Source organism: Marmota monax, unplaced genomic scaffold (assembly GCF_021218885.2).
Source record: "Marmota monax isolate L192 unplaced genomic scaffold, Marmota_monax_Labrador192_F-V1.1 WCK01_AAM20220418_F8-fsc00039, whole genome shotgun sequence".
Lineage (NCBI taxonomy): Eukaryota > Metazoa > Chordata > Mammalia > Rodentia > Sciuridae > Marmota > Marmota monax.
Genome location: NW_026693602.1, coordinates 1,292,227 through 1,436,405, shown reverse-complemented (window position 1 = coordinate 1,436,405; position 144,179 = coordinate 1,292,227).

The following is a 144,179-nucleotide window of genomic DNA, read 5'->3' as shown; positions in this document are numbered from 1 at the left end:
AATGTTGCAAAGCATGCAACTCTGAAAATACATGGCAAAGTGGGGCGTTATCTTTAATATGCTACTTTTCTTACTGTGTATGTTTTGTTGCTGCCTGTGCTTGTGTGAAATCTGCCTGGGAGGTGAGGAGTTCCCTGGGGATCCAAAACCTCTGGGAGAGGTAGAAGAAAGAATGGAATGAGTCTTCTCCCTCAGGGAAGATTCTGTCTTGACATCACTGAGATTGACATTCCCAATCACCAAATCATCTTGGATGGTTCATGGACATGGTTATCAAAGTCCATGACTTCACAGTCAACAGGTATAATTTATCCAGACATTTTTTTTTAATAAAAATGTCTTTGGTACACAAAATATTAACAGTATAATGCTCAGTAAAGAAGTCATAAAAATTGATGATAATAGTAAGTGATTATAGCATACTATAGATGTGGCCACATCGATGTTTATAGCAGCTCAATTCACAATAGCTAAGATATGAAACCAACCTAGGTGCCCTTCAACAGAAAAATAAAGAAAATGTGGTACATACACACAATGGAATATTACTCATCCATTGAGAAGAATGAAACTATGGCATTTGCTGGCAGATAGATGGACCTGAAGACTATCATGCTAAGTGAAATAAGCCAATACCCCAAATCGAAAAGCTGAATGTTCTTCCTGATATGTGGATGCTAATGCACAATAAAGGAGGGAGTAGAAGTTGATCGGATTAGATAAAGGGGAATGAAGGGAAAGGAGGGGGGACAGGAATATGAAAGACAGTGGAATGACTCAGACATAACTCTTCTATGTTCATATATGAATACACAGTGTAATTTCACATCATGTACAATCACAAGAATGGGAAGTTAGAGTCCATGTTGTATAATGTTTTAAAATCACTCCACTGTCATGTATACTAAAAGGAACAAATTTTAAAAAGAAAAAAATAGTAAGTGATTATAAAAAAATAGAATCAAATTATCATAAGGTCTTTCAAGAACAAATCCATTAGGGCAAAATAAAGCCATGGGTGAAAGAAGATTTAAAAAATAATCCGGAGAGGGCAGTGTGTGGAGAGTTGACCAAGATTTGCAGTAAGGCAGTAACCATGAGGCTGGAAAGGGGAGGGAGGTTGAGGAAAAGGGGCAGAGTATTTGTAGGTGTGAGATACAGCGGGGGGCTAAGGTGCCTCCCAGGCTTCTGTCTAGGTGAACTGGGAGGATGTTGGTGCTATTCCCTGAGATGAGAAAAATCAGGAAGAGAACAGATGTAGAGGGGCAGGCTGAATTATAACCAATAAGCAAGTGGATAGGAAGACTTACTTATTTTATTGCATTTGAAATAAAAGGCAATCAAATACAGAGCACTATGCACCAAGAACGATTGGCACTATAAACAGACTCAATTCAATTTTGACATAGATCAGTCTTTTATGATCAATAAAATTTAACTTTCTGAGCTTACTCATTATTTGCACAATAAATTTGGGGGAAATGTCAATAAATGTCAAGAACACTGACAATATTGATACTTTATTTAATAATTTTACGATGGAAAGTTTAAAAACAAATCATAGATGTAAAAATGCACACAGTGATGTATCCCCCAACAATTAAAGGAGCAAAATATTGACATCACCTGAAAAAAATCCATTGAGGTAGTAAAATAAATCATAATATATCTATAAACAGCCTATTATTCAACCATGAAACCTGGTTTTCTTGAAGAATCTTTCAAAATGTGAGTCCTTTAGTTTTTCCTTGGCTGCCATAATTAATCACACCAAAACATTAGCTTGAAACAGCAAACGCACATTATCTTGCCCAATTTTTCAGATTGGGAATCTGGGAGTGGTTTATCTAGTTGTTCTGGCTCCAGGAGCCTAATGAGATTTTCTTTAAGCTGTTGGCCTGGGGTTGTTGTCTTCCAAAAGTTTGTCTGGGGCTGGGAAAGCCATTTCCAGGCTTTCCAATGTGGTTATTGGAAGACCTTCTGGCTGCTGGTTGGAGGCCTTGGTTTCTCCCCATGTGGTCCCTGTCGTATGGATTCTCACAGCATGACACCTTGCTTCCTCAGAGTGAACAAAGAGGGAGAGAATCAATACGGAAGCCACAGACATTGCTAATCTAATCTTAGAAGTGACATCTGCCATTTCTGTCAAATGCCATTGATCACATAGACCAATCCTGATACTATGAGGGAAGAGACTAAGATGGATGTCAGGAGGCAGGGATCATCCAAGGACATCTATGGCAGGTAGGGCATTGCTGAAGATGAAACAAGTGAGTGAAATAAAGGGCATAAAAAGTTACTTTCTTCAAAAATTCAGAGAAAGAAGACAATGTAAAACAATGATAAAATAAGAAAAAAACAGACTATTAACTGAATATGTACTCAGAATATTAACTGTGTTCATCTCTGTTGTATGGCTATGATTTTTTTTTTATTTTCCTCTTTTTAGTCTGTGATATTTTGCAACAATTTTGGCTTAACATTTATTTGACTCTTTATAGTCTTCACAAATGTTAAAGAAGCTCAGAAAACACATGGAGCTTTTAATATTAATTATTTCTGCATTTGGTGTGAAGATGTTCAATAAAACTCAAGTCCTTGCCTAAAAAACACTGAAGTAGTGTACTAATTTAATACAATCAGTTAAGCTAAGGATCAAGAGATTATAGTTTGATTTCCTTTTGAGCTGTTCCATATGTTCCCCCAGCATAAGTATTTTGTAGGAATTTAAGTATCATAACTAAGCTTCTGGTGGATGGCCCTTAAGTTATTTTGGTTTTTCAATTTTCTCGCTTTATAAAAGGGCACTTTGTGCCTAGGCTCAATATGCTCGAAGGTAACTTTCTAACTCTAAAATTCATCAATTTTCATCAGATATTTACTAAATGCTTAATAAGCATTTAAAGCATAGTGCTTTCTTAGTCAACTGTACAACAGCCCAAGATTCATGAAGGATTCGACGGTGTTTTTGGAAAGAAAAGTTGGTGCAAATGTTTATTTTTTACTTGCACCATGAAATCTAGGCCCTGCCCCAACACACCAGAAGTTGGCATCTTGAGATGTAAAAAGTTGTAGAGAAGTTTTCTGCAGCATTTACAGAGTTTCGGTAGCCTGCTACCTGGAGGGGACCATATCTGCATTTCATTTAGTCCTGAGCAGTGTCTGTAGATACCCCAACCAAAGACCTTCCTGGTGTTTTAATGTTTACTGGTATTTCCTTCTGCAGGATGTCCGCCCTGCTTGTCTTCCCGCATGAGAGAGTGCAGATGTTCCTGAAAACATCTTTGCATGGATTTACTTGAAGCAAGATGTCGAGAGAAGGGGCAGAGCTCAAGGGGAGTTGTCAGGGCAGAGAGAGGAAGGCAGCTGGGCAGGGCTTTGCAGGCTACTGAAACGTGATCTGTTCTCTAGGAAACAACTTCACTTTTGTCTTTTGAGAAGGGACTCTTGCTGTTCCAGAGGCCAGGAAAGTTCTGGTATTCTTTCAATTTTTCATAATCCAAAAGTCCCCATGATGATGACATTCTTAGATAATGTTTGTTCTCAAGAAGTGTCACCAGAGCATTACTTAGTGTCTGAGATAAAGAGACCTGGATGTACGAAAAGTTGGTCCGTGGAAAAAGGAAGAAATGATTTAACTCTAAGCAAGTAAGAGGAATGAGTAATTACCAAATCTTGTCAAAAGAACTTAATAAGCATGTCTCAAAATGCTACCTGTATGAGAAAACTACTGCCACTGGGAAGAGATTTGCACCTCCAGGCTGTAGGGGACTATGGGTACACATAAAATAGTTAAATGTTTAATAATTTGTGGTGTACCCTTGAGTTTCTGGGTACTTCCTGGAAGATAGATAGTACTGAGTTGGGCCTTAGAAATCTGAGGACTTACAAGAGAGGAAGAAATGCCTTGAAGATCGTGCTGTTAAAAGACTAAGTTAGGGACTGGGGATATTGCTTAGTTGATAGAGTGCTTGCCTCTGGTGCACAAGGCTCTGGGGTTCAATCCCCAGCACCACCACCACCACCACAAAAAACCAAACTAAGTCAGAAGTCAAATTTAGTACAGTATAAGCTATGATAGTGGATGCATCCTGAAAGAGAGGACATGTGTACTCAAAATTTCATTTAAAGTAATGCACAAAAAGTAATTCAGACTCTAGTTTGTGGACTAATATAAGCCTATTTGAGTGGAAGCCTAGAGGGCTTTCATGTCTGTATTTGTACTGAATCAGACCAACTCAAGGTGCCAAGGAATGCAGAAACTTCTTGGCCATGCTCAAGTCATGAGGCCAATGTAAAGATTAGTCTGAGACGAAAAAGAACTTCACAGAGCTCACTTTTCCCCATACCTCCCCAAATGCTGACAACCTGCCCCAGAGTTTAAATTAGATGAGAGCTTAAATTAGATGAATGAATAATGAGCACACGTAGAAGAAGATGGAGAGGTGGCTAACTCAGAAGTTTAACTTTCAAGCTCTAGATCTTCAAGTTTAACCACAAACCTCTGGCTTTGTCCAACCAAATCGTTAAATGTATAAACACAGATGAGTTACAAAGAAAGAGCCTGCATATAGTTGGGCAACTATCAATGTCTTTGATATTATGTTATCTTTTCTCTCTTCTTTTTATTTGGGGGCAGGGGACCAGGCATTGAACTCAAGGGTGCTTAACCACTGAGCCACTTCCCAGTCCTTTTTTAAAAATTTTATTTAGAGACAGGGTCTCGCTAAGTTACTTAGGGCCCTGCTAAGTTGCGGAGGCTGGCTTAGAACTCGCAATCCTCCTGCCTCAGCCTCCCAAGCCATTGGGATTATAGGCATGTACTATCATGCCCAGCAAGTGCTATCTTTTTTTTGAAATGGTTAAGTACTCTCTTATTATTGTCATCTTCATCATTGTGAAGAAGGCAGATTCTCTGAGATGGGAAAATAATTTTGTAAGCTCATAGAAGACAAGGCATGTGTTCAGCATGATGAGGAAGAATGGAAAGAGAGAAAGGAGTTTTCTCCCACTCACTACCCTTGCACTATGTGTAAAAGAAGAAATAATTCATATTTATTGAATGTTTGCAACATATTATATTATAGCAGTAACTTGTGTGCATTATCTCACATAAACTTTATAGCAATTCAGTGAAGTAGGTATCATTTTGCTAATAAAAAAGTTAGAGGTCAGATATGTTAATGATTTGCCAAATATAACTGTGAATTGTGGACTCCATCTTTGAAACATGTCTTTGTACACCAAAGCCCATTCTCTTTACTCTTCCCAGGCTTCTTTCCTGAGCAGTACTGGAAGAAATGGCCTATGCTCCGCGGTTGAAATGGAATCAGCTACTCTGCTGTTCTTGGAAAGATCAAATTTGCTTTTACCAGAGGATCTTGCTTTTTCCCTTTGTACTCTATAATCAGTTTCTAACTCTCCTCCCTAGAAACGACTTTCCTGACCTCCCCTCTGAAACTATGACTTTTGTTGCTCACAATTCCTTCACTGGCCTTAATTTTCTTCGTAGCATTAACTTCAACACAACACTCCATATCTATTAGCATATTTTTTGACTTCTACCTTACTATGCATGCTTTGTGGTGGCAGGAACTTTGTCTGTTTTGTTTACTCTTCCATGCACTTCAGGGATGACTGGTGTCCAGCATTTAAAAGATAATCTATAAATACATATTGGATTCAGATTAATACATGTGTTACTAAGAATATTTTACTTAATCTGAAGTAGAAGGAAAAAAAATCACAATCAGCCTCAACTCTCTCTTTTAACATTTCCCTTTGCCTAATGCCCTTGGCTGTCCATGTGTACCTGAAATATCAAGCCTGAGCTGACCATCACAGTGTCTAATGCTAACTTTCATCACTGATGTTGGGTGGAGATGGTTGTAGCACAGATGGCCACATTTACTCTTCTATAATGGGGCATTAGTGCTTTGAGGTGAATTCTTAGCTGAGAAGGGTTATATCCCAAACTCCTCTCTTTTCATCGTGGGGCAGCCCTATGACTTGTTCTCAGAATGGACAACAGTTGTATGGTTCATTTCAGGGATGACTTTTGAAGTAGTAAGTACGTTTTCCACAATATTTCCTTTTTCTTTTTCTCAGAGAGTAGAAATGAGCTCCTATCATGGTGGATACTGTTGGCGGGAGGAAACTGGATCTCTGAATCACTATGTGGAAGAAAATCATGTGCTATCTTTAGGAGAAACACCAATATGTTAAATAAATAGAAAATCAATTACTAAGGCTGGGGTTGTATTGGGGCTCAGTGGTAGAGCACTTGCCTAGCTTGTGTGAGGCACTGGGTTCGATTCTTTGCACTACATATAAACAAATGAATAAAATAAAAGTCTATCAGCGCCTAAAAAATTTTTAAAAATATCGGGTCAAGCCTCTATAATTTGGCGATTTGTTTATTTTCATATATGTGTCATCTATTTTATTACAACAGCCTAGGAAAATTGTAGAAGAGGATTTGGTGGAAATCTCGAAATAGTTGTGCAGTCTGTGAATGAGAAGAAACTTCAGAGATACTTCTTATTTTTCCAGTTTTCAACTTCTAGATTTAAAGTACTCTTTTGAAAATAACTCTTTAAATGAGAATCACTACTATTTTGCCTTTTAGATGTAGAAACAGGTCCCTGGTTAGTGACTGAAAAGAGCCAAGTAAGAGGAATTTGTGAATAAAGACTTAAAGGTAGTGGGAAATTTCTAATCAGGTCAAACCAACTCTTATCTGCCTCTCATTGTGTCTTGTGCTTCTGGGGATTAAGAACATACAACTGCCTTTCCCTGAAAGGCAACTGAGATTTCCTGGACTCAGCTGTTTGGGTTCCTGTGGAATTGCTGTCAGATTCAGTGACAATTGGTTTTGCTGCAATGGCTGTATTAACACTTGAAAAGAAGTAGATTACTTCTTCTTTATCTTCATGCTTGTCTCTCAGTGATTTCTTGCTTATCTTTTTGCAGATTGAGTAGGTCCATTATAAAATAATTAATTTGGTAGATTCCTGTGTTAATACGTGAGGGACTTTTTACAGGATATGAGTTTTATTCTTGTCTCCTGATCAAGGAGTGGACACAGAAATATTTATCCTCCAGTTCTGCTGCTTCTCTGTACTATCCTCCACCACAAGGATTAAATGTCATTTCTTCCCTGGCTTTAGAAGCAGCCAGTGTAGCTTAAGAGAGCTTAATCACACTAACCTAGATCAAGGGGCAAGTACAATGTCATTTCTCCAAATTACACAAAGTATGCTTAAAGTCACTGATTAAATAATTAAAGGAAGGAAGGAGGCAAGCTAGATAGAGAAGGAATGAAACAGAAGTCCATGTGTTTCATTTTGTCAGTGATTAAACTCATCTTTCATGATTATTACTTTGATATGTAGAAGATATATCATAATTGTTTTCCTAAGCACTGTGAACTGAAGAGATAAGGTATTTAAAAATTAGTTGATATAAAAATTATATATATATATATGTATTATGTATATACATATATGTGTATATATGCACATATTCACACATGATGTACATATAAACATATATATTATATGTGTTGTGTGTATTGTATATACCTTGATGTATTTTTCAAGCTGAAGAGACCTATAGCACTTATACAGCAAAACCCACACACACTGGAAACCCTCCCATGCTCCTTTTTAGTCGCAAAATTAATTGCTATTATGATTTCTAACAGCACCACTTAGTTCTGTCTCTTTTTAGAATTTTTATGAATGGAATTATACAGTAGATACTTTTTTGTGTCCGACATCTTTCCCTAAATGCTTTGTTGGTAAGACTTACACTATCATTGCATCTACTTGTAGGCCATTCATTCTTGCTGCAGTATAAAAATTCCATTGAATAAATATGCCACAATTTATTTCTATGCTCTACCTCTGACAGACATCTGCACAGTAACCAGTTGGTTTGGAGCTATGCACACAATACAATGATGCATATTCTTGTTAAGTCTTGGGGCAAACAAGTGTTTTTGTTGAATATATACATATGCATACTAGAAAGAATTAATCAATACTGTCAAAAAGTTTTCCAAGGTGGTTGTACCCATTCACACTTTACCAGGTGTGTAGGAGTTGAGTTGCTTTATATCTTTGCCAACAGTTAGAAAATTTTTGTCTTCATTGTTTTGATTGGACTGGAGTGATATTATATTATGATTTAATTTGCATTTCCTTGATGACTAATGAATTTGAGAATACAGAAATATGTTTCTTGACCAGGTGGATACCATCCTTTATAAAGCCACTATTCAGCCCTTTTACCCTTTTTCTCTATGAGTTGTCTGCATTTGTCTTATTGATGCTTTGGAGTTCTTTATATGCTGTAGATAACAGTCCTTTGATATACACACACACACACACACACACACACACACACATATATATATAATCCTATTTGAATACACACACATTATCTTTTACTACTTTGTGGGTTGGCCTTTTATTCTTTAATATTGCAGTTTGATGCACATATACTTTAATTATACTTAGACACAGCTTTAAGGCAAGAATGATACTAGACTAGTTAAAGGGAGTGACGTGGCCATGAATGGAAGAAGGGCTGGGATTCCCAGCACTGTAGAGCTGCCTGTCAAGCTTCTTGAAGCCACTTTTCTTTTTCCTCTTCCTATTCATTATGTTGGGAAATCAAGTTACCCCCAGAGTGTCATAGGAATAACAGGAGTAACCTTTTAAAAATTGTATTACCACCAAAGAATTCCCATGTGAATATTTGAACCATGAAAAAAGCTTAGTAAAGATGGTTAGAAAAGTCAAGACACTGTAGTTTTTCCTGAAAAGTTGACACTAGCCACAGACTTCTTCAAACTATTTTCTTCTGAAAATAATAAATTGAAAAATCAGTTTCCAGTTTCCAATAACACAGGGAAGATGTCAATTAAGTTTAATATTTTAAATTGTAAATTTGCCTGTAAGAATCTCCTAGGACCCTGGAGTTGTATGATCCTATAATTGTGATATTTTTATTTTTTAAAAGTCAGGATATGAGACGGTATTATTTTAACATATAGAATTCAATGCTAGAATTAAATCCAGCATAAGATCTGTGTTGGAAAAAACACAGCTCTCTGATTAATAACATGAATGAAGAACACATTCCTCTGAAAAAATGCAATTTACTATGTGAAATCTGGTATATAAGGCATATTTTAAAATCTTGGCTCTAGAGTGATTTGGTGAAATGATTATATTCCTCATAACACAAAATAAATTCTTGTCATATTATTAAACATTTTACAACCTCAAAATGCTCTTTTATAGTAGACCAGTTAGAAGAGCTAGAAGTTAGGATTAAAGCTAACTGTATTGTGGTCTGGTGAGGGTTGAAGCAGAGGGCAACGTTTCTAGAAGGTTTTCCTTCAGCCTGGATATAAAAGATCATTCAGCTGCTTGATACATCCAGTGACCTTCAAGTTCATCATCCAGGTGTGCACGGCCTACTGTCTTTCCTGGGGAAGGGTCCAGTTATCTAACACTATTTGTACCTTTTTTATATTTCCATTGTAGTAAATTAGAGAAAAATGGTTATAGGCAATGTCCCATTACAACAACAAAAATATCATGGGAAATATTAGAAAAATTATATCTGAGAATCATATAAAATAATAGAATAAAATATTTTTCTGTCCTACTTTCAAGAATTTATTTAGGAACTAATAAGTGTGTATTTTGGGAATTCACAATCCCCTCAAAGGTAGAATGGTTCCATTCTTCTTAAGGCCTTTATTCCTACCATTTTATATATGTGTAATTTATAATGGTTTAAGTGAATGTCAACTTTAACTTTTGAAATGTAAGATATGAGTTTAACAGATATTGTCTCTTATGATGCTACATGTCCAATTACTCAGAACTTGGAAAATGACTCAATTAATACTAAATTCTCCTCTCTAGAAATGTTCTGTTTTCTGATATAAAAAGTGATCAAATCATTAAAAAGTTTTAAAGGTCAAATCTCCCTCTAGGAATGTGTAAGGAGATAATTTCCTGGCAGCCTAAACAATATTCTTATGGGTTAAATTTTCTCCAAATATGATCTGTTTTATTTTGAAATATAAATATTTTTAAAGCATAAATTGCTAGCAACTGGAAAATTGGTTTTAAGCACATGTGATATACGATTTCACAAATGTTTAGGATCACGGTGTTATTTCCATGACTATGAGATTTCATAAACACATTCTATAGCAACTACTCTTTGTGGTTCACTGTGTTTCTGCACAACTGAGGTGCTTAATTAAACACAAAAGTACTTTCTACCCATTATTGTAGATGCTTTGCTTTCTTGTATTCTTACTCAACATTTTATACACAAATCTGTGCAAAATGTAAAATTTCCCCTTGAATTATATATATATATATATATACACACAATAAATGCATACGTAGCTAGCAGTGTTTGATGGCAAATACCCTTCACACAGCTCTATCAATGGAAGCTGATATTACATGTAAAACCAGTTCTCTTTTATCTCTTGCACTCAGAACTCTTGCTGCTCAAACTACTGAATCAATAGAATTTTCACTGCCTATTCTGCCTGGTGCAATATTAATTCTGTTTACTTATCTTTAACATACAGTAGAATTAAAACTATAGAGGAAAACCTCTTTTTCTTATTAGGCTGCTGGAAAAAAAACCCCTCATATTCTGTGATATCTGTTTCTAATTTGTCTTTGGGGAAAGGAATGCCAAATAGTTGCCTTGTTTCTCCCTTTAGACATTCAGAACCTCACCAAACTGCAGTCAACCCAGGATGCACACCCCGGCATGGGATTTTCCCCCCTCCTCAGGATCATAGTCAATAAATTTGATTAGTTTGTAAAGCATTCCAAGCCACCAGCCCACAAAGTAGGTTGAGCCAATGCCTTCACTCACTCTTGTTCCTTTAGACCACCAGGGCTCTAGTTTGTATTTTTAAACCTGGGTTAAATTGTGGCATAACCACAAACCATTGTATGCTATTAACAGTGGGGTTCCAATGAATGACTGACAAACAAAATCTTAGCACACGAAGCCTGCTCCTTTCGATGGTAAACACATGTTATTAATGAAACGTTTCTAACAGGACCAGGCAGTTTGAAGTCTGTCTTGACTGACAAGACTGTATTTTGCTATATGTGCTAAACAAACAAAACATTTAAAAATAGTTTATTAGAAGAATATGTTTTGGTGAATTGCGAAGGTATAATTTGCAGATCTGGATTCTGAACTGAAAATCCCCTCGTCCTGGATTATAGTGTAATATCTCTCCAGGGTTCAAAGGCAGCATGTAATTCCTTTATCTTCCTTAAGAAGATCTGCATGGTGTTAAATTCAACCCCTGGTCCAGACTCAAAGAGAGTGATCTTGATGCAAAAACGACTCATCACTAGTATCATACGGGACACACAGCAGGTGAATGTCTGTTTTATGTGCAGTTCTGAGGCTCAGAGTTCCTGAGAGAATGGCTGTTGTTCGGTAGGATGCTAAATAAAGATCAGATGTGATTCATCCTCAGCTTCCTCTAAGTTCATGAGGTAGGTGAGTGAAGACTTTGTTCACGGCCTGTTTGATGTTTTCATTTATCAGTAATACTGGCTACTTAGTATGTAGGTATCCATGAAAATAGACAGGGAGTCTTTTGTGCAAATTTCCCCAAACTCCTGTTTAACATAAAGGGATAGAAAACCCCAAACCAAATAAAACAACACTGGCATTGCATTTTAGATGTCTTTGAAACATTCCAATGTTTTGGACCACCAAACTCGAACCCATGGTGGTTGCATTTAGTTTTGATCAAATTGGGCAATGCTGCCTCAAGCTGGTTTGCATTTTTTCTCTTTAAATTTACCCCGATCCTGTTAGAGTAACCGGAGAATTACGGAAGTACAACGTCCCATTAATCTGTTCTGTAGAGTTCTTTTGAAAAGCGCACTGAACAGTGAGGAGATGAGGGAGTAATGCCACTACCATCCAAACAGTTCCAAACATCAAATGTTTTCAGAAGTGGATCATCACTGTTTCCACCAACTTCAAAGTGAACAATCAAAGGTAAAACCTTTATGCAAACCACATAACCATGATGCAAACAATTCTTTTCCTTGAATTAACTGGGTGACTTTTGCTCCGTTGAATTGACAAGTTAATGTGATAGGTATGGTCTAGCAGTAAGTTGAACAAGGACTCTCTCAAGCAGTTCAGCTTTCTGTTGCTGTGACCAAACTACGTGACCAGAACAACTTCCAGAGGAAAAGTTTATTTGGGCTCATGGGTTTGAGAGGTTCAGTCCATGGTGGGCTTACTCCACTGCTATGGGCCCAAGATGAGGTGGAATATCATGGCACAAGGGGCTGATAGAAGAAATCTACTCAGCTCATGGAAACCAGGAAGCACAGGGAGAGTAGGAAGAGCCAGGGACAAAATATGTCATCCCCAAGACACACCCAGTGACCCACTTCCTCCAGTCACACGCCACCTGCCTACAGTTACTAGCCAGTAATCCACTTGAATCATTAATCAATCAAATATATTAATCCATGGATTAGGTTGTGATTCTCATAATCTAATCATCTCATCTCCTGCATTAACACAGGAACTTTTGGGGGACAATTCAGATCCAAACCACAACAAAGGGCAATATTGGCGGGAAAGGTGTACCATCTGCATGCAGGACAAGTGCATGGGTGAATAAGTCCAGCCACCTCCACTCCCTTCGTCTCACTCTCTGTGTCCTTTCTCATCTCTGCGCCACATACATCTTACTCCCAGCCAGCAGCATTATCTTTTTTTCCGGCTTCCCACTTGCCCAAGAGCGTCTCATATATGGGCTCCTCCTACTCGCTCCCTGGTCCTTAGTGTTCTGCTTTCTGTGCAGGGAGCAGTCAGGAGCACAGGGTTCCTGGTACTTTTGCTTTGTTGCCTAGGGTTTTCTTCCTGCTCCCTGGAGGCCCATCACACCTGTGACCTGCAATGCACACTACCATAACATACCTTGTCTTCTCCCTCTTCCTAACACATTCCTTTCTCTGAAGCTCCTACTAATGGACTTGATAATCTAACAGTGCTCCATCACCCAAAGCGATGATAATTGATTAACTCAAGCCCTCTTGTGTGCATTCACAATGGGATGCTTGGAGAGACCACACCTTGAAAAATATGAATGTATCATAAGTGGCTCACTGTGAAGATGCTATTAGGGAGCAAAGGAAGGCTTCCAGTGTCCCCTGGAATCCTATCTCATGGTGGAGTAGCTGCCCCAGTTGTCCACCATGTGCTGCCTGGAGTCCCTAGAACCTTCCCCACCTGGATTCTTGGTGTTTAGAGACTCTACCTTAAGTCTATTTACTCACACTCTCCTTTCTCAGGTAAAATTAATCAAAAAAGAAATAATTTTTGAAGTTAGCTTAAGCAGGCTTGATTTATATTTATTTGATTTAATGAGTTTGTAGAGAAAAATGGATACCTATAATATATGCACTATGATAGAGAATTAAAGGATTTCATAGCTGATAGGGAACTAAGAGAAATATACCACCTCCAGATTTAAATGATTAATAATAAGAAAAAGACTACAACCCAAGACTTTGACTTTTCAATTCACGGTGCTTACATACCATACCACTTGCTGTGGAATTTATATCACTACATTAATGAAACTATGTTACTTATAAGATATTTCATATAAAAGTGCATATGTTACTGGTTACCGGTAACTTCTTTAAATAGTGTGTTATTGTCAAATATGTACACACACGTATGTATACACACACATATGCAAGAAGACTGAGGGTTCAGAGATTTAGCTTTAAAAATACTTCCAATTTGTCCTTTTGAATTTGGTATCCTTACAGATTTCAGGATAAAACAAAGCTATTATGTCATCCCTTCAGTATTAGGAAGCCAGCCACAATAAACATTGACCTCTATTTCTTGCCTTGGCTTTTGAATTGGCAAGGGCTTTGTCATAAAATTAGTGCTTCAAAAATTTACAAGATGAGACAAATGTCTTCCATGCATGGTTCTCAGGCCTTATCTTAAATGATGCTTTAGTTTCATCAACTATTTCATTCACTTAGTGTTTGCTACAGGCAGGGCATTGTGCTGGACACAGGGAACACATACAGTGAAATAAGACATTTCTGCCTTAGCCATTGAGCATCCAGTCCTACTAACATGCATTCTCTTTTTTTCAGGGCACACAGATGAACAGCATTTTCCAATCTCCTTTACCATATCCCAACTGGCAGGATGAAAGTGGAAATTTCATGCCTATTTCAGACCTGCCCTAGACATATATTCTATGATTCGTTCTGTTTCCCATCTGCCACAGAAATGGGTAGGACTTCATAGACCTAAATTACACCAAGAAAGGAGCCTGCATCCCTGAATGGCTACGTGGAATAGAGATTCCTTCCACCACCATCAACTTAACAATGGACTGAGATTTCACAAGCAACGAATTCATTGTGTTAAGGCATTAAAGGTGCTCTAACTGCTTGTAGAACTCTGAGTCAGCTGTAAGCAATCTTAAGTTATATAACAAAAGACTTTGAAACTGGCCCCTTAAGGTAAAAAGTACTCCATGTTTGAGCAGTTTGGACAGGGCTCAGCTGAAATGGCTTGTCTTTTCTTGTCAAGAAACCGACTAGGGTTTAAGGTCATTTGGTGAGTTGGATGGGAGCTGACTGGTCCCATTTGCCTCTCTTACAAGTCAGGAAGTTGGTGCTGGTTTGTTGAGTCCTGTGTCTCCAGCATGCTAGCCTAGACTTCTTCATGAGAAAAGGCAAATGCCAATTCAGAGGCATTTTTAAAGCCTCTGCATGGCTCCCATTTGCCAGAGTTCTGTTGCCAAAAGCAAACCAAATAGGCCAGCTCTGAGTCAGCATGGGATGGGACCATGGGAGAGCATGCATATGAAGAGGTGTGGTTTACTGGGAGCCAGTATCGAACAATGGCTGCACAAACTCTGATGGATGCTTTCCTATATTTGGAGTATTGTTTTATACTTCAGAACTGAATGAATATCTGTAATTCCTGGACCCACGGGCCAGTGTGAAGTGTAAGTGTTAAGAGGCTAACTCAGGAACCATTTTCCTTTTGAGCTGCAATAGGAGTGTGAGTAAAATCCAGTCTGAGTCAGCTTCTAAACAAGGATGAAGTTCAAGTTTACAAAGCTTTCTTGCAACCCTGAAGCAGATTATTTATACTTTTTTTTTAAAAAACAGTTGCCTTTAAAAGAAACATTGATCTGTAATTTCATAAAATGTTGAGTTGAATATTCAGCCAAAGCAAGCTAAAACTATTTCAAATTTTTTCCTCTAACTAGGTCTGGCGGTAGCATCATGGTGACAGTGTTGTCAATAGAGCACTGTGCTGCAAGACAGGAGTCCTGAGACCCCTTCCCTGCCTGGGTGTTAAGGAACTCTTCACCTTGGACAAATCACTTCAATTTTCTAGGTCAGGAAAAGACTTACAAACTGAAATATGTCAATTGTTATTGTCATCTGACTTTGAGGTTGAGGAATCTGAGCACAGGTAAGCCACTGATTCCCAGGAAAATACTGAGCCAGTAGGCTGGGAATGACCTGCAGGTTCCTTGTCTTCTAAACTGGGTCTTCTCTCTTCTCTGACCATGTCTACTGAAAGCACTCCATTGTCAGTGCCACCCATTGATAAGGATCTGTGATGACGGACAGGTGCTGGAACTCGCACAGGTATTTCTAGCATTCAGGTAGGATTAGCTACTGAACCCCACCTGCCACAGCATCTCTGAAGCACAATCTACAAGCAAACACAGGATGTAAAGAATAATCCCTTGCAAAGAAGAAAAGATCTCCTTAAACCCTGAACATGCTCAGAGGACCATCACTGGGATTAGTGGATAAAAAGCATTATCCTAAATGATCTTACTAATTTGCAATATAAAATAAGTGAATGTCTCAGAGTGATGGGAATTAAATTGTACAAAAATATCTGAGACTTGCTAAAGGAAGGTTGAGAGATAAGAGATTGTGACTTAAAAGGCATTTAGTCCTTTGGCTATTTAGGGGTTTCTAATGTGACGTAAAACACAGCATCCATAGGCTCAGGTCAGTGATGATATAGAGAGAGGGACCTGGCACACAGACCTGGGGTTCCCTCGGGCACCTTCCTCCAGAGCAGTTTGTGAAGATGGTCTGCCTTACTGGGGCTTTGGAAAGCCCCAAGTCCCAAGAGGACTTTGGTCATCGTAAGGAGCTCAGCCACATATGGAAAGGACTCGCTCGTTTCGCCTGTTATCCACTCCAGGTACACTTTACACCTACTGCACTGTTGGGAGAGAAACAGTCATGACCTCAGTGGTCATCCACTAGGGTTAGTACTGCTTTGAGTTTCATTGAGTGATTGTCCAGTATGAGTTCCTAGTGGCCTGTGTGTACCTCAGCCCTGGGATCCTGAGAAAATACACTCCGTGAAAATACCCTGCCTTTCCTGGCTTCTGTCTCCCTCCTTTCCACATGTTTTGGGGATCAATTATCTCCTCTACCAGGCTCAGTATTGCCTCCTCAGGAGTTATTATTACTTTTGACCAAAACAGCTTAGAATTGTGCCTTAGTACACTCTGGCCTGGCATTGGCTTCTCCAGAACATGAACTTGAATCCAGAACATGAACTCTGTGGGTTTTGTTTAGCTCCAGAACCTGCTTTTCTCCTGCCAGTTGCTGAGGGTATGAGCAGATAGGGCTGAAGACACCCGTGTTCTAGTCTTGGCTTTATGTGTAGTAGCTGACATTAGGCAGATGTATTTAAGTTGTTTTTCTTGGTGTATTGTAATTGAGTGTAATTGAGGATTCATTGTGACATATTTGTACTACACAAAACATAATTGGGTTAATTTCATTCCTTAGCCATTCCCCTTTCTCTTCCCTCCTTCCTCACCCATGGTCCCCTTCCTCTATTCTACTGGTCTCCCTTCTATTTTCATGAGATCCGCACTTCTCCCCCTTTTTTTCTCTTTAACTTCCCCACATGAGAGAGAACATATAACCACTGGCTTACTCGATCTGGTTTATTTCACTGAACACAACATGATCTCAAGTCCCTCCATTTTCCTGTAAATGACATAAGTTTGTTCTTCTTTATAGCTAAATAAAACTCCATTATGCACATGTACCACACTTTCTTCACCTATCTGTCAAGGGACACCTAGGCTATCAGGAACTGCACTGCCATAAACATGGGTATGCATGTGTTGCTATAGAATGCTGACTTCAATTCTTTTGGATAAATATCGAAGAGGAGTATACCGGGCTCATTTAGTGCTTCCACACCTAATCTTTGAGGAAACTCCATACTGATTTCCGCAGTGTTCGTACTAATTTATAATCCCACCAAGAGTGTATAGGTATTTCTTTCATCTCAGAACCTTGCTGGCATTTATTATTATTTGTATGCTTGATGATTACCATTCTAACTGAAGTGAGATAAAATCTCGGTGTATTTTGATTTACATTTCTCTGATTGCTACAGATGTTGAACTTTGTTTCATATATTTGTTAGACATTTCTTCTTCTGAGAAGTGACTATTTAGTTCATTCATCCATTTATTGATTGGGATGTTTGTTTTTCTTCCATTCCATAAGCTCTATCTTCATGCTCTTTATTTTTTCCTTTGCTGTGCACAAGCTTTTGAATTGAAAACTGAATTAATAAGAATTAATTCTTGGTTTTATTTCCTGAGCTTTAAGAGTCCTAATGAGGATGTTGTTGCCTGCACCTATATGTTGGAGTGTTGGAGTGTTCTCCCTAGGGTTTCTTCCAATAGTTGCAAAGTTTCTGTTCTAATTCCTAGGTCTTTGATCCATTTTGAGGGTTTTTTTTTTTTTTGTGTGTGTGTGTATGTGCATGATGAGAGATAGGAATCTAGTTTCATTTTTTTACATACGGATATCTAGTTTTCCCAGCACTGTCTTTTCTCCCATATTTTTATTTTGCACCTTTGTCAAGGATCAGATGACTGTGTGGGTTTGCCTCTGTGTCTTTTATTCTACTTTACTCATTGATGTGTCTGTTTTTATGCTGATACCATGTTGTTTTTGAAACTATGGCTCTGTAGTATAATTTAGAATGGGGTATTGTGATTCTTCCAACATTTTTTTTCTCTCAGAGTTTCTTTGGCTATTCTGGGTCTTTTATTCTTCCATGTGAATTTTAAGACTGCTTTTTTCAGTATTACTAAGAATGTCATTCTTATTTTGATGGATATTACATTGAATCTAGAGATCACATTTAGTAACATGGCCATTATATAAAGCCAATAATAAAATCTCTCTCAGAGAGTCGGTATGAGGAGTCAATGAGATATTGCATGTGTGTTAGCTTTCTGTTAAATATGAAAAATACCTGAGATAATGAACTTATAATGAAAAAAGGCTTATTTTGGCTCATGGTTTTGGAGATTTAGTCTGCATTCGGGTAGACCCATTATTTTTAGGCTTGTGGTGTATATGTGTGTAGAGGGGAAAATACATCATGGCGGGAACATGTGGTATAGAAAACATCCAGCTCATGCATGGGATGTGAAACAGAGAGAAAGGAAGAGACTAAATTCCACTATTCATTGCAAGGGCATCCCCAAAAGGACGTAAGGCCTTCCACGATCCCCTACCTATTAAAGGTATCACAACCTCATCATAGCGCCTCAGCCCTGAAAAGTTCTACTTCTTTCTAATAGCACCAAAGTTTAGTGACTAATCCTTTAACACATGGGCCACTAGGGGAAAGTTATCCAAACCATTGCATTATGTGACTTGCTTAGTACAGATACATAAAAGCTGTTTGATAAATTTAAGAAATTAATGAGATCAACAAAATCTACAAAATTTAGCAATTCTATTGCTCATTACTTCATTTACATATGCATCTTTCTTCCAGACTGGGTTGATTATTTTTTAAGGTCAAGGACTATGATTAAAAGGGTTCTCAGATTTCCTTCAGAACGGAGGCAAATTCAGAGTATGTGTAGGGTTTGGTAGAGTTTTTGATTGATTTGAAATCCTCACAGGTTATAAAATGTCTTACTGCTGGAGCTCAGATTGAATCTTTTTACATGATGAAAATGCACAATAAACTACTATTCAGAAAGCAGGAGTTGTGAGTCCACTCAATGTGGAATACCATCACACATGTAATCACATGTCCAGGGCCACATCAGCTGCAAGAGCAGGAGTAGGCCACCCGTTGACCCTCAGTGACCAAACACTCTGTGTAGAAGCTTGCCCTGAAACTGGGTACAAGCAGTCAGCTTCGGCACTCAAAGACAAGTGCCCAGTTTACACAAGTAGTCTCCAACATGGTTCCTGTAAAACATTCTGTCCCATCATATTGACTCCTAATTATTTGTTAGACCAGAGAGCAATTGTAAAAACCCAAAAGGCATACCTTTGTCTCTATCAGGTAGTCACTAGAAAACAGCATTCAGGGGAGGGCATTTCTTACCAGTAAGACAGGCGTAGGGAAAGTAGCACCCATCCATCAGCAACAGCAAAAAGCAACCCTGTAGGTGTTCATGGGCAAGGGAAGTTTTTTTGTTTAAATACAATGTGGTTAATTAACAGATTTTGAAATCTTTTCTTTTGACAATGAACAATGCAGACTTGAAATACATTCTATCATTGAGTGTTAAAATTGAAAAGTAAGTATATAAAGTATATTCACACCATTCGATTCTTCATACATGTACTTAGGGTAATAATGTCCATCTTATTTCACCATCTTTTTTATATCCCTTGCCCCCTCCCTTTCACTCCCTCCCCTTTGCCCTGTCTAGAGTTCATCTAGAATTCCCAAGCTCCCCCTCCCAACCCTACTATGAATTAGCAACCTTATAGCAGAGAAAACATTCAGCATTTGTTTTTTGGGGATTGGCTAACTTCACTTAGCATGATATTCTCCAACTTCATCCATTTACCTGCAAATGCCATGATTTTATTCTCTTTTATTGCTGAGTAATATTCCATTGTGTATATATACCACATTTTCTTTATCCATTCATCTAATAAAGGGCATCTAGGTTGGTTCCACAGTTTAGCTATTGTGAATTGTGCAGCAATAAACATTGATGTGGCTGTGTCTCTTTAGTATGTTGTTTTTAAGTCCCACAATCAGAGATATGAAAAATTGTGCTCTCTATGTGTAACATGAATTGTAATGCATTGGGCTATCATATATAACAAATTAGAATAAAAATTTTTTAAAAAATTAATAAGCAGACAAATAAAAAAAATGTAATAGCAAAAAAAAAAAAATTGAAAAGGAAGGCCTGACATGGTAGCACATGCCTGTAATCTCAGCTGTTTGGGAGGCTAAGGGAGGAGGATCACAAGTTCAAATCCAGCTTTAGCAACTTAATGAGGCCCTCAGCAACTTAGGGAGACCCTATCTCAAACACAAAATATAAAAAGAGCTGGGGGTATTGCTTAGTGGCTAGGCAGATTCTAAAGGCAGGAAAAAGTCCCAGGGACAGATTCTCAATTTTTACTGACTTAGAAATTTATACTGGTACTTTTCCCTCATTTGCATTTAGGCATCCAATTGTGTGTGTTTCTTCTAATCTTTAAACTAAATCAACTTTCATAATCTGTACAGGGTACTTTGCTATACAGTCATTGAAAGTAAAATTAAAACTATTAAGCACAGTCTCAATTTTGTTACTAAAAATTTAGAGGACTTGAATATGTCATTAGCCTCAGAAAATGATACTAATTAGTCTGTATTCTTTGGACTTGAATTTTGCTCATGAAGTTTGAGTAACAACAATGTAAGTTCTACAGGAAGAAATAGTTTGTTTCTTTTGTGTTTTGTTGCATAGATAAAATGATAGACTGTTTTCAGTCCATATAGGCTTTACTATTACTTAGGAAAAATGAAAAGTGGATTTTTCCTTTGATTTTCTTTATTTTGACTATGTGTTCTGTTATTTCCTTTACATTTGCTTCAGTCATTTTTTAATGGTAATTTTATGTTGTGTTGTTTCGAGGAACACTGTATTTTCTAGAATCAGGTAAAAGACTGAACTTCTTACTGTCAAGGAGAAAAAAAAAATCAAGTTCTTGTTCCGAGAAACCCATGTTTAGTAGGATGAAATCGTTGTTTGTTTTGGAGTATCAGGATTCATTACATGAAAGAAGAGTTTTGCAAACATGGTTCTTTCTGATGTGCTTCATGGGATTGAAAATTTTGGTATCATCTCCTGATGATGTTTAATGTCATGAAAAAAGAAACACCTGGTATGCTGGGTTTGATGGGAAGCCACGCCACCAGGTAGCAAATGAACTATATATTCCTAGGAGGCTCCCGGTTCACCAATTCTGTGTTTCTGTGTGTGTCATTGTGTGCATCCAAAATTATGCATCCTTTAGAGGCTCTGTAGGATTCTGCATGTAACTTATTTCTGTCCAGTCACGTATTTGTTTCTACCCCAACATTCTCGTTGTAGGATAAAGCTCTAGGTGATGTGGACGAGCCTGGGACCCTCAGTTGTCATTAGTTTAAAGAGCAATGCCATTTAACAGAGTTATACTTCTGGCTTTTTGTTTCACCCCTGCTAACTTCTTTTCCTTATCCCCTCCTCCCTTTGATTGGTATGGAACATCTATTAGTTAACATTTCTTAATAGGGAAGGAAAGTACATTAAAATGCTGTGCATACAGGGATTTCCTCACTTTTCTTTCCTGACTAAACAGTCTGGTGCACAATCCTGGGTGTGGCTGATATATACTTTCACAAGGCCTAGGTCTGGACTGTGGGGTACTGAATGGCAAAAACCCACTGACTGCATTTTATCAGGCATGTTCTTTAATCTAGTTCTTGCTTAAAGTTGGCTGTTTCTTTTCCATCTGGCTCCTCTTTCACACATCTGGAACCTAGGCAGGGAAAAGGGGGTATCATTGATTTGAGCATCCTCAAATCTCAACGATTACTCTAACTCATATTTTCAAGTTCTCTCTCTGATTTATTTAGCTTAGAATTATTTTAGGAAAATCGAGTGCTCAAATGAATCTCAAATTGACGTGGCCTCAGTCTTCAATGTTCAGTAAGAATGAAGTGTATCCTTTTGCTTTCCTGTCATTTCATTAGGAGTCTTTTTTTGGAGCCAAAAAATAGTTCCAGTTTATAATACTCTATGATTGTTAGTCATTAATTTTTTAAAAAAACATCCCATTTCATTATATAAAATTTCTCAAAATACTTCTAGGATTAAAACTATATCTTGCCAACATGTGCCTGTGATTAGATTATAAATGATGGCCTGTGTCTGTACTTAGTGAAGCTGATTTTGGACCACCATGGTGTAAGTAATGGCTTGGGAAGTAAATGATCTAGTGTCAGGACACATGGAGCCCTACCTAACACATGAACTTGGACACATCACTTAGCTATTCTGAACATAATGACCTTACCTGATCCTTCATATTAATAACATCTGTCTTCCCCACCTGATAAGACTGCTGTGAAGGTCACATGATATGGATTAATGATGTAGTCACATGCAGGAGTGCTGAGTTGTTCCTGAGAGTGTCCCAGGCAGCACACCAGAGAAGTAAAGCAGGGGGCAAGTTCCCTTGTGTCTAATCTTATCATGCAAATACATGACCTATCCCCCCCCCCCCTTAATCATTCAGAGCAATTATTTTCTGCTTCTCTCCCACCATGTTGACTTCTTTTACATCTCTTAATGGGCTCAGTTGGTCCCTTTCTACCAGACCATCTTAGTCTAGGTTTTCCAGAAAGCAGATAAAAGTTTGCAGGTAATTAATTTATTTAGGCAGTGATCCCAGGAAGCAGGGTTGAGAAATAGGAGGAATGAAATAAAAGAGGGAAACCAATGTGATAATGAGTTGGCCTCTATTTTGGGCAATTAGTTCTAGGTCCTGGAGGAGCTTTTGAGGACTCCTCAAAATGCCTCTCAGAACTGTCTGCCTGGAGTTGGAAACAGGAAGCATTTGCCTTCACACCTTGATCTCCCATGGTGATTGCATGGGCAGTCAGTGCTCCTCACTTCCTGATGACACATGCCGGAGTGCTGAATTGTTCCTGAGAGTGTCCCAGGCAGCACACCAGAGAAGCCCCAGTTTGGGTCACAAGTAGCCTTGTCTGGTTTCAACTATGCCAAGTTTGTTGAAGAGCACAGAGGACTGGCCTCCATGACCGTGGCTGGAATAAGAGAGAGGTCAAATGGACTAAAGTGGTGCAAAAGAAATGCAAATATACAAATATCTGAAGTTGGGGTTCCCTGGGCCCTCTTCACTCTTAGGTCACACCCTTCCTTGGTGAATGCATTTATCCTTATAAATTATCATCTACAGGCTTATAATTCCCCAATTTATATTGTCAGCTCACATCACGTTTCTGAACTCCATATTTCTTTCTTCTATTCTCTGTGAGGCATTGACTTTAGAATATTTCAAGGAATGTTTTCAAGGGCAGTTTTCCATGTGCAAATCTAACTTTTATAAGGGTAAGGTGTTAGTTATGGTGTGCTCTTGCACAGGAAGGTGACTCGAGACAGCAATCATGTCCTGTATGTTTCAAAAGGCTGGAACAAAGGGATTTGAATGTTTTCGCCATAAAGAAATGGTAAACGTTTTGGGAGATAGATGTGCTTAGCCTGATTTAAACATTACATGATGTCATCACATGGTACCCCATTAATATGCAAAATTTTTGTTTTTATTTATCAGTTTAAAATAAATTTAATTCAAATAAATTGAAAAACCTAATTGTAGATATTTTCCTATTTCATCCCTAGTTTTGAGAAGTTTAGAAAACAGTACCTCCAATTGTTTAAGCAAGTGCATTACTTATCTATCATTATGTGACAAATTACTACAAAATTGATTGACTTAAAATAGCAATGCACTATCTCACAGTTTGTCTGATGTTTGCCCTTCATCAGAAGCAGATGAAGGGCACAGGGCCTTTCCTGCAGGTACAGGCTGGGGCTCCAACCGTCTGAAAGCCTGAGGAGAGCTGGCAGATTGCTTCTAGAAGCTGGCCACTCACATGGATTTTGGTAGGAAGCAATTTCTTAATGGAACTGTTAGCAAGAGTCCTCAGGGACCAATCTGTGGGCCTCTTCCTTGTCTGCTTTCCCCATAGCAAGTGACCTGATCTGGGGAACCACCTGCATCACTTCTGCCACATCCTACTGACCACAAACCCTTTCTGTGACAGTGAGGGTGAATTACAGGAGGTGGAGATAATTAAGGGCCATCACAGAGGCTGCATACCATTATAAGGCACCTAAGAGTGGCCTTCTTCCCAGATTTATCGCCTCATCAAGTCCTATTGATTTATCTACAAAAACCATCTCACTTTTCCCCATTTCTGACTTCACTGTCATGTCTCTAATCAAATCCACCATAATAGCTTTCTTGGACTATTATTTCTAACTGGTTTCCTAAGTCTATTCTTGCTTTCCTCTGACCCATTCTTCAGAGAGCACACAGAATGATTTTTTGATAACATCACACATTACTCTGGAGATTCTCCAGTTCTGTCCCATCAACCTTAGAATAAAACCCATACTTCTTTATGGGACTTGGGGGACCCTGCTGTTTCTGACCCCCACCCATCTCTGACCTCATCTGACTTACCTCCTTATGATGCACACTCCTGCCCCCCACGCCCAATTCACCAACTAGTATCATGCCCACTCTTTTTTTTTTTGTTTTTGTTAAGTTTTGACTAATCTTCAGGCATTAGATTAAATTTTAAGGTGATCTTTCCTACTTCTCCCAACTAAATTATACCCCATCCTCTTATTCTCTAGCCCCAGGCCCTATTTATGATATTATGATTACAATATTTTAATATTAATCACTGGAAATGTCGCTATGTACTTGTTTGACATCTGCCTCAGTGGGCAGAGACAATGTCTACCCATTGACATGCATAAGACCTATCATTGCATAGTTATTAAACAGTTGCTGAATAAATGGACATTATATCAAAGAAAGTCTTTCTCTTATCAGAGTTTAAACAAAAAACAGTACTGTTTGTTTGTTTCAAAGTTTCCCACAAGTTATGAATGATTGTTTATCAAGTAACGAAGAAGGATTGTACTAAAGGAAATAAAATATGGGTCACTGTCCGCATTGCTATAAACTTAATAGAACGAGATACAAGCAACCAGAAAGATAACAACATAGAGGAAAACAAACAAAAATTATTTCAAATGAGGCCAACAGAGCACAAGAAGTATGTTGTTATAAGTAAAAATCCCACCACAGAATTGCAATATGGTTCAGCAGTTCAAGTCAAACTGAAAAATAAATGACTTTACATGGAATGTTTGATTTCAAGGTCATTAATCTACTGACAGTGACAAAAACATAAAGATAAAGCTAACATCTTTGGCAAGTTCATCATTTATCAGCTCTACCCAGAGCTTTATTTATCAAATGTAATCTTTTTATACAAAACAATCTTTTTCATCCCTAACAGCATCAAGCTGAAGCTTATTAGACACAAAAGCTAAAGTGTTCACACATGATCTTCACACAACAGGCTGCTTCTTCAGATGAGAGCATCTCAGTCCTTCACCCAACTTCAATTTTTTGAAGTCACTTCCAATCTTCTATTGTCATTATTTTTTTAACTCTAGAAACTGTGTTTAGTATCACATAATTTTGACTCATTTTTCAAGATAACCAATAAGAGATTTTTTTTCCTTCAAAATCCGATTGTCATGTGTCTAAGAACCAGTGGTGTTGAAATATCATTTCCTCTCTTACTGTTCTCTCTCTTCTCCTCATCAACCTGAGGCATTTTAATAAATTTAATTATCATTTTTCAAATCCATCCCTGTGCACGTGGTTACCTCCACAAATATTTCGGAACTCCAGCTGATGAAGAGAGGAAATGAACGGCTTTAAACTTAGCAAGGGCCAGTTATAACTGCTTCATACACATAATCAAAAGACATTTCTCCTTCATTTGCTGAAGTGAGAACTAAGACCTCTTTGAGAATGAGAACGTTCAGTGTTTCCTCTATGATTTCTCTTAGCTGAAAGAAGCAAATTTTTTTAAAATTACCTTTCCATGGTCAGTTGAGACCTAACTCCTTGGAGTGAACATATAATTTCTTAGAAGGTGATGAAAGAAACAGTAAAAAGAAAATGAATTTCAGCACTTGGTCATATAAAACATCTCTGGAAGCTCTCACTACATCTGTGAAGTTGATCTGGCCTAAGGAACAAGTAAATGTTTCCTTAAGTAAAAGGAAATATATTTTTTTAAACCCTATATGCTATTTAAATTCAGTTGCAAATACCTTGTAGCAACAGGTTGGTGATACAAAACAAGTGTTTCATCCATTTTGGAATTATTAATAGAATGAGACCTTAAAAAATAGCAAGAGGGGATTGTTGATAGATTACACTGTTACCATGGTGACATTTTGGGAGCATACTGTTTGCCAGGAACATGGTGTAATTCTGGCTAATTTCAGCTCAAATTAAATGCTGTTGTGACAAAACAGAAAAGTCTCTAGGTCACATCAGCATGATTTTCACTGGGAAATTAGATTATCCTTCATTGGAAACATCAGTTACAAGGCATGACCACACAGATTCATAAATCTTTCTGATGTGAGAAATGGAAAATTTGCTCTTGCAATGTGATCATTATTAATAAGTGTTCTACATTCTCGGGATACCACTTCATAATTAGAAAACAACTCAAAGCTTTGCCCTTCTGACTGCTATTCTAACAAGTCCCTATCAGGGCTCCAATTATTAAATGATCAGGTGTGTAGACCCCAGGAACAAGCAGGGATGCATTCTGGATCATGGCTCTCCTGAAGTAAAATGGGAGGGCTGGATTTCAGTGTGAGTCCCACCATCTCTCCTGACTTCCTCCAACTGCTATTTCATAATGTACCTTGGGGTAGATTCAGTCAAGTCTTGCTTAACTTGATGTCTGTGTGAATTTGCAAAATGCATTCGGGAGATGGGTTTATTGTGTCTGTGCTGTTGAGTGATGATGCAACTGACCCCCACTATGTGACATTTGGTGTCTGTGGGCACCTGGGGTCTAACCCCAAAGCACGTGGACCTGATATCAATAGAAACTCAGAACATCCTGGTGTTTGAAAGGAGGTGGAACAAATGTTTCTTTGATTGATATTTTATAGTTATCTTCCACATATGGACTTTTAAAGTTGTTCCTTTGATTTCTCAAATATAGGCTAACCCAGTACTTCCCAATCTTTTTCAAAAGGAACAGAAAGAAAATGCTAACATTTTGTACAGTACATTGGCATAGGTGAAGGAAGTTTCTTGAGGCAGAAGTCTCCAGGCCCTCTCCAATGCTGGGAGGACTGGGATAGTCCATATCTTGTAGCACATATAACCTGTGGCCCCTGAGAGTGCCCTGGCTGAAGGAGTGGGACACTCTGATCCACGCTCTGTGTCTCCCATTGATGCCTACAGCTCTTCCCTCTGAGTCTAATCTAAACCCCCCAATCAGCTTAAATAGTACAGCTTAGAACTGCATCCAATGTTAGGATAGTAAAGTTATAAATCTGATTAGATATTTACCTTCTAATTCCTACAAGCTATAGCTCTAAGTCAAACATTTTAGCATACTGTTTCTTTCCTTAAATAACCACAAGAACCAACCAAATAACAACAGAATTACATCTTTTAATTCAGTCTGTTATCCACAATAAACTCAGAATCTTAGGTTAGGTCATAGCCCTAAAACAATTTTCTAAGAACCAATAAATATTAGATATATTCTTAAGAGTCTAAATTTGGGAAATATATTAAATTCTCTATAAAAGTAAGGCAAACCATCAATTAGATATTTGACCTCAAAATATAATAACTTCAATATGCGAACTTCTGATTTTTTTTTTTTTAGTAGAATGAAATCTATTTGTGACTACAATTCTCTCTTTACTTGCCAGTTCAGGAGGCTTCATATTTCCAAGTATGAAAGGTTCTCTATCCAATTGTATTTTCTATAAAATATGCAGAGCATACTCTCATTCTTCCTCCTTACCCCCCCCAAAGGAATATGAATTATTTTGCACATTTATGTGCACCTATGTGTGCATATACCATTCATCCATATTTACACTATATCTTTAATGGAAATATATTCTCCAAGCAGAACTTGTTGGAACACAGACTCTAATTCTAGGTTTCATAGAGATTGGAACTTATAAAATGAACCTTATTTTAAATATTCTTTCCTCCTTTAGCATTTTTCCCCGTAGATTCAAATGTGATTTAGTATTTAATTTTATTTAGAATAGTTAATTCCATGGCTTTCATCTCCTGAATAAAGTTGAAACTCACCCATAAAACACAGTTTTAAACAAAAGTGTAAAAACAAATCCTGTTTCCCAGAGTCTTACAGACAGATTCAATTTTCCCTCAAAGTACTTTTATCTATGACAGTCTTAGACCACATGGAAAAAAATTCACTGCAATGTCATGAAACTAGGGAATCTCAAAGCCGGAAAAACTCCTGGAAGTTAACTTGTTTAACCCCATAATGTAAAAGTGAAAACTTCGAAATTAACTTGTTGAATGAACCACATCATTTTTTAAGGAGATGGAAACTGACACAAGGAGATGAAATGATTTTCCATCTCAGCTACTCAGTGGCAGAACTAGGACAGGGACTATGGTGTCCTGCTTCCTAGCCCAGTGCTTTGGCTGGTGTACCCACTGTTTCTCATCGGTCAAAACAAAAAGGATTAAATGAGATGAAAAGAAAATTTTTAAAATGATTATTTAGTTTTTTGCTTAGTCATTGTTCTCCAAATGATCTTCCAGTAAGAAAGATACTAGTAATGCACGCTGGTGTAGAAGATATGATCCAACTTTATTGCAAAAACACATCGAAGGCCGTATGTCAAGAGTTTGTTAGCTTAGTTTATACATGATGATAAGGCATAGAAATCTTATCTTGAAAAAGCTGTGCAAGTTCTCACGGCCTTTTAAAAAATTCTCATACAATTTAAAGTATGTTCTAATCTCTTTTTGAAATTCTCTAGTTCTCTTGACAAGTTAATTCATTCCTGTATACTTTTGCTCAAAACATTTCTCATCCTAAAAAAGTGAGACTTCCCAGAATCTCCACGGTTTCTTGATGTATGCTTTTGGGATACATCCTATATGATAAAGCAGATATACCTCTTGCTACATGCCACTCCTTTCCCCTCAACTTAAGAATAGTCTATGGATCCTTTTTGTTTTTCAAAGCAAGTAAAAATGCCCAGTTTGACCTCCATTGCCCATCACAAATTGGCTTCACCTAATGTGTTGACATTGAGTACTTCTCCTAATATTTCTCCCCTTAGCAGGGTGGGTCCTTCACCATCCTGCATTGAAAGTTTGCTTACTTCTGTTTCTTTTTTTTTAAACACGTGTTAATTCTACTCAATGGAAAAGCCCACCCCCCACCCTTGTCTCTGTAAATAAATCCCAAACATTCCCAGATTAGCTAGCCCCCATGAAGCTTTTCTGGATTGAAGTTAAATTAATAGTGCCCCCTATTAAAAACTTCAACAACACTTATCCTACTAATGGAGTTAAATATATTCCATACTTCTCCACTCGAACATGCTTCCTCTTGATTATAGTACACAGCCAATTATTTTCCATAATAACAATGAAAATTGACAACAATATATTAAGTTAAATATTTATATTTATTTGCATTACTTATATATTCATGATCTTAATTGAACCATACAGCACCCCTGGGTTTGGCAGGGAAATTATTATTACATTTACGATTAGGAAATTAAGAGGAGTTAAATCACTATTAAATAGAAAAATTGGTATTTTATTTTGCCAAGTGTAATATGAACAATGGTTTTGCTATGTTTTAATCTTCCTGATTTCCTAAATGAAATGACATTTTTTTTACTGCCTAATAGTAAGATGTTAAAAATCAGGGGAAATGGAATGTTTGCAAAAACTCATATTTCCCTAGTTTGCCTCCTTCTAATGAAAACCTCAGGACCAGAGGAAAGTTTTAGGGTTTGTCTACTCCTATTATTCCATGACATATTGAATTAAAAAGACAGATAACTTAAGCCTTTTTTTTTTAACTTCTCTCATGTTTTTTTTTTCTTTGATATAAATCTTCCTAAGAATAGGTTGTCCTGACCACCCATGTAGGACAGAAGGATTTATAGTAGAGCACATAGGAAAATGATGTTATATGCTGTCATTGCCTTCTAACAAGGAGGTAAAGAAGTAGGCAAGAACTTGCATGTATATGTCTCGTGATGTTTAGCCTTTGGTTCATTTGCATTCAGTAATTCATAGAAATGGTCCAGTCATGAAAAGATCACTCATGGAAGAACAAATATGAGCACAGTTTGGTTGCAAGGATAGTCTTTCCAGAATGATAAATATATTGTTGTTTATAAAATTCTAGACATTAGGGCTGGAGATGTGGCCGCATGCGTGCGGCCCGGGTTCGATCCTCAGCACCACATACAAACAAAGATGTTGTGTCCGCCAAAAAACCAAAAAATAAATATTAAAATTCTCTCTCTCTCTCTCTCTCTCCTAAAAAAAAAAAAAATTCTAGACATTCAACATATACCACTCCTCTGCTAACCTAGAGAAGAAGTGACCTCTTTAAGTGTTCTTTGTTTCAAGGCTGAAGGTAGCCTGTGTGGGTGTGGGATGGAGGTAGTGGGAAGAAGAGGGCTATGGGCTAGAATATCAGACTCTGACTTCCATGGTTGCCTGGGTATTTGACCTTGTTCTGAAGTCACATCTGTGTTTAGGCTTTATGAACACCTGGGTATGTGTTAACATGGGAGTTTAAATGATCTGTCTCTTTAATTAATCTGTACCTGTGTAGCCTGTATCTCCTCTTTGGAGGTCATTTTTGTCTGTTTTGTGTTGCTATAACAGAATACCACAGACTAAGTAATTTATAATAGTGAACAGAAATCTACTGGCTCATAGTTTTGGAGACTGATAAGTCCAAGGTCAAGGGATCAGCATCTAGTGAGGGTCTTTCTTGCTGCATCATCCCATGGAAGAAGATGGACAGGAAAGAGGGAGAGAGAAAGAGAACAACTGTGCAAGAGAGCACAGAATGCGTTCCGAGGTCATCCTTTGGTAAGAACCCACTCCTCTGGTAGTAGCATTCCTCCATTCATGAGGACAGAAACCCCCTCTCCTAATCACCTCTCATTAGGGTTCATTTCCCAAGCCTGATGCATTGGGGATTAAGTTTCCAAAGTCTGCTTTTGAAGGGACCTTTTCAAACTATAGCAGAGGTAGTTCTTAAGATAGATACTGGAATTTGCAATGTACTCATGGATGAACTGAACTATTTTTCTTTGCCTTTGCTGAAAGCTGTTTGCACTGATTCAGGCCCAACTCAACGTATTTAAAGATTATTCAACAAACTCATAATCAGCCAATTAATTTGGGGGCAAATTTTTTTTGAGATTGCTTTGTCTTTAATCAGTATTCACTCTATACTTTTCCCCCTGAAACTGCATTTTTTGGGCTTCCAAAAGTGAAGTAAATTGGGCATATTACACTGTGACATAAAAGAAATGAAAGCAAGCAGATATAGTTAGGGTTGTGGACACTCTATTTCCTTGAAACTTCAAGGTGTAGAGCCATGTAGCGCAAACCCTGCACTAGCCAGGGCTCAGCCAGAGGGACCATCAGCTTGATCTACCCAATGTCCACCAACTCACATAGGCACGGTGATGTGGTAGATATTGCCCTGAACTGGGAAACAGAGGACCTAGATTCTGAAACTGGCTCTGTCCATTCTCCATTTTGTATTCTTGAGTAAAATATGAGGAGATAAGACTGGGTAATTTCCATTCTCATTAGCTCTAAAATTCCTTGGTGTTTTAGTCAACTTCTTTGTCACTGTAACCAAAAGACCTGACAAAAACAATCAGAGTTTATTTGGGGCTCACAGTTGGTCTCAGTCCATAGATGGTCATTTCCTTCTTTGGGACCAAGGTAAGGCAGAGTATCATGACTGAAGCGGGTGGCAGAAGAAAGCAGCTGGGGACATGACACCAGGAAACAGAGAGAGAGAAGACACCCCTCACCACAGACAAGCTATATATCCCAAAGGCATGTCTCCAGTGACCCGTCTCTACTAGCCAACCCCAACTGCCTGCAGTTACCATCCAGTTAATCTCTATCAGGGGATCAACATACTAATTAGATTAAGGCTTCCATAACCCAATCATTTTACCGCTAAGCCTTCTTTTATTGTCCCCCACACAAGCTTTCAGGGGACATCTCACCTGCTAACACTTGGGTTTTACAATTACAGAGTTTTGCCAAGACTTCAGGAACCCTGATGATGCTCTTTGACTTGAGTCTGGAATCACTGATCAATGAGTTCTATTCCTTCCTAAGTCTCAGCAGCAGTCAGTTTGGGGCATCCGTGTGCTTGCTGTGAAGCAGCGGGATCTTGGTGGGAAACCTTCCGTGGCACTGAATCTTTGCAGTTAATCTGCATATCTGGTGCCACGTACTCCTGCTATGATGTACCATCAGAGACCCAAAGCGATGTATCCAATCAATCATGGACTGAACTCTCTAAGGCTGAGAAGCAAAATAAACCTTTTCTCTCTAATAAGTTGATTATCTCAAGTATTTGTTACAGTAATGGAAAACTGACTAGCATAAAAAAGATACTATAAGATGATGAACTCCAAACCTAAGACAAATTCCAAAATCCAAAAAAACAAAAAATCCTCTCAACAAATGAGTTTAGGTTTACTATTTTATTGAAATGTCCTCTATTACTCAAAGATTAAAATCCCTTTCCTTCTCTCTCTGTCTTTAAGGACTGGGTATGTGGGTGAGGAAGGAATGACTTGCTAAAAACAAGGCAAGAAATTTGTTGAAAGTAAGTCTCTATAGCTTTAAACTGTGACCATTCTAGCCTCTAGGGTTTTTAAGCACAGCCCTTTTCCACATTCCAGAACATCTGTGGTTGAGTTTAAGTTCATAGGGATCTAGGACATTGTGCACCAATTTGAAACTTACAACCTATGTGCTTTTGGAGGAGATGTCTCCGTGAAATTATCTTCAGAGAGAGCCCACCCAAGTAGGCAAATAGTTGTAAATGTAAGTGAACTGCATGGTTTAAAAATAAAAAATCCAGATTTCTATAAAGAATACTAGAACCTATTGGCCAGCTCCCTAAATCTATGTGAGTCTCAAATAGTTTCCTGACTTTTCACTGGAAGAACAGTGATAAGTTTGGGGTTTCTAATAGTGAGGTATTGAGAGTATTTGGCTATCCTCTCTCCTCAGAATGGAGAGCCTCGTCCAGCAGATGTTTCCAGTTGTGCTAATGGTGCTGAGTTTTGAGTGGGGTATGGTGATGCAGAAACCCAGAGAATAGTTTGAGAGCAGGCCAAACGTTGTTGCTTGTCGTTTACTATGGGCCAAAGTGGAACTTATGCTAAGTTTCTCCTAGAAAACACTGTCCACAGGAGAAGAAATCATTGTCAAAAGAAAATTCAGTTGTTTTGACACATGGGGTCATTAATACATGAGCTCTTTTCCTTTTAAAAATGGAAGGATGCCCTGATGTGTCAACTTTTCTAAACTCAGAGAGCAAGTTCCTTTTATAGACTGATGAAAATATGTGCTAATGAGACAATATCCTAAAAACATGGTGAGTATAAAACACACAGTTAAGAGACCTGGTAACACATCCAGTATCTACAGAGAAGATGAAAAAAAATTTTTTTGAGCCAAATGGTATCGTATTTCTTCTGGGGTTTTCCTCTCTCCTGGAGTAGATGGGAACTTGAGGTTTTATCATAAAGGGATAAAATGGCAAGAAAGCATTTACTGGCTTGCAGTCATGGAGAAAAGGCATCCACATCTGTTTCTGGTATTCTGTTGAAGAATCTCTCCAGTTGATAATTTGGATTGGAAGCAAATTGGTTTGTTTTCATAGGTCCTTTTCTTCCAAGTTCAGATAAAACAAACCTATCCTGTGGGTCCAATGGTTTGCATTCTGAATTCTTGGTTTACGTGGCACAAAATCTCTCTATTATATTGCTAACACATTATCCATCTTGAAGAGAACAAAACAGGCTAAGTTTTAGCAGGATTTACATTACATAAACTCCCACGGATGGCTACACATTATGTGTGTGTTTATGTGGGTGGGCGTGTGAAGTTAGAATTCTTATGGATTTCTAACATAATTCTTTAAATTTTATATTAGCTTCTTGTGACTTGTGCCTGTTCTAGTTACTATGACTTCTTGCTTAAAATACTCTTCCTTGTTATTTATCTTAGAAGATAAAAATCAGGAAGCAATCCAATGAGTAAAGGTGATGACACAGTTCTCTTGGGATAAGGTGGCTAGTATTCCTTTGATTGATTTCTACTTCTTGAAGAATATGGATTATTTTTCTCTTTTTTAATCAATCAATAATTGATGAAGACAAAACCATATGTAGGCAAGTTTTTTAAGGTCTCAAGTTTTCAAGGTTTAAAAAAAAACAAAATTCCTCTCTTTACAGGGTATTAAATACATTTTAAATAAACAAATGCAAAAGTTAATTAAAAAGTGCTACAAAAATGCATTTAATGAATAAACACACAAAAATGTGCTAAATACAGCTGTTTATTAGTGTTGGTGATAGGCTAAATGATTGGAGCCAAGTAAAAGAAAGCTAGGGAGATAACAGGAAGTAGTATTTTTCCAAGGACTGTTTGAAAAAGAGAAAAGGCTGTATTCTAGGGAAAAGAGGACAATGTCTTAGATGAAAGATGCTTTAAGAAGTACCTAAGTGAACAGAAAAATTGTCCTTTTACATTATTCCTAATGGAATTCTGCTGCAGTTTTCTACTGAATAAAGTATAAAATGAAAATGTCTTACAAAACTATTTCAAAATTAAATGAAATTGTCCAATATGGCTTTGGTTTCTTCAATTAGATTTTTTTTTTTAAAGATTCAAATTGGCTAAATGACTACTCTTTTGAAGTTACAGAACTTTTCAAAATCTTTGCAAAGATAATTTTTGGGAAGTTCTCATACAAGACTGAAAAATGTGAAATCATTTTAGAAAAAAAAAAATGTTGTCTCTTTGTCTTTTCCCAAGGCACAGTAATATAAACAAGTAGCGGATTTCCTGTATGGCCTAATGAGACATAAACACAGATAGTGGAAGAGAAATGAACAGCAGAAAACATTGTTAAAAAAAAATCACATTATAAAACTGGTGACATTCATAGATCCATAGAGGTCTACTGTTTGGGATTGCTGGGCTTTTCCAATTAAAAAGAATGTGAAGTGGCTCAAGCCAGGAGCTGCCTGGTTGGCTCACCACCATTTTGAAGTTGTTACCACCTTGCCACTGGTATGTCAACTCAGCCTGATCCTTCCTCATATTCTCCATCTTTCCTCTATCACATATATGTTCTGTTTTCTATGGAAAGAATTGATCCTTTGGATAGTAACAAATAATTTCTTTTAAATTTCCTAAACTTTAGAATCTAAAGAACCCAGCATAAATAAAACCAGTTAAAAAAACAATAAAAGAAAACGAATTTTCTTTGACATAGTTTTATAATAAAATTCTACTTCTAATTGAAACTGATCAACTCCATTTTTTGTTGAAAAACAATAAAACAAAAATGCTTTAAAACTAACAAAGGAAAGATTAAGTGGACAAAAGAGCCATGTCGTGATTTAAATCTGAAATTGCTGGGAAGAAACAAAAGCAGTTGGTGTTTCAAACAAGTTGTATAATATTTCTGCCTTTTCCTCCGTCCCATCTTTGATCCATGTGAATTGCTTTATATGGGCAAAAAAGTTGAGTCAGGAGCTTTTAACTGATTATTTTTCAACACTTGGCATTTCAGAGAAAGGAGTAAATCAGAAACCAAAACTGCTATCAGAAATTTACTAGATAAAAAGAATGAATTTGAAATATGCCCTGGGTTTAATAAACTCAGAGAACACAAAGGTCTGAAAATACTCATAAGGACTAAGAGGCCCACCTAAAAATGCACAGAATTTGCTGTTAAACTTAGGTTGAAAATCACTCACTTGTTAATGTGGATATCATTTAGTTTTAAACCTTACTACCTTGGAGTAACATAGAAATATAAAAATGATTAGAAATGTATAAATTAAATTTATAAATGAAATCAGTCCATCAAAGAGTTTGTATAAATAAGGAGGGCTTTGGGGAATGAAGAGGTACTCTTAAGCCTCAAGTTGTGTGTTCATCCTAGTGTTACCTAAATCCTCATGTACCCGGGATCTGAAGAATAAAGGACTCAAATAGGGATGAGATCCCCCCATCTTGGAGTCAAAGCCAAGTGGGTCTCTCCTCAAGGAAGGTCAATCACTAAGAGTCCTTACAGAGGAAGAGACCCACTGCAAAAGCCACATTGGGTGTGCTTTACCTTCTGAAAATAATCTTGAAGTTTCAAAACATATAATAAACTTATGTTAAGGTAAAACTGCCTGTAGATTCTATCATTTTTGTTACAAGAAAAGCATGGCACTAATTCCTATTGGAACAATTTCAGAAGATTAAAGAGGCAGAGAGTTAAGGTAACTGTCAGTGTTCAGACTGGTCATACTCTTTGTAAATGAGTTCTTCTGTTCTCATATCTTTAAATCGTGAATTTCTTAATTAATAAAATACTTATTAAAACAATATTCTTACATTTTGTGAAAAATACAATACTATAGAAATGGATGGGCATCTTTTAAGAGAAACTTAAAGAGGCATAAGGTAGAGATATCATTTTTATTCTTAATTTTTTGTCAGGAGTGGTGTTCATAAAATACATCCAGTGGTCTTGCCACCATTTATTTAATAATTTTAAGTTGTAATAAAACTTTTAATAAAACTTAAAATTATTTAAAATTTTTGAATTTTATTTCAAAATTATACACTGAAGTGAATTTACGTTGTAATGGATTTATTCATTTTGCCTGCTTTAAGAAATTCCTGGCTGATTGAGAAACCTAAAGGCTTTAGAATTTTACAGAGATGTACTTGAGATTCAATTGCCTCACTTCCTGGTTATATGGGCTTTGACAGGATGTTAACTTCTTTAAACCTCAATATTTCTATCTATAAAGTGGAGATAACTAAGATGTTTGGATATTATGATAAAGAGCTACTTTACTGAGTATTTTATAAAGTATACGAAAGGGAATCTATAAATATGTCCATACTATAAATTATAAGGATGCAATTTTAAAGTAAAATGGATATTTTCAAGCTAATATTCTCTAACACAATAGATTTTAAATATATAAAAATATTATTTTAAAGTGAAAAAAATTTGCTAAAGGGATATTGAAAGCATTCTTTAATACACTAGATTCCTAAGGCAACAAAACACAACAGAAGAATGCAATTTTTATAAATAGAGCATAGAATAATGAGGAATTTTGAAATTGATATAGGAAAACTGAATATTGAGAAGAGAATGACATTTCTCTCCTCTCTCAATAAAATGTTACATCTTTTTATTGCTTTTTTTTTATCAGGACCTAGGGTACATTTAACCATGAAATAATATGAAACATCAAATTAAAAATGTAGTAAAACTGCCCTGAATATTGTCAAAGTTATAACCTGAGTCACTCAGAGGATAAGAAATTTTACAATGCTTAAAAAAAATAAAAGTGGCTTTGCCAATCCAGTCCAATCCAAAATACTTGGGAAATGTTCCAGATGATGAGTTTTCATGTATTAAAACAATACACTCAGAGTATGAAATTTAATTTATGAAAATGATGGCAACATAAAATGTATGTACACTGAATTAGGACTGCTTTTTTGCTGAAGTTCATTTAGTAGGTTGGCATAACTAATGTGGACCTTTTTCACTGGGGAGAACCTTTGCTTCATGACTTTGTATATAAAATAATTCTTCCATGGTGTCAGCTCACTGGAGGCAGTATCCCTAATTATAGAGATGGCATTCTCTTTTGGGAGCATACAATCCTGTGATTTTTCATTGCTAATTAAGGTAGAGGGAGGGCCTTAGGCAATACCACATTTCATAGTTCTTTTTAAATTTTTGACTCAACTAAATTAGCCTGTTGGATAAAAATCCCTACCCCTTTCATTTCTCTGATAATGATGGTAATAATTATCATAAATAATGAGGAGAGAGAGGAAAAAAAGGAGAATAAAAGAAAGGAGGAAGGAGAAGAAGAAGGAGGAGGAGGAAGAGAAGAAGGAGGAAGATATAGCCCAAGGTCAGGCTGCCCACTCACTACAAAGGATCTCCCTGAGGATAAAGATCCTCAAAATTTAAGCTGTGTGAGGACTGCTTTTAAAATGCATATTTCTGGGTTTCACATCCTTATTCAATATGTCTGAGGTACAGCCCAGGAATTTATCTTTAAAATACAATCCCCCATAGGAACTTGGGGTGTGGCTCAGTGGTAGACTGCTCAGAGATAGAATGCACACCCAGACCTGGATTTGATTCCCAGCACTGTGATAAATACTTAAATACATAAATAAATAAAATGTGAATCCTAGGTCTGCAGACAGTACCTTAAAACAATGCTGCACTATTTTAGGAAATGAAAATTATTTTTAAGTTAGCTCCTGAAGGCAGCCACTGAGCATCTGTCTCTGGTTGCAACCCTGCTGAGGGCCATTGCACACCTCATAACTGTGGACCCTCTGGTCCTCCTGGACCCTTCTCCATCCACAGCTGTGGCTTCACTACCTATCATCAGCACAAGAAGAACTACCTTTCCTCTCGTGCCCTCTGGCCCTTTCTCTTGGTTTTTTTTTTTTTTTTCTCTTGCCATGCAAAGCTATTATAGGAAGAGGAATCCCAGACATCAGCGAGGACTGGGGTTCAGGACTCACAAAGGGAAACTAACACATAGGCTGTAAGACAATTATAAGATTGTTCTAAGCTCCTTTGCAAAGGAAATGGGCCGAAATTAACCCTCCTCAGGTGATCCCGTGTAGACAGATCCTGGTTCCTTCCTGTCCACAGATCCTGGTTTGGGGGAAGTCTTCCTTCTTCAGACTTCTCCAAAAATGTGTGGACTTTTCTGTGGATTAGATATACATCTCTCCCAGAGGGATTTTGGTACCTGATGACTGATTCTTGTTCCTTAGTCTAACACTCTCAAAGATGTAGGATCCCCAGAAATACATTCTTAGTTTCTGAGATGGGAGTAGAGCAGTGTAGGCTGGTTGGAGTGGGGCGAGTGAGGAGGAATAGGGGAGGTCCCCAGCAGGATAGCCTGGTGTCTGCTTTGACACTTTAGGTCTAGATCCTTCAAAGTGCCTCAAAGCAGTTGTAGGTGCAGAGAGACCAATTTGCCTAGTTGTCAGAGCATGTATGCACACGACAGACACCACGCAGGGGCATGTGTGCACATAGAATTCCCAAAGATACGCATGTGGAATCACGCAGACATTACAGTCTAACTTCTAGACCCCTATGGAAAAAGAAATAAAATCTCTGTAAGCACTACGACTGAACAAGATTGTATTCCAGTAGGGTGATGCCAGGTGGTCCCTTTTCTGATTGGGATTTACTCAGGGGCCTCCCTGCATTTACTCAGGGGCCTCCTCATCACTAAGCCACCTACTCAGGGTTACCAAAATAAAGATCCAGCTGAAACTTGAAAATTACATGTCAAGGCACATTCCTAGGCTTGTTGTGAGTGGACGAGACACAGTATTGAAGGACTGTGATCTTCTTGTAGAAAGAAGTCCTTCAGGGACTCACATTTCTTGTCCTTGCTACAAACTCTTTATATTTCTTTAGTGTTTTTCATTTTATTATGTATTGTTTTAATATATTTTCGTAATTACTATACAGTGAACTTGACTTATTTTACTGTACAGTTCTATGAATTTTAACCATCACCACAATCAGGAAACCAAGCAGTTCCAACACTCCCAATACTAACCTCATCTCTGCCTTTGTAGCCAAAATTCATGAACAGGCTTATATTTGAATATAAAATGTCATTTCTTTTAGGTAACTATGTAGAATATGATGGCTGAGTCATTGGAGAAGAATATATTTAAACTCACAAGCAACTGAGAAAATATTTTTCTGAATGGCTGTACCATTTTGCCACGCTCCCAGCAATATATGAGCATTCAGTACTCCCCTCACCACCACGTGGGATGGTCAGTGTTCTTCATTTTGCTGCTCTAATAGGTATATAGTGTAGTTCCTCATCATGTTAATCAGCAATCCTCTAAGGCTGCGGACATGGTTCTTTTCTTCTATGATATCTTTGAATATATCTTCCACTGCAGATTGTGCACTGTCCATTTCAGGGAAATCTCATACTATTATCCTCTTATATCTTTGTTATCTGTATGTATTATTTATTCTCTATTTGATTTTTCATTGGCTTTCACTGTGCTTATTGCAGACTTTTCTGTATGTAAATCAATTTTCCAGGGTGTTTATTCAGCATTTGTCTATTCATAGTTAATTTATTTTTAACTGACAAATAAAAATGATACATATATTGTACATTTATACTGTACACATGATATTTTAAAATATGTATACACCATGGAATGCTAAATTGAGCTAATTAACATGTGTATTACCTCACATACTTATTGGTTTTTGTGGTAAGAACACTTAAAATCTATTCTCTTGACTTAAAATCTCTCTGTTGACAATACAGTCAACCCCATGCATCTGTAGTTTCCACATTTCTGGCTTCAACCAACTGTGGATCAAAAATACTGGAAAAGCTGGGTGCAATGACACATACCTGTAATCCCAGCGGCTTGGGAAGCTGAGACAGGAGCATCGCAAGTTCAAAGTCAGCCTCAGCAATGGTGAGGCACTAAGCAACTCAGTGAGACCCTGTCTCTAAATGAAATACAAAATAGGGCCAAGGATGTGGCTCAGTGGTTGAGTGCCCCTGAATTCAATCCTCTGTATAGACTTTTTTCTTATCACTATTCCCTAAACAATATAGTATAACAACTATTTACAAAGAATTTACATTATAGTAGGTATTATAAGTAATACAGACATGTTTTAAAATATAGAGGAGGACGTGTGTAGGCTATATGCAAATACTATGCCATTTAATATAAGGGACTTAAGTGGTTGTGTATTTGGGTATCTGCAGGTGGTCCTGGGCCAAATCCCCCATGGTTATTAGGGACATCTGTACAGCCAGCATGAAAAAAATATGGGTCTCTTGAACTATGTAAAATAGATCTCTTGCACGGATTCCTCCTCCTAACTGAAACTGTGTCCGCTGGCCAGCATCTACCCCTTCCCCACTCTCCTGCCCCAGTCCCTGGTGACCACCATTCTACCCTGTACTTCCATCAGCTCAGCTTTTTAGATCCCACATATAAATGACTTCATACAATATTTGTCTTTCTGTGCCTGGCTTATTTCACTTAACAAAATATCCTCCAGGTCCATTTTTTTTCTATTTTGTATCAGATATTCAGTATTCAGTATTTGTTCAAATATTCAGTATTCCATTGTGTACATATTCCACAGTTTCCTTATTAATTGATTCATTGATGAGCACTGAGGTTCATTCCATGTCTTGTTATGATGTATTTTTTTGTTTGTTTGTTGTTTGTTTGTTTTTTGCAGAGCTGGAACTAAACCCAGGGCCTCAGGCATGCTAGACAAGCTCTCTACCACTGAGCTACTTCCCCATCCTGTATCATGTTTACAACGAATGAGGCTGCAGAAAGTGTGGAAGTTCAAATAATTCTTCAATAAACTGATTTCCTATCCATTAGATATAATCAGTTAATGCGATGGTTAGTCTAGTAGTTCTATTTGATTGATTGTTTGATTGATTTCGGTGCTGAGAATCAATTCTGCATTCTAGGTGAGTGCTCTACCACTAAGCTACACACCCCAGTCCTGATATTGCTATTTTTAATGTTTTGAGGAAACTTCATGCTATGTTCCTTACTTATTTATTTTAAACACTAGGTTTGTTGAGGTATAATTTACATACATTAAAATTCATCCTTTACAACGGAACAGTTGTACTAATTTCAACAAATATATACAGACATTTAACTACACCAAAGTCATGATAGATTTTATTTTGCATATAGAAGAGTTAATCTCCTCTCCCAACCCTCACTCTCTGGTAACCACTGATCTGATTCTGTCCCCTACAGTTTTATTTACCCCAGAATTTCACATGAACTAAATCATATGTTAGATAGTGCTTTGGTCTATGTTCTCTGACTTAGCAGAGTGATTTGGAGATTTAGCCACATAGTTGCATGTATTAGTGTTTGGTTTCCCTGTTGGATCGTATGAATTTATCTATTCATCATACATATTTAAACTGTTTCCAGTTTTTGACTATTATAAACAAGCTGCTATAAACATTCAGGTAAAAGTCTGTGAAAATGTGTTGCTATTTATCTTGGGTAAATATCTTGGAGTGGAATTGCTTAGTCATATGGTAACTATATGCTTAACTTTAAAGAAAAAGCCTAATGCTTTCTAAAGTGTCTGAGTGGCTTTGGATTCGCATCAGCAGATATGCCGAATCCTCTTTAGCATTTGATATTTTCAGTTAAAATGTTACACATTTAACTAGATGGGCAACAGAATATTACTACCATTTTAATTTGATTTTGTCCCAATGATTAATAATGTTAAAAATATCTTTTAATTTGTTTATTATCAGTATATCTTCTTTGATGAATAGTATCTGTATATCTTTATTTTTTGATGAATACATTCTTTGGTAAACATTTGTTCAAAATATTCATCTTTAATTAGGTTGTTTGTCTTATATTTTGGATGCAACTTAATTGGAAATATGTTTTTCAAAATTTTATTTTTTTAATCTATTGCTTTTTATTTTTTTAGGAGAGTGGCTTTATAGAGCAAAGGTGTTTAATTTTGAAGTCCAAATTATTTATTTTTTTTCTTTTATGGCTTGTCTCTTTTGTACTGAATTTAACAAATGTTTGCCTAATCCAAGGTCAAAAAGATTTTATCCTATGATGTCTTCTATAAGTTTTATTTTTAGCTCTTACATTTGGGACTACAGTCATTTTCAATTAGTTTTTCTATAAAACATGATGTAAACATATTTTCCTTTTGCATGTGAGTATCCAATTATTCCAACATCATTTTCTGAAAAAATATTATCTGTAAACAGAGAACAAAGGTTCTTGACATCTCTACCAAAATTAAGTTGGTCACATATATTTTTATTTTGAGGCTTTATTTTGCGTGTGCATACACACATACACATTATATATACATATATGCATACATATACAAAAAAAATTGTGTAATTTTTTTCAGTTTTAAAGATTATTGCTAGTGTGTAGAAAAGCAATTAATTGTTACATATTGACCTCTATGTCTGTGGTTATGCTAAACCCACTATTAAAGCATTATTGTAGTATTCTAGTGAGAATTCACATCATCTGTGAATAAAGACAGCTTTAGTTCTTCAATTACAATCTGTATGCATTTCAGTTCTTCCTTTATTCTGCAGACAGGGCCTTCTGGGACATGCTGGATAAACATGGCAAAAGCCTGCATTTTTGCATTGTTTAGGATCTTGAGGAGAAAGCCCTCAGTCTCCTCCCTGTTGTCTAATGTTGGAAGCAGTTTTCTTATACATGTCCTCTAGCAATTGAGAGAGTCCACTTCCATTTCTAGCTTACTGAGAGCTTTTTAAAAAAAAAATCAAAAAATTCATATTGAATTTTGTCAAATGCTTTTTCAGGATATTTTGGGACAAAACTTGGGTGAGTACAGGTGCATGTATTTTCTTTTTCATCTCTACATAATATCTTCAACTAATAAACAGTAAACATAAGCAAAATGTATCTTTGGGTTCTGTGGCTCCTCTAACAAGTTAAAGCCAAGGAGAGTCATTGGAACCCCAATTTACACCCAGATAGTCAGAAGCACAGGTCACAACCTGGGGTTTGTGATGGGCATCTGAAGTGGGGGCAGCCTTGCAGAACTGAGCCTCAAACCAGTGGGATCTGATGCTAACTCCAGGTAGACAGCGTCACATTGAATTGAGCTAGAGGACCTCCAGCTGGTGTTTGCTGCAGGACTGCTGGGTGTGTCTGTGTGTGAGGGGGGTACTCCTCAAACATCTGGCCCAAGAAGAGTTCTGAGTTAAGTGTAAGAGCAGAAAAAAGACGTTGGCTCTATTTTTTTTGGGGGGGGGGGGACAAGAGATTTGAACCCAGGAGTGCTTCACCACTGAACTATATCCCCAGTTCTTTTTATTTTTTTAGACAGGGACTTGTTAAATCTCTGAGGCTGGCCTCCAACTTGAGATCCTCCTTCCTCAGCCTCCTGAGTTGTTGGGATTACAGGAGTGTGCCACCACACCAGGTTTGGTTTTCTCTATTCTTAATAGTCTTCTTCTTTTTTGCTTATCAATCCTATCACCAAGCCTACTGATCACCTTCATCCCTGCCCAAGAAATAGGCCCATAGCCAATATTGATTCCATTAATTTCAAGCATCTGCCTTGGGCTTATACTAATACTCGGGGTGTGTGTGTGTGTGTGTGTGTGTGTGTATGTGTGTTTTGTTTGTTTAATAATCTCTTTATATGTTACTCTAGAAAACTGGGGGCATATAATAGGATCATATGGGAAATAAGAACTGAAAAGATGAGAGGACAAAAGGAGAAATCTCACACTATTTCCTGTCATTATTGTACTTTCCTCTCTTTACTTTCTCTCAACTCCAATCCTGACCTTGTCATAATGTGACCCTGTCTCAGTGGAATGAGCAATGGTACTGCATCGACTTGGGATGGTCGTAGGACACGGGAGCAGGTGGAGACAAGGAAGAAAAACAATGGGGTGGCAGAGCACCTGCCTAGCCCGGTGAGCCCTGGCCAATGTCCCCAGGACCAGGACAAACCAAACCAAGCCAAAACAATAGGAAAAGGAAAAGCTGGTTCTCTCACAGTCTCCAGGGAATTAAGTCAGTTATCTATTTCAGTCTCATTTCCTGAGCACCTTACATCCATTTTTCTCTAGGTCTCTATAGAGGATCAGTCCTATATTCAAAGCTGGTAGACCACCTACTCCAGGCTCTTCATTCTAAGTTAAAGGCTCCTAGACCCTCATTTATCACTATAAGCTGAACACTATCAGATGCCTGACCCGTGAATGCTTGTGGAGTCAGTGAATGAAACAAGGCTGGAAGTGCCAAGTCTTCTCTATCTGCCTACCCGAGTGACAGGCCACGATAGGGGACTGTTGTCAGTGCTCATTGTCCCCCACATCCTCTATTGTGGTTACAATCCTTTTGTCCAGAGAAATCAGTTGTTTTTGGAAGCTACCCTTTGGAAAGAGCAGAGTTATTCGATACATGTCATAGCAACATTTTTGAGACTGATCTTCCGAGTAAGAACTAATATGAAGGTCACGGTGACAATGACTGTCACGAAGCTGCTATTGCTGGCAAATAGTCCTCCAAGATGAAACTGCTCATCAGGAAACATCAACTTGAGAGGGAGTGACGTCTCCTTCCATTTTAGTTCCATGCTGCTCTTTAACAGGCTCGGGAGGATCTCCTGCCAAAGAATCTTCTTATGTTCTCTTCTTCCAGGGAGATCTTAACAACGTCCTTCCTATGGTCTCAGAGCTCTTTGTATGTTAGCATCCACTGAAGCCAGGCTAGTAAACCATGCTTTGTTAATGTCGTCCAGAAACTGTTCTAAGGTCACCAGGCATCTTTATGAAAATAGCTTAATGTGGATTTCCAGACCTTTTTTTTAGAAAATCTAAGATATAATTTACCTACAGTGAAGTTTATTCACACTTCAAGTAAATAGTTGGATCAAATTTGACACACACACATATCACACATTCTACCAAGTTATAGAATGTTTCTGTATCTCCAGAAAATTTCATTGTTCCTCTCCCAGCCACTCCCAAATGCAGAAGCAGCCATTATTCTTTTTCCTATCATCATTGGTTGTTTTCTACTACTTGTCTTAGAACTTCATATAAATGAAGTCACACACTGAATCTATTTTTTGTTCCTGGATTACTTAGAATCTGTGTTTGAGATTTAACTACATCCTTAAGCATCCAGTAGTCTGTTCTTTTATGTTGCCAAGTAATATTCCATTACATGAGTATTCCATAGTTTCCTTATTCATTCTTATATGGACAAACCATTGAGTGATTTTTACATTTTGGCAGTTATAAGTAAAATTGCTGCGAAATTTTATTTACAAGGTTTTCTATGGATATAAGTTCCATTTTTCTCAATAAATAATTGGGAGTAGAATGTTGGGTCATAGGATAGATGTATGTTTCACTGCTTAAGAAACTGACAATTTTATAGAACAGTTTTAACCTTTTGTTCTCATATCACTAATATAAAAGAATTCCAGATGGTTCACACACCAAAATTTAGTGTTGTCAGTGTTTTTAAGTTTAGCCATTAGTAGTTGACATAAAATTCTCTGGCAAATAAATAATCATATTAAGCATATTTATTTACTAGATACACACACACACACATATATATATGAAGACCCTTCACAATTGTGTGTATATATATATATATATATGTATATATAATGTGGATATATTACATATATATAATATATTATACATATTATATGTTTATATATGATTATGAAAGGTCTTTCCAAGTCTTTTGCCATTTTTCTAATGTACTTTTCTTCAATTTTAAAAGGTTTTTTTTGGTCATTTTATTATTGACTTTGGGATTTCTCTTTAGATTTAGGATACAAGGCTTCAGCCATTGATATTTAATGTGAATATTTTCTTCTCCTCAGTAGTTTTCTTGGCTTAATAATGACAAGTTTTAAGTCTGATGAAGTCTAATTTATCAATATTCTCTTTTATATTTAGTGCTCCGTATATATTTTCTAAGAAATCATGACTTACCCCAAAGGTGATGAAGATTCTCTCTTTTAGAGGCCCAGCTTCTTTATTTCAGTTAATATCATTTATGATCTGAGGATGAGTTCTTATTTTTCCCATATAAATATTTAGTTGCTTTAGCACCATTTGTTATAAAACTTGCCTTTCCCATTGATTCCCTTGGTACCCTTGTCAAAAATTGTTTCACCTAATATGTGATAGATACGGGATGGTGTGGATGTGAGGTGTGCCCCAAAAGCTCATGTGTGAGACAGTGCAAGAAGGTTCAGAGGAGAAATGAGTGGGTCAGGAGAGCCTAAACCCAATCAGTGAATTAATTACCTGATGGGATTAATTGAGTGGTAACTGAAGGCAGATGAGTTGTGGCTGGAGGAGGTGGTATTTTGGGGATGTGGCTTTTATGGTATATATCTGTATCTGGAAAGTGGAACTAACTCACTCACTCTCTCTCTCTCTCTCTCCTTCCTGATCATCATGTGAGGCTCATCCCTCTGCCATACTCTTCTGCCAAGATGTTCAGCCTCACCCTGAGCACCATGGTATGGAGCCGGCCTTCTATGGAATGAGAACTCTGAGACTGTGAGCCCCTAAATAAACCTTTCCTCCTTTACAGCGGCTCTGGTCAGGCCTTTAGTCACATCAGAGAAGAAGCTGGAAAAAAAAAAAAAACCATACTTTTCTGGGTTCTCTATTGTGTTCTCCTGTCTACTTGTCTACCCTTTTGCAACATTTGATTATTGCGGCTATATACTCAATCTAGAATTAGGCAATATGGACCATCTGATTTTATTCTTCTTTCACTATTGTTTTGTAAATTCTAGCTCCTTTTAATTTCTATATTAGATTTATCTTGTCATGTTCTTAAAAATAAGCCTGCTTGGATTTTGATCCAGACTGCATTAGAGCTGCACTTTGATTTGGACATAAATGCATCTTAACAATAATGACTCATATTCCATGAATATGGTATATAGGTTATGGATTGAATTGTTGTCCCCTCAAAAGATATGTTGAATTCCTAAACCAGAATGTGACTGTTGGAAATAGGAGCAAGTAATTAGCTAAATTCATAAGCGATCATACTGGACTAAGGAGATAGCTTAATCCAATAGATAGATAGATAGATAGATAGATATCCTGGTATTTTTATAAGTGGAAACAGACATATGGGATGATGTCCGATGACAGAGAAAGAGGCTGAAGTGCTGATGTTCCAAGTCAATGAATGCCAAAGATAAACACATATATGTGTTAATTTTTTTTTCTTAAAATAAATGAACAGCACATGTTTGTCCTCTACTTACTTTTGGGACTGAAACTTCCTGCTAGATCATAAAATCCCCCTACTTGCCCCCTGCCTGGGAGGAGTGACAAAAGAGATCTCTGGAGACTTGGTTCTTTGCTGCTTTTGATACCAGAGATTGACTGATGCGGGCTGCTGTCTAATGGAGTGTCTTCATAGATGTTTTTCTGAGCTGAACTGTTACTATTCCTTGTTAGTGTTACTAGCCACCAGACCACTGCTCTGTGATTTGCCTTAAACACTTCTAAAATCTGGGGACAGAGAGCTCTGTTGCCACTTTCTGTCCACAGGTGCATTAGTGCAGTTAGTTCTCCAATTAATCCTTTGTTAGTTTTTCCTCAATCTTTTTCTACTTTCTTCTTGTGTCAAGTTCAGGCACAAGTCCTCTTGATATTCCTTTACCACTCTGTAGTAGAGTCTGGGGCTATGATTTCCTCAATGTTTCTGGTCCTCTAAGATTTGTCTTTTTTTTTTCTTTTTTAATGTGATCATATACTATGTAGTCACTTAAAAATAGAAGAGTCTTTTTTTTTATCTCTAGGGTTTTGTATATGGAGAAAGATGACATTTTGTTTTTTCCATTGAAACCAAAACGTGTTTTGAAAAACATTGCCTATTTCCAACCTGATCCCAGGATATTTTCAGGGCACCATCCAGGCTGTGCCCGGTGGGCTGACTCCCAAGGATCAGAGTGGGCACACTGATTTGTCTTCTAAGAATTGCATCAAAACTCAGAGATCAAAACCCGTCCTGAAACCTGAAACCACTCTACCCATATTATTACCATCTCTGTTCTCTTTTTTTCCTGAGAAACATGAACAGTCTAAGTTTTGGCTGTTAGTAGTTCAAACAGTGCAACAAAATATGAAGTTGACAATTAAACTCACCTATAGTCCTCCTCACTCTTATCTTCTCCTGTCTGGCTGTGTGGTGATATCAGTGTTCTCAGTTTCTCACACAGGCTCATGGGTCTTACCTGTCTGTCTATACTCCCCTCCACTGAACTCTGACTTTCTTGAGAGCAAATCAGAGGGAAGGGGCACTTTTGCATGCTATCTGGAAACAATAGGTAAAATTGCCCAGTGAAACATACTTTATCAAAGAGCGTTGGATGGAGGTGAAAGCACAATTCGCTTACAGTTAAATTTCTGGTTCAGTGCTCTTTACAAACTATTTCATAATGGAAAACAAATGTGTTTTGAATGTGAAACAAAGGGAGAAGTTACAAACTATTCCCCTAATTAAGGAATGGTTATCAAACATGTGGTGTTTTTCACTGTAAATAAATCCAGGAGATACCTCACTGAGTTGTATTTATTTGTCCTTGCATATCTTGGGTGAATTTGTCTGTGGCAAATAATGAAAATGTATATATATATATATGACTGGAGGTTGACATTGACTTTCTATTTTTACATAGTGATAATCATGATCTCGTCTCATTAACATTCCTACAAACTTCAAACATACAGCGAGATTGTGTTCCACTTCATCGGAGTTTTTCTACACATGGAATGGCCTTTGAAGTTAATTAGAGCCCTCCGTGTTGAAGCAAGATGGAGGTTAAATGTGAAAGCAAGTCCTGCCGTCCACAACCTGTGATAATCTCCACTGCAGGATCAGACACATCAGTCGTTGAACTGAGAGCTCTGTGCACAGGTCAGTTCTGAAGGGCCGTGTACTTATTACAATACCACAAAGAGCTGGTTACTGTGGATAAGCACAATGACCCAAATGGGAAAGGCAAATTTTTTTGTTTCTCTATGACCCTTGTGAGTATTTGACTTGGAAATAGAAAGGCATCAGAAAACGCTCATTCACCTTTAACCTACCTCAGAATGATACCCACTAACAATGATTTAAAGCCATGAAGTATTTATTAGCCCATTCCTCCATTCCTAAGTATTTACCAAACATTATCACATATTCCTTCAAGGAAATGATAGCATCTCCAACTACTAAATTATCTTTCTAATTATTATTGGGTTTTGTTCTTTGATCAATAGTTTGTCACGTGGACAGATGCTGACTAGTTATAAAACAAGAATACTTTCATCTTGGGCTGTTATTAATGAATTCTTCAATAATAATTTTTGAGCATATACTATGTTGTGAACACAGTATTAGTCCCTGGGAACACAATGTTAAACAAGCAAAAGTAGTCTTTTGCCTTGAATGAAAAATCAGTAGCCATTTGTGTGTGTGTGTGTGTGTGTGTGTGAGAGAGAGAGAGAGAGAGAGAGAGAGAGAGAGAGAGAGAGAGAAATCATACTCTGGCATTTTTTGTGATAAAAATATATTTTGTAGCACTTAACTAAAGACTGCTTTTAATTTTATTACTGTTAATATGTAAGTGCTTGTAATTTCGAAGACTCCTTCTTACATCATCTCCTTTAATTTCTTTCAGGAAGCTCAGGAGACAGGTGTCTTTCTTCATTTTGAGCTGCTCCAGAGTGGGAAGGTCAAAGTATCTTGCCCAGGGTCAAATACTTAGTGAGGTGGCAGTTTGGTCTGGGTTCATTGGAAGAGAAGAGCAGATTTATGTCTTTGATGTTTAGGTAGATGTTCAAATGGATCTCATAGTTCACACTCATGGTTAAGCAAATTCTGTGTTAGAATACCATTACTTCATAATCAATGCTCAAATCCAATCCTGCCTCAGTATGAAGTTAATCAACCCTACTCTATTATAGTGCTCTTTAAGGTGAGAAGCATAATTTGCAAAACTTTCAAGTCTCATGATGATTGGAATCTTATTGCATTAAGTAACTGGGTTCTAACTAAGAAGTACAGAAAATATGACTCTTTTCTCAAAATCTTGCTTTCTTGTTGACATTTGGGGACCCTCATTAGGCAGAGTGTGAAGAGAAATAGCACCAAGTCACACATTTTCTTGAGCATTTAAAGAAATATTGATTGCTTTGAGTTTCTTGGTTATTTATTATTGTTGTTGTTGTTATCGTTAGTTTGCTGTTGGAAAGTACCTAAAGTAGATGCTTATCAGGATAGATGCCAGCATATGTCACGCTGATGGACTGACATGAAGTTCTGTGTGGGGTATTGCTGTGTCCTCTGCTCCCCTTATCTTGTTTTCCATACCCCACAGTCTCCACACTGACCTCAAAATGTTTTCATTTGTGTGTTTAAATGTCAAGAGAGCTGAAATTTGCATGACATTGAAGAAAATAACCTCCTATACTGTGTTCCTAGATGTACATTTATATTAAGCATCATGAATTTATAGAAATAAGGAAAGCTTACTAAAAAGAATTGCAAAAGAAAATTTATATTATCTCATGATTATAAGAACTTGTTTTATATCATAAGAACTTGTCCGGATGCTAAGTCTAAGATATGAAGATTCTTTAAGTATGTTGTCCATGCAATATTCATAAACCTTTCATAGAGCAAGGAAATGCAGTTAATAAATAAAAATATTGCTTTAAACTCCAACATTTGAATTGAATAAATACCATTAGCTATAAAGTAATGGTTTTCTAACCAGGAAATTTGCTTTAACCATGAACCTGAAAGATGAGTTTAATCTGAGCATCTACCTAATAGATAAATAAACATTGAAGACATAAACTTCTTTGTCCAGTGAACCCCAAACAAACTTCTACTCATAAGTAGGCTCTAGGGTTGGTGGTATAATCATCACCTTATTTTGGCAGGGGATGGTCATAGGGGAGGGAACCAACCTCTTTCTTAGGCTAATACACTGTTAAGTGGACCACGACTCTGATACTCTTCCATTCTGTTCTGCAGCTTCAATTAAAATGACCATTTTAACAAATGTTTTCTCTGGAACTGAGAAATCTATCTATCTCATTTCCCAAGATTCAGACAAATCTTCCTTTTCTTAATACAAGGCAACTAACTTTTGCAGCAGGAATTCCATATAGCAGTAGTCCATTTAACATTTGAAAATTTAGGTATGATTATTTGCTTATTGGATGTTCCTCTTCCTCATTATTCTAGAATCTCTGTCACTTCAAGGCAAGATGCTTTTATTTTCTCACAATTGATGCCTGCCTAGAAGAATACCTAGGGGGTATTGGGGAAACAATAAATATCCATGGAATAAGTGAGCAAACCAGGACAAAGATCTGGAAATGATTTTTGTGTCTTCCGTAAGTTTAAATGATCCTCTAGATAGAGTTATTGAGTGCATATCAAGCCCTGTATCAAACACTTTTTTGCATCATCTAATTCAATCCTAACAATATCTCGAAACTCTAGTTGCCCTAGTCTTAAGGATGAGGATGTGGGTTGAGATGGATCACCTCTCTGGGAAGAGGTGGAGCCTCGCATCCTACTGAACTCTGTGTGGGTATCACGGTCATGCTCACCCTGTGCACACTGGTTTCCTACACATTGTTTGATCTAGAGGTATTCTGTGAGCCAAGAAGTTTTAATAACATGGAAAAATAATAATACTGATTTTTAAAAAGGAAAACAAAGGACTCAAAACTGGTCCAGACAATTTTTAAGGTTTAATCACCAGATCTAAAATCAATATGATGAACCAAGGTTTGCCTTAATTTTTTTTTTATTTTTATTTTTATTTTTTTTAGTTTTTAACTCTCATCATCACCTGAAGTACATCCGGGGCTCTCCTTTACTTAATAGACAAAGGGACATACCCCAGGCTTTTCTAAGACCTTCCAATTGGTAGCTATCACCTTTGGGAGGTTATCAACAGCATTCACTTTACTCCACAGAGTCCCACTTTGGATAATGAATCTGATCATCCTCCTCTTTGGGACTCTCTTGACTTCTACCTTCCAGAAAGTTATGTTGCTTAGGACCCAAACTCTGTTGTTTGCTTGCTAGAAACTTTGTCTTATTCCCATAGTCTATTACAATTCCTTGCCCCTAAAGCATGCTTTCTATTTTCCTTCTCCTTGGCCAACTATTCTATTCCACGCTCTGCTTGATTTCAAGTTCTGTTCCTCACAGGTGACACATACATGTTTTAAATGAAGCCTCTTAAGACACACAGATTTTTTTTTAAAAATCCAAGGTTCAATGATACCAGGTTATAGCACCTTAACATGGCGGCTGCCTTGGACACATCCCCAGTTTTCAGAAATTGCAGGTTTTTTGCTCTTATTGCCAAAACTGTGTAAGCCACTTTTCATATTTAGGGGAAGGGGTTATGTCTCCTCTTCTGCAATATGGTCATTTCTTTAGAGTTCCTTCCATTTTAGGCTCACCATGGTCTTGCAAATGCCTTTGGCAAACATTGAGTTGATGCTTGGTAAATCCACTGGTTTAAAGTGTTACCCACTGTTACCCATGTTTATTTCTTCTGGAAAGAAAAGTCAGATTAGCATATCACATTTATGTTTCTTTCCAACTGGTGCTCTATTGCATTCTGTTCTGTGTACTCTAAAGTTTGGTTCCAGTGTAAATGAGTCAAACAGGCTTCTATCATGATTTCTTATGACATAGCAACTCGTTTGACCCATAGATATTTTATTATTTTATTCAGTGTTTTCTAGACAATATAAGCAAAACAGTTAACTTAGAAATTCAAAAGTGGTTGATCAGAAGAAAATTTTTTTTATTAAACAAAAAATTATGTGCCTAATGATATTGTTTTCAAAAGAAAATAAATTTTTGTATGCAATAAAGCCTCAATCAACTATGTTTGAAAAATGCTGATATAAAAACACACTCAAAATTCTCTGTCACTTCAAAGGACACGTTGTTTCCCAAACTGGAAATTTTATAGTTATTATGACAAATTAGCTCCTTTTATCACAAATTTATTATTATTTTCTCTTCTTTTTCCCAGGTCATATTTGAGGATTTTTAAATCAAATTGGTAGCACCTTTTAGCCAAAATGTATTTTACAATCTCTTCTATTTTTTAAGCTATTTTTAAAAAGAAAAGGCAAAAAAAGTTGTGCATTTGGGTTTCTCTGTTCCAATTAGATGGGTCAAAAATCAATGCAAATTAGAAGGATTTGAAGGAGAGAAAGAGAAGTAGTTGGTGACTTAAAAAATAGCCGAAGTCTAACTTTGTGTTTTCCTCTCACTGAAGATTTGGAAGTGTGTCTCTACTGTTTGTTAGTTTCAAAACCAGGTAAGGACTGGTATAGAGAGTGTCCATCAAAGATTTCCCAGCATCTTTGGCATCACTGGGGACGTGTTAGAAATGCAGTCTTGGGCTAGATCCCAGAATACCTGAATGAGAAACTGCAGAGGTGGGGCTTAGCAGCCTGTGTGTGACCACTCCTCCAGGTGACTCTGAGGCACCTAAGTTTGAGAACCATTGCTCCAGGATGACAGTACCGAGCCAGGTACTGTGACTAGGCAAGGAACCAGGAACCATTATTTCAGATAATTATTTTATGTTCTAAACTTCATATCTAGAGTCTTTTTAATCTAACTCTGTTCTCAGGCCCTAATGCGCCTCAGGGCTTCTTTGTATACATTGTGGAATTAAACACATTTTCTTAATCATGGTTCTTGCAAGGGGTGATATTGCCCCATATGCTACACTTGGCATGGGCCTATTGACATTTTAGTTGTCTCAACTGAGCTGGCACTACAGGGATCTTGCTAAGCATCTCAGAATGCACACAGAAAACACCACAACAAAGGATTATCTGGCTCCAAATGTCAATAGTCTTGAGATTGAGAGACCCTGCTCTATGATGTGGAGTAAGGATTTTTTGTCTATACCTTATACTGGGTGCTATAGTTATTCTGAAACCTTCTAAGACTTTGGAGATTCCTAACCATCAGTTGGTTAATAATTGCAATCAGGAACATTCTCTACATAGCTTAATCTTTCACCCATATTTTCTCAGAAAGTAAATCTTGCTTGTTTGGGGAAGGTCTAGCATTTGTGTACACCCTCACGAAGCTCTGCCAAGCTTTGAAGAACCAAGACAAGGGTCCTGCGCAGGCTTCCCTGACTAGCTGGCAATCTTGTTGGTGATGTTGTACACAGGCAATGCCAACCAGATGATTTTACCATAATCAAGATTTGTATGAACATGACATTTTGTTTATTCTGCTGCCTTTTTGTTCTTTTGATCCATAAACAGCAATAGAGAGTGGAACAATTACTCTTTCTTGTTGCAGACACAGATGTGTAAATGCAAGCAGCTTTCTATGGGGCCAGTGATGCCGAGAAACAATTCATATTATACCTCATGTATTGCCCTCCAAGATTTGAAACTACAAAGGTGTAAAAAACACTGCAACCCTCTATATTGATATTCTCATGGGCTGAGGAGTGCCCCCATGGCATTCAGTACAGGCACACATTTCCAGACCTCCTGTTAAAATCAGGGAAAATATTACCCAGAGGCCCCAATGAGAACAGTTTGATTCAACCCTGGTGGATAATGGCCAACAGATAGTAAAACGTAAGTTGAAATATTGATCTAAGAAATTTTGTTTCTATGTTTTCGGTTCTCTGTTCTTTAAAGTGGGAAAGAAGGCCAACACTCTGAATCCTTAACTTGAATAGAGAAAAATAATATTAAGAATAAGAGCTGCACAATGCAATACAGTGGAAATGTGTTTCAACCTATTACCTAAGGCTAGGGCCAGCAAATCTGCAAAGGACCAGTTAATAAGAATTTTAGGCTTTGAGGATTGTATTGTCTCTATTTTAACAACTTAAATCTGCTGTAACAGAACCAAAGCAGTCAGAAACAGTATGTAAATAAATCAGAACGATTGTGCTCCAAATAAAACTGTATTCATGAACTCATATTTAAATTTTATATAATTTTCCCTGTGTCACAAAATATTATTCTTTCACTTTTTTTTCCCAACTGTTTTGGTAGCTCATGGCTACCTTGAGTTGCATTTTTCCATTGGTCATCATTTACTGTCCCCTGAACTAAGGGACATTATTATGGAACTGTGGCCTTCCAAGAAACTGAGGCACTACAAAGACCCCCTCTTCAAATCCTGATTCTTGCAATCAAGTCAGAAAGATGTCAGACATGTGGCTCAGAGTAACAGGAATATCTTAAAATAATTCACCCATATTTTCTGGGATCTCTAGGGATCCCAAAGAAGTTTCCAGAGAGTCTTGCCCAGGTCTACCTCTTGACATTTTTTTTTTCAGGTTTGGAAATATTTAATAGCAGGCAAAATAGAATTCAATAAGAAAAGCATTATGAGACAAAGGCAATCGATTTCCAAAAGTTGTAAAACAATAACAATCCACTAAAAATAATGAATCTTTATGTAATAATAGCTTCAAAATGTATAAAACAAGCACCTCTTGACTTTTGACTAACAGCAGGGTGACATCAGACTTTAAGTCCCCATTGTCAAGGCAACTCTAGGTCACCTTGGCCCATGCTGACCAGTTCTAATTGGATTCTTAACCATACATTCTTATAGATTTTATGGTTTGGGGGAACTATCCTTATCTCCCAGAGTTTCAGGATCTGATCACAAAAGTCTCCTCCTTTAGGGTAACTAGGGTTCCTCTTACCAACATTGTCTTGGGCCTGTATTTCTCCTGCAGTGAACAGGAAGTTTGCTGAGGAATGTGACCTATCTTGTCCACTGAGGCCAGGAAAGTTGCAGGTAAATTGCTTCTTGGAAAAGAAAGCATGTGTGGGGTCAGCACAGGGGCCCGTTTACAAAATTATTCTCTTAACCTCATGTTCTCACCATTCACATCTGCTTGTCCTTAACTTTATGGGACGTGATTATTTATGAAAAACAAAACAAAACATAAAATATAACGTCAATCAGAAGGAAGATGATTACAAGAAAGACAGGACCTTATTTCAAATTTTCATCTTTATAACCTAAAGACATTTTAAAGAAATTATTCTAATTCAATAATAAAAATAATTTGATAAAAAGAAAAAGATTATGGTAAATCTTCTATAATGCTCTTTTATTGAATTACATATTTTTAAGAAGGCAGAAATTATTTAATGTTATTCATTTTTTTTTCTTTTATGGGAATGATGGTGGCTTTGAATATTTTTCTTAGGGAAATTCAATCAGGAACATGCCCTACATGTCTTAAAGTCATTCACCCATGTTTTCTTCATGTTCTGTGTTTTCATGGATTTGGGCTCACAGTATATCTGTTGTTACTAACCATAAGTAGAATGTATATTTCCTAGTCCATATACTTAAGTGCCATCCTAGTCATTAATGAGGAATAAGAATTTCAGTCAAGGTATTTAGTTTATTTAAATCAGGTGCACACATCCTAAAATATAAAAACTATCTATGAATTCAGGACATGGATCCACATAATGGATTAAGACCTTTCTTTTTTAAAAAGTAATCCCGAATAAGCACCTCAAAGACAAACACTTGGATGCACATTCCTTTCATTTTGATGGACTGATCTCAAAAGGCCATTGGGATACATGAAATTAATCTTTATCAAAAAGCATCTAATGAATATCCCTCCTTCCTTCCAGCTGAATTCTAATGTAGCCAATACTGAAACCTGAAACCCAATACTATCTGATTCCAAAGTTGGTGATACCTCCCATACCATCTGAAGTTAATTCCAATTGTATTTAATGTTCATTCCTTTCATGTTAATTCCTTTTCTCTTCCATCCTGATGGGTCTCCTGCCTGGATGCCCTTTTCTTTTATTGTTCAAGGAAAACTCTAATATAATCTCCTCTGAGAGATTTTGGGGGATCCCTGCCTCCACATCCTTTCACTGCAGAGGCATCTGTCACAGGTCTACACCATGCAGTGCACTTCCTGTTTACACCTTCTGGCTTCCTGTTCTGTGCCAGAAGTTTTTTGAGGACAGAAGTTTTTGTCCCTTCAGCACCCTGCCTCAGACTGGGTGTAAATGAAGAGTAGAGGTTAAATATTTAGGGTATTCTTGGTAGCTCACAGTGCCATCCAAGGCTTGCTCTTGTCTTTCTTTGGTACCATCTCCAATGTCTATAGGAAGTAGGTGTCTCCTCTGAAGCTAGTCACTGACTGTGACTCAGTCTCAGAGTCCTCCAGGGAGCCAAAGACCCTCTGCCCTGCTGAAGCCAGGGAAGAGCGTAGAGCACACCCCCTTCCCCCTTCCCCCAACCCTCAGGCAGCTCTGGAATGCTGCACTGAAGGGGCTTAGAAGTCTGATAAGAAAATGGGAGAGGGAGGGACACTTAAGGAATGTGTCTTGAAGTTACTTTTTCAGAGCAGGAATAATATTTTTATTGTGTGTTTATTTGGAGTGACAAATAGGGGCTTTCAGAGATAATAGGGAGATGCTCCCCTGGCCAGCTCTACCACCCACTGTTCCTGCCTCTCTGTCTCTTCTTCTACTAGCGTAACACTTCAGTCTCCAAAATATAAATATCTTGTTCTCTCTAGCAAGTGAGATATCTCTGCACACAAAATGGGAGAAACAAAATTTCCAGTTAGTTTGGATTTTCCCTTGTGTTGCACTGGGTCTAACACATTAGTGACTAAAAAGGAATTTTTTTTTTTTTTGTCCCAATGAAATCTACACATCTACATCTATGGTTTTGGTGACTTTCAAACTTCTTCAAGTTTTTTTCAAATTCCCCATTTTAAGAGGAAAATCTTAGTTCCTCACTCCTTGACCATGACTTGCTTCTAATAAACAATATGGTGAGAGTTACAGTACGCCATGTTGGACTTGGTTATTAACAAAAACACTGTCCTCCTTCCTGCTCTGTCTCTGGGGCAAGTCAGTTGACATGTGAAAAGAATTCATGCTGTGAAAAAGCTCTCCATGTGGCAAAGACTAAGAATTTCTACCATGTGAATGTCTTTTTTTTTTTTTTCCATTTTGCAGTACTATGGATTGAATGCAGAGGCATTCTATCACTGAGCTACATCCCCAGCCTTTTTGTTTTTTATTTTGAGACAGGATGTCGCTAAATTGCCCAGGCTGGACTTGAACTTGCCTTCCTGCTTCCGTCTCCTGAGTTGCTGGAATTACAGGCATGTGTCATCATGCTCAGCTGGAATAAATCATCTTAAAAATGTATCCTTAGCCCTAGTCAAGTCTCCAGATGACTGTAGCCCTGGTCAAATATTTGATTACAGCCTCATGAAAGACTGTAACAGAGAGCCATCCAAATTACTGACCCATCAAAACTCTGAGAAAATAAATGTTTATTGATTTAGGCTGTTAAGTTTTAGAAAAAAAATCTTCTAGAGTAATAGGCAATAGATACAAATGATCCGACAAAAGTCGGATGGTACTTCTATCATCTGACTTTCCTATATAATTTTGAAAAATCGGCAGACTTAGAAGGAGGAAAGGTAGTCTGCAAGCACTAACATCTAATATAAGGGATCAGTAATTGAATGTGTATTCTGTCCTTAAATAATTAATTACTTAGCAATAAGTCACATAAGTAGATTGAAATGCCTCATTTTAGATTTAGAATCATATCTAATTGTCCCCATGATATCTTTACCAGGATGTCTCTAGCAGATTTCTTCTAAAGATAGAAGCAAGAATTTTTCTCATCATCTTTGGATTTGTAACTCTTCTCAATGAGAATTAGATTCTATTTCTCTTTCCCTTGAATCTGATCTGGTATGACTTTTATTGACCAACAGAATATGGTAAAAGTGCAAGACCCAAGTGATGGTCCCTGGAGGACTTGCAGCCTCAGATTTATTTTCTCAGACTGCTAGCCTGACAAACTTTCACATAAGAAACCAGTCTATGTACCACACTCCATTCCTAAATTCTTCTTTGAATGAGATAGTGTCCCTGAACTCATGAGCCTTCACTCCACTAGATGAGAAGACATTCCAGCCTACTGGAGGATGATAGGCCGAGAGGACAATTGACGTAGCCCAGCCAACAGCAAGTCCAACTGCAAAGACATAAATGAACTCATCTTAGGTCTTCCAGGTCTTAGATCCTTCAGCCAAAAACAGTAATATGAGTGAGGTCCAGGGAGACTGGTCGAAGAATAATCCAGCCAGCCTGCAGAATTGGAAGAAATAACAAAAATAGTGGTTTCAAGACACTATTTTGGAGTAGCTGGTAACAAAATGAAAGATAACTGATATAGTTTCTGTATCAAACTTAACACATGCCAAATTGAACTCTTTATTCTCCCACCCAAATCTGATCCTTATTCTGTATTCTTCCCCCTGATTCCACCCAGTTGCTCAATCTACCAGCAATCGTCACTTTGAAGTACATCCTAAGTAGGTCCTCTTTACCATCCTGAACTTTTTGGTCTACTCTAATTCTCTATAAATAGCATCTCCTCTTGTGTAAATTCCCAAAGTAGCTTTTAGGGGGATCTTTCTATTTCTCCCTGTCCAACCCATTCTCCATATATTAGCCAGTGGGATCTTTTTAAAACATCTGTCTGATCATAGCACTTCATGGCACAATATCATCTGAAATCTTCCTGCCACATGTTGTGATATTAAAATTCTTTGTCATGATTTGTTCCCTATCAATCTTTTTCTTTTTATTATTTTATTATTAGTTCATTACAGGTGACCCTAATCCATTTTGACATAATTATACCAGCACTGAATATAATTTGCTCCAGTTCACTCTCCAGTACTTCCCCTTTCCCTCTCTCAGTTCTCATTCCTCCACCCTACTGATCTTTCTTCTACTTATATACTTTTTAAAAATCATAAAGATGAAATTCACTGTGGTTTATTCATAAGAAAGCTTGAGCAGATTCATTCCACTGTTCTTCCATTTTCCTGTTTCTGTTCCCTCCCTCTCAATTCCCTTCTCCACTGATCTCTCTTCTATTTTCTCAGGATTTCCACTCGCACTTTTCTTCTATTCCTCCCCCTCCTCTTCATTCCTTTTCTCCTCCCACTCCTCCTTCTTTTTCCCCTTATTTCAGTCTAGCTTCCATAAATGAGAGAGAACATTCAACCCTGACTTTCTGAGTCTGGCTTATTTCACTTAGTGTGATGTTCTTCCATTCCATCCATTGGCAGCAAATGCCATAATCTCGTTCTTTTTTATGACTGAGTAAAACTCTATTGTCTATCTACGCCACATTTTCTTTATGCATTCTTTCATCTTAAGCAACTTGATTACAATTCTCCTTTTTTGGTTCCCAACATTCAAGGTCTTTTAGCCATAAAATGTTCTCATTCGCTAATCCTCCTACCTGAACACACTCCTCTAGGGTAGGCTCTTCTAGGGTAGGTTCTTCCTAACTCTTGAGCTCTTAGTTCAAATTATCCTCCAGGAGATGATTCTTGACCACACAGCTCAAGAAATTTCTTGGTATAGTCAGAATTTAATTATAAGAATAAAAAATTGTTCTTGCTATATTAAAACGAAAGCCATTAGGTACTGACCAAATTATTAAAATGGCCAGGTGTATTAGTAAACTTTGCATCACTGAGACCAAAACACCTGATAAGAACAAGTGAGAGGAGAAAAAGTTTATCTTGGGCTCACAGTTTCTGAGGTTCAGTGCATGCTCAGCCAACTCCATTGTGCTGGGCTTGAGATGGACAGATCGTTGTGACAAAAGGGCATGACAGAGAAAAGCTGTTCAGCTTCTGGCAGCCAGGAAGGAGAGAGGGGGGGAGGGGGGAGGAAGGGAGAGAGATAGAGAGAGAAAGGAAGGGAGAGAGAGAGATAGTCCAAGTTTACATTCCCAGTGACTTACTCCCTCTAGCCATGCCCCACCTGCCTACTGTTACTGCTCAGTAGTTCATTCAAATTACTAATCCATCAATGAATTAATCCACTAAGGAGGTTCCAGCTCTCACAATCTAATTACTCCACCTCTGAACACTGCTGCATTTCCTAATACAATTTGTTTTTGAGGGACACCTCATATCCAAACAATAACACCAGGATAGGAGGTTCTATGTTAGACCTCTGTATTAGCCAGTGTTCTGTAGACGAACAGAACCAACAGATATGTCAATGTATGATTATAAAAGGGGATTTATTAGATTGGCTTACATAATCAGAATCTGGATCGTCCCATAAGGCCATCTCTAGGCTGGAGAGCCAGAGGAATGAGTAACTGCTCAGTCCAAGAAGCTGGAGCCTAAGAACAAGAGACACCAATGATGCAGCCCAAGTCCAACACTGAAGGCTTAGAAACTCTGGAGAAGTGCTGGTCAGAGTCCCCTTTGGAAAAGCAAAAGAGCTGGAGTCTGAGGTCCTCAGCTGATAGCAGCATTAATTGAAGCACCTGTCCAAGAAGAACTGGGCTTGCGTGTGCCTCAGCATCCTTCTTCTTCACCATTTGTTCTATCCAGGCCCCTAACTATTGGGCTGTGCTGCCCACATTCATGACAGGTCTCTCTGTTTGAGTTTACTGACTGCCAATCATCAGTGGAAACACCCTCATTGACATTGACCTCTTAATCCTAGGCATCTCTTATTCCAATGGAGTTGACAGTCCAGATTAACCATCACAGCCTCCAAAATGATTATAAAAACATGTACCACAAGAATTGCTAACTTTTTTTGCCACATTTGGGATACTAGGAGGCACTCTGAGGACTGTGGCTTCAGAATCACATCTTATCCACATATCCAGGGGCCAGAAAGTGAAGGCTGTACTGGCACCTCCAGGAGTGTACCTGGCAAAGCTATTAGCTCAAGAGCCCCTCTGTACTTGCTAGATTCTTGGTAGCAAAATGTGTGTCTCATGGCCACTGCCTCCTACTTAAGCTGTGTTTGAATCCAAGTCTTTCATAAGGACACATGATTGGTGGAAACTGCATCACCTTCAAGGGGATCTTAAAAAATATTTTTAAAAATTATCTCTGCATCTAGAAGGTAATAGATGCTGTGTGAGCTAACTTGCTATATCTGCCTTCATCTTCCAACACTCTCCTGTAACCTTTTAATGGTCCCAATTAAGTAATAATCATTTATAAAATGTATTTTAATTTGAAATCTTACATCTGTGTGCATAAAATTTTCATTTGCTTTCACTGTATTTTGAAGAAAAAAAATTGCCCATATGTGCAAGGACATAATTTTGTTCATAGCACTTAGAAGGGAGGCTGACACATGGCAATTCGTCAATTAATATTTGTAGAATGAAGAAATAATAACAAAATAAACAAATATTAGTCTTTTAACAAAATAATAGTCATTTTATGATGCAGACTTCCTGAAGAAGGGTGGACCTTGGCTTTCTGGACTTAAGGTTTAAGCCCAGTCCTCAAGAATTCCTTCTTCCAGGCTCTTTAATTTACAATCCAACCACACCTCCATCCCCTCCTCTTTCTCTCATTCCTTGGTGAAAGTCTTCTAGAGCATGGTAGCTTATCACATATAAGCAGGATAAAGGCTGATATTGACTTTTATCCTCTTTTAAAGTTGTGTAAAAAGGAAGAAGAATAGGGGTGGGTGTTGGCTCCAGCTCATAAGCTAATGTGCACATGGGAGCCCATTTCTGCTTCGATCTTCCCACCAGTGAAAATTGTGGACCTCCTGGGTCCTTACTGAAATTTATTTAATAATCATATCTTTTAAACACAAGCATTACTTATTTTAGTCAGCAATATATTAAAGAAATAATCTTTTTCTTCTCTGTTGAATTCTGGCCCTTCCCTACAGACTTTATGATTTCTTATAATTGGATTGAGGAGTGTCAGGCTCTTCCTCCTCTCTCTGTAGACTGGTGGCATCAACCAGGAACTACACTGACTTTTAATCCATTAAGACCTATGTTAGCCAGCCTTTCACTGCTGTCACTAAAATACCTGACAAGAACAACTTAGACCACCAATGCCATTGCTCTGGGCCCAAGGTGAAGAAGCCCATCATGGCGGAAGGTGTGGTGGAGGAGCACTGCTCCATTTATCACAGCCAGGAAGCAGAGAGAGACAGAGAGAGAGAGCGTGCAAGGGGTCACAGGGCAGTTGAACCTGTCCATGGCCCATCCCCAGTCACACCCTACCTACCCACAGTTACCCCCATGTCAGTCCCTTCAAAGTAGGATGGATTGATTTGGTTACAACTCTCATAGTCCAGTCATTTCACCACTGAACATTCCTGCATTAACACGGGAATCTTGGGGGGACACCTCCAATCCAAACCTAACAAGTCTCAAATTTCCAAATCCATTTTCAAACTATTTTAATACACCTATGTCAATGCAAAATTGACACAGATGCATTAAAATAAATTGAATATCATAATCTAAAACATATATATCATACATAACCATTCTTATAAGGTAATTATGTTACATATTATATGCCTATATGTAATCATATAATATACTCTATTTAAATCTTTTTTAAAATTCCATATCTGACACAATGAGACAGAACAGGTTAATGTCTTCTTTTTTTGTTAGAATGGGCATGAGGTTGGTTCCAACTGAATTCTTTTGATACATTCTGTTAAATTTGTGGGGATAAGAGGAATGGAACAGTGCCATTTCTTACCAGAATACCAATAAGTGTGGTCAGAAGGTAGTTTATCTAGAGTTTATTCTCCAATAAAAGAATTACTTTTGGCCTTCAGCCCATACCATAGTTTTCATTTTCTTTCCTTCATTTTCTGAAGGAGAATCATTTAGAGAAGTAAAAGTTGGTGGCCAGTTTTCACTAACTTTAATTAGAGAAATGGGTTGCCTTGTATCCTCTTTTCTACCCTAATCAAAAGTCTGACCTCATCTTAAAATAAGAAACAAAATATATTTGTTTTCTTTTTGTTTAATGTCTAATATAATATTAATCTAACCTTCAATAACCTAATTTAGAAATCTGGTCCCCCGCCAGGCCATGAAAAAGGGAACAAAAATGTTGTAACCAGGAAGTCTGCCTAGAAGAAATCGAAGGGACTAAGGGTTTAAAAAGGGAAGATGACACTTTGGGACAACGAGTATACTATTGTTACCTTAAATTTAGGCAAAACAAAAACAATTCTTTGTTCCTAATTATGGTAGACCCCACTTTGCAAATAGGTTCAGGTGAAAATGAATGTATAATTAGAGACAGGAAAAAGAAATCCAGCAACTCACCTTCCTAGTTGGATATGATGCAGAAATGATGGACCTCTGTCTTTCGAGATTGAGCAAAAGAAAGTTATGATATATCCAATAGGTACACTTTTTAAAAAGTTAATTTAAATTCCTCCCAAAGCAGAGAACGATCATTAATCTTGGAAGAAGGGGGTCTCTAGTCCAGAGATACTCATTTCAACTTCATATAAAAATGAGTTGAACACATGGAAAAGGTTCATGTGTCTTGATGCCATTTTGGCAGACTAGTCCTAGGTCTAATTACTTAAAATATGACAAAGAAACTATCACTACTCCGCAGGAGGCCCAAGTCTGCAATGCTATGCAACACTATTCTAAAGTAGTCAGAGAGAGCTACAATAATGAGGACTCCCAAGTCTTAGGCTTTGGTCAAAGTGGGTAGATGTTAAAATAAATGTTGATCTTTGGGGTTAAAGGGAAACTCGGGAGCTTACTATACAAAACCAAGAAGAGTCCTTGAAGCTTTTAACCTTCTTTTCAGAGTCTAGAAGTCACACATATGAGGCTTTAAGTTTACTCTAAACCCTTCAGTCTGTGATGGACAATAATGTGGTTTCTGTTTGTGCTTGCTGGATTGCCTGTCTGTGTTTATTTGTGGGTTGTGGCTAACTGATCACACACCATATCTGTTCCATTGTGGTAGACCAGCACTATTTTGCTTTGTTATTTTCCTGGAGCTTGTTTGTAAAGTGTTTCCAGACGTCAAACAACCGGGTTATTCCAAGCACTCTTGTTTTCTAAGCATTTAATGCATCTCCTCCGGTGACTTGGTTGAAATTCTGATCTGTTGATTTAGATGGCTAAAGTATTTATGTGAAAGATGGAAGGAGAGATCATAGATGATAGATAGAAAGATAGTGGATACATGAACTTTTGGAGATCATTTCTGTTTATGGAAATCTTGAGAATTAATTTGGGGGTTGTGCATTACAGGGGGGTAGAGAGAGAGAGAGAGGGAGAAGGGGGGCATAATGAGTGCAAAAGAACATAAAAGGGAGAGAAAAAGAGACAGAGACCAAGAAACAGAGTGAAAGTCAGTTCAAGTGGGTGACTATAACCTCTGGCAAGAGATCAGACAAACAAGTTCAACCCAAAGTCAATTTAACTTTATTGGACCACACTGTCTCAGGCAATTAGAAAAATATTTGTAAAACATCAGATGAGAAAAAGGAACGTGGAGCCCAATAATGCAAAACAATGTTTATAAGAGAGAAATCATGAAGTGGGAAGAATAAACACAATTATTCTATCAGCACCTCCTGTTCTTCTAAGGATTACTTAACTCACATGAAGAGAACTCTGAACAAACAGCCAAAATAGTTTCTTGCTAGCATACTCCTACCCCCAAAGTAGTTAGTTTTAAGATTAAAAAGAAATAAAAAGCTTGAGAAATTTTCAATTTTGACGAACTAGAGAAAGTCTTCATGAAATCACGAATTATTTTTAGGCAACTGGTAACAGTTGCAAGCTGAGAGGAGAATAAAATTGTCTTTAAAGTTCCTATTTGGTAATGCACACAAGTGATAGATACAAAGGTCAGACCATAAATGTAGGCTTATTTGGAAAGGAGAATGCACATTGACTCCATCCAACCAAATGGACTTCTTTATGGTTGGTATAAAGGTAACTGGACTCAAAGTAGCTGAGTAGTTCAGTTTGCTATGCAATTCTTACGCGTAGCCACAGCTGAGTATCTCCGGGATCTGGCAAGCTTGGAGCCCCATAATCAGTGATGTTTTCTAGCACATACACACGCACAAAACAAAAACAAAAAACCAACAAACCAACCAACACACAACACACACAATCTTTCTCTCAAAAATATTCACAAACTGCTTGTAATTCATTTCAATAAACGGTGACTTTGCACCCAATCCTCTTCCTCCTTTTTTACCAGGCCTCACCCTCTTTACAGAACTATCTCTATTATTCCCTATCCTTTTATCTTTATCAAATCCTCCCTAATTACCAAATTCTGTACCTACTTTTGGGGAAAAAAATGTATGCAGTTTCCTTCTCAGGTCACAATAAAATCTACTATTTATATCAAAACAAAATGAGATTGAAGGGGGCCTTTCATGTCTGCCATGGATATTCCAATTAACTGTACCAAATATGTCAACCCTCAAATTAGTTCTGCTTCTTTAGAACAAAGTAAGATACATTAAAATCTATGCCAGGTTCTCATTAAAAAAGAAAGAAAGAAAAAACAGCTTTTATGAAATATGCACAAAGATAGTTATCATAACTCTTCAGGAAATTACAGATTAATGAAAATTTAGACATCTAAGATTCTCAATACTGAGATTCCTAATACGAATTTAGATATTGAAGATTCCTAATACTAGTCTGGGACTTCTTTGGTAATAATCATCTTCATTTGAATTCTGTTGAGTTTCATGAATTATTTTAAGGCTTTTAAGAGAGAAAAAGTTCTCTTATGAATTTACTATCATTTTGTACCATAATCAGTGGGAAACTCTGAAGATATACAGGAGGAGTAGATATATGCCTGCAACGAAAAAAAATCCTGGGGAAATGAAATTGCCAGTTGGATTATAAACTGTCATCCATATATATGTGTGTGTCCATGGGTGTATTTGTGGGTGGGTGTGTTTCCTTCTGCTTTATGAAGTTTTAGAATGTGAGACATTTATTATGCCCTTCAGCCAAAACAGCAGAAGAGAGATGTTTCCCTGGGCATCTGGTCACTTTTTAAGTAGTATTATTGAATCAGTATTCTTGGAAGAGACTGATGTGGTAAACCGCTTCTGTTAATTTCCCCTGAAGAATGTCACATTGGGTAATGTTCTGTGGGTGGTCATGTAATGAGACACTGGTGTCTGTCTATGACACATACTGTACATGAAAGGAGGTGTAGATAAAGGTAACTTGAATTCCAACCCTTCTGTGTTTATGTGATGCTTATCACCATTCTATCTAGACACCCAGACTAGAAGCTTTATGACAAGTCACTTTTCCACCTTCATTCAATTGAAATCAATGGACAATGAGTCTGAGCAGGCCCTGGAAGGGTTAATGTGTGCATATGCATCTGGGGAGTCAGATGGGAATGCACTGACCCAAGTGGCAACAGTTTCCCCATTTCCAATGATGTAAGCAACTGTTTCAGTGAAATATCACTGGAAATGAATCCTCTATATTATAAACATATCCTAAGTACATTCGTAAGCATCTAGCTATTTAAACTGTTTTTACCTAGTTACTTTTGTAAAAATATAGCTATTCATGGTCCTAGTTTATTTTGAAGCTTAATAGCATGGAAAATTTCAAAAGAAAATATTCCTTTTTCTGTAGAAAAGAGCAAAAGTTACAGCAACTGTGTTTGGATATATATATAATGCTTAATATATTCATATGTATACATGTCTATACAATATATGCATACATGTACAAAAGTATCAAAAGTACCTATTCCTTTTTGCATGTAAATATGGTTTTTTGAAAAGACTGATCCCTAGATGGTATCTTTTCTTTTACATCACGGAGTTGACACAAGAGTGCATGTTGTTGATTAAGACCAAACATCACCAAGTCCAACTGGACTTTTTACAAACCAAAATTACGACAATGCGACACTTAGAACATCTGTATTTTCTTTTGGAAAGCCTTTCACTTCCTTCCTCTTTCTCCCCTTTAGCTTCCTTTGTTTTCTTTCCGTTTTGAACTGTAACCGGGACATTCTGGAACATAGATTTATTCATCTTGACCTCAGCTGTGATTAACCCACCCGAGACAAAGATCAACTTCTGGCAAACACTGACACCCTCTATCTCCATCAATAATGCCAGTTCACCTAGTTGGGTGTAGTATTTGGCTTAGGTGTGGTTAAGAAAGAAACTCCAGAGAGCTAAGAAACAAAAATTCTCTGAGATGCATTTATCAAACACCTATTAGGTTCCACTTATGTTACAGGCACTGGGGAGAAGGTATATTTAATTAAAAGATTATTTTTACTGCACTTGGAATTCTGAAATGCAAATGGGATTGGAGAGGATGATAAATAGCTTACAGTTCACATTTGGAAGCCCCGTTTTTGTTAAAAACACATTACTATTCTCATTGGGTGGGAGGAGATACTAGTGTGGATTAATCAAATACACTGGCAGTTAAGATGAAGGAAAACTTAGTTAATATTAAAACCTCATTGGAACCATTAGTCCTGACTTCGTTATCAAAACTGTTGCCCAGGCTGCTATCCATTAACAAAATTGATGAATCCAACTTTCAATGTTTTGCCTCTCTTCTACCGGTCATTTGTCAGTCAGTAGCTTTTATTAAGTATTTGCTAACTACAGAACATTGTACAGAACATTATGTAGATTTACAGCCTGCAACCCCTGTTTGGAGGGCAGGGAAAATTACTTGAGGGAATGTCACCAGGGTTCTTGAGACTGAGTTGTCATCTTTGCAAATAATTTAGTTCAATGATTAAGAAATAAGTGTCTTTTTTTTTTACAACAGGGCTTCTCAGCCTCTAATGTAATAACACATTGCTAATATCCAAGAGGAAGATTTAATATTCATCATTCCCCTTTGTTTTTACAGGCAATGATTAATATTGCCTGTAAAGAGAGTTTCACAAATCTCAGTAAATAGGAGTTGTGGTCTTTGCTTTCCAAAAGGGAGGTTGATATCACAATTGTAGAGGTTATTATAGAACCATAAAATTTTAAAGAATGTAAAGATCGCTTAACCCAGTGGTTCCCAGAACAACGTGACTAGTAAATTTTCCTTGGTAGCCATTAAGAAACACAAGCTCTCAAAATCTGGCCCTCTCCCTGGAATTACTGAATTAGAATTTGGGTGGATAGAACTGAAATTCTCAAGGTCTCATGTTGAATCTGTCAGCCTTGGGTCATACTCTCCAGACCAAACTATCAGTGCCCAGGTGAGATCAAGACTCCTTCAGAATCTCCAGGTCTCACTGCAGAAACAACAATGCTGGAGAGCAGATGACCCAGCTTCCCTGCTCTGTGCAGCGTGTCAGGAGCACATTGGACCCACATGCTGGCAATGCTAACACCAGTAGCATTCTGCTAACACCAGTAGACCATTCTGCAAGATGACGTGTGCCAATCCACTCCCTACCCTTCAACATTTTACACCAGAAAATCCAGAAATAATGGGATTCCAGAGCTCAGGGAATCGACATCAAAGATGCATAGCAAACATTCATGAGACAAGTTGGAACTATGGTTGTTTTACAAGTTGAAGAAGCAGAAACTAGGAAGAAACATGTGATGAGATAGAAAAACAATGAGCAGAATAGTTGGAGCAAGTAAAGCATCCAGAGTTTCTAAAACTGAGAGACACACCATTTGACTCCAAGTTAGATGACTCGGTGGATTGTTCCATGGCAGGGCATATGTGGTCTTCCTTGATCTTATTTATGGCCTGCAGTCTTGACTTATCTCTGCAGTTTATTAAAAGTAGAAGTAACGGGGGGGGGGATATCTCTCAGGCACTTTTTCTCAGCCTCAGCTGCCCAGTGGAATCACCTGAGTGGAGGGGATGGCTTTGAAAATACAGATGTGCAAACCCCACTACAAAACAGCTAATCCCTAGGGTGGCTTTCAGGCATAAGTGGTCTTGATTTTTTTTTTTTTAACTACCTAGGTGATTCTAATACAAAGCCAAGGTTGGAATCCAGAGCTAGGGGAAAGGAGACAAAGAACTTTGTCAATTTCCTCTGCTCCATCAGGATGAGAATGGAAGTGAGCCCTGGGCCGAGGACATCATTGTGCTCATGTGTCCTGTCTTGCAGTAATAAGCCACAGCATTTCCCCACTTATGATTAACATACAGTTTCCTTTTAAAATCATTTTGTTAAGGGGAAAACAACAACCACAAAAATTGTGTTGATTTTAGAAAGGCGCTAAGTGGCCAATAGTCTAAGAGTGGTCTGACATGGCAAAAATTTTGATGGTGCAATGTAGATGAGGGAGGTGTGGCAAATTTTGAGCCAGTCCTCATGACCAAAAAAAGGAGTAGACATACCGAGGACAGCTGAGTCACATGAGTGGGGACTCAGGAGACCAAAGATCCTGTTGCTCCTGGTTCCTAGAGCTCCCATTCTTCCTTTGTTTGGCTTTCATTGGCTTCTGAACAAAAGGATCCAAAGAAACGCTTTCCCTCAATGCCTGTAATAACTTGAATGGTTCTTCTTATTTCTCACAAGCAAAAGAAACTTCCTAAAATTTCCTTCATAGTAAAACTATATAGGGGGCTCTGGGGCCCTAGAGTTAATAAATATATTTATTGTTCTCCTTTAAGTATGGGTCCTGATTTTACAACTGTAATATGTAAGGATGGAAACATGTGCAAATATGTATTCTTAAAGTTCAAAAAGGGTTATCTGGCTGCTCCTTTCGTCTCCAAGGCTACTCCAGTAGATTGGCTGACCACCCAAGATTTGGTTTAGATTCTACAATGGCATTTTTGCAAATGGTCTACAGGTCATGCTCTTCTAGATTAAAAAAAGAAGCTAGACAAAAACAAAAAACCCTGCACAGACACATATCATACACACATGCACACTCTGAAACAAATATAAGCACAACTAAATTACAGCCGTCTGACTAATTAGAACAATGAACATGTAAGAGTTACTTTTGGGGGGGGCTTGTTTGTTTTTTTTAACCTGTTGGAAAGACTTTATTGGAGCGGGTAGGAAATAACTCGTATCCACAAAAATGGTCAAATAGGCAATAGGGGATAGGATCTCAGCAGCAGGTAAAGTAATAAAGGAGGAGAGACTCTGCTGATTGAAAGAAGAATAAGAAGGCATTAGTTCATAGGTACCGGCCAGAAAATTCATGTCTCGGCTCTTAAAAATAGTTTAAGAGTTAATTGGGGAAAAAATTGCCATGTTAAAATGTCATTATTTTGAAGTTAACATGTATTAAAAACTAACTATGCTTAAGGCATAAGGCTGAGTCCTTTCTACCCTTTGAGTCATTTCTTCCCCCCAGCACATCCTTGAAGGTGGGAGGCACTTAAGACCTAATATGCAGGGAAAGAAATGGGAGCCCAGAGGTGCTAAGCGTTTGGCCCAACGTTTGTTCAAAGACACATCTCAGACTTAAACGCGGGCTTTATTTTGTGAGCATTACAAATATTTCTGAGTCGTCAAAGATGTGAACAAGAAAGAGAAATCAGATGCCTCATGAATCAACTTTTCATATGCTGAAATTTCTGTTTTGCAATAGTTAAATTTTTTTCCTATTGAAGTTGATATAATAAACATCTGCTAAATCAAAAAATTGGAAAAGAGCCTAAAAGTTGTGAAAACCACACAATAGAAATGTAGAGAACTTGAGGTGTTGCAATGATTCAAATTTTGTATTATATAAAACATAACATATAAACTAGGAATGTTTACAGTCTAGCTATAATTCACTAAAACACTGGTACAGGGCACTGTTTTAAGCACATTCCTAAAACACTTTCAGAGACCATGTTTTCATGAAAATGTATAATTAAACCATATATTGTACAGGAAAAAATGACTAAGGAGTGGATGTCAATCATTTATCAAGTCACATTATCATTTCAAATGCCTAACAATCTTGTCCTGAGAGAATGCACATGCTTAGTAAAATTCTCATTTTCTGGTCGGACCTGTGGGTAGGAGAATTGGGTCTTCCAGCAAAAGAAAAATAGATTTAACAGAAAAACACACATGATGACAGAAGTTCTGTTAGGGTGCAAACTCTTTGATTTGGGAATGGTACCCACTTCTTGGCTGAAGACAAGGAAAGATTAAATACAAGGCAAGATCTTTCCATTTTATTTTCAGTTTTCAATTTCTCAGTTCTATCTTCATGAGTCTACTCTGACCTTGCCAATCTTGTCTGAAGTTTTGAGTTTTATAGAATAGATAACTGTTTAGAAGCATTTTTCAAATCATATATATTTCTGCTAATTTGGATGTTTATGTCAGTGGAAACACACATATTCAGAATCTCCCTTCTCTGTTATTTTTTTTAAGTGGGAAACACTGCTATATATTTTTATTCTGGATCATAGCAACTTAAAAAATGAAGGAAACGAGTGAGACAGAGAGAGAAGGAGAACAGAAGTTCCCTGAGAGTTGATATCCCACATGAATTTGGATGATTCCAATTGCTTGGTCATGCTTGAATTTATCTATCTATACTCAACAGCCAGGCACTTTTAAAAACCTCTGTAATAATATGCTACATAGAATCACAATTACATAATTATACAATATAAAAATGATTACTTAAGTAACATTACCGGTTAACCCTGGTAATTACCTGGACATGTATGTGGGCAAACAGGCATTTTTGCTATGGAAATTGGCTCTATTTGAAATTGTTTCTTTATGATGAAATTGTGGCAATTCCAAAAAAAAAAAAAAAACCCAAAAACTGAAAAGTCACAGCTTTGATCACTTAGCCTGTGAATTAACTTTCCAGAATGCTTTTTAAATTTGGCAAGGAACAATGTTGCAAGCCAAAGAATCAAAGACAATTTGCTGAAGAAGATTTTTGGTATATGTTGATAAATAATTCAGCAGGACTTTTTAATTTTGTTTGAGGCTTTACACAGGAAATACTTAGGTGAGAATAAAGTTGGAGAACTAGATACAAGTAGAATCATGCTTGCCTCCTCTAATAATAGAGTGATGTTAGAATCACTGCTTCCCAGAAGCTGGAACCAAAGAACTGAGCCAGGGAGGGACAGGTCTGTCTCTCAAGCAGCACACTCATGCCTAACCCTGACCAGCAGAGCCCTCTAGATGATTCAGATCCTGTCAGCCACTCTGTAGGTTTGTGATCCATTTGGTCCATTTAGTTGAATGAGGTTCCCCTTTTTCAACAGAAAAAAAGAAGCATAGTTCATCAATTTAGTGAAAGACCAAATGATTTGATTGAATCGATTTTTACTTAGTCAAAGAGAATTCAAATTGTACGCTGAGGAACTAAAACTCAGAAAATAACTGGGGAAATTCTATACTTGATTTCCTTAATACTCTCTGGGGCTTCACATTATGAACACTTCCCAGTGTGATTTAAACAAAAGTCAAACCCAAGGATGATTTTATGTGTGCACACACACACATACACGCACATCCAACCATACATACATATATAGGGCCAGAAAATAAAGTATTGATGGTTGGGTATATATTAAGAAAGGACACATTCAATGGAATGCTTTTTTTAAAAAAAAAAATATTTTCCATGCTTTCCATAAAAACATTCCTCAAAATCTGGCTCAAAACTTAATTCAAAGTACTTCAAAGTTCTTTGCTCTGAAATTAGTTGAAGAACTATACTATTCTACCTGCAACTATCAATAGAAATCAGTATACAATATAAAAAGAAAAAAAATTTACTAGTATACTACTGACCTGTGTTTCTTAAATGTATGTTTTTCCTCTAATCAGTCAATATTTTATAAGTTTCTTAGAATTTCTCAGCTAAAAGAATGCATAGTAATCTATATTTTAAAGGGACTATTTACTTATAAGTAATGAAGAAAAAGTAGATGAAGCAACAGACAGGTCACATTAAATTTGAAGAGAAGTTTATAAAATAGACATTCACCCCCAAACTAGCCTTTAAATTACTAAAGAGACACAAATGCAAACATCACATAGAGTGAATTACCGATGCTGAGTGTCAGTTCTTTGCAGCTGTTTAGGTATGTGGCAATGAAATGACCCATGGACAAGAAAAATACACACAATGGTTCTACAATATGCATTAAATACTCGGAAGCCTGAGCAGGCACACAAGTTCCAACACTGTGTGCTCACTCAGGAGTCCACTGAAAGGGGTTAAGAAGGCACAAGGGGATAGGTTGATCTTTGGGGAAAAAGAAAAAAAATGAAAGAATGAGGTTTGAAATTCTCCAGACACCAGCAAAGGATCTCCATCCTCCTCTCCTAGGAACAAAAGCCAAATAAAATCATCTTTGTCTTAAATAAAAGCCTTGGAGAACACAGCCACTAAACACAGTAATTTGCCCCAGAAGACAAAGATAACCCATCAGTACTTACTGAGATGTTAGGATTTAAGGATATTCAGTTTTCCCTTTGATGTTGGAACATTCATTTCTTTAAATCAATTTTGAAGAAAAATAAATGGTTCTAAATTCTCAGTTATAGGTAATTGTGTCATGTTGCTAGTGAACAATAAAACATTTTATTTTATTTTTGAGAGAGAGAGAGAGAGAAAGAGAGAATTTTTTATATTTATTTTTAAGTTTTCGGTGGACACAACATCTTTATTTTTTATTTTTTTTAATGTGGTGCTGAGGATCGAACCCAGCACCCTGCGCATGCCAGGTGAGCGCATTACTGCTTGAGCCACCTCCCCAGCCCCAAAACTTATTTTTTAATGTTAACTTTTCCCAATGCCATGTGTCATTCAGTTTTCCAAAATTACGCATTTCGATGTCAGCATTTGGGGCCAGGCTTCATGTTATAAAATTGATGTTCAATAATAATGATGGCAGGATTTAAGTTTCACTCAAAAGAGAATTCTGGAGCAAAAGCCGATTTGATACCCAAAATGTATCCTGCAGAAATAACCATGACTTGGTTTTCTATGGTGCTTTATAGCTTTCAAAGGACATCATATTGGTCATCTATTCTGATGTTCACAAACTCTGTTATGTTGGGAAGGGGGACAATTCTTTCCATCTTATAAAGGAAGGTGCAGAGTCCAGAATCTAAGCAGCTTTCCTCTCTCCCTAAAACTCCTTCCTGGGGTCCAGTGGCTCTGGTGTAGTGTGTGGGGCCCAGTCAGGACTCATGGACCCTCTGTGGCACCTGGTCAGGCCTCAGACTTGTCTTCCACGTTTGGAGGGGATTATAGTCATTGTTCTGGTAACTGTTCTGTATTGTTTGCAGTCCTTGGGCCAGAGTTCATCCTGAAGTTTAGTAAGGAGTGTGAGAGCAGTCCGAACTTAGATTCAGTGAGGCTTGTCTAAGAAATGTAGACACCCAAGACCCATGGAATCAGCCTGAAACTCACCAAGTCAAATAGAAAAAGACTGTGAGCAGGTCAGAAAGGAAAGCTTGATTCTGAAACGTAACAGGGGAGAAACTTTGTTTTGGATGTGAGGAACTTTTTTTTTGAATGGTTTTACCTTTGGAATGGAGCTTTTATGTATTAACTCTATTCATAAAACACATGCCACATAGTCAGGCCTGGTTTTCTAAGTATAGGGTGGGTAGTATGCTTGTTTACATTAAGACAAAGAAAGCTTTGGGTGGAAAAAGCTTGGTTATTTGAAAAACTCTTATTATGAAATTATTCAAACACATAACAAAAATAGTCCTACTAATATTTGAAAGCTATGTCCCTATAACCCAGTTTCAAGCATCACCAAGGCACGGTCAGTCTTATTTCAGATAAACCTCCATCTTCTTCTCTATCTTCTATATTGTTTTAAAGTGAATCTCTCATCTTGTATCATTTTATCCACAAATATTTTAGTTTGCATACAGACAACACCTACCTTTTTACTGAGTGTTGGACATTGTGTGTATAAAATAAATAAATAAATAAATAACCAACCAATCAGAGAGAATTTGAAGTCTTTTAGGTGAATTCTTCCAGAAAGGGTATATGTTTGCTTTTGGAGAAACAGATTTCACCAGGAAATCTAGATTTTCTATGATTATGGAGTCATGTCCTTTGACTCAAACCTCCTCTTATTTTCTATCATATGATTGAAAAAAGGAAGAAAGCCAATGTTTGTTATGGACCTATTGTCTCCTTTAGCCACTGTGTTACCTGCTTTATATACTTTAACCTCCATGTGTTTTTTGTTTTTTTGAGATAAAACAAGGATATAATGATCAAAGAACATTTTCATCTTTGTTCTAACTGTGAAGCGGATCATATTTCCTTTCTTCTTTATTTTTTTTCTCTCTCTCTCCCTCTCTTATTTTATTTATTTTTTGAATTAGAAAATATCAGAGAAGTTAGGTAAACTACCCCTAGTTAAGATTTCATAATTAGTAAGGTTTGACCTGAGATTGTATCATTTCCATTATCCCATACAAATAAGCCTATAAAAATACATTTCTTTTGGATCTACAATGCACTGAAGAGTGTGATTTGTATCCGTGTATTGGCATGTATTTTACCATTCCTATGAGGAAGTTCATAAATATTCTAATTTTGAAACATCTGTCCTGTGTAAAGAATTTTGGGGCAGAAATCACTGTAACCTGAAATACCAACCGGGAGGTGACTGAAGCTCATGGGGTCACTGTGTCCACTGTGGGGGCCTGGGCATCCCCATTCACTGAATGCAATAGACTCTGCCAGGCCTCATTGAACCTAACATGGTTTCTGCCAAATACATGATCTCATTGTACACAATATTTTTAAATGATTTAGAAAATATTTTGTGAATATTTGTTAATAATGTAGAGAGATGTCCAATTTCCCTGAAATGAGGTCTCCTCAAGGAAATTCTTGATGATTCCATCATGTTAAAATCACTGGAACCATGGATCATGTTTTGTCTGCTAAGTCCTGAAGCATGATTTATTGAATAACTATGCATCTGTGTCATATGTCAGAAAGGTTCAGTGTGCGGCTCTGGAATCAAATGGCCTTATATTTGAATCTCCTGTGCTATTTGCTTGTTGTGTGGTTTTGGTAAATTACTCAACTTCCCTTTCTTCAGTTTCCTCTTCTAAAAAAATGGACATAATAAAATGAATGCCTACTTCATGGTGTTTACTCAGGATTAAATAAAATAATCCATATATGGCATTTAGTGGGTGAAGCAATTACTTAGGATGCTTCTTGGAGACACAAGAAAAATTCTGTTTGTGACAGAATTTAATCATAGCCTGACTTATTTCCTTCCAGACCTAGTGAAGTTGAGCTTCTTGGCCCAGGAGGGATGAGCCACTGGCCCTATGCCCACAAAAAGTTTTTAGTGAACTCTAGATTCTTTTGGGTTTGCTTGCATGTCTTATATATAGATTCCTAATATTTAAATTGCTTTTTATTTTGCTACAATTACATTGAGGTATAATTTTCACACAATTAAATTTTAAGTTTTCAATTCAACAATTTTTAGTAATATGAAGCCATTATCATAATGCAGTTTAGAATATTTTTGTCATTTCAATATGACTCTTTGTACCTATTTACTGTAAGTAAATCATTGTTCCCACAGGACACCCAGGCAAACACCAATTTTCTTTCTGTCTCTCTGGGTGGATTTGCCTGGATATTCCATATAAATGCAAATATTCAATAATGTGGATTTTTATATCTGGCCTCTTTCTTGTAGAATATTTGCATGATTCATCCATGAAGTGGATAGTAGTACTTCCTTTATTTTTATGACCAAATAAAACTCCTTTGTATGAATATAGCATTTTTTGTTTATTCATCAGCTGGAGGGCATTTGGCCTGTTTCCATTTTCCATTCTATTATGAATAATGTAGTAATTAATATTTATGCCCGAGTTTTTGTGTAAACATATTTTTAATTCTCTTGTGATATACCTATCTATTAGAACTGCTGAGTCTTATGATGACACCAATTTAATCTTTTAGGAACCACCAAACTATTTTCCAAATTGGGTATTGCACCATTTTTTATTCCCACCATCAGGACGTAAGGATTCCAATTTCTCCAAATTCTTGGGATTATTCTTTTTAAAAAACTTGTAAATAGGGCTGAGGTTGTAGCTCAGTTGGCAGAGTGCTTGCCTAGCATGTTTGAAGCATTGGGTTCGATCCTCAGCACCACATAAAAATAAAAGGGAGGCATTGTGTCCATCTACTATTAAAAATATATATAAATATTATAGTAGATGTAAAGTAGTATCTTACTGTGGTTTTGGTTTGCATTGCCTTAATAACTAGTGATGCTGAACATCTTGTCATGTGTTCATTGGACTATTTATATACCTTCTTTGGAAAAATGTTTATTCAAACCCTTTGCAAGTTTAAAAAATCAGGTTGCATTTTATTGTCAAGTTGTAAAAGTTATTTAGGTATCCTGGACACTAGGTCTTTATCAGATATATAATTTGCAAATATATTTCCCATTCTGTGTGTTTTCTTTCTGCAAAAGACTTAATAGTGTCCTTTGAAGTATAAATATTTTTATTTTGACAAAGTATAATTCATTCATCATTGTATGTTTGGTTTTGGTATTATATCTAATAAACCACTGCCTAATTGAAAATCACAGAAATTTACATGTATACTTTCTTCTGGAAGTTTTATAGATTTAACTATCACATCTAGGTAGTTGAACAAATTCTTGTTTTAATATTTATTTATATTTTATTTATTTTATTGGTACCAGGGATTGAACTCAAGGGTATTTGATGCATTTTTTAATTAATTTGTATATATTATATAAGGGAGGGGTCTAATGTCATCTCTTGCTTGTGGATATTCAATATCTCATCACCATTTGTTAAAAGGTCTTTTTTCCATTTTGAATTTTCTTGGCACCCTTGTCTAATATTAATTAGCCATGTTTAGGTTTATCTTGGACTGTAAACTATTTCCAACTGATTTTTATCTCTAGTCTGAGAGAGAGTATATATCCATCTTTTTTGCGAGTATCTAAATATCCTAGTACCGTTTGTTGGAAAGAGGTCTGGTCCTTCCCTACTAAAATTGCTTTGCCACTTTCATTAACAACCAACTTTTCATAGATATTAGGGTTTCTGGACCCTCAGCTCTGTTTCACTGATCTCTTGATCTGTTCTTTCGAATTGATTATTTTAAAATTTTATTGTTCATTAAATGGGAGAGAACTCATTTCACATTGGGAACTCATGTCATCCTATTTTCTTCTAAAGCAAATAAAACAAACAGAAGCTAAACTAAAAAAAGAAAAAAAAAGTGGTAAGACACAGGTTAAACCAAATGCAGACTACTGGAAGAAGAACCCTAGACATTATAAGAACCAAATATGAATTTTAGTTAGCAGAGTATAAGATACGGGGAATTCCCAGCTGATCGATGTCTTCACAACTTTGCTAAATGAAAGAAGACGACTCATGGGAAACACTGCAAAAAATAAAAGGTGCAAGGCTATGGGTTGGGAGAGGGACTACATAAGTACTGATATCAGTACAAGCTCCAACCCCCAATTGATTTTCCTATCACAAAATACAAACAGCCTTGGTAGTAGCTAAATTAAAGAGCAGGTAAAAGGAAAGAACTGTAGAAAGAATTCTACAGGCACTAAGTGGTAGCCAGGGAGGACTCTCAGAACATGGCCATTCTTGATGCAATGCATGCGTCATGCCCTGGAAGGAATGCAGAGAAAACTCTGCACAGTCAAAATAGGATTTGCAAGTTAACTGATAGACAAGTCCTTTGCAACTACCTCCCACATTTAGTCATGCTTGGGGTCAGTCTTTTCTTATTTTATTTTTTTATTTGTTCTGATTAGTTATATATGACAGCAGAATGCATTTCAATTCATTGTACACAAATGGAGTACAACTTTTCATTTCTCTGGTTGTACACAATGTAAAGTCGCACCATATGTGCATTCATACATGTACCTAGGGTAATGATGTCCATCTCATTCCACCATCTTTCCTGCCTCCATGCCCCATTCCCACCATTCCCTCCCCTTTGCCCAATCAAAGTTCCTCCATTCTGGATGAGCACTGACCCCCGCCCCCATTATGGATCAGCATCTACTTATTAGAGAAAACATTCAGCCTTTGGTTTTGGGGGGGATTGGCTTTAAGGATGCTGCCTGGGGGATGTGGAAGGCTTGGGACAATCAAACTGAAGGAAATATGGGGCAACAAGGTCCTTAGGCTCTTCCTGAAGGGATGTAGGGAAATGCAGATATAGAGAACATTGGGAAAAAAAGCTAGAAAGATAAACTAGACCTCACTTGTTTCAGTCCTGGCTACATGTCTGGCCATTTTATTTAATAATGTGATATAAACATACTAGGAAATGTCATAGAATTGAAACTAGAAGCATGTTAATTCAGTTAACAAAAGTCAGTGAATATGTAAGAGGCTCATTTTATAATCTAAACCACAAGTTATTGATATTTGCTTCTATACAGAGTAGACTCCCAAGAGCTATGTGATTGCTTAACATATTACCTACAAAAAAAAAAAACACATTAAAAAAATAAGTTCCTAGAGGCAGAAGAGTGGAGTAAGTATGTAGATAGGTCAAGGCAACACTCCCTGGGGTATGAATTCCAGATCTGCTGCTGTGGAGCTCTGTGACTTTGGACAAGGATTTAACCTCTCTGGGCCTTCAAGATCTCTTCTTATAATATTATAACTATCTCGGAGAGTTGCAGTAAAGTTTAAGTGTGTCATTATGTGTAAAGAAGTTATGAGTAACTGGAACTAAATGCTAAATATGCTATTATATGTATATGTATAATATTATAATAGACTATTATAATATCTTTCATCATAAATTTTAATTCCAACTGAAAAGCTTGGGGTTTTTTAGAGCATTCCCTACCATTTTATAGTAAAATTAGTACATAAGGTACAATCAACATTATTTGATCATGGGTAAGAAATCTAACTGGATGTTTAAGGATTGGGTTTAGTAAGCATGCTAAATACATAGTATTCTTGATTTACGGTAAAATCAGCACTTCTGAAAAGAGGAAGGAAAAGTAAAAAACTGTTCAAAATGGAAAATAATCTGTAGTATACTAGTAATGTGAGTAGAGGTAGTGAATACATATTACTGTTGAGATTTTCATATAAATGATGATGTTTTTATAAAGGTTTACTCAGAAAAACAGAACAGATAAAATCAAATTTACATTATTTTTATAATAGGTGTGTTCCTGAAAAGTTCAGTAGTCCAGGCAGTATATTTGAAGATTTGAGAGTATGACTGATTCCTGTTGTGTGGTGATAGTCCTTTTTGTAATGTGAATTACCTTGCACATTTAGCTTGTATATGTATGTGTTTAGAATTTAAAATGACATTAAATTTCTGTACTGATGGAGATTAATGTGCTGTAGCCCTTCTATTTCTAGATGCATTGGTATCTCTGGATAATTAGGAGACCCCATACCCCTTAACTCTGTGGCCATTAAAGCCCTCTGAAACTGCTGCATGAGAAATGGGTGTCCTCCCAAGCCATGGTCAAGGTCAAGGGTCAAGGTTAACACATCCCATGGGAGTACATAATGTGGCATATAGAGTTTGAAACAAAGAAATTCCATCTTCTTTAAGGAAATAGAGATAGGCTGTCTCTATCTGACTCATGAGATGATCTTGTTCCTTTCAAGTAAAAGTCATAACTGTAACTGAGCTCCCTGTGACTCTGCCTCATTCTTAGTTTTGCCTATAGTTAAATTTTCTAAGTTTTGTCTCTTCTTCTCCTATTTAAATCTGCAGAATTGCCTGTTTAGCAATTCTTCCAGAGGTAATTTCAGCCTTTCAGCTTTCTCCCTCCATTCCTTACCATCTTCCTGCTTATTCCATAAAATCAATTTGTGTTCACCTGCTTCTGCAACCTGGCTGCCATAGTTTCTCGGGGCATCCTGTCAGAGTTTTATGGTTTGATTGCACCTAAGGTATGTGATACTGTGCAGTTCATTGTGGTTCCTGGGCAGTGGCATGTCATTCAGCCCTCAGGGAAGTCCTAACTCCCCAACACTCTCAGTCAAGGTCATCCTCCCTTCTGACCTGCCGCCCATAAGCTATAGCTGCTGGGTCACGCTTGGCCCAGGAGTTCCCTTTCCCAGTGGTTCCTGTTCCCAGGCGTGAAGTCACCTGGAGAAACTCAGTGCCACCGCCAAGGAAGCATTTCACTCCATGCCATCTGTGGCCACTCCAGCTTACAGTGTGCAGCAGACTTCACAGCTCTCCCTCTCCATTGTCAGGGCCTGAGGGAATAAAGTTTTATTTGGAATGAAGTGCCCACCCCAAGCTCCATTCTTAACAGTCAGTGTCCGATTCATTAATCACCTATGCACTTTGCCATGTGTCTACTTTTGCTCACAGTAGGCTTGCCTACGGAGCATCCTCTCTTTCCCCCAGTTGCTCCCACTTGCCGTCATCTAGTCAGCCTTGAAAATCAAGCTCAAGTCTCACACCTCCCATGGACACTGCCTCCCATGGACCTAGCCCTATGAGATTTATCTCCCTCTCAATTTCTTTGGGGACTTTCTTTTTTCCACCATTGATTTAACTATTATCACATTTCTATAGAAATCCAATATTTTAGAGGTGGAAATTAACTTAGACAATAATTGATCTGTTTGTTCTTTCATACTGTGAGTCTCAGCTCATTAACTAAGGCCCTGGGAATCTGAGCACTCTTGCAAGGGTCCAACCACCCTTTCTCATGGCCCTGGCCTCAGGCCTAGCTGAAGGAAAATGCAAGAAGATTAAAGATTTCAATTCCAAGAGAATACCCCAGACCAAAATCACCCACCAAAGAAAGGGTTACCCATGGTATGCAAGCGTATTTGAAGTCTAGTTTAGGAGACACCCACTGTGGCCATGATTTCCAAAGCATTAGAAACCTTTTGAAAATAATTTAAAATAATTAAAAAATGAGAACCTAGGAGAGAAGTCACAGGAATTATGTGCCGATTCATATGCAAGATTGATATAGTTGCTGTATGAATACCCGTGTGTGTGTGTGCTGGGAGCCATTAGCCAAGTAGGTATGACAATTTCCTTGCCAGCGTACCCCATGTTGCTTAGTGGAAGGACTCGTGGAAATAGGACATTTTGCAGTGACATTGCATGTAGGTGACCTTGCTCAAGGACCAAGGTGGATCCGGGTTTAGGGTGTTCCTGGTTTAGGATGATCCGAGTTTAGGGTGTTCCCGGTTTAGGACTATCCGGGTTTAGGGTGGTTCCAGGTTTAAGCTTATTCCTGCTGGGAATAGGGCGTATCCTGCTGCCTGAGTTCCCCTTGAGTTCTCACGGGATTCAGACAGTATTTTTTGGGAGACAGAAGCCCAGTGGGGGTGGATTTGGGCAGAGAACGTGGATTTCCCCAGAACGTGATTGTAGACGGCTGGTGTGAGTTCGGGAATAAAGAGTTGCTGTTTGAATCTACAAGCTGTGTGGTGGCTCGTGATTGTGTGCCCAGCCAGACTGCGGCATGTGTGTGTGTGTGTGTGTGTGTGTAGAGAGAAATTCACAATCATAATATATATGCATAACATCACATTGGCTCATTAATTACCTATGTAATCACAATATATATGCATAACACATATGCATATTATGTATGCACACACATACATCTGTTTATGTATATATATGCCATATACATATGTGTGTGTATGCATGTGTATATATGCCTCATCCTGTACTTGATTGTGAGTTTCTTAAGAGCCATGACTATTTTCAGCATATCAGTACCTGAAATACCTAGCTGTGTCTCTGTTCATGTTAGGTACACAATAAAAGTTGATTGTCCATGATGGTGAGTTTTATCTGGTTCTTAGAGAATTTTCTTAAGTAACTATGCTAATCAAGATGGGGGAGCTAGTTGGGGGATGGGTAGCTCAGTGACAGAATGCTTACCTAGCATGCATGAGGCCCTGAGTCTAATGAGGGTCTTAATAAGTTGCTAACTTTGCTAACTGCCCTGGGCTTCTTCTTTTTTATTTTTTTCCTGTCTCTTAGTTTTCTAACTGCTGATATTCTCCCATCCTTTGGTTGCTAACTGAATGTCACACCCAAGCAACAAATAGACGGACTCCTGTGACATTATAACAGTGATATCCTGCCACTCCCTGATGTTTTAGAGGGTGGTTATTCCAAGACACCTGATCGCCGAGATCTCTCTGAGGCCTTTGGGAGCCACCTAGTATGCTGGTCCATCAGCTCAGAACTGAGCTGAACCTCTTAGCCAGTCCTCTGGGACAGGCCCATATTGGATTTTACCTAACTAGTAGAGACAAGTTAGTCGTAGTTTAAATTTTTTAAGGGCCATTTGCAATTACCATAGCAGAGTTATTAAGAGAGAATGATGCAACTTTTGGTACAGGCCTGCCTGAAACCATCGTCACCACCCGTGTCTCCCAGCCCCCCTCATCCTCTTCTCCAGCTCCACGGTCTGCGGCATTGGTCCTACACTCCTGCGCTAAGGTAGAGCTGCCTCAGCAGAGCTCTGAGCTCAGTCTCATTTATTCTCCTGTCAAAACTAGCCTCCTTCCAGGCCAAAATCCAATGACAAAAATACTGAGAATTAAGTGTGAAGCAAGTTGTCTACTGCTCAGGAAGGAACAGCAAGACCAGACCTGTCCTGAGACCAGCTGAACTTTTAGTAGGAAGGGAAAAGTGAAATTTTAGCACTCACACCTCTTTTAGAAAATATGCATGAGAAGACATTCCTGTTCTGAAATACCAGGGGCGTGCAAATGGATCATTAGGGAAATTCGATAGGCATGAGAAAGCACTTACGGGGCCTCTCTGACCTCTGACGTTCTAGCCCGTCAGACCCCAGGAAGTGCTGTGACTCCAGTCAACTGTGGCTTACCCATGGGGCCGGGGGCGAGGGAGCATGGCTAATGGAGGCTCTCTGTGGATTCCTAAGCCTCGTTTTCAGTCATTACTTTCATCCTTTTCCCATCAAACCTTTATAGCTACTAAATGGCCAGGTTGAAATTTCCCTTCCCAGCCCACCTTCTGTTGAGGGGCTGAGCTGGAAACAGAGGTCTCGGCTCAGATCCAAGGACCATAGTAAGTTAGTGAACAGAAACTCTGAAAGATTCTGGAGAATAAAAGGATTCCCAGCTTCCTAGGTAAAGCTATGATAACTGAGAGAAGAGGGAGCTCTGCCTGCCACAGGTGGACTAAGTCATGCCACGACCTAGCTGCGTTTCCTAATCTAGCCTCTGTGCATCCAGGCAGCCCCCATCAGTTTGCTTAGGAGCAGAAGTACCCTCTCCTTGCTCCTAAATTATGATTAAATTAATTAGTTCTTTGGGTATATTCAGCGTTACTGGCAGAAGAGGAATAGAAGCATTCATTTCTATAAATTTAAGGTCAGGAGAAAAGCTGAGCAGAAGAGACAGTGTCTAAGCTGAGACCCTGGGGAAATGGTATGCTGTGGTGTAGCATTGGCTTCTGTTTTCACCAGGCTAGAGGCCCTGCCAGCTGTTGGCACGAGTGCATGAAAATGCTCAAACACTAGATCACTGAATCTTCTGCATATGCATTGGATTTGCACAGTCCTCGGCTATTACCACAGTTGGAGGACCTCAGAGATTATCAATGCTCATACCTTCTCCCAACCTCTTAATTGTAGATACCTTTTCACAAGCAGAAATGAACTTGGTGTTTTGCTTCCCTCACAGCTGCCACTTCCTAAGCTTGCATAAGAGCTGACTTTGTGGGGGACCAAATGATGTCCTATTAGTCATGGAATCATTTTTCATCTGCTGAAAAAAAAAATCTCCCTACACCTGTAAAAATAAAAGCGGTATCATTTTCCATACATTTTAATATCATGTCTTAAGGAAAGGAGTCCACCACCCAAACTCTTCACTGGATGTTACTTTATGCAGTGTCTGCAAAATAATGCTATGACCAAGCTATCATCACCCCTGCCCAAAAGACTGAGATTTAGGGAGAAAGCAGCTCTACAGGAAAACATCTTCCATCTACCTTCCCCAAAGAGAAAGGATACCTTTAAATGAAATGCTGCAAATAATGATATTTAAAATTCCTTTCAACCTTGAACACAGTGTTGAAAGTTTCCAAGAAGAATTTAATAGAAATTTTCCCTAATAGAAAACATCTCCAATTTTTTCTTTCTTTTTTTCTTTTTCTTTTTTCTTGTTTGAGTACAAGGGATTGAACTCAGCTCAACCGGTGAGTCACATTCCCCAGCCATATTTTGTATTTTATTTAGAAACAGAGTCTCACTGATTTGCTTAGTACCTTGCTTTTTGCTGAGGTAGGCTTTGAACTCATGATTCTCCTGTCTCAGCCTCCTGAGCTGCTGGGATTACAGGCGTGCACCACCACGACTGGCCTCCAAAATGTTTTTACTGCTCTTTTTCATATTAGATAACTACATGAGGATGGAATGACATCTTCCCTTTTGTTATATGTTGCTTACTTTGTTAGCTATGAACTGATAATCATTTTAACAACATTGACAACAATCCTGCATTCTTTTGTTGATGTTAAAAATTCCTTATAGTTATAATGAATGCACCTAAAGTAGTTAAATACTTCTTTTGTGTCCTTGGGTTTCATATATCGTGATATACTAAGAGAAGATGAAAAGGCAGACTTTTTTAGGATCAACATCTTTCTCCAGCTGCAAGTTAAGAAATGGGGGGGCGCTAAGTCCAGGGGCAAGTAACTACTTCACTCTGAAAAATTAACCACATGTGGCAAAGTTAGTTTTGACAAACTTAAGAAAAGATATTGAAACAGAATCTCCAAGTATTGATAGGTGGAAACTTTTCATTGTTTTTACAAAAATGATGGTGGGGAAAAAGAACTTTCAAATTTCAAACTACCAGTATTCTCAGTATAAAAACCAGGTTAGAAGGAATAATCTATGCATATTTTAGGCAGCCTGTGGCCAATCTGGCTAAAAGCTCACAACCAAACCACCAGGATTTTACCAAGTTCAAAACAAATTTTCAAGGTCAATTTCTTTTGAAAATACACAAAAGCCTTTTACTTAAACATTGTAGTTCATTGATTCAGTCAAGGACAAGGTAAAAGTTGTCCTTCCATGGCAAACCAAATCCAGATTTTAGACCAGTTTGTAGTTCTTTTCACAGAATAATTTTGGAAAAATAAATCAGTGTTCCTTTGGTTCTTTTCTATGTTTATTGTTTATTTCTTTGCTAGATTTTGCTCCTATGTGACCCTATCTGTTCTTAATATATATAACTCCCTTTTCAGTGTACATGCCACTATCTTCTTGGCAGGACAGAGGTTTTATAAGATACTCATTTTTTCCAGACCCAATTTGCTGACCTGTGTGGGAACTCGGGCCAAGGGTAGGCCTGGGTCCATCCAGCCACTAGCAGAGCTGCCGCAGCTCAGCCTGGCCCAGACCCACCTCGAAGACCTGTGTGGGAGCCAGGGCCCAGGGTAAGCTTGGATCCAACCCCCCACCACCTGGGAGCCCAGGTCTAACCCATTTCCATTTGAGACACTGCAGCCATCCCCCCATGCCGTAGTCTCTACAACAGACAAGGCCTAGGAGCAGCTGCATCTTGGAGCAGGCAGCCCAAAGCCAGTGTAAGGCCTACCCTTTTGGCCCCATCTCTGAAAGTTGTTGCACCCATCTTGGGGCACCTCCACTGCTGTCTCAAGTTATCTCCTGCTATTGCCGCCACCACCTGCAGTTGCAATAGCATCCATCCGGGGACACCGGCAGGGTCTGAAAGCCCAAAACCAAGGTGAGGTACAGATAATCTGCACAGAGACTATAAGATTATAGGGTAGAAACTGTAATACCTCAGATCCACACTGCAAAAAAGGAAATCACATAGACAATGAATAAACAAGGGAGAAGAGTACCCTAAACAAACCAGGACACTACAATTACAGAACCCATGGACAGCCCAGTTGATGCAATGTCAGAGAAGGAGTTCAGAATGTTCATAATTAAAATGATCTGTGAATTAAAGAATGACCTAAATGAGCAAATAGTGGCAAAAATTGATCACTCCAACAAAGAGATATGAGACCTAATAGAGGCAATCATTAATGACACCAAAAAACAGATGAAGGAGCAAATACATTGATCACACCAACAAAGAGAAAAGGGAGAAAATACAGGTAGCAAAAGATTACTTCAAAAAAAAAAAGATAGGCATTCTGGAAAAAAAAATCAGAAATCCTTGAAATGAAGGGAACAATCAACCAAATAAAAAAAACTCAATAGAAAGCATCACCAACAGACTAGATCACTTGGAAGACAGAATGTCAGACAATGAAGACAAAGTATATAATCTAGAAAATAGAATTGATCACACAGTGAATATGGTAAGGAACCAAGAGCAGAATATCCAAGAATTATGGGATCAAAAAACCAAATCTAAAAGTTATTGGGATAGAGGAAGGCACAGAGTTTCAAACCAAAGGAATGTACAATATCTTCAATGAAATAATATCAGAAAATATCTCAAATGTGAAGAATGAATTGGAAAATCAAACACAAGAGGCTTACAGGACAACAAATGTACAAAATTACAACAGATCTACACCAAGGCACATTATAATGAAAATGCCTAGCATACAGAATAAGGATAGAATCTTAAAGGCCACAAGAGAGAGAGTTTTGAAGATGGCGGCGAGGGGAGTGCATTACCCCCGTGTGCTGCTTCACTGTGTGGGAGTGTGACAAGTCAGGACGGCTGAAGGATATCTTGTTGGGAATTTCCAGCAATAGTGGGGTGCGCCGGAACCTGGAGGAAGGATTTCCATCGCATGAGGATCGGCTACGGGGACTCAAACGCGAGAGGTTTGTCGCACGGAGGGTAAAACTGCTTATTCAGCGAATCGCCCCGCGGCTGGAGTCTGCAAGGCGCGCTGGGATAGAGACGCAGGGTTACAGTGCTGCAGTTTCTGCCAGACGCGCAAGCACCGCACTCAGGGCTGAATTCTGGGTTCGAGACGGGGAAGGAAGCGGTCCATCTCGGTTCTCCACACCGGTCAGACCACAGAGGAGGCCAGCAGCCACCATGTTGGTAAACTGACGTCACCACACCTGTTTTTGACTGACCGCAGCTCATTCAGCCATAGAACAGGTAATTTCAGGCTGCAATTCGCCTGCGGCTTGCAGACAGATTGCTAGGGTTCAGCGCCTGGGGGCTTCTTAAAATCTGATCTTATCGGAGTGAACACGGAGCGCGGGGCAGCCGAGTCCCGGCTCCCGGAGCCGTCCCGGAACCGCCCTGGCTCCGGGCTGCGGAGCCTGCGGAGGCTGCTTCTTGGACCCTGCTAATATCAGAGCAAACACGAAACACCAAGAGGCCGAGTTCCGGCTCCCGGAACTGAGCCCGCGGGGACTGCTTCTTGGAGCTTACACTTGTAGGAGCTTACACCGAGCACAGAGCAGCCGAGTTCCGGCTCCCGGAACCGTCCCGGAACCGCCCTGGCTCCGGGCTGCGGAGCCTGCGGAGGCTGCTTCTTGGACCCTGCTAATATCAGAGCAAACACGAAACACCAAGAGGCCGAGTTCCGGCTCCCGGAACTGAGCCCGCGGGGACTGCTTCTTGGAGCTTACACTTGTAGGAGCTTACACCGAGCACAGAGCGGCCGAGTTCCGGCTCCCGGAACCGTCCCGGAACCGCCCTGGCTCAGGGCTGCGGAGCCCGCGGAGGCTGCTTCTTGGACCCTGCTACTATCAGAGCATACACCAAACACCAGGCGGCCGAGTTCCGGCTCCCGGAACTGAGCCCGCGGGGGCTGCTTCTTGGAGCCTACACTTATAGGAGCTTACACCGAGCACGGAGCGGCCGAGTTCCGGCTCCCGGAACTTCCCTGGACCGGGGCTGGGAGCCCGCGGAAACTGTGTCTCGGTCCGGGTCCTGCTGAGGGCAGGTCAGGACTCACCCATTGCTTGGGTTGCCTGGCAAGGGGAACGAAATGCTGCCATTCGCATAGGATACCAACATGGCAGAGATCTGATGTCAGCAGAAAGCGGTGGAGGAGAGATCTTCATCAATACCAGCGGTGACATAAGCAGTTGGTCTCCTGGTAAGGGGGGTGAGGCTCAGTCACCCGAGTCTCCTCAATTTGTCCTCGAGCCAGAGGGAAGGAGCCGGGCCGCCGCCAGCCCCCGGAGCAGGCCCAGCGGCTCGCCAGCGTGGTGACCGCGTGACCCCAATTGGAGAGGGGGCGGAGCGGAGCCGCCACCCACACCCGCCAGGTGGGCAGACCCACGACCCAGTAGTACATGGGCGTGGTAGGAGGGGCAGGGCAGAGCCGCCCTTCGCGCTTGCAAGGTAAACAGACCTGTGACAGCCTGGCGGGTCAGGCCCAGTGGCCTGCCAGTGTGGTACACACGTCACCCCAACTCGAGTAGGGGCAGAGCAGATCCTTATCCCACGCCCGGATCAGGCCCTGCCGGTGTGGTGGTCACGTGACCCCAATTGGAGTGGGGGTGGAGCGGAACCGCCACCCGTGCCCGCAGGGTGAGCAGACCAGTGATCAACCTGCAGATCAGGCCCAGGGGTCCGCAGGCGTGGTAGGAGGGGCAGGGCAGATCCGCCGCCCGCGCCTTCAAGGTAGGCAGACCTACAACAGACCTGCGGATCAGGCCCAGGAGCCTGCCGGCGGGGTACAAATACCACCCTAATTGGAGTAGTGACAGAGCAGAGTCGCCTCCCTTGCCAGGAACAGACCCAGCATCCTGCAGGCGGGGTAGTCACGACACCCCAGTTGGAGTAGGGGCAAAGCAGAGCCTCCACTCGTGCCCGAAAGGTGGGCAGATCTGCGACCGACCAGCAGGACAGGCCCAGTGGCCTGCTGGTACGACAGACACGTCACCCCAATTGGAGTAGGGGCAGAACAGAGCCGCCACCAGCTCCCAGAACAGGCCCAGTGACCTACCGGCGTGGTAGCCACGACACCCCAATTGGAATAAGGAGAGAGCAGAGCCGCCGCCCGCACCTGCAGGAAAGATACGCAAGCAGTATGAAAAGACAAGGAAAGAAAGGACCACAAGCAATGCAGGTCAACGCAACTTTAGAAGAGGTAACAGCTGCAGCAGATGGAATGTCAGATAAAGAATTCAGGATATACATGCTTCAGATGATCTGGAGTATCAAGGAAGACATTAAACAGCAAAATCAGACAATGAAAGATCACTTCGACAACGAATTACGCAAACAAATCCAGGAAGCAAAGGATCAACTATACAGGGAGATAGAGGTTATAAAAAACAAGCAATCAGAAATCCTAGAAATGCAGGAAGCAATAAACCAACTTAAAAACTCAATGGAGAATACTACCAACAGAGTAGAACACTTAGAAGATAGAACATCAGACAATGAAGACAAAGTATTTCAACTGGAAAAGAACATAGACAGCTCAGCAAGACTGTTAAGAAACCATGAGCAGAACATCCAAGAAATATGGGATAACATTAAGAGACCAAACTTAAGAGTCATTGGGATACAGGAAGGTACAGAGCTCCAAACCAAAGGAATGAGCAGTCTATTCCATGAAATAATACAAGAAAACTTCCCAGACTTGAAGAATGAGACAGAATCCCAAATCCTAGAAGCCTACAGGACGCCGAATGTGCAAAATCATAAGAGATCCACACCTAGACACATTATAATGAAGATGCCCAACATACAGAATAAGGAGAGAATTTTAAAAGCTACAAGAGAAAGGAAGCAGATTACATTTAGGGGCAAGCCAATCAGGATAACAGCTGATCTTTCAACACAGACTCTGAAAGCTAGAAGATCCTGGAATAACATATTTCAAACACTGAAAGATAATGGGTTCCAACCAAGAATTGTGTATCCAGCGAAATTAAGCTTCAGGATGGAGAATGAAATTAAAACCTTCCACGATAAACAAAAGTTTAAAGAATTCGCAGCTAGAAAACCATCTCTTCAAAACATCCTAGCCAAAGTATTACAGGAAGAGGAAATGGAAAATAACAATGAAAACCAACAGTGGGAGGTAGGACAGTAAAGGGGGGGGGGAAACAATCAAAGAGGAAAACAAACAATGTTTAGTAACAGAAATAAACAAATATGGCTGGAAGAACAACCCATATCTCAATAATAACCCTAAATGTTAATGGCTTAAACTCACCAATTAAGAGACACAGGCTAGTAGAATGGATCACAAAACAAGACCCAACAATATGCTGCCTACAGGAGACGCATTTGATAGGAAAAGACATACATAGGCTGAAGGTGAAAGGTTGGGAAAAATCATATCACTCATATGGACTTCGGAAACAAGCAGGCGTGTCCATACTCATATCAAATAAAATAGATTTCAAGCCAAAGTTAATCAAAAGAGATAAAGAGGGACACTACATACTGCTTAAGGGAACCATACACCAACAAGACATAACAATCATAAATATTTATGCCCCAAACAATGGTGCAGCTATGTTCGTCAAACAAACTCTTCTCAAGTTCAAGAGTCTAATAGACCACCACACCATAATCATGGGAGACTTCAACACACCTCTCTCGCCACTGGACAGATCTTCCAAACAAAAGTTGAATAAGGAAACTATAGAACTCAATAACACTATTAATAACCTAGACCTAATTGACATATATAGAGTATACCACCCAACATCAAGCAGTTACACTTTTTTCTCAGCAGCACATGGATCCTTCTCAAAAATAGATCATATATTATGTCACAGGGCAACTCTTAGACAATATAAAGGAGTAGAGATATTACCATGCATCTTATCTGATCATAATGGAATGAAACTGAAAATCAACGATAAAAGAAGGAAGGAAAAAGCATACATCAATTGGAGAATGAACAATAGGTTACTGAATGATCAATGGGTTATAGAAGACATCAAGGAGGAAATTAAAAAATTCTTAGAGATAAATGAAAACACAGACACAACATATCGGAATCTATGGGACACATTAAAAGCAGTTCTAAGAGGAAAATTCATTGCTTGGAGTTCATTCCTTAAAAAAAGAAAAAACCAACAAATAAATGATCTCATACTTCATCTCAAAATCCTTGAAAAAGAAGAGCAAAACAACAGCAAAAGAAGTAGAAGGCAAGAAATAATTAAAATCAGAGCTGAAATTAATGAAATCGAAACAAAAGAAACAATTGAAAAAATTGACAAAACTAAAAGTTGGTTCTTTGAAAAAATAAACAAAATCGACAGACCCTTAGCGATGCTAGTGAAGAGAAGAAGAGAGAGAACTCAAATTACTAGCATACGGGATGAAAAAGGCAATATCACAACAGACACTTCAGAAATACAGAAGATAATCAAAAACTATTTTGAATCCTTATACTCCAATAAATTAGAAGATGGTGAAGGCATAGATAAATTTCTTAAGTCATATGATCTGCCCAGATTGAGTCAGGAGGATATAGAAAACCTAAACAGACCAATATCAATTGAGGAGATAGAAGAAACCATCAAAAGACTACCAACTAAGAAAAGCCCAGGTCCCGATGGGTATACAGCAGAATTTTACAAAACCTTTAAAGAAGAACTAATACCAATACTTTTCAAGCTACTTCAGGAAATAGAAAAGGAGGGAGAACTTCCAAATTCATTCTATGAGGCCAACATCACCCTGATACCTAAACCAGACAAAGACACTTCAAAGAAAGAAAACTACAGACCAATATCTCTAATGAACCTAGATGCAAAAATCCTCAATAAAATTCTGGCGAATCGGATACAAAAACATATAAAAAAAATTGTACACCATGATCAAGTAGGATTCATCCCTGGGATGCAAGGCTGGTTCAATATACGGAAATCAATAAATGTTATTCACCACATCAATAGACTTAAAAATAAGAACCATATGATCATCTCGATAGATGCGGAAAAAGCATTTGACAAAGTACAGCATCCCTTTATGTTCAAAACTCTAGAAAAACTAGGGATAACAGGAACATACCTCAATATTGTAAAAGCAATCTATGCTAAGCCTCAGGCTAGCATTATTCTGAATGGAGAAAAACTGAAGGCATTCCCTCTAAAATCTGGAACAAGACAGGGATGCCCTCTCTCTCCACTTCTCTTCAACATAGTTCTCGAAACACTGGCCAGAGCAATTAGACAGACGAAAGAAATTAAAGGCATAAAAATAGGAAAAGAAGAAATTAAATTATCACTATTTGCAGATGATATGATTCTATATCTAGCAGACCCAAAAGGCTCTACAAAGAAACTATTAGAGCTAATAAATGAATTCAGCAAAGTGGCAGGATTTAAAATCAACACGCATAAATCAAAGGCATTCCTGTATATCAGCGACAAATCCTCTGAAATGGAAATGAGGACAACCACTCCATTCAAAATATCTTCAAAAAAAATAAAATACTTGGGAATCAACCTAACAAAAGAGGTGAAAGACTTATACAATGAAAACTACAGAACCCTAAAGAGAGAAATAGAAGAAGATCTTAGAAGATGGAAAAATATACCCTGTTCATGGATAGGCAGAACTAACATCATCAAAATGGCGATATTACCAAAAGTTCTCTATAGGTTTAATGCAATGCCAATCAAAATCCCAATGGCATTTCTTGTAGAAATAGAGAAAGCAATCATGAAATTCATATGGAAAAATAAAAGACCCAGAATAGCAAAAACAATGCTAAGCAAGAAGTGTGAATCAGGCGGTATAGCGATACCAGACTTCAAACTATACTACAGAGCAATAGTAACAAAAACAGCATGGTACTGGTACCAAAACAGGCGTGTGGACCAATGGTACAGAATAGAGGACACAGAAACCAATCCACAAAACTACAACTATCTTATATTTGATAAAGGGGCTAAAAGCATGCAATGGAGGAAGGATAGCATCTTCAACAAATGGTGCTGGGAAAACTGGAAATCCATATGCAACAAAATGAAACTGAATCCCTTTCTCTCGCCATGCACAAAAGTGAATTCAAAATGGATCAAGGAACTTGATATCAAATCAGAGACGCGCCGTCTGATAGAAGAAAAAGTTGGCTACGATCTACAGTCAGTGGGGTCGGGCTCCAAATTCCTCAATAGGACACCCATAGCACAAAAGTTAATAACTAGAATCAACAAATGGGACTTACTCAAACTAAGAAGTTTTTTCTCAGCAAAAGAAACAATAAGAGAGGTAAATAGGGAGCCTACATCCTGGGAACAAATCTTTACTCCTCACACTTCAGATAGAGCCCTAATATCCAGAGTATACAAAGAACTCAAAAAATTAGACAATAAGAGAACAAACAACCCAATCAACAAATGGGCCAAGGACCTGAACAGACACTTCACAGAGGAGGACATACAGTCAATCAACAAGTACATGAAAAAATGCTCAACATCTCTAGCTGTCAGAGAAATGCAAATCAAAACCACCCTAAGATACCATCTCACTCCAGTAAGATTGGCAGCCATTAGGAAGTCAAACAACAACAAGTGCTGGCGAGGATGTGGGGAAAAGGGTACACTTGTACATTGCTGGTGGGACTGCAGATTGGTGCAGCCAATTTGGAAAGCAGTATGGAGAGTTCTTGGAAAGCTGGGAATGGAGCCACCATTTGACCCAGCTATTCCCCTTCTTGGTCTATTCCCTAAAGACCTAAAAAGAGCATGCTACAGGGACACTGCTACATCGATGTTCATAGCAGCACAGTTCACAATAGCAAGACTGTGGAACCAACCTAGATGCCCTTCAATAGACGAATGGATAAAAAAAATGTGGCATTTATACACAATGGAGTATTACTCTGCATTAAAAAATGACAAAATCATAGAATTTACAGGGAAATGGATGGCATTAGAGCAGATTATGCTAAGTGAAGCTAGCCAATCCCTAAAAAACAAATGCCAAATGTCTTCTTTGATATAAGGAAAGTAACTAAGAACAGAGTAGGGACGAAGAACAGGAGAAGAAGATTAACATTTAACAGGGATGAGAGGTGGGAGGGAAAGGGAGAGAGAAGGTAAATTGCACGGTAATGGAAGGAGACCCTCAGGGTTATACAGTGGAGGGGGTAGAGAGAGAGGAGGGGAGGGGAGGGGAGAGGTGGGGAGGGGGGAGGGTGGATGATGGGAAAGGCAGCGGAGCACAACAGACACTAGTATGGCAATTTGTAAATCAATGGATGTGTAACTGATGTGAATCTGCAATCTGTGTATGGGGTGAAGGTGGGAGTTCATAACCCACTAGAATCAAAGTGTGGAATATGATATGTCAAGAAATTTGTAATGTTTTGAACAACCCACAATAAAAAATTAAAAAAAAAAAAAAAAAAAAAAAAAAAGGCCACAAGAGAGAGGAATCACATCACATATGGGGGAGACCAATTCATATCTCAGCAGATTTTTCAACCCAGACCCTCAAAGCCAGGAGATCCTGGAATAGCATATCCCACTCCTCAGTCTATACCCAAAGGACTTAAAAACAGCATACTACAGGGGCACAGCCACATCAATGTTTATAGCAGCACAATTCACAATAGTTAAACTGTGGAACCAACCTAGATGTCCTTCAGTAGATGAATGAATAAAGAAAATGTGGTATATATATTCACAATGGAATATTATTCAGCATTAAAAGAGAATAAAATATGGTATTTGCAGGTAAATGATGGAGTTAGAGAATATAATGCTAAGTGAAGTTAGTCAACCCCCCAAATCCAAATGCCAAATGTTTTCTCTGATTTAAGGATACTGATTCATAATGTGATGGGGGGTGGGGCATGGGAAGATTAGATGAACTCTAGATTGGGCAAAGGGGAAATGGGGTGGGAGATAAAGGGAGGGGACATGGGGATAGGAAAGATGGTGGAAGGAGATGGACATCATTACCCTAAGTGCATGTATGAAGACATGAATGGTGTGACTCTACTTTGTGTACAACCAGAGATATGAAAAATTGTGCTCTGTATGTGTAATATGAACTATAATGCATTCTGCTGTAATATATAACAAATTAGAATTTTAAAAAAACTCATTTTTTTTTCTTAAAGACCTAGTCATGAGAGAAAATCCATTGAATTCAAGATGCATTAAAGAGTGACAATAAATAGTTTTATTTTTAGAGGGAAGTAACAGAGACCCCATTAAGTCCTCAAATTGGTTTCATATTTGGGGATAGTAAAATCAGATCTGATAGGCATATGCTATCCTGAGAAACAAATTTTATTCAAATTATCTATCCCCCTTCTTAACTTGTAATAAGAATTTAAAGAGATCCAAGTGTGTTAAATGGAGATATGAGGTAATTCTCTTTTGGTACCACAAATGTTTGAGAGTGTACCAATAAGTGCATCTTGGGTAGAACCATGGATCCAACAGCCAAGTTCTCATGCAAAGTATATTTTGCTGTCTCCTTGCCTACCGTGGTTCCCACCTAGGACTGAATTTATGCTTTATCATATGCCTCATCTTTTCTAAGTTCTGTTGCATCATTAAAATCCTCATGCCCTGGGTTGTCTTCCTCCAGGGTCTGATAGAGAATTAAGGCTTTACCTCTCAATCTGTGACACTCACATCTACATAAAGTTTTGCATAATTTGGAAGAAGGTGCTGGGGATTGGGTGACAGTGTGTGCCTTTGAGACTAGACTTTCAAGGATAGAAATTTCTCTTCCCATCATAAACACATTTTGGGGGGGGCAGGGGTACGGGGATTGAACCCTGGGAGGCACTTAACTACTGAGCCACATCTCAAGCCCTTTTTTATCTTTTATTTAGAGATAGGGTCTTGCTAAGTTGCTTAGGGCCTCACTAAGTTGCTGAGGCTGGCTTTGAACTTGCAATCCTCCTGCCTCAGCCTCCTGAGCCACTTGGATTACAGGTTTGTACCCAACCATAAATACAATTTTTTTAAACTAATGATATTAATAGCTTAACTTTAGTTACCATAAAATCCTGTAGATATGGTAACTATTTATTTTATTTCTACAATAACTTTCCAAACCTATCCTCTGGCCCATTTCCAGATTTTCTCACTTAACCTTCAGAAAGAAATCTATATCTTTTACTTGGGGAAAAGCCTCACTATAATTCCCCTCCTCCCATTTTTTTTTTTTTTTGCCTCCAAAAACTATAGGAATATGCAAAGAACTAAGTTAAACTATGAGTCATAGCAAGTAAACTATTTAAGGTTATTATGCATTTGCCATGAATGAGATTAAAATATCAATAGTAGTTTGGACTATTAGATAACCTCTAAGATTCTTGGTAATTCCAGGCCTCTGTAATTCCCAAGTATTTTTTTCACAAGCATAAATCTTTATATAATAATTTTATATAGTATAGATAATAAAATCACCCTGGACAAGACCTTGAACAACTCGTTTAAAATTTAGCACAATCTCCTCACTTTATAGAACAAAAATAATTGAATACTTAAGCACCACAACTAGTAATTCAGCTTTGATCTATTTCTGTTGTTGAACACATTCCATATTTCCCCTAAAAATGCTACAGATGCATTTCAGAAGTTAAACATTTGAAACTTTAATTTTAATGGTCACCATTAAGTTTTTAACATGAATATGTGATATTAAGTATCTTGTATCTGCATTCCATTCTAACATCCATCATTTTTCTTCTGGAACATATTTCTTAGTATTTGTCCGCTTGTTATTATAGCAATGGTCTGTCTATGAGAGATAAAAATTCTTAGTGTTTATTTAAAATATCTTTATTTTACTCATTAATGAGTGATAATTTCATTGTGCTCAATTCCTTAATTAAAAAGTATTTTTCCTTAAAAAAATATTTTCCCTTAGAATTTAGATTCTATAAACTTAACAGACACCTTTTGTGTAGGTAATTTACCTTTCCTCTTTGGTGTATTTTCCAATCCTGGCTCATGCTTATTTATTATCTCTTTGAATATTATCTTTCTCAGAATTTTTTTTATTTCCTCGCCTTATTGAATTCTTTTTAAACATGAACATAAGTTGGATTTTTTGTGTTTGTTGTCTTTCTTTTTGGGGGGAGGGGGATACAGGGGATTGAACTCAGGAACACTTGGCCACTGAGCCACATCCCTAGCCCTATTGTATTTTTTTTAAATTTTTTTTTTAGTTGTAGTTGGACACAATACCTTTATTTTATTTATTCATTTTTACATAGTGCCGAGGATTGAACCCAGTGCCCTGCACACACCAGGCGAGCGCTCTACCGCTAAACCCTAGCCCCAGCTCCACTATTGTATTTTATTCAGAGACAGGGTCTCACTGAGTTGCTTAGTGCCTCACTTTTGCTGAGGCTGGCTTTGAACTCATGATCCTCCTACCTTAGCCTTCTGAGACACACCTTTCTTTTATATTCTTTATCTTTTTGTTTCTCTGTGATTTTAAAATTATGTTTAATTTAATTTTCTTTCTTTTTATTTATTTATTTATTTTTAGTTTTGTTTTGTTACTGGAGATTAAACCAGGGGCATTCTAACTGCTGAACTACATCCCCAGCAGGGTTCTCTAAAGTACTGAGGCTAAGCTTGAACTTGAGATCCTCCTGCCTCAAGCTTTTGAGTTGATGAGATTATAGGTGTGCACTATTGTGCCAATGGGTTGATGAGTATGTGTGTGTATGTGTGTGTGTGTGTGTGTGTGTGTGTTGCTGGGGATAAAACCCAGGTTCTTGTGCATGCCAGGCAAACACTCTATCACTGAGTCACATCTCTAGCATGGCACTGAAATTATGTGTAATTTTTCTAAGACTTATCTTCCAGTTCACAAATTCTCTCTTTAGCTTTACCTAATCTACTTCTTTATTCATATGACAAGTTTTTATTTTCAATGACTATCTTTTTTAAGACAATTTCTTTGTCCCCTATTTTATATTTATTCTTAAGGGTTTGTTTCCACAGATGGTACAAAACTTGATCTTAATAGTTCAGACTAAAACCTTAATATGAAATTTTCTTAGTTTCTTTTCAATCAAAGTCTGTTGCTTCAAAGATTTTCCTTCTCCATTTTAATTCTCTTATCTCTGTTATCTATCCTTGTTACTGAACAGATAGAAGTGAGAAGAAGAGAATATACATAGACAGTAATTATATATCCTGTGATCTTAGCTTATTTTTTTTATCATGGGTTCCCCTTTGACTTAGCAATAACTCCAAAGATTTACATTGCAATGAGTACTGTTAAAAATAATTTTACTGAAATAATCTGGAATCAGTTTGGTAGATATGCCCTTTAAATTTGTAGTTTTTACCTTGCTTTCTTCAAATGGTGTGGAAGGCATGTGCACAGTGAACAGATGTTTCAATTTACATTTGATAATTCTGAAAGATGACCAACTAACATTGTAACTAACATTTTTCTCTCAAAAATCAGGAGGTGAGACTGATTAACTGTTAACCAAGATTGTTAACCAAGTTACTGATGAAATATGTTGGTTCATGAGCAACTAGGAAAGGCGAACTCATTCATATCTCAAGGGGTAGTGAAGATCCTGGCTGCTGCTCCTGCTGATCACTTGGTGTCAGTCACTTGGGCATTAGCCATGGCCTCTCTTTGGCATTCACAGAGTCATTCAGCTCATGGAAGCAGAATGGAAACTGAAAAAAATATATATTAAGTACCATAAAATATGTGCAGAGAGTAGAGGTTGAACATTCTTGCTATAAAATACATAGTGCTTTGATTTCTGTTGCTATGGTTGTTTTGCTATTTATTCTGTGTTCTAAGTAAAGCAAATTATTTAATATGTTAATATATGGTATATCATTCAAGAGATAGATACCACACTAGTTAACTGAAGAAAAATTTATTTAAATATAAAGAATTGTTAATTAAATATAGCTGTTAACCAAGTTACTGAACGGATTTTAAAAAACACATAAAACTATAAGATAGGAATACAGAGATCACAAGTTCATATAAAGTATTTGCCTACCTTAAAGCTGGAAGAACAAAGGGAAGTGATTGAAATGCTAAAATGTTTAGAAGAGGGACTCCCATGAGCTGAAACTCAACTCTCTGAGGAAGAGACTCCTTTCAATTTATGCTGTTCATGATGAGGAACTCAGGATACAGGGTCACTTGTCCTATGATTAGGAACACAGACTCTACCAGGTCCCTTTTCAAGCCAGGAGTTTCTCAAAAGTACTTAACTGTAGAACCAATAAAAAATAAAATAAAATAAAGGTCCATCAAAAAAAAAAAAGAGCATGGGTTGGCTTCCAAACCCAGCGCTTGTGAAGTGACCCTCCTATGTATCCTTGCCAGAAGCTCACACAGCAACCTTATTGCCACAAGATGTTCCAGATGTTGGAAGCACTCGCTGAGTTATAAAGCCTACATGGTCAAGTACCTTGCAGCAGCTTGTTCTGGCTTCTACTCAGAACTGCTAAAATTATGAATTAATTGGCAAATTAGTCAGAATAGCCCACTTAAATTTTAAAAATCCAACCAAATATTGTGCCTCCTTTCAGTGGTAGATGGTACAAGGTACAGCTAATTGTCTTTCACTTTGCAGAGGATATATGAACCTGTTTTATATCTTGGACCTCAGCAAACTTCACTGAGACTGAAAAATGATTAAGTTTCTTAGAGCTGATCACCACCCTCATCCTTTGTATTACAGATGTCTAACTAAGGCACCTAGGGTACTTTTTGCCTTCTTCTCATTAGATGCAATCAGAATAATGTCATCACTGTACTGAGCCAGTGGGATTTTATATGGAATATAAAGATAATCAAGATCTCAGACTATCTTATGATAGAAAGTAGAAAAAATGATAAACCCCTAAGACAAGATGGTAAAGGTATATTGTTAGCCATGTCAGGTAAAATGAAACTACTCTTTGAGTTTCTTACACATTGTTATGTGGAGGAAAAAAAAAGCATTTCCTAATCAATGGCTTCATATCACATATCTGAGTTTGTATAATTTGCTCCAATAAATACATCAGATCTATAGCATAATGGCATTTGGAGTTATCCCAAGTTTACGATGATCTACAGACATCTTCTAAGGTTTACCTGCCTTCTTCCCAAAACAGATGAACAAGTTAAATAAGGTCATGGTAGATAGACCTTTATCTATCATGTAGCACACATTTTCCCTCCCGGGAATATCATATTACTTTTGATTTGTTGCACTGATAGGAAGAAGTAGTTCAGGGCCTTTCACTTGGCTCTTCCTGGGTCAGAGGGCTAATGTAGGAATTCGGTCAGTTGTCAAATATATCTATTCTGATTACTAATCAAGACTAAGACAGGAACTATGGATAGCTTTGAGGAAGTAGTAGATCTACATTTGGGCTAAGATTCTTATTAGTCACTTGATCATCATAAATCCCTAATGTGATTAAAGGACCAGAGTGGTGTTTAGGTTTTAAGAAATTACCATTATTTTAGAGTTGGTATAGAGTAATCAATGACAGATACACATTTTTTAATAGGTAGTGTTTCCTAAGAAGATGATTTATGGTATGTACTTGTAACAATGTTCTAGTTTCCTTTCTTATCAAGAAGAAGGGCCTGCATTTGGAAGCTGGCTTAAATCTAAAAACTAGAAGAGAGGTCATGATCTTCATTGTAGTAACCCAAATTGAGTTTTGATCACTATATTTGGAATGTGCCTTGTAACATACATAAAGAAATATTGTAGAAGGTTATACATCTGTATCATTGCCAAGGAAACTGTGACATTTTAGCTCACTCCAGAGATTCCTATAAGCCAAAACATTTTGATCACACTACGTCCCTAATGCCTTTTATTTGAAATGCATCCATCTTGTCTTTGGCGTTTAGTACTTTTGATCTCTGCTTCCTTGGATTGAAATGAGAATATCCATCTTGATAGAAACATTCTCCACTATCATTTCTAGATGAGACAAATACCAGGAACTATTTCAAAGGATAGCTTCTCACCTCAGTAATTTTTTTTTTCTCACTGTCTTACTGAAAGAGGCATCTTTCTGGGCCATTTCATAGGCTGAGATAGAGGAGTATAAATGAAGATTGCCCAAGTGGAGTGAATCTACTCCAAAATTTCTATCTCCCTAAGTCTTTGAATTCCTATATTCTACATTACACCAGAGAAGTTCTAGCATAGACCATCACTGAGTATAAGCATAGTAAACCACTTAAATAAATGGCTAGAGCTATTTTCATGTGCATTCGTTTATCAGTTAGGCTTCAATAAGTAAAATAAAACCAGTAAAAATGATATAAAATGTGAGATTTATTATAGAGCTTTAACCCAAATAATTTATATGTGACTGTTTTACCTCTGACAATGGTCCTGAAATCAAATAGAGCAGGAAGTCAGAAAGGAGAGATGAACATTGATGCAGGGAAGAACAAGAAAAAGTTGGAATCTGTCAAAATGACTGGGAATCCATGTTGATTTATGTGGTAGCGCAATAATAGCCCTCCTGAAGATGTCAAAAGGCTGACACTTGGAAACTGTGACTGTGACACATTACATGGCAAAATAGAATTAACTTTCCAGATGGAATTAAAGTCGTTCATCCACTGATCTAGGTTAGAAAGGTGTAGTGGGAAAAGATGGAGAGATGAAGTGTGCGGGGACTGGACCCACTGTTTTTGGCTTTGAAGATGGAGGAAGGGGACTATGAGCCAAGGAATCAGGGCAGCCTTTTGAGGCTAGGAGTGTCTCTCACCTGGCCGCCAGCAAGGACATAAGGACCTCAGTACTATGATAGCTCAGAACTGAACTAAGGCAGCCACTTGAATGAGTGAGCCTCATTTTCTGGAGCCTTCAGAAAAGGATGTAGTCCACCTGACACTTCTAACCTGCAGAACTATAATATAATAAATCTGTGTTTTAAGACCTGGAGTTTGTGACAGTTTTTTATGGAAGCAACAAAGTAATTGTGTTTCTCACGGTTTCCACGTTTCCAGCTTTGATCATGAGTGTGGCCTGCAGAAAAAGCTGTGCCCTTTGTCCTAGCAACTAGTCCAGAATTCAGAGAAGCTGAAGGAAAGATAAAGCCAAAGCTTGAGGAGCTGTGGCCAGGCTACTGCCCTATGCCAGCAAGGTGACCCAGCAACCCGGTGACAGTGTAAGAGCTACAATAGCCCCAGCGATCTGCACAGCATCTCCCAGCATAAAAAGAGTAGGCTGCTGATTCACCTCCATCTTACAAATCTCACACAAAATATGTCTTGTGGCCCAGTCTAACCTAGCACTATTCATGCAAAGGAATTTTGAAAAATATAGTTCCTGTCCATCTGCCTAAATTACCGTAGTATAAATCTTCCAATAAGGGTTGACACATTGAATCTGAAATCATTGGTAAGTCAATTTGACCAAACAATTTGACGCAATCTGATGTTAGATTCTGTCCTTCTGGGTCTCACACCTTGAAAATGGATTGTCTCGTATATTCTCCTAGGTTTCTGCCAATATAAAATTTCTAATTCTTTTGGTATATAAGTTATTTGCTTCTAGGTCAAAATTGGTAATTTTCTCTTTGGAGCATAATGAAATTCAACCTTAGACATAAGCATAATAGCAATGGAGATTGCATGAATGGATCTTAAGGAGACATAGCATCACTGTGGCACCACAGATTCCCAGAGTGAAGTCACTGCAGGCTTTTCAAGCAAAAGCAAGGATGTTATCTTCAGACACCAGAGGCAAGCTATTCCCATGATAAGAAAGCTATTCCCATGATAAGACTGACTCAGGGGTTCCCAATTTCTAGCTTTTTCTGGGTCCAACTACATATGCTACTGCAAATTTTGGGGTCCCTGTGCTGTTCAATCAGGCTTTTAACTTTTACATTACATATCTTGAAAAGCTGTGAGATTCAATAATTTTGCTAGCTACACAATTAAATTTTGAGGCAGGAATGGTGGCACATGCCTGTAATCCCAGCCTCTTGGGAAGCTGAGGCAGGAGGACCGTAAGTTCAAAGCCAGCCTCAGCAATGACAAGGCACTAAGCAACTCAGTGAGAACCTATCTCTAAATAAAAATTTAAAATAGGGCTTGGTCCATAAATACAATTATCTCATACTAGACAAAGGTGTCAAAAACATACATCGGAGAAAAGTTAGCCTCTTCAAAAATTGTGCTAGGGAAACAGAAAATCCATATACATCAAAATGAAACTAAACTTCTGTCTCTTACCATGCACAAAACTCAACTCAAAGTGGATCAAGGACCTAGGAAGTAGACCAGAGACCCTTTGCCTAATAGAGGAAAAAGTAGGCCCAAATCTTTATCATGTCAGATTGGGCCCTGACTTCCTTAACAAGACTCCTAAAGAAATAAAATCAAGAATCAATAAATGGGATGGATTCAAATTAAAAAGCTTCTTCTTAGCAAAAGAAACAATCAATGAGGTGAAGAAAGAGCCTACATTTTGGGAGCAAATTTTTGCCACATGCACATCAGAGAGAGCACTAATCTCCAGGATATATAAAGGACTCAGAAAACTTACACACACACACACACACACACACACACACACACCCAAAAAAAAAGGCCAATCAATAAATGGGCTAAGGATCTGAACAGACACTTCTCAGAGGAAGATAATAATCAATTGACAAATATATTAAAAAATGTTCAACATCTTTAGCAATTACAGAAATGCAAATCAAAACTACTTTAAGATTTCATCTCACTCCAGTCAGAATGGCAGCTATTAAGAATACAAAAAACAATAAGTACTGGCGAGGATGTGGGGGAAAAGGCATACTCATACATTGCTGGTGAGTCTGCAAATTGTTGCAATCAATCTGGAAAGCAGTATGGAGATTCCTTGAAAAACTTGGAATGGAACCACCATTTGACCTCATGATGCCACTCCTCAGTCTACACTCAAAGGACTTAAAATTAGCATACTACAGGAATACAGCCACTTCAATGTTTATAACAGCACAAAACTGTGGAACCAACCTAGATGCTCTTTAGTAGATGAATGGATAAAGAAACTGGCATAATGGAATAATATTTAGCATTGAAAGAGAATAAAATCATGGCATTTGCTGGTAAATGGATGAAGTTAGAGAACATCATGCTAAGTGAAATAGGCCAATCCAAAAAAAAACCACAAAGGGCTGAATATTTTCTCTGATAAATGGATGCTAATCCATAATGGAGGGACATGGGATGAGTGGAGGAACTTTGGATTGGGCAAAGGAAAGAGAAAGGGTAAGATGGTAGGAATGATGGTGGGATGAGATCAACATCATTACCCTAGGTACATGATTACAAAAATTGTGTGACTCTACTCCATGTACAACCAGAGAAGTGAAAAATTCTGCTCCATTTGTGCACAATGACTCAAAAAGCTTTCAACTGTCATGTATAACTGATTAAAATTAATATAAAAATTAGGGCTGGGGATGTAGCTCAATGGTTGAGTGCCCCTGAGTTTAATCCCCAGTACTCAGCCCCACAAAGAAAAAAAAAACAATTAAATTTGAGTCTGATTTCCAACAATATTGGTTATGTTGCTATTAAAAATAAGAAGGAGAAATTTTTAGGGCTTTCAGAGAAAAAAAAATTTTTTTTCAAATTTGAGCCGAGAACTTAAAACTGAACTTATCAAATTCTATTTTAGAATTACTCATCTGCACTCAGAAGAATCCATTCCACACTAGAGACTTTATAATCATCACTATTGCAATAATGGTCAAGTAAAGCAGTCATTTTACCTCTAAATACTTACTTAAGTAGGAATATTATTATAACTAACCACATACTGATTAATGACTACTACTTGCAATGAATTAATAGCATCCTATTTCACATTGGTCAGAAGCTCAACAAGGAGATCAAGTCCAAAAACACAGTCAATCCATTTTCCAAATCCCATGTTTAAAGGTCAATTTTCTGAGTCTAACTCTTTTAGTAATTATTTTACCAGTCAGGGTCCTGTTAAGAAAAGGAAACCATAGCAATGATTTGAAAAGGGAGAACTTCACATAAATAATTTGTAACTAGATATAGAATGTTAAATGAGTCATTTAATAGGTGAAAAGAAAACTAAGTAACTAATAGGCAAAAATTACATTTAAGTATCATAGAACCCACCCCTGAAGGAAGCAGTTATTACTGCTATGACCGAGAAAGGAATCTGGTTTATTTTCCAAACGTTGGAAAAACTGCAAACTAGATTCATCTGCTGCTGGGCTGTTGGTGGGGTAAAGATGTCTTGCTAGAATGCTGCTCACAGAAATCAAAAACAGATAGGAAGCCTATAGGAAATAAACCAAAAAGCAAAGTTTCTTCTTTATCCTCCAAATTTTAAGGCTTCCTCTCCCTATTACCAAAGCCTGGTCAGGAACCAACTATGAAATTTTAGGTTTTTAAAATCCAGCCAAAAGGGGTATAGAAAGAGGATTAAGAGTAAAATTACTTGAAAACTGACAAATATGATAAATGTTAATTTTTTCTTTTGCAATCAGTTTTTTAGCACCAATAAGTGACAATAAGCAATGAATTACCAATGCCCCATTTTTTTCCAGAGAATTGATGGCAAACATGTAGATTGCACAAAATTACTGTTAATATAAAAATGGGAAGAAACAGCATCTATGTAAAAGTTAGTGACTATTTTTATAAAGGTGCTAAAACATCAGGTGCATTTGCAGAAAGTGTGTTTACATATTACTCTGAAATATGACTTTTCATTTGGATCAAGTAACTCTTTCTAGCTGGGCATGGTGGTGCATGCCTGTAATCCGGGGGGTTTAGGAGGCCAAGAGAGGAGGATCATGAGTTCAAAGCCAGCCTCAGCAAAAGTGAGGCACTATGCAACTCAGTGAGACCCTGTTTCTAAATAAAATCCAAAATAGGGCTGGGGATGTGGCTCAGTATTTGAATGCCTCTGAGTTAAATCTGTGGTACAAACAAACAAACAAACAAAAAACTCTTTCTAAATAGATTTTATTCATATTTGGATCTGAGTGGCTTCTGCACACCCACGAATAGTGAAGTAATATGTTGGATTGAGAGGCAAAGGAAAATGTCTGCATCTTTTCGGGTTAATAAATAAAATGCTGTAGACTCGGAAGCTTATAAATAACAAGCATTTATTTCTCATAGCTTTGGAGGCTGGCAAGTCCAAAATCCAGGCACCTGCAGACCCATTGTCTGGTGAGGGCCTGTTTCCTCGCTCATAGACAGTACCTTCTTGCTGTGTCACCCACATGGAAGAAGGACAGGACAGCCTTCCTGGGTCTCTTTAAAAAACAATGGCACTAAGCCCATCTGTGAACTCCTGACCTCACCAAGGCCTTGTCCCCTAATACCTTCCCACTGAAGATTAGGTTTCCACATATGTATTTCAGGGGGACACAAGTGTCCTGCAGAAATCTGTAAACTGTTAAAGGATGCCATCTTATAAAAATTTAATCTGGTGCTACCCATAGAAGATTCACTATTTCTATTATTGGTTGAAATTCTTCCATCAAATTCACCTAACACAGTAAGCTTTTAGAAAATCATTGGTTGAAAATGAATCTATTATGTGTTCAATTAAAAGAGTCAACCTTGAACATGCAATTGTTTTTGCAGTATTAATATGGACACAAATTTGGCAGAACACAACATATAAAATAAGCTTAGAGAACCAAGTTCTTGTAATTGGCTGTGGTACATAAGTTATAACTATATGTAACAAACTGCAGTAGTTTCCCATTTAAAATAGAAATAGTTGATATTAAAATTTATAAACATTTAAGTGATGTGACTGACTACAAAAACATTATGATGAAACTTAATTACAAAACAAAACAAGACACAAATAACAACCCACCTTTTGCAAGATTATATATGTTTTCTCTCTTGTTGTTCATCTTTAATCAGTTTTTAGAAATGTTTCTGCATTCAGGAGAACTACATTGTAAATCCTCTATAAGCCTATGTTGGTTCTGAACAATTCCTCATTTAAAAGATAATTGGTTGGAAATCTTTTATCAATGCATTGGAAACCAGAAAGCTTCAAGTTTTGCAATAATTACAAAGGCAAATTTATCCCAAAAAAACAGGGAGATGAACAAATTAAATGATGAGACCTCAAACTGTGTGCAAGATTTAATTTTAAAATTCTGTAAATGACTTGAAGGAAAAAAAATCTTTTGATCAAACTCCATCTTTGTAATTGGATTATATCGTGTACTGGAATGGAATGAAATTGAAAAGTCCTATGATTTTGTAGCATCTATTTGGCAAAACATTAAAAAGAATTATGAACAGAGAATTTATTTTATGTGTTTTGCTTTATAAAATACTTCATGGAAAAATAAGAGCTCTAAATTGAGACAAAGAGACAATATATAAAAATATATGAGCTGGTACATGTACACATTTCATAAAAATTAGGATGGAGAATATTTTCCACTTTGCAGAATTTTTTCTGAGCTTACTAGGTACAATGACACCTATACCTAGTGTATTTTCTCAATCAAAATGTTATGCAGCACAGAGAAAAGTAAATATGTGTCCATTTCTAATAAAATGCAACTTTGAGAATTTAAAAAAATTAAAAAATAAAATAAAATTTAGAATAAGAATACACTTAAATAATAATACATCTTTATTGTATATAAAATGACATAAAATTTCAATGAATCAGTAAAGAAAAAAATATGATTTGTGCTTTTGTTATGTTTAGATAACAAATATTTTTTTGTATTTATTTTAGGAATAGTGCCATTTTTGAAAATATTTTTGCAAAAAAAAGTTATTTTATAAGTCAATCAACATAAATAGTTGAGTCATTCACTAATAAGTAATTCAAAAAATGTAACTTTAGGGGCCGGGATTGTGGCTCAGTGGTAGAGTACTTGCCTAGCATGTGTGAGGCCCTGGGTTCGATTCTCAGCACCACATATAAATAAACAAAATAAAGTCCATTGACAACTAAAAAAAAATGTAACTCTAATGAATTTCAAAATCTCCCTTCATTCACAAAAGTGTATTGCCTTGGTGTCTTCTTCTGCTCAGGTTGCCGTAACAAGATACCACCATAGACCCACCTGCTGGCTAAAAAAACAGGACTTCATTTTCTCACGGTTCTGGAGGCTAGAAGTAAAGGAATGGGGTGCCAGTATGGTCTGTTTCTGGTGAGGGCTCTCTTCCTAGCTTATAGAGTCACTTTGGGTATGGCATGAAATCCCATCTTGAGATGCCAGAGAGCAAGCTCAACACTCTGGTCTCTCTCCCAGGAGCTTGATCCCATCATGAGTACTCCATGTCCACGACACATCTAACCCTCACTTCCTCCCAAGCCCTCATCTCCAAATACTATCACATTGGAGCTTCCTGTTTCAACATGTAAATCTAAAGAGAAAAAAAAGTCAGTTGAAAGTTCATGGACAATGAGCTTTGGGACACTATCCTTATGAATCTTGTTTTCATGGAGTGAGAAACGATTGTTCCTTTGCCACTGTATCCCATAGGCAGGGCCTTGCTTGTCTTCTGTCCCCAATATCCACTCCACAGCATCTAAATCAAAATGCAGGTTTCCCTTTAATCCTCTTTTTGTCCAAGAATAAGCCATCCTTTATCCTCCTATCCCTCTCTGTGAAGGATCTTTATTCTTCTGCCCTCTCTCAGTCACTTCTGAGTTCCCCTTGAGGATTGAATTCTGTTGTACATCTTGCCGGGAGGTTTGGAATTCTGTGAGGCAGAAGACTTGGCGAATGTTGCTTTTTCTGTGAGGCTTACAACCTCCTTGGGAAACTGGTCAATGGTTCGCTGTGGTCTGAAGTAGCCCCCAAATAATTTGAGGTTGTTACTGTTTCTCCCCACTCCCATCACTTGCCTGGAACACTGGGCGATGGGCAATGGCGTTCCAGGGATTCATCACCATCTAAGGCCCAGGCACATCCCTTCTGAGTTTCCCCTCCCAGAAAGTCAACTTTATCTCTTTTTGGTAAAGAACTAGCTCTTAGATGATGCCACATTATTTACATAGACATAGTTTAAATTTTGATTCTCATATTCTACAAAATGTTTTTGGAGCCTTCTACCAAATAGTTCAAACTTGCAATCAAATGCCTTGGGTCTCAAGATTATTGTGGCTGATGTGAGTTTAAAAATAACAATAAGAATTTGGATGACTTCACTGTTTACCATATCTACCCTTGTCCTAAATAACGAAAGCTAGTGGCCCTATGGCGGGAAGGCAACAGCAAGAATTCTGGATGGAAAACCTTATTATTTTATTACCTCCAAGTATCCTGCCCAAAATGATAGAATTTTAAGACTAAAAGATGTCTTTATTCATCAAGTGTACTCTTTGGTTTTATAGATGCCCAATGTAAAGATGAGATCCCGCTGGTTAAATGACTTTCTTTTCAGGGTACACAGTTTTGAACAAACACAACAAATATAATGAAACTCACTTCCAACAAGTATGGAATTCCTTCCAGTGTTTTACAGTTTCCGTCTCGATGCATTTCAGTTTTTCTGCCTGACTTTCAAAACATAGCATGAAGAATTTCTAGAAGTCTGCTGAGTTGGGGATAATCGCTTCTGTTGGTGCAGCCTGGTTGTCTTAGAGTTCTGAGTTTCGATGTTCTCTTCTCGGTGTTATTTATTGTAATCATGTGCTTTTATGCTCTCTAGCCATCTCTCCTCTTTCTGCATCACCTGCTTCATTTGTGAAATTGCGTTAATCTCCAGAACACCCGAGGGTCGTGGAATCAAGTTGCTTTAATAATTCATATTGCTAAGGGAAAGGAAAATGATTTCTACTCCAGAAGTGAAACCCTTTCCAATTAGTGTATGATCTAAACCTTAACTGCTATTAAGAACATGTTTCTAACAGTTGGACCAAGTGTCTTTCCAAAAATTTTCTGTTTTAAATACAACTTTTAAGATGAAGATGCTCTTTGTTGTTTTTTATTTTGTTTTTGTTCTTTTTAGATGTCCATGACAGTAGACTGTATTTTGACATATTATACATACATGGAGTACAACTTATTCTAATTAGGATCCCATTCTGATGGTTGTACATGATGTGGAGTTTCACTCTCAATTCACAGTAGCTAAGCTATGCAACCAACCTAGGTGCCTTTCAACAGATGAATGAATATGGTTTTGAACACTTATTTTCTACCTTGATGATCCCGGTATTTTAACTTATCCTAGGAGATGCCTTCACGTTTGGCAAAACTGTGCGAACCATATCAGAACTTTAAGGAAACTCAATCTAAAACCATTTTTTAATAAGGCCAATGGTATACCTACATATGAACAAAGGTTTAATGATATTTTTAGACATGATTTTTTTCCTGTGTGACATTTTATTTTTCCAGTTGGCTTGTCACCTTACTTCGACTTTAATAGGGATTGTGATCTCTGTCATCAGCTCCTTCTTCCTCTCTGTGAGGTTACAGCTGCAATAAGCAAGCAATAACATTCTAATCTGAAGTAATGCTGGTCCCAGGCTCCAAATGAACCTCTCTTATATTTTATTATCTAAGTAGGAGACTTGTCATATTTATTCCAGATTAATCACATATTTTATTTTTTCTGCTCTCAACATTCCTCGAGAACCTCTTAGACAATAAGATCATGAAATGCACTGGTGCTCACACAGTGTACTTTAATAGTCCAAAGAAAATTCTTCATTTTCATAAATTTTTAGTCCAATAAGACAAAAAATATAAATAGATCTGTTAAAGCCATTATTATAATTTGGGGGCCTGAGCATCGTTATTTAAAAACACATAGAAATACAAAATGAGAAATAATAGGGGGCAGGGGGGGCACATCCGGGAACAGTGCCCTGCTGGTGGAGCTCTGCTCTGCCAACATCCCCTGGCATGGACCCAGTGTCCCATCTGTGCCCTGCCCACACTGCCTCCAACCCCTGTGGCTTAGAATTTTAACCCTTCCCTGCCTCTTTCTCCCTTCTAAGCCCCTACATGTGGTCCTCGCCCTGTTCCTGATACCAAAGGGCTGTTTTCACAGCAGTCAACTCAGCATTAACCTGGATCAGGACCTCTCTGTGGTGGAAAATGACACAACTCCATGTCCTTCCCTTTAGCTCCTGACGACTGGAGAGACCAGGTTGGTTTCTCCCCACTCACTCTCCACGTTCAATGGATTGTTTAATTTGGTTAACTCCATCATTCTCTCCCACCACCCCATGGGTTAAGCCCCCCTTTCCCCTGCCTTGGAGCAAATGGAAGTACAACTTGCTATTGTGACTTTATGACACATGAAAAGAAGTGTAAGTTTGGGTGAAATAATTTCATCTTTTTTAATAGCTAATGGTGTGCATCTTCTGAGTTTAAAGGAACTCGAGAACATTTCCTTATTCTCCACTGTGTGTCTCTACACTGGTCCGTGTGGAGACCACCTCACATGGAAAACCAGAACCTGTCCCTGCTTGGCCTCCCGCCTCCTCTCTTTCCACCCTTACCACTCGAGGCTTCCACCTGTATCATTTTGCTGGAAAAGGCCAGAATCCAGTGGGTCATTTTCACCCTGTGGCTAAAGCTGACAGGACCTCTTACTATGGATTTCTACAGCTGACAGGACCTCTTACTATGGATTTCTACACTTTCTGGAGTGAAACTCTTTCACAAACATCTCCTTGCTGGTATTAATCCCCTCTGATTGCTTAACTTTTTAATATGTTCTCATGCTAAAATGAGTGTATCTGCAACCCATGCTTCCTGCTGACCTCCAACTTACCCATCCTATTTCTCCTCATTACCTCCACTTGAACGTGAGAGCAGTCACAGATGAACCACCTGTCCCTCTCTTCGGACCTCTTTACACATAGCTTCACATCTTTTCAGTTGTTCAAGCAAAAAAAAGAAAGAGATTAAGTTCTCTCCCCTTCTCATCCTCCATGTGGTAGGATAGATAATGCCCCCCACCAACATGTCCACCCTCTAACCACAGAACCTTTTATGGCTATAAGGATTTTGCAGAGCTGACTAAATTAAGGATCTTGAGATGAAGAGACCATTCTGAATTATTTGGGTGTGGCAAATATGGTCACAATGACTCTTTTGTAAGAGGGATATAACATAGGTGAAGACAGAGGAGATGGCCATGTGAAGGTGGAAGCAGGAACTGGAATGTCACACTTTGAAGATGGGGTAAGGGGCAGTATACCAAGGGTGCGTGTAGCTTCTTCTAGATGGAATTGGCCCTGTGGATACCTTGACTTTATCTCAGTGAAATTGATTTCAAATTCTTACCCCCAGAACGGAGAGATAATATGTTTATATAGTTTTAAGTGATTTAAGTTTGGTGGTTAAGTTTGTCATGATTTGTTACAGCAGCAATAGAGAACTAATACTCCCATTTGAAATTTGAGGCAACACTTGCCCTTACTTCAGTAGGTCCAGAATGGACCCCCTCTTCTATCTTTGCTTTTCTACCATCATAAGGTAAGCAGACCCTTCTGCCCTAATGTACTGTTCTGCCACAGGCCCAAAGTAAAGGGGCTAGTAGATCCTGGGCTGAAATCTCTGAAACCATGAGTCAAGTTCATTTTCTCAGTTATTTTGTCACGGTAACAGAAGGCTGGCTGACAGACTTCCCTATCAGTAGCAAGGAAAAGAGGAACCCCTACCTGCCACATAGTTAGGGGACACCTTGATAGCCTTACTATAATGTGTCTTCAGTTCATGCTGTCACACACATCTGTTGAGGTATGGAAAAGTGTGGTTAGGTGTGGGTAGGGGGTTGCAGAGGAGATAAGAGTACCTAGCAGCTCCTGTGTATCTCAAGCAGGAAATACCTTTCTTCCTGGAAACTGAAAAAGCTTAGGTCAGAATCTAATAGAAGAATGGGAGTGGTATTTGCTGGAACCCTTTGAATTGCTCTTCTGACTGTTTACAGTCAATATTCTAATTGGTCCTTGATTCTGCTAGATGCTGTTAATTATTTTGGATATTAGACCTAAGAAGGGCCTCTTCACTAATCCAGAGCTAGAATTTCAAAGGGTCATCAGAGTGGTAAGGAAGCCCTGGGGCAGACAGGGGGATCTGGAATTGCAAGACACAGCATCAAAGAGCAGCGAGTTGTGGTTTGAGAGGATGGTGGGGATGTGGGAGTATTGGGTAAATGCCCAAGATGAGATCTGTTCTCTGTAGACGTTTTGATGTCTTTCTGCAGCATGATGTGCTGACCGATTGGGTAGTTACAGGAACCTGGGAAAGAGCACGTAAGCAAGAGACCTTATGAAGTCTTTTCAATTTCCATCCACCAGGGTCAAGCACATTCAGAACCTACAAAGGGAAAACTTGCCTGGTGACCATCATGATGCGATTCCATCTATGTGAGGTGGGTAAGGGACAATTGTCCATTTCTTTAGGAGTTGTGGGTACCTCAGGGCTCATTTTGTTCTTTTTATCTGACCCACCAAGAAGTATCTCTGCCATGTAAAAACAGGATCAGAATTTCCCCCACCTCTGCCAAATTTTGCCAGAACCTCTTCAGGCCTAATGGTTCTCCTCCTCCTCCTCCTCCTCCTCCTCCTCCTCCTCCTCCTCCTCCTCCTCCTCCTCCTCCTCCTCCCCCCCCTCCTCCTCCTCCTCCCCCCCCTCCTCCTCCTCCCCCCCCCCCTCCTCCTCCTCCTCCTCCCATCCTCATTTTTCCAAGGAGCCTGGGTGAAAGCATGGGCTAATTTCATGACTGATAATGATGACAGTTAACGCTGTTTAACTGAACACAGAGAAACGAAGTGAAAAAGAGGGAGTAATGAAAAACAGACCCCTTGAGTCCTGCGGTGGGACTTCTGCTAGAGGGTGAGAGTTAGACAAGAAGCCCAAGGTGGAGATAATGAAGTCCAGGATAAAGGGCAGTCACAGGCATTCCTTATTGCTCCAGATAAGTTAAAACAGCTTCCACTGGTATAAAACATCACTTTGAATTCTCATCAAAGTGAGGAAGCCACTGTCTCAGGCGGACGCTTCCTAAGGCAGCCTGACCAGCGTAGCTTCCCGGCCATGACCGTGTCCGAAACTGAGAGATGACTTTTCCAGCTGTTCTCACAGAATGGTCTCAACGCTGTGAGGATGTAATAGGGAAAGGCTAGAGCTGGAAAACGGAATATATATTCTCCTTAGAATAAAAGGAAATGACTACAAGCCCAGTAATAAATGTAGCAGCTTACTAGAAGGGCAGGTTTAAAGAATAAGGAAGCCCACGTAAGAGCTTAAATTGAAAACAGGTGCTGGCCTGCTGCCCTGGGGCCCTGGAAGCTCAGAACAGGAGGATACCCAGAGGGGACGCACCCAGTTCCCACATTTGATGCATCAGGAAACCCCAGGTCACGAAAAATGAAGTGACTTTTCAATGCCACACACAGTGTCAGATTAATCTCCTCATTTGAAATTTAGTCTTCTTTTCAGCTATTTGAACACCTCTGGCCAAGATTAATAAATCTCTGCTTCTTTTTTCTAAGACCTATTATAGATTGGAGTTCTAAATAATTTCACCTACCTGATATTTTCCCTACTGCCACATCCTCTAAAACTTCGCACTTGGACCATATTTTGGTCAGTGCTGATAGGCATTCCCAGGATCTTACAGGGCTCAAAAGCTTGGCTCTCTTTTTTGGCTATTTTTCTTCACGGGACGCTTCCCTTTGCTCCCTCCAGCCAAAGCACCAGTGAAAGCCCTCGACATCCAACTCATTTTGCCTCCGCTCCCTCCCTTCTATTCTTGCCCTTAAACATTGGGAAAATCATTGCATCATTTTCTAATTCCAAAATCTCTACTATTTTTTTTAATAACCAGAAGTACAAGTCGGATCTCTTCTTCAACTAATAATCTCTATCGTCTAGTCATACCTTCCTTTGTGCATTAAAAAATACCTACCACTGCTCAATCAACTAACAAATACCATTTGAAATCTACTATGTGCCCAGCATTTTCTGGGAGTAATTAAGAATTCTTCTTCCTTAAACCTTATTTAGACCTCTCTGGTTTCCAGGAGAGAATTACTTCCTCCCCCCAAAGTTTCACTTGGTGAACATTTTTCACTTGTGCAAGTTACAAGTTAAAAATGAACTGTTTCCATTCCCTAGCTCAGTCTTGTCTTCTTCTGTAGCTTCTCAGCTCCCTGAAGAATTAAAATCAAAGTGTGTGATTCTCACTGTGAGGACTATATGTCAGTCTAACCAGCCGCCCTGGCACCTTGCTAACTAAGCCCTGATGCCTCTTTTCTTGCCAACAGGAAATCATTGGACTATTTTTTCACCTGATGGTGAATATACCTAGCATCTTATTCAGTTTCTCTGAGTTGAGTCACCAAACTGCATTAGAACATTTTGTGGAGTTGTTGACCCCCTTCAGAGTTTTCCCCCCCGGTGTTCTTCCTAATTTTTTTCAGAAACTCTTTACTCTTAAGGCTTTATTCTAATAGCTGTTTCATCAAGTCTCTTTGCTTATGCCAACCTAATCATAGTAGCAATGATAACACTAATAATGACTAGAGTTAATTCAGCAAATATTGTGTGCTAAATACTGTGCTAAGTGCACATCTATCCTCACAAGTAGGCATTATTATTATCTTTTCACTTTGCAAAGGAGGAAATTTATGCCCACTGATCGTCTGTTTATTTTAGCCAATTTTTAAATGCCCTCTAGGAGCATCTAGCAGCTCAAACCACCATGTACCCAACTAAGTGATGTTTCCCATCCACCTCTGCCAGCAAATTGTCTTCTGCCTCACACACAACTTCATGTTGAACAGATATTATCTTTTTAAAAATCTCATTGTCTTCCTTATAAATTTAATAAGCTTAAGTTCACGCATACTAAAGAAAAAATCTACTTTCACTATACCTATACTCTGGAATATTTAGAACATGTTTAACTTTGAACATTAATGAGCAAAATAGAATATAAAAATAAATTTTCTAACGCTAAAATTTCATTAGAACTTCAGCTTAAGTTCATGGTACTGAGGCTATTTATCCAGTTATTGTATCTTAAGTACATCAATAATAAATCTCAGAAAAGAATAAATTAACCAGAAGAGATATAGCACTCTGAATTAGAAGAACTCATGGATACTTCCCCATCACTCCCCATGTAGGGTCCAAGGGGACTCATAGTTGGGTCACTATAATCAGGAAGAGAAGGAAGAGGAACAAGATTAAACATTTAAAATTAAACTAGAGTTGGACATAATGACCCATGCCTGTAATCCCAGTGGCTCAGGAGGCTGAGGCAGGGGGATTGTGAGTTCAAAGCCAGCCTCAGCAACTTAGCAAGAACCTGAGCAACTTAGTGAGATCTTGTCTCAAAATAAAAAAAAAATAAAAAATAAGAAGGGTTGAGGATGTGGTTCAGTGGTTAAGTGCCCCTGGGTTCAATCCCTAGTACCAAAAAATAAGTAATTAATTAATGTTAAATCATACTAGAAATCAAATTCTCATCTTTCTGATTTTGGCCACCCTGTCTCTGCGCTGTCTACCTTTGCCAATTGTGGGACCACTGTAGTAAGTTAGGGCCTAAAGAACTCCCACATGTGGGCTGTCCTTCTGAAGGCCAAGCAGGAATCAGAAGAGATCCAAATGGAAAACTTGAAACTTGCTGCCTGGGCCTCTCCTTCACTTAGATTTTTGTGCTCAAGGCTGAAGGAGCTCAAGCACAGTTTTTCCCAGAAAATCACACAGGAAACGATGCACCTGACATCCTCAGCAGCAATGAATGAACGTGGGGGGATGAACACTGATCATGACACACACTTTTGCTTGGTGTATTCTGTTTCACAAACCATTAAGAAATTGAACACAGAGATGGGATTGAGAATCAAGATCCTGGCCCTTTCTTTCCACGTGTCGGGACACACACTGAAGGCACTAATTATACTATTAGCAATGGCTAGTGAGTGCTGATCCTGTGAATCTTCTTTTCTCTGGGCATGGAAAGTAGACGACGCTGCTGCTATGATTTTCCCCCATGCTCAGAGGTCGCGCATTCAATGGGCTGTAATATTATTATTCTTTGGTGAACTTCCTTTGAGATTATAGCTCAGAAATTAACTGAAGACACATACTCTCATTCACGAATTCTAAACATTTTCCAACTGGCCACAACTGTCCTCAATTTCTTCTATTTCAAGTCACTGAACATGGATAGGTTCTTTCTCTTGCCTTTTTAAACACTTAACACTGAAAGCTTAACCAACTCCGTTCGGAACTAAAGAAAGGAACAATGTGGTTTTGTACTTCATAACATCGATTCCTCTGTTTATAAGGAACAGCTTTTCTGCAGCCTCTTAGGAGACGCATCCCTCCCCTCTAGCTTTCGTAAGATTCGTCTCTTCATGTTTATTGCCCTACCACAAGAAGGAGAGGGGAAAGTTTGGGTCCCAGTTAAAGGGGGAAAAAAGTGTCCTTTTTTTTTTCTAGTGAAAGAAGCAAAGAACCAAGAAGGAACTAAGTAGTGGCACAATAATGTATTCAGGCACGTCGCCCAGCCGCTGTCCCTGACCTTTTCATAAAGGAAGCTTCCGGTCCTAGACCCTCCAGTTACAGAATGGCAGAGGTGGTGACTTAGTGCTGGGGTTTGACCCGCCAGGGCACAGCCCTGCACCTCCTGTCCCTGTGCTTGTCCCTAGGCAAATCCTAGCCTTTGGATTTTTGTCCTCCGGGAGGGCCTTTCATTTCCCAAGGAGGAAGTGGGAAAAGGCGGGTCCCACTTCAGTCAATCACAAAACTAGAAAGTTCTGTTTCATCAGCTACATTATGATTCTCTCTACAGTACAAAGCTCCAGTACCTGGACTCAAGAGCTACTGATCATGTGATCCCATGAATCCGAGTCCCAGTTGTTCAGCTACTTGGACACCTACATTTCACGTTTTGTTTTGTTGTTTTGTTTTCACCCAAGGCCTTGCACATGTTAGGCAGGGGCTGCACCACTGAGCTACATTCCCAGACCCTGAACTGCCACTTAATAACACGACTTGATGGGAGCAGGGGAGTCACTTCTAACACAAAAGGCTCTTAGGAACAGATGCCAGAAAATGGCAGTGGAAATGTTGGAAATCACTACTTTTAGTTCTTTGCTTCTGTTTGAAGATAAGTTTGCAATGAGGATGGAATGATATCTCATAGAAATTTTATATAAAATTTATTAAAGAACAAGAAACTCCATATGTAATTCATGTATTTTTTTTTACTCTTTCATATAATTTAGTCATTTATAACTTCAACTGGAGCCTTTTAAAAATACCTTCTAAAGTCTAAATTCCTTTTGAACAGGTTTCATAGATGTGTCACCGAGTAATGCAGTTGTCATCAATAACATACTTTTTCTACCAAAACCACTGATGTCATAACAGGTATGAAACCCCCAGCAAAGATGCAGCCAGCCAGTGGGAAAGCACACATTTTGGTGGTCTTACTGCCAAGTCAGACTCCATTTTGACACTTCCTTAATATTGAAGGACCCTGGGAAAAGTACTTGCTAAAACCTAGATGTTTGAAGGTGTTGTTCATCTATAAAAGGGCTAAGGTTGCCGACTGTCTCTTAGGTTGTCAAAAGGATTAGATTAGATTAGATTAGATTAGATCAGATCAGATCAGGATGGATTAGATTAGATTAGATTAGATTAGATAGACTAGACTGTTTAGAGGTGTGGCTAGGACATAGCAAACATAATAAGTCTCCATTTTATTAGAATATGCTTCTCAATCTCCCACATGGTACTTCAGATTAGTAAACAAGAGGAAGATTATTTTTTTTAAATTGGTTTTATTTTTAAGTACATGACTGCCGAATGCATCACAATTCTTATTACACAAGAAGAAGATTTTTAAGAGAAAACTGAAGCAGAGAATCCTTCTGAAAGGCTCGCGCAGCTCATTGATGGTTTTGAAATAAAAGTTGCAGCTTGTTGTATGGCTCCGCTGGGATGTCATGGTGCAAAAAGGAAAAGCAGAAGAAAGGAATTTCTATCTGTGACTAAGAAAATTTCTCTTGGGAGAACTTAACAAGATAGTAAAGAAAAGGCACGGAGTGAATCAATGCAAGTCAGTGAGTCACATCTGGAAGAGACTTGTCACGTGTGAAAGTGACAGCTATTGCAAAGGAGATGGGAGTCTAGAGAAGGAATATGCCATCCAGTATGATAGATGAGTATTAAAACAAAGTTGTAAGAGGAGAAATGAAGACATACAGTAAATCACTCACATCAACACCATTCACAGTAACCAGTGGAAGTGTCTCAAAAGTGTGCACACCCTTTTAACAAATTAGACTTAAGAATTACTGAAAGACTTGAACTTCACCTAATAACAGGGACAAAGCATTAGCTATACAAGAATGCTAACACTTCCAAGAATCAAGAACTTCCCTGTATATAATTTTACTGCCCTCAATTTTTGGTCACCAGCTATTATAGAATAAATTAATGCTCACATCTATATTCTGATCACTGAAAACATAAAATGATACAGAATTTAAATGTACAAGGAAATAGAAATTAACCAGTTCAGAATAATCGAATATCAAAGTAAACATTTTCTTCAACAAACTAATGATAAGAAAGCATTCCAGTTGATTGTATACCGGCTGATTTGATAAATGGATGGGATTAGCTAAATTGTCTAGCTTCTCACTTGCCCTTTTTGGTCATGTTCTAGCCACACAATGGAAAAATGCAACTGGGTCTGAATACAAGAACAGAGATAGGTGGTACTAGGGCCAGCTGGGTGCTACACTGAAGCCAAGAGTCGACTTGGAATAATGAAACCAAGAATCCCCAGTGCTAACATCAGATATCACCCGAACTGCTGTGGCTTTGGAAAAGTTTCTTTACCTTCAGGGCCAAGATTTTCTGATAGGCAAAGCCAGGAGCTAACTGGAGGTAATTTCTCAGGTTCTTCCCAGGCCCTACCATTCTGTAATTCTGACTACTTTTTTTTTCTTGCCTGTGTTATTCCTTGTAGTACATGTTACTCTCTTCATTTCTCCAGAGCCATGAAGATAGAGGAAAGGACTGGGCTGGGAAAGGGACATGGGATGTTGATGTGTTGAATGTTTCCATCTCCCGGAAATTCATGTCAAAATCTGATGGCCAGTGTGATGATATTCAGAGGTGCGGCCTTTGGAAGGTGGAACCCTCATGAACGTTATTAGTGCCCTAACAAAAGAGACCTGGAGAGGTGCCTCCTCCTTCTACCATGTGTGGACAAAACTAGTGGATGCCACCCTTGAAGCAGAAAGCAGGCCCTTGCCAGATGTCAAATCTGTTAGAGCAACAATCTTGGATTTTCCATTCTCTAGAACTGTGAGAAACAAATTCCTATTATTTATAAGCTACTGAGTTTATGGTATTTTGCCACAGCAATTCAAATGAACTAGGACAGGCCTTATAAAGATTAAGTATGGATAAAGGATGTAAAGTAAAAGCCACTTTGTTGAATGATTGCCCCCTTAGGTGAACTTACTCTTGTTGCATCTTTGAGGTGTTCAGCAGTATCATAAATACAGTTGTTTGAAAATATGAGCAATGATCAATGTATAATTGGGCACCTGATGATTTAATGGTAGACATAACTCAAGTGGATTCCTTCATTTCCTTGTTTGTACATTTAAAACTACAAGTGCATCATACACTTCCCTGAATTTAGTCCTGTTGAAAGTTACATGTTTCTCATTCCACAAGTCAAGTACCCTTTTCATGTCCCCCAAGTTTCACCTCATCCAACAGCTTGTGTCTTGGTTGGAGCAGTTACAGAAATAATTCTATAAATTATCCATCCTCCAACAGAGTCGTGAGTATGTATTCCCATCATGGCTCTGATTCACAAATGGATCCTCATTCTGCTAGGATTCTGCCTGCCTTTGATCTCCCAGCTCAGAACCATCCCTTCTTTAGTCTCCCCATGTTTTTCCTGCAATAGCTCTTAGTTTTCTTTTCCAGGCTAATTTTTCATAAAGAAAGTAATTTTTCTTTCATGAAAGTTCATCGGTATGTAGAAAAGAACAAAAAATAAAAAAGTTATAAATATGCATTTGTGCTACAGATACTGACCCAATCCAAGTTTGCTCACTCACAAACTTAGTGCCGTACAGCAGATGCAAGTCTCACAGACTGTGCGGTTCATTAATTATACTTTTTTTATAGTTTTTTTTCCCTGTGTAATAAACATAAATCACTGTACTAAGCATTTTGTCTTGCATTTCATAAACTCAGACCTCATAATAATCTTATGTGGGAAGTCCATTACTAACCCATTTTACAGATAAGGGAACTGTCTTAGAAAGGTTTAATAATTTGTTCAAGAGTACTCTTCAATGGAAACAAAGTAAATATTTGACTTTAGCTCCAACTCCAAAGCCTCTCTTAAACATACCCTTCAGCAAAATTAGGGATTACTGCTGGGCATGGAGGCTAAAGCAGGAGGATCACAAGTTCAAGGCCAGCCTCAGCAACTTTGAGAGGCCCTATGCAACTTAGCAAGACCCTGTCTTGGCTCAGTGGTTAAGTACCCCTGGGTTTAATCCCCAGTACCAGAAAAATAAAAAATTAGGGATTACTGCCTGTCTTGAACTCCATGAATCACTTTGAAATTGTTCATATTGCAAAATCACATTTACAAATGCTTAAATGTACCGGTTACTTTTCTTTGTGTTTGAAATGATGCTATAGATGACAATAAACTCCGAGTTGGAAATGAAAGCAATAACGTATGAGAACATACTCTGTCAATTTCTGTTAAGTAATTGCAAAAGCTGTTTCTTTCTTTGCTGAATAATAGACTAGATTATGGTTGGACTTATCCATTCATTACAAATAATAAAAATTTCATTTAATTTTTGTTTCCTTTTTTAAATTTGACCATCATAAAGTTCATCCCACTGAAAAACTATTTCCTCTTTGTTCTTGAAATGCTTGTCCAATGATTGGTACCTTTAATTGTGGCTTTGAATAAAGCATCTACTATACCGTGCCATCTAGACCTTGGCAAAGAACAAAAACATGTAATGACTAAAACAAGATTCTAATTTTGGTGCCAGGTGGTACCATTTGTTTTTCTTGGAGAAAAAAAAAAATTTCCTTTCCTTTGTAGAAAAGAATGAAAATTTTAAAAGGTATCAGGTTAAAATTTCTTAAGGTACAAAAAAAGCAGTTCTATTTTCACTCTTCATTGCTGAGTTTAGAAACTGGGATAAAACACCTTCAGGTCTCAACCGTCCTACTATCTGAATCCTATTAACAGGTGGATAAGACATTTATTTTTCTTAATAGAGTTAAATGTCTGGGATTTATTTAGTGGTTTTGAGGGAGAAAACAGGATTGCAAATAAAGTGGGAAAAACCAAGATAATTTCTAGTTGAATTATGACCTCAAATAGGTTCCAGAGAATGGAATTTCCATAACTCACAATATTATTATTGGTTATTTCTGGAGCCTTTGGGACTGAGGGCAATATTCTCTATAGAATCCAGAGCCTAGTTCCTGTTCTGTTTGTCTTGATTCTCTATTCCCCTGTTTCATTAATTAATTATGTTTTACATGTTAGCTTCCTAAAAGGGATTGAGGTGGCTCATTCCAGATCATTAACTCAAGAAGGAAGGAAAGAAGAAAAGGACTATGTTATTAAGAAATGGTTGTGACATGATGTGAGCCTAAGAATAATCACAACAACTGGGCAGGAATGTACATTTCCACATTCCCAGCAGTCTCTGAAAATATGTTTACCCCCTCTAGTGAGAGCAAGTAAGAGCGAAAAATTCAAACAAACCCTGGAAGAGCAATTGTCAAGAGAGAACAGGGTCGGATCTGAGAAGATCTAATGGAAGTGAGAGGAAACAGTGCCAGCACGCAGCAGCCACTCAAAACCTAAGGAGGAAGGGAAAAAAGAAAGGATTCAAGTACCAGAGAAGTTAGCACAACTGGAAATGTACGTTCCCTAGGAATAAGCCCTCCCTGGAGAGGTTTCTGGATGCAATATTAATACGAGACTGGGGCAGGAAATAACCAAATGTCACCCAAATTATCTGAAAGTTAATGCAAGCTCCTAATATATGATTTGCTTTCAGGAAAACAATTTACTCACAGATAGATTCTGCCCAGAAAATTCAGTTAAAAAAGAAGAAGGAGGAGAAGGAGAGTGAATAAAAAGTAAATATGCACAAATAGCTCAACCACAAGGCCTGACAGAGTCAGGGTCAATTGCAGATAGAAAGAGCAGGAACTGCCACTTTGAACATTTGCTGCCTATTTGGTGCTGCTGCCAGTTAATAGTGGAGGAGAAAGACCCCAGAAGCTCCTGGTGCAAGAGTGGCCTGTTTGGAGCTGCCTGCCCTTGCCTTGGGTGGGTCTGGGTCCCGCCCCTCGCAAACACATCTGGCAGGCGCTGTCTGGCACTGGGCTTCCTGAGGCAGCCCATCGGACCTGTCTGCAGCCTCCACCTAGGGACAAGGCTGCTTTGCTTAACTGTCCACTCCCTTGGCTTCCAAGCTCTCACACCGCGTCTGCAACATCATTCTCTGCTAAGTGGAAGACGTGCAGACAGGATGACATGTCCCAACACAGGTCTGGTGTCCCAGAACTCCTCCGATGGCGTGCCATTTCCACACAATGAGAACACATGGGTCTTTGTGCAACGTGCATCTGGAAAACTTCCCAGATCATGCATCTGCCCTCTGATTTACACCTTGCAGAATAAGGTTGACCGGCAGGAAAGCGACCAAATCTATGAGCGGTGGGTGGGCTGGGCTCCCTCCCCCAAGCCCCCAACCTCTGCCTCCTTCTTATTCTGAGAAACAATCGTGGGTGTTCCCACCTCCCCAAAACTCCCTCCCCTGAAAAAAGAAGGGGGAAAAGCTGCTTCCTGGCTGAATAAAGCTGAAACACCTGTGTGCCAGAAACACACAGATGTCGACAGGCCCAGCACTGCTGCCGATCCATCTGCCCAGCGTGCTGCACTCCGGTGGTTTGGGGTGGTGACCAATTAGAGTGGGAAACCCACACCAGAGGGAAAGATTCCTTTGGTCCTCATTATCCCCATTCCCTTGCAATTCTTCTTCTCACATTTCTCTCTCTCACTAGAGCTCTGCCCAAGTATGAATATACAATGCCAAAAACAACCCTTGGCTTAAGACAGCCTGAAAGGCAGTCGGACTCCGGGTGGTACCTTCCCCCATCCTTCCCCACCCTGCCTTCTTGATTTGGGATGGAAGGACCGATGGAAAGAACAACAACACAACACCCAGCGCCAACCAAACTTTTGTCACAGAGTCGGCCCTGTATGTGACAGCTGGGAATTCCTGCTCCTGTGAAATGTGTGCTGAGCTTCATTCATTCCCCATTTACGGAGCACTGATGTGGCTCGTTTTGTGTCAAGTATGGGAGGTATGGTACCTGCTCAAATGACCACACCAGTGCCCACGGGTCAATGGAGTAAAAATGCCAGCGCTGCATAGTGTCAAAACAATGCAACCTTTAATCTGGTCACCATTTGCATACTGCTTCTTTTAACCTATTACCTGGTTCTCTTTTCCTTTCATAGAGGGTGCTGTCCCCAAAGAAAGAGAATGGGTCTAAACTGCTTTGCATAATATCTAGCTTGGTGCAGGAAAGCTGTGACCGTTGAGGGAGAATTAAGACACTCGGAGTTGGAGGCTTTGGTTGCTGAAGGTCTGGGTGTTAGACAAATGAGCTTTCCATACAGCTCTGGGAGGCGGTCTGGGGTGTGGGAGTGGGTGCTAGCAGGGAGAAGGAGGAGGTGATCAATCAGGACCTCAAATAAATCAGTCTTTGGACAATAGGTGTTTGTTATTTTATTTTTATCCATTTTGTTTTGAGATCCTATTAGCCTTACAGAAGTGCTGTTAGTCCAAAGAGTTCCCATGGTCCCTCCCTCAGTGGCTCCTAATATTCACATCTTATATAACCAAGGCATATGGGTCCAAACTAAGAAATTCCCACTGGTACCATAGTAGTAACTAAATGAAAGGCTTGACTCCCATTTCATCAGTTTTTCCACTAACCTCCTTTTTCCATTCTAAGATCTACTCCAGGGTATTACATCGAATTTACATTTTGCCCAGTTTTAAATGAAGTATCTATCCTCAGTAGACGCTCTACCAATGTGTTACCATCTTTGGACAGAGGTTATATTTGGATCTGTCAAATGCAGAAAAGGAGATAGGAAAGGAGGTAAAGTGGGAAAGGGGGAAAGTTTTCAAGATTTTTAAAAACCTTTTTTTAGTCTACTTGCTGGGGGCATAGAGTGAGTTTAGAAAAGTGGTTTTCCTAACCCTTCTTCTCTCCTCAGCCCTGGGAAAACAAAAGATCAAGTGCACTCTTTCCATAACTTTGTTAATCTCTAGGGACTCAATTGTCATTCGGTGGGATGCAGCCCGGGATGATGGTTTCCATTTCATAGATGGGGAAAATGAAGCCCTGCCTTGCTGAATGATTATTTAGAACCACAAAGGGAGACTAAGTCTGACATAGAAGACTAAGACTAAGGCTTTAAGAGGAATCAAGCTTAGCCCTGAGTTCTGTCTCAGGAGCTAGCCCTTATTATAAGAAATAACATTGATTTGCTGGGATACGAGAAAAATGTTTTTACAAGGAAATCTTTGGAACAGAAACTGAAAATGAAGCTGGGGAGCTAAGGAGGGGTCCCGTATTAACGTAGTCATGAACTCCAGCTGGCACAGAGCTAAATTGTACTAATTTTCAATTGGTTTAAGCTGCTAATGCCAAGCAACTAAGTAATGCAGGACTTTCATATGTGTGATGTTTGCAAGTCAGTGACTTGGACCGGCCGGGCTGTTCTCTCTGGACCTTGAAGTCTTAAAACATATTGGAAGGAACATTCTGAAAGGGTTAGTTGCATTTTGGACCCAGGAACCTGAGCCCCAGACTTCAAAGGGCTTTGCTTCTCCATTTTGCACATTTGCAAAGTCCACCAGAAGCAAATGTGCTGGAACTTCAACAGCAGGTATTATACTGACTGTAAAGATCATTCATCTTAGTCAAAATTGCAAACAGGTCTCCTTGCCTCCCTCTTCCCTCCTCCACCCATCCCCTTCCCTCATGGTAAAAGAATCAACATGGAACAAAATATGTTCATTCCTTTGCACCAATAATGATGCTGTCAGGGAGGGGGACGGCTCACTGGATCAAAGAGGCCTCTCCAGCAGGGCAGTGATTCTACCGCCTGCCTCTCTCTCTCTCTCTCTCTCTCTCACACACACACACACACACACACACACACACACACTTTCCCCCTCTCTCTCAGCATCAGACATTCTTTTATCGTTTCAAATTAACATTAAAGAACAATAACATAGTGATTCATGGCTGTGATAAACAGCAAGGGAAAAAAATAGGGCTACCTCCACCAAAAAAAAAAAAAACAACTCTATAAAATGCACAAACTGGCACGTTTTAAATGACTCTTTAGTAACAGAGGGGAGGGGGAAAAAGCGTATGAGGTAAATCCTTCACCGAGTAACTCACCAGGGAGACTGGTAAAAATAAATTGCACAGCTCTAATTTTTCTAGCAGCTTCCATGCTATTCTTTGAAACTGAGTACGAACCCTTTGGCCTAATCCCAAGAGCCGATCTATAGTAAATAGTGCACACTTAATGCCTAAGTTCCTTTTTAGCACCATTCAGACAGTGACTTCAGCCACAGAGCTTAGTCATAGCAGACATTTTTGTGGCGAAAGCATTAAACCCACATGCAGCTCCCTTTCTGTGGCCACTGGGGGTCATGCTCCCTCCCATTAGCTGAATAAATCATAAAGTCGGCTTGGACCACCCAAGGAGCACGACCAGCAAGCCACAGGCGATGCCTACAGCCGGTTATTTCTTTTCAGAATCTACAGGGGAAAAAAAAAAGGAGCAGAAAAAGAAAAACAAGGGGGAAAGAAAAAAAAAAACACTGCAAAACAGACTGGCTGTAGGAAATCATTTGATTTTTAAAAAATGTGATGTCTTTGAGAATAACCCGGCGTTTTTGTTGTTGTTTAGTTATTTATTTTGTTAAAACCAAGGGAGCCTTACTTAAAAAGGAAAGTAGTCAGAAAATAAAGTCACATGCATGCTTTGTGTCATAAACTGGAGTTTGGGGGGAAAAAAAAAACTTCTTTTTTTTTTCCTCCCTGCGGATTTTAAATTAAGGAAGGCCACCCTGTGTGGCCGGCTCTCTTCAGGTGGTTCCGATAAGACACAATGCAGACGCTACTGGGGGGCTGCCCATCCGGCTCCTGACTTGGTCAAACAGGATTTAACAAGGAGGACAACTTGTTGTCTACTGTCCCCTGTGTCAAGTGATTCACTCGGCCTGGGAGGGATGGTGGGGAGGAAGGTCTTCCAAGTCACGTTCCCATCAATCAGTAAATAAGATAAGAAACAGGAATTTTAAACACAACTATTAGCAGGCAACTGCTATCGCATCAACAAACCGCAGCTCATTATGTTAAACAGTCTCTTTGCAGGCGGGGGAAGGGAGCAGGGAGGGAGCCAGGGTTGTGTGTTTTTACATGCATTTTTTTAAAAGGGCGCTCAACTTGAAACAACTCTGCAGAAGTCCAAGAGGCAACCGAAATTGTGACCCTTCTGTTACTCCTTTACCAGGTAGAGTTTGGTCTAAAGGTAGGAATATTCAACGTGGGTTCCAATGATTTCCCAGAAGCTCCTGAAGGCATTAAAAACCAAGTGGTCAGTGGCTTGCCCTCATGAACAGCCTCCCTGGTGTCTGATAAACTTGGGAACTTGTTAGTAAGCTTGCACTGGGTTATTCAGGAGAATGACATTCTTAAGTTAATTGAATCTATTTACCCTTTGCTTAAAGTCAGGACAGTTCAGAGAATTTCTCCAAACCCTTATCTGCAAGAAACCTCTTGCAGTTCAAGAAAGGACAACCCATCAATCCCCACTGGGCCATGTTAAACGGTGATCTTTTTGTGACTCTTACCCACCAAGGTGGAGGGCAAGTTCACTTAGATCACTTACATTTATGACTTAGTATGGTGAGTTGTAAGGTCACTTTCAATCAGGGACGTCAGGTTTTGAAACCATTTCAATGTCAGCAGCCCATGTCCTAAAATATCTCATCAAGAAGGTGAGTGAATCTTCCTATTAAAGACCTACAGCTGGATTGTGAATTGGCTAAATAAAATTTGCATTTGCTAAGTTGTTACATAGAACTTTTACTACATAATAAAAAGCTGCTTCCAGTACATAATAAAAAAACATGCTTCCAGAACATGGCTAACAGAGCATTCCCTCCCAAGCTTTCACTCTTTCTTGTGCAATGACTTTCATTTCTTTTTTCATGCACGTATTTTCCACATCATTGGGAACATTAAACATTCTTAAGCAGATGCACCAAAGCATCTTTCCTGAGAGAGAGAGTGCTTAGAAGAATCAGGCCAACTGTTGCATCTTGGCCAACTGCTTATCTGTGACCCCCACGGACTTCTCTTGGAAACAGGGCCATGTCCCTCTAATCAGAATGGACACAACATAGACAAAATGGCACGCCTCTGCATCTGTGGGGTCTCCTTATTGCAGGAGAAGGTAAACAATTCCAAAGAAAATAGTCCAAAAGCAATAGAAACTCTACTGAAAACAGATGAGATTTAAGAAATAAATTTGGAAACGACTCCTTTCATTATTAATAGGCATCAGTCACATGGGAGGTTAGCTCTGGTGCTCTGTAATTTGCAACTCTTTTCGTTTATACAACCTCTGCCAGAATTGTGTGTGTGTGTTGCTAAAGCTGTGTGTGCCTACGACAGGACGTGTGTATAAACTGTTCATACTTGGATGCACACAGATCAGGAATTTTTCCTCCCGTAGGTGAAAAAAAAAATGAAGCCTGAACTTTAAGTCGTGGAAATTAAGATAGTGGCATTGAAAGGGATTACTTTATGAACAGCACTGTTAAATATAAGTTACCTTCTTGTAGATCAATCTGATTATATTTCCCAAGAAGGATCTGAGACCACCACCTGTCTCTCTCCTTCCAGATCCTACTCTCTTCAGTCATCTCTATCCAGTCATCAGTCTGTCTCCTCCTAATTTTCCTTTGTCCTCTCCCCAAAGTTAATCTGTCCTCCCCTGGCAGGTTGAACTCCATCATAAGATAAGCAGCTACTATAATACCAATTATAGACTATGGGAAAAATACCAAGTCACTACAAGATCAACAGACATTCCCTCCCTAATCTAAAGACTAAAATTAATGGGCAATACTACCTTCACTAACAGGAATTACCATCACTCCCCCAAAGCATGTATCAAGCAACTATTTTTGGTCTACATATGATTTATCCTTATATGGAGAACGTCCTGGGTACCTGGTACTGTTAGAGACAGAAGGCATAATACTAAAAAACAGAAAATAATAAAGCATTGAATTCCCCTTTAACACTAGCGTGTAATGTGGAGGAAGGTTCTTAACCTTCTAGTGACTCAGGAGTCTTATCTATAAATAGGGATCAATCATGGACCTCAATAAATATTAACAGAGGCCGAAGCAGAATGAAGACCAAAGGCATGGTCCTGTCTCTGTGAGGCTCATATTGAGGAAGTTTGTATGCAAGGATGTAGTGTCCATATGATTTCCATATGAGTTTCTGGGTGTGGCTTACATGATGGCTTTGAATTAATTAATCATGGGCAGCAGTCCCAGGGGGGGCTAAGACAGAGGTGGACACAGGGTGCTGTGATGTAGTAGGCAACTTGGAGAGCTTCCTTGAAAGTGACACTAGACCTTCTTTGCTGTGCTCTAGGCTTAGAACATAAGCAAAGAAATTAACTTAAAGCCAGCTCACTGAACATAGGGCATCTTTAACTTAATGTGTGCCTCTGCAGTAGGAGCAGCTAGCTCCACTGTGCGTGGTGTATGGGCATTCCTTTCCTTTCCTTCTTTCTCAGTGCTACAGATGTATGGCTTCTTAGTGTCCCCACTACCTTCCAACCCAGCTTCTGATTCTCCTTGGCCTCCATGTTGGTGCTGAACACTCAAGTTTTTTGCACAAAGCACTTTTGGGAGCAAGTAGCCATGTCCTGTACACAGCTCCCCAGCAGTTTCTCACCTCTTCACCATGTCCACAGGCCTCCACAGGTGCAGCTCATCCCAGTCCTGGCATTGAGCTTTAGCCCTGATGTAGACGTACCCCTAAAGTACTTTCTGAATGAATCCTTCCTGCCAGACCTGAGGAATCCCTCTTTGCTTCTTGTTTGATTGTGTCCTTAGTGCACTGGTATATATACAACCTCAAAACCATCTTTTAAACATAGAATAAACGGTCACCTGCTATTCTGTTACAGTATGGCCTGGAGAATTGAGGAAGTCCTCCTCTGAGAGATAGATGATGTCCTTTGACAGGAAAGAAGGTGAACCAAACAGTCCCCTACCTTGGATGAACAAATAGTCCACTGGCAAGACAGACATAAAAACAAATGATTCCTGATACTGTGATGCAGAATACAAGGCAATTATTTATACGATATAGGAACAAAATAGGAGTGGTAGGCAGGCTAAAGATGTGGAGAAATGAAGGATAGATGCAGGAGCAAGCTCTGAGAAAATGGTCCCAAGGGAAAGGGGAGAAATGGGTGTTACATAGGGAAATGACTCACGACACACAGATGGAGGAAAGGAGATAACTGCGGAAGTGAAGCTACCCATTCAATTCCTGCTTAGGTGGAGTAGGTATGATACTGAGTAGGTCCTGCCCACTCGCCTTGCTCCTCTTGGGACAGAAACATCTGTGGGTAGGGGTAAGGAAATAGAAGATCAGAAAGGATGGATGAGACTTGGAATGTCCACTGCAAGGAATGAGAAGGCAGACCCAAGAGGAGCCAAGAGATGGGAAAGTGGCAGGAAACTTCCCAACGAGTATAGAAAGCAGGAGATTAAAATGCAGCCAATCATTTTGCAATGTGATTTCCCTCAATGGCACCAAACTACCAATAAAAAGGGGTAGGAGAGGAAGATTTAAATTTCTTCCAGTTTTGTGGTTCAAAGATGTTATAGATACTGGTAAAATAGTAATTTATAAAATGGATGGGAGGTCTAGATTGGGCAAAACCCTTTATTGCTGTTAAAATCAAGATCACAATCCTTAAACATGGCCCCATTAGCTCCTACTCCTTCTCTCTTCGGTCTTCATTTTTTGGCATAATTCTCACGCTCTAGACTTGAATACTTCAGTCGTTTTGTACTCATTGGAAGTGCAACTATCTCAAGCCACAGAGCTTTGGTATGTATTGTTCTTTCTGCAGTAATCTCTTTCTTTATGCTGACTAGCTAGATTCTCAGTATTCAGTTTCAACTTCAATGTGTCAGTTGTCTCGGAGAAACATGCTTAGGTTCTCTGATTTAGTAAACTCTACACCTACTCTTCACTGTCTAAGGTTTAGCACACTTGCAATTACTCACCCACTCTCTTTCTTCCCCTACACTGCAAATCATTGAATACCTTTCTCGTTTTTACTGCTACATCTTGTGTCTCCAACAAGGCTTTGCTCAGAGTAGATGCTCAATAAACATTTGTTGAAATCGTGATGAGATGAGCTTATAATCTTCAATACACTCACAAGGACACAAGGTAAGAAATCCAAGAGTGAGCCCAAGGAGAGCAAGGTATGCTAGAGATTTGAATTTCAGACTTGGAGAGATTTTTCACAATGACATTGCTCAAGATGGTGCCAAGAGGAGAGGATTGTTCAAGTTGAGCAGTTGTCTTTGGCAATAAGGGCATCGAAGAACTGGAAGGCTGGTGTGTTAAATGGGTTCTTCTTGTTCAAATGGCAACTGAAAGTTCTCATGATTGGTATTGGTGAAACTGTGGTTGGAAAGTGGCCTAAAAAACCTAGGTTAATAATAGAGAATTATGAACAAATCTGTAGAAAACTAACCTAAGAAGTGGGTACAAAAGCTCAATGGCTTGAAATTCAAGGGCAAAAGGAGGTTGCTCATTATCGCTGGATGTCTGCTCTCAGGATTTCCATCTTGTGAGAGCAGGGCCAGACTGACTGAGGGGATTAGCATGGCATCACTGTGCTGTCACTAAACATTTGCTGAAAGTACAGTGGATATAATTTAGAAAGATTTTCAACACGACGTCTTAAAGTGGCCTTTCTGATTAACAAAATTTAGTCAAATAATTAAATCAATCAGAAATCTGTATTTCCCAAGCATTCTCATTCCCCCCCACCCACCCCCCACCCTGCCCCCGTTTAGCACTTAATGCTAACTCTGTTTTAAAATTCTCTCCCAGTCAGGGCAAGTTCCTAGAAATGGACTTTACTTTTATTTATTTATTTATTTATTTAGTTGTAGATGGATATAATACCTTTATTTATTTATATGTGGTACTGAGGATTGAACCCAGTGCCTCACAATGTGCAAGGTAAGCACTGTACCACTGAGCCACAACCCCAGCCCCTAGAAATGGACATTTTGATGTGTTTTCTTCACAGCTATCTCCTAGTGCTAAAGAGGGTCTGGAGTGTAAGGAACACTCAACCAACATTCATTAAATGAATCTATTCCATTAGCTTAAGGGTTTGTTTTCTTTAGTTAATTTCCAGACTAGTTCACCTAGACTTGGTGAGTAGCTTATATCCAATTTTAAAAATCACCTCTACAACTATTTTAGGAATATTTTTATGCCTAGTAAAGATGTGGAAGCTTTGTTGTTTTTCTTATTTCAGGAAAAGATGTAAAGCGAATCTTTCTGAGATAAAATGATTAAGTCTCAAGCCCTGGAATATCACCATGTGATACGGAGCACATCTTTATAATAGACCTGGTTATAAATGGTAGGTCTAATGAGAGCTTTTCCATCCCTCACACTAACACACAAATTTAATATGCTTATGTGGTCTTGAAAGCTCACTGTTCATGAATCACTTCTCAAAGGTGTTGACTTCTTCAGTGGCACTTCCAGTAATTTCCTTAAAATTCAAGCTCAGTTTAAAAAAAAAACAAAAAAACTTGGGTTATGTTGCTAAATACTAAGCTCCTTATTTTCCTATGAGATTTCATTTTGAAAAATTGGTTCAAGTATCTTTTGAGTCAGGGAAAACATTTTTTTCATACATTTATGAGTTAAGTAATACGTATTATCAAATCCAATTATTGTCAGAAGCAGTGCTCTAGAGTTAGCTTATTTTTAATCACAATTAAAATATTGCATGAGAAATTATACTTCTGTGGGACTACTTTGAGACAGGAATCATTCTCTTCTCCTCACAGAGCAGCAGCTGAGGACACCGAGAAGATCAAGATAGCAAAAAATCTTTTGATACTGCTCCAATGTCTTCCTCCAATACAGAAGCAACATCCAGGAGAGAGTGGAATGCCACTTCTAGAGCACCTGCTGTACAAAATGCTGGCTTACCTGGGATCATTGTGAATGACCTGGCTTCACAGATCTTAAATAAGGTACCCAGGATTGCCAGAGTAAGCAAATGAAAATTCAGAATGGCCATTGAAATTAGAATTTCAGACCATGAAAAATTTTTTTTGTATAAGTATGTCCCAAATATTCCACAGGATATACTTATAACTAAAAAATAAAATAAAATGCCATTTATCTGAAATTCAAATTTAACTGCCTGTCTCTTATTAAATCTGGCAATCTTGAATACATCGCAGTTTTCCCGTGATAGCTCGGAGCAGTGAAACTCCTGCAAGATGTGAACAATGAACCGTGGGGTATCTCTACTGCACCCCTTTGCCAGAGTTGGAAGGGGTGAAAGGAATGGATTCTGAAAGAGTGGGTGGGCTTAGGAGTAGAGCGAGTCTCATTGCTAGCCCTTGCTTTTGATTCAGTCAATTAGGCGAAGGTAAAAATGAGGCTTTGACAGTGCAAACAGAAAGGGCTTTCACAGATGGACTTGGTAATGATACAAAGCACCAGGAGGAGTCAGCCAGCTGATTCTGAGGGAGCCAGCTGCCCCTCCCCTCTGCCCACTGACTTCTCATGCCTATGTATTAAGGGAAGTGGGGCAAGATTTGAGAGACTCGACTTGTAAGCATATCTCTGACAGTTTACTTTTAATAACGTTGTTTGTATTGTGGAAATGAATAGAAAAAAAGCAATCGTCAGTGGCAGTTTTAATGCTATTAAATGCCACCAGTCAGCTAAACTCTGCAAGGAGCTTCACTTTGAAAGCTCACCAACTCTGAGTTTCATTTGTAAACCAGGGGCAAGAAACCATAAATAGTAGAAAATTGAACAGTCGGTGAATAATTGAGGCAGAACAATTTTACACAGCAATTCCTATAAAAATGCTGGCTCTGATAATGTTTCCTTTGCTGATTCACAACAAAATCTGAGTACAGAAAATCTAGATGTATATTACTGATTATTATATTTTATATCAAATTATAGTCTTCAGTAATGTTGAGAATGGAAAATACAGGCCCTACGCCCAGCCTGGCCTCAGACTAGTTACATATCCTTAGACAAAGCATTTAATATCTCTGAGCTTCACATTCCCATCTTTAAAATGCAAATAATCACATCTGTTCTGCCATTCTCAGGGAGTTACTGCGAGCTAAATTGTAATAATAAAGTCAAATGCTTTGAGAAACACCATAAAAAGCATCAAAATTCATTCCTGCTGGTTAATATTCACTAATGGCACAAGTGATTTTGATGAATTGCTAAAGGGTCTGAATCAACTCTTGTAGTAGGTCCAAGTGTTATATAGCAGAGAAGCAAAAAGTATTGGCAAAACTACCAGTTTGGGAGGAAAAAAAAATACTTTTGGTTTTTGAGACAAATGATTGATAGAACATGCATAGATGTATCTTCGGTGTTCTGTAAAGTACAAAAGAATTTAAGACTGGATCCCCAGCCTCGTGAAGGTTAGAATTCATTTTGAGGAGGGGGAAACGGATATGCTTGCTGCTACAGAAAAATGCAATATAGCTTATGATTTAGTGCCGATGAATGGTGATGACAGTAGGTTTCTTTAGAGATCACAGCAGAACATGATCAACATAGGGAAATTATTTCATAGAGTTGGTCTTTGGGGTGGTTAGTGAGGGAATGAGGAAATGAAGAGAAGAAGGCAAGGCATTCTAGCCAGGGACGGAACATTGGGAAGGTTCTGACCAGAGAGTATGTGTGTGTGTGGCCTTTTGAAGACAGTAAGGCCGCTAGTATGAGTAGATTGAGAATTCATGCTGGGAAGAGCACATCAGACAATAGCATATAAAACAAAATCACAGTGCACCAAAGATAAGGCTGAATAGGTAGATTGATTAAAGATGATGTCTAGGCTGGAACACCAGGCTAGGGCATTTGAACCCTTGGAAGTAACATGTTTATTTAAAAAGTAAACAGATACTATGCACATAGATGTATACACACATACTCTATACATACACATAATATATACAATCTTTGTATTATTAAAATAATATACAATGCATATATGTGCATTCTCTATGTCATTCCCAAGTCTTCTCCATTTGAAGATAGAACATCTGACATAGAATATGACTTGAGTAGTTTGCTACTCCACGACAGGGACCCCTAAAGGCTGACCTGTGTTTTGAAATTGTAGCCACCATCATCATAAGCTATTACAGCTGGTGATACTTTCATTCAATTTTGCAGGGTCCAGGGTATCTGCAATAATAATTTTTCAGATTGCTCCATCCCCTATTATTGATTTGTCTGCTTCTCTACTTTGAAATTCTGTTGTAGACATTTTAATTTCTTCCTCTTCTAGGCTGTGTCAGCGTGGTTTGCTATACAGACAATGGCCACTGTGGTTTCTGCTGTCAGCCCTTCTCCATTTATGTCTCACCCAGGGAACAATCTCCATCTCCATGCTGTTAGACTGACTGCATTACAGACTTTTGTTAATTCACTCCTGCTAGTTAATGTTAACTAATGGCATAAGTGATTTTGATGAATTACTAAATACCCTGCATCAATTTCTTTAGCAAGTCCAGACCTTGGAGCGGCAAGAAAAGATTGGCATGAATACTGGTTTGGAAAAGCTTTGATTTTCAGAGTGATGCTTGAGAGAATGGTGTCTCATGCTGTCCACCAGCCTCCTGAAAGACATCCTAGCCTTATGGATTTAATTTTCTGTGTCATGGTCAATCAGCACACTGTTAGATACAGTGCTGCCAAAGAAAGAAAATTCAGTGATGATTTTTAGCCATGTTGCCAATGAAAATCTTACATTGACTGAGTCTCACTTTCTTTGTGGAGCCTTTGAACATGGCTGTGGAATATGGATTTAATAAAAACTGACCTATGACAGAATTCTGTTTCAGTCCATTGGTAATGAGGAATGGATTGGCCCTGATGATGTCGATGGTGACACAACTGAACGAAGCTTCATTAAGTAGCCCAGAGATCTTCATAAACACTGCTTGGGAATCCAGGGTTTTTAAAAAGTTGCTAAGGTCTGTATTCCCAGATGCTTATGAGCATTGCCTTTAGTCCTGACATCTTCTGTACTTCTGTGTCCATCAAGATCCTATCCAGTTTGCATCGCTAAGGTCAAACCTGCCTATGGTTTTAGGAATTGTGCTCAGGTTTCTGATCAAAACATCACCCAGGAAGAATCAAAAGGATGTCATCAGAAAATGTGTATCAGAGGCTGGGCACGGTGGTGCACGCCTGTAATCCCAGCAGCTTGGGAGGCAGGAGGCAGGAGGGTCACAAATTCAAAGCCAGCCTCCACAATAGTGAGGTTCTAAGCAACTCAGTGAGACCCTGTCTCTAATAAAAATACAAAATAGGGCAGGGGATGGAGCTCAGTGGTCAAGTGGCCCAGCATTCAATCCCTGGTACCCCCGCCCCCCCAAAAGAAAACATGTATCATTGGAAAAGCTTCTTCAGATATCTAAGTATGACTTCCACCAAGACTTAATGTATATACACTTAGACCTGAGCACACAATACATGTCATAGGAATGTTTGCTGTTATGAATATAATTGCTATTATTATCATTTACCATAAAAATTCTCAGTACATACGTTGTGTCTTAAGGCTCAGGGATGATCTTTTTTGTAGACTAGTTCCTTTGAGTAGGTTTAAAACCAGGTACATGGCAATTTCTTTAAGCCCTAGAGGTGATACGAAGCTGGGGCCTTCTAAGAAACTGAGGCAGCCCGAAGTCCCCTCTTGAAACCCTGATTCTTGCGGTCAAATCAGAAAGATTGCAGACATGTCACTCAGAGTGACAGGAAGGGATAGGGAATAGGGAAAGGGGACACTCTGAAGGGAGAGAATGGGTCCTCTCAGTAAGGAGAGGGACTGTGTGCTTCTCTTGAACTGCAGTATTGTCGGGGATTCCAAAAAAGTTTTCCAGAGAGTCCTGACCAGGTCCACCACCTGACTTTTGACTGACCATAGGGTGACATCAGACTTTCAAGTCCCCACTGTCATGGCAACTGTAGGTCACCTTGGCCCATGCTGACCAGTTCTAAGTGGATTCTTAACCATACATTCTTATAGCTTTTATGGTTAGGAGGAACTGTCCTCATCTCCCAGAGTTTCAGAATCTAATCACAAAAGTCTCCTCCTTTAGGGTAACTAGGGTTCCTTTTATTAACATTATCTTGGGTCTCCATTTCTTCTGTAGTGAACAAGTAGTTTGCTGAGGAATGTGAAATATCCTGTCCACTGAGGCCAGGCAGGGCTTCAGGTAAATTGCTTCTTGGAAAAGAAAGCATGTGGGGGTCAGCACAGTGGGCTAGGCCCATTTTATAAAATTATTCTCAACCTTGGGTTCCCACCATTCATGCTTGTCTATCTCCTAACAAAGGTTTTATCTGGGAAAAAATGAATGTACATATTTAGAAAATCTCTTTAAGTTGTTGTAGAAAGAACATTTCCTTCTTTGTCCAAAATCAGTGTCTCCATTTTCCTGATTGTTCAGATGTGCTTTGATACTGAACATAGACAGATGTTTGACTGAAGTCTTGGCTTCTTTGCTCTTTGTAGTCTACCTTCTGGGCCTCTTCATGTTTTCTTGCCGATCTTTAGAATATTTCTTTTGCTGATGGTGAGAAACTTTAGATCTCTGAAATTTGCGTTTTTCTGTTATCAACACATTTTTCCTTTCATTTTGCATTACTTGACAGAATTTTCTCAAGTTCCTAAGGGAGAAACTGCTGTATTGGATATTAATAGCCATTCTACCTCTACTCAAGCAATGCAATCAGATGCAAATTTTCATTTTCTAGCTCCTTCGTAGGTAAGAGAAGCAATGACCTGTCAGGGGATGTTGCCAAGTGGAGCATTCAGAAATGTTCTTCAATAGTTCCAGCAGTTCTTTTGCTCCTCTTCCCTTCTTTTGTAGAATATGGATGTGATGGCTGGAGCCACAGAGCCATTTTTGCGAAGGTGGGATTACCTTGAGCCGGGCAATGACAAAGATACAGAAGCACAAAGGAGCCCGGAGCGTGGTGACATTGTAGAGCCTCTGAAACCCTGGGCTGTCTGCATACCCTAGACTTCATTTTACTTGAGAGAAAAATGAACCCCTGTTGTATTTTAGGTGCCCTTACTTTTCACACCCATTCCTGAGGTGCTGTGGCAATGCCTAAGGGTCTCAGTGTCCACAATCTTTTTGCCTATTAGGATGTTTCAGAATGATCATCTCTTTCAGAGGATTTTGGCCTTGCCTGAGAATATATGCGCCTTAAAATGAAATGCAGAAACCGAGCTTATGCCTTTGTTGTGTTTATTTCCCACATAACACAGCATTATGTGCAATGGTAAGAATACTGTGAGTTCTCTGTTGATGGTGGTGATAAACACACACCTATAAGACTGGATAACCTATTCTATGTACATGTATGTATAGACACGCGTACACACACACACACACACACACATATGCATGTGTTATTTTTCTCAGATCTCTAACATTTAATTCTCAACTAGTTGTTTTAAAGCATTGTTTTGTAACCAGAAAAGTAGAAAAGAAAGGATAGTTAAGAAAGAAAACAACAGATTGGCAAACTTACTAAGAACTTACTTTGTTTGAAGGAAGACCAACAGAGTAGAGGAAAGGGATCAAGAAACAGGGAGGAGGGGAGAGCATGGGGCAACGCTGAGGAGGGAAATCTACCAATTGTGCTATGTCCATGTATGAATATACCACAGTACCACGATGAATCATATGTGTGTGTATGTATTTATTTATAATTATAATGCAATAATTAAAATAACAATAACAGGAGAAGGGAAATCAGTAAAGTAGAGCAGGCAGGTGGGGGAGGGAGGAGGGGAGGAAAAGGGAAGGTCCTGAAGGATGAGATTGATCAAATTACTTTTTGTGTGCATAAATGAAGATGACATGATGAATTCTCTTATTATGTATAATCATAATGCAAAAAAAAGGAAAAAAAAGAATTCACTTATCTTGAATAGTTAAACTCATCTCTCTGAACATAAATCTGAGTCTCAGGATGAAAAGGACTATTCATTTCTTGCATACTCTGAGCATAACCTTTATTCAGCTCAGGTACCTGACAACCATCAACAGAGAGATAGATACATAAAGATATTTGCTGAGTAGGCAACTCTGTGGAGGACTCTTGCCCGGTGGGTCAGTTCCATCCATTTCTTTCACAACTGGGTTAGGGAAGGTTTTCCCAGTATATCCCATATTTACTGGAAGAATCGTAAAATATCAGTAGAATAATTTTAGAAATGGATCATGCTATGTTATAGATTCTAAGTGCCCTAAATGTGTTTAAAATTGACCAATAAAAAGGTTTGCCTTAATTAGGTTTCCATTTTCTGTGTGGTTTTGAGAAAGCACAGAAATGATACCTTTTCTTCCCCACACCATGTTTTCCTCACCAAGTTGGTCCATGAAGAAAAAAACAAAAAAGAAAACAAGGCATAAGGCACAAGAAGATCACAAGTCCCTATTGTATTAATAAAGTCTCCCTTGAAAAATAGTTTCAAATACTGAACCCCAGAACTAGACCCTTCGACCCAGCTAGGCACAGGTGCGAATCCACAGGGAGGCCTGGCCACTCATTCCTGGAGCTGCTAAGAACAGATCAGACTCTGCCAGTGCAGGCAGTTGGCTCCTAAGTAAAGAGAGAAGAACGGGGGTCCATTTCTGCAAGTCCAATTCTTTTTCCTGAACTCATTAATCAGACAGTCTCCAATTTCACTGATGGGGTGGGGTAGGGACAAGAGGGTTGGAATGTAGTCAAAAATCTCATTTCAGGGTAACCAGGGAAGTGAGGATAAATGCCTCCTCCAATCCGACCTCCCACACAACACCCTCCCTTATTTCTAAACCTACCTTTTGGACATGACCCGTGAAAAATTTTTCTGTTTAATGTTTCTACTGGATTCAGGCTTCTTATTAATTGCTGAGATAACTGTATTTGTTCAACCATCTTCCAAGATTTTTAACAAATAATAACTGAAGATAAGCTTCAAACATTTCCTGAAAGGGTGTGAGTCATTTCAAAAGAAACAAGAAGTACATTCATCAGAGGCTTGTCTGAATCAACAAGGAGCAAAATCCAAGGGCTCTGAAGCATCAGACACATCGGGAGACTAAAATTGATGTCATTGGTGTGTCTACGGCTAGAGGAAAACACAAGCCAAAGTCATTTTGCTGGACCAAAGTTGTTTTGCTAAATCAGAGGGTTTCCCTGTTCGTGCTGCCCAGAAAGGAAGCCTCAGTCAAGCTAGGAGAGAGGGGTTGGGGTTTGAGACGGGGCTGACCTCATTGGTTAAGAGACATTTCAATACTGGGTTCAAGTTTAAGTTCTGCCAAGCTGTTCAGATTCAATATACAAGTGCCCATTTTACTTCTCAAGTTCTTAGGTTAAGTATATCTATCCTTCTATTTGAACACAGTGGTATAGTACATTGACTTGGCCATTCTTAGGCTATCTTGAACTTTGAGAAGCAAGCAACTAATGCGTTTCTATTACTTTTCTAAAAAGCCATCAGGCTATACCTTTTAATCTAAATAAGCCATCAAGAAGATCTTAACTTTATAGCTTTTTGGATTAAATCTACCTAACTCCATGCTTTCAACACTTTTGTTAACTCAAATCACAGAGATTTCTTGGTAATATATGGGTTTTGATCTTATCTGCCTTGCTGTTCCTCAGCTACACCTCTCCATTTAAAGTCACTTTCCTAAGAGTGATGTACATTTCGGGCATCTGAGTATATTTGTAGAACTAGTAGTTGTGGTAACAAGACTAAGTTTACATGTCTGTCCACATCAGCACCATGTACTCAAGATGGATTTCAGCTGCCAGAAAGGTCACTCCAAACTGCTTGCACAAACCTGTCTTTATTCCCCCCTGTTTATTGTGCCCCTATGCAGTAGATGTCTC